General features: G+C 40.1%; 6 protein-coding genes and 1 long non-coding RNA gene across 27 annotated transcripts in view; 5 read left to right on the top strand and 2 right to left on the bottom strand.

Annotated features, from left to right (window-relative positions):
- The window catches only part of tp53bp2b (tumor protein p53 binding protein, 2b), a 19,511-nt gene extending 11,772 nt beyond the window's left edge, over nucleotides 1–7,739 (bottom strand). For 3 of the 6 annotated variants that reach the window (XM_058382049.1, XM_058382050.1, XM_058382052.1), the window contains exons 1-2: nucleotides 438–2,244; nucleotides 151–298 (exon numbers count right to left, since the gene is read on the bottom strand). In XM_058382049.1, coding sequence (XP_058238032.1) covers nucleotides 151–298; nucleotides 438–563 — 274 coding nt within the window. In that variant the 5' untranslated portion in view covers nucleotides 564–2,244. Of the gene's footprint in view, nucleotides 1–150; nucleotides 299–437; nucleotides 2,245–7,308 lie in introns of those variants that run through there. The other 3 variants (XM_058382053.1, XM_058382054.1, XM_058382051.1) reach the window with 3 other exon arrangements.
- A 23,409-nt stretch (nucleotides 7,740–31,148) lies between these two features.
- si:dkeyp-34c12.1 (uncharacterized protein LOC570187 homolog) lies at nucleotides 31,149–34,908 on the top strand. Its single transcript, XM_058381753.1, has 8 exons — nucleotides 31,149–31,331; nucleotides 32,289–32,361; nucleotides 32,632–32,753; nucleotides 32,957–33,342; nucleotides 33,458–33,521; nucleotides 33,601–33,663; nucleotides 34,065–34,829; nucleotides 34,888–34,908. Exons 1-8 carry the CDS (start codon nucleotides 31,161–31,163, stop codon nucleotides 34,906–34,908), a joined length of 1,665 nt encoding a protein of 554 aa, XP_058237736.1. The 5' UTR covers nucleotides 31,149–31,160.
- Nucleotides 34,909–43,957, top strand: LOC131347843 (uncharacterized). The gene is made up of 4 exons (XM_058382271.1): nucleotides 34,909–35,543; nucleotides 35,623–35,664; nucleotides 35,745–35,903; nucleotides 43,695–43,957. Exons 1-3 carry the CDS (start codon nucleotides 34,938–34,940, stop codon nucleotides 35,892–35,894), a joined length of 798 nt encoding a protein of 265 aa, XP_058238254.1. The 5' UTR covers nucleotides 34,909–34,937; the 3' UTR covers nucleotides 35,895–35,903; nucleotides 43,695–43,957.
- Nucleotides 43,958–47,822: 3,865 nt separating this feature from the next.
- LOC131347643 (uncharacterized) lies at nucleotides 47,823–55,139 on the top strand. Its single transcript, XR_009203812.1, has 4 exons — nucleotides 47,823–48,016; nucleotides 48,373–48,419; nucleotides 51,424–51,514; nucleotides 54,858–55,139. It is a non-coding gene; the product is annotated as an uncharacterized LOC131347643 (long non-coding RNA).
- A 1,439-nt stretch (nucleotides 55,140–56,578) lies between these two features.
- Nucleotides 56,579–73,522, top strand: col8a1b (collagen, type VIII, alpha 1b). Its single transcript, XM_058381899.1, has 5 exons — nucleotides 56,579–56,737; nucleotides 68,990–69,284; nucleotides 70,362–70,397; nucleotides 70,491–70,526; nucleotides 70,662–73,522. Exons 2-5 carry the CDS (start codon nucleotides 68,999–69,001, stop codon nucleotides 72,560–72,562), a joined length of 2,259 nt encoding a protein of 752 aa, XP_058237882.1. The 5' UTR covers nucleotides 56,579–56,737; nucleotides 68,990–68,998; the 3' UTR covers nucleotides 72,563–73,522.
- Nucleotides 73,523–74,687: 1,165 nt separating this feature from the next.
- On the top strand, nucleotides 74,688–77,265 carry jagn1b (jagunal homolog 1b). Its single transcript, XM_058381900.1, has 3 exons — nucleotides 74,688–74,812; nucleotides 75,883–75,988; nucleotides 76,420–77,265. The coding sequence occupies exons 2-3, from the start codon at nucleotides 75,900–75,902 to the stop codon at nucleotides 76,880–76,882; spliced, it is 552 nt and encodes a 183-aa protein (XP_058237883.1). The 5' UTR covers nucleotides 74,688–74,812; nucleotides 75,883–75,899; the 3' UTR covers nucleotides 76,883–77,265.
- A 26,528-nt stretch (nucleotides 77,266–103,793) lies between these two features.
- Nucleotides 103,794–129,106, bottom strand: abi3bpb (ABI family, member 3 (NESH) binding protein b). 16 transcript variants are annotated; one of them, XM_058381676.1, is made up of 22 exons: nucleotides 128,872–129,106; nucleotides 124,144–124,319; nucleotides 121,555–121,623; nucleotides 121,330–121,462; nucleotides 119,843–120,024; nucleotides 119,448–119,494; nucleotides 119,029–119,074; nucleotides 118,735–118,815; nucleotides 118,428–118,502; nucleotides 117,271–117,465; nucleotides 115,963–116,139; nucleotides 114,440–114,505; nucleotides 111,322–111,387; nucleotides 110,720–110,827; nucleotides 110,532–110,636; nucleotides 110,218–110,427; nucleotides 109,222–109,327; nucleotides 108,081–108,160; nucleotides 107,321–107,350; nucleotides 106,407–106,565; nucleotides 105,721–105,843; nucleotides 103,794–104,665 (listed from the first exon to the last, which is right to left on the bottom strand). In XM_058381676.1, the coding sequence occupies exons 1-22, from the start codon at nucleotides 128,964–128,966 to the stop codon at nucleotides 104,550–104,552; spliced, it is 2,445 nt and encodes an 814-aa protein (XP_058237659.1). In that variant the 5' UTR covers nucleotides 128,967–129,106; the 3' UTR covers nucleotides 103,794–104,549. The 16 variants fall into 16 exon arrangements, with proteins under 16 accessions (XP_058237659.1, XP_058237658.1, XP_058237660.1 ...); XM_058381675.1 differs by having other exon boundaries at nucleotides 117,262–117,465; nucleotides 128,872–129,105; XM_058381677.1 differs by lacking the exon at nucleotides 114,440–114,505 and having other exon boundaries at nucleotides 117,262–117,465.
- Nucleotides 129,107–144,179: the final 15,073 nt, after the last annotated feature.

Below are 144,179 nucleotides of genomic sequence, written 5' to 3'. Positions count from 1 at the left end.
CAATCTCTCTCTCTCTCTCAGCTTTTGCAGTTCTCTGTCACAAAAGCAGGACGCTCGGACTCATATTTGAGTTAGACGTTTGCTTGTTTGTGCACCAATAATGACTCACTTTGTTCTTCCTCCTTCCAACTGACTCACACACGTCCTCACCTGATCCTCTCCAGCTCTCGGCCAGGTAGCACTCCGTCTCTCCGGGTTCCTTACACACGTCCACCACGTCCCGGCACAGAGTCTCCGGGGTTACAGGCACCTCGGTGTAGTGATTCTCGCTGTTGCTGAGGTACACGGTTAGAAACATCTGTCTCACACACACACACACACACACACACACATTTAATTTATTTAATTTAGATATAGGATCTCACACACACACACACACACACCACATCTCTTCAACAAAATTCTGAGAAGTGTGGCCTGTGGAGGTAAAGCCATACCAAACTGTGCTGCGCAAAAAAGTCACTCCATTTTCCAACATGGCTGCCATCGTATCCGTATCGTAAACAGCAAGTTTGAGGGAGATTTGGAGCTCCAGAGACATGCTGTTCAAATCTATACATCATGATACGTAATGAGTATCTCCTAACACTCCGATATTCTTATCCCATCTCGCACCACCAGTTCCAGTCCAGTGTCATGTTTCTGTACCTCCAGCCTGCTGTTCTCTTCCTAAGCCGCACCATAAGGCTAAAAACTCTCTGGGTTTCTCTCTTGGCTCGAGCTGAAAAGCACAGATGGACGTCGAGAGGCTTCGGACCCAAAAATAAAACTCTGGTGGGAGGACGGGATTCGTCACTGAAGATGGGGGGAGGGGGATGTGTGTGTGTGGGGGGGGTAGTTCAGCGGAGGTCAGTAATTGATTTTTCTGAAGTACAGTCAGAGCTGCGTCAGTGACATGGCTCTGTGGAAATCCTCACCGCTCTAGCGTGTCCCAGGCAAAGAGGATGGACTAGATGGACGGCATTCGATTGTGCCGGCTTGGACAGAGACATTGTCGCTGCTGATGGAGTGTGAAGTGTGTGTGTTAGCGCGGCAGATGGGCTCAGGGGGAATTTACGGCCGCCTGCTGATTTACCTGAGTCTCACACACACACATACACACACAGCCAGGGACTTTCAGTTCTGTCCTACACGCTTTCTTTCAAATACTTTTATGGACTTTTATTTTTTGGAAAATGAATGGACAAAGACTACATATCAGGAGAAAAAAAGGAAGTGGAACAAAATATTTGAATATGACAGGTTTAAATAAAACCCAAAACCTGACCAATATTTCCTGTATGCCTTTGATAAGTGACTTCTGTAGAGCAGAAATGATTGTGTCATATAAATAGAGAGAGAGAGAGAGAAACAGAGAGAGAGAGAGCGAGAGAGAGAGAGACGAAGACAGTGAGAGAGAGACAGAGAGAGACAGACAGAGAGAAAGAGAGAAACAGAAAGAGAGAGAGAGACTGAGAGACAGAGAGAGAGAAACAGAGACAGAGAGACAGACAGAGACAAAGAGAGAAACAGAAAGAGAGAGAGAGACCAAGAGAGAGAGACAGACAGACAGAGAAATGAATGAAAGTGTGTGAGAAACAACCAGGAAGAAGCTGCTGTTGAATAAATGAACAGATTCACTAGTTTTCCCTCTGTCGCCTCACCGGTCCTCTCCAACTTCTATATATCTCTGTTCATCATCAGCGTGAGGGAATATTTCCATGCTATCATCAACCTTTCCACGGAAAAATGGAGCCGAGAGCTGGGATTAAATCTTTATGACTTGCATCATTTCAGCATCTGATATGAGAACGCACGCTTACACAAAATAGGCAGACAAACAAATAAATTATTTTTAATCGAAGGAAAATTACTTCACGGTAACTTTTACCTCAGATGCAGTCATGACTCGCTGAAGGCTAATGCGGCTAAGCTATAAAGGACGTCTCTCACCTGAATGATTTTGCGTAAATATTTAACCTTAAAATACATCCAATGCTTCAGAGATATCGCTCGGAAATCCTGCTGGGATTTAGGAAGAGTTCTGACTTCTAAAACATCTAAAAACGTGAAAAAAACTTCACCACCGGCAGCCGAACTCTGGGGTGAACTCTGGGGTGATACGAGGGCCATCATCTTGGAAGTTAGCGGTTAGAGTTTTACTCTGCACTTAAAACGTAAATGTTTGAGATTTATAAGACATAAATAAAGAGTTTACAGTAAAAAATATATACATTTTGATGAGATAAATTTACATTACACGTTAGCGCTGCAAAACTAAAGAAGCTAGCGTGTAACATTTTAATAAATAAAAATAAATAAATAAATATACAATATACTATAGAATATAAATATGGATTATAAATATTAAAATCTGTTTTAAACGGTTTTAATTATATGGAATTTTATAACCCCTAAAATTATAACAAATGTGTAATAAGTACTTATAATAAATATATTCTTTAAAAAAATTAATTAAAAAATAATGTAAAAATAATAATGTGCTATTTATAGAAAATGATTATAATCAGCGTACTGGCTTAGTGTTGTCAAAATCAGTGCTGTTTATTTTTCTATAACAGGACACTCTGAAGTGTTTAATTCCTGTTTAATAGTTATATTTAATGTGTATGACAATCCCCAGTGCCATTAGAGCGAGTGTTTAAACGTGAAGTCATTTCCAGAGCAAACAAAACCAACGATCTGATCAGCGTTCCTGCTGTCGCCCCGACGACACACCATTTCATGTATTTACACCAACGCCCATAATTGGACATAATTCATAATCTCTGCTGTGCTTCAGGAACCATGGCGGCCTCAGACCGAGTCGAGAGGCGGGAGGCGGGAGTGTGACTCATCGAGACGCTGTCGACACGGCAACCGGAGCCAAGCGCAAAGGTGACACGGCGGGTTCGAACTGTCAGACCTCCTCACTGGAAAGAGGACGTGGCGCTTCTATATTTACACCAACGCTTCTTCCTATCCTGACGTTTCCTCATTCAGTTTGAAAATTAAATCAATATGTTGTTGTTGTTGTTCTTTCGCCTGCTCCCTGTTCTGCGTCGCCAAAGCGGATCAGTTGGTTCAGGCTTTGATCTGGCACAGGTTTTACCACGGATGCCCTTCCTGATGCGTTCCTCCCCTTTTACCTGGGCTTTGGACCGGCACTGAGAGGTACTGTAACTCTTCAGTGGCTGGGTTAGCGCCCTGCCCAGGATTCGAACCCGGGTTGCGACAATGACAGCACAAAGGGATCCTGCTGATGGACCTCCAGGAGGCTACAGAAATTAAATTAATACACAATCCTGACACTGGAGACTCCTTCCATAAACCGTACGTAAACAGCAGAATCATGGTGCGAGGTTCAGGGTATGAGCCGTTACTATAGAAACGATAACGTGACTGAACGAGCTGTTCTGTTGATGTCACAGTAAATGAATCATCTGCTAAACCAATCAGAATCCAGGATTCAATGGCGCTGGATAAAAAAAAATGCCAGTCAACATTTTAGCCCGATTCTGTCACGTCGTGTTTATTTACAGGCGTTTTAGGTAATAATTTCATTCTCTAAACTCCATGTTTTTTCCCTGCAATGTTAAATCTGGGTTCTAATCAGTCCTCATTTCTGCATGTAGGTTGTTCATTAACACACATAGAACACACACACACACACACACACCATTTGCAGCCTACTTACATCCAAAACCAGTGGCTTGTTATCATCATTTCTGGGGGGAAAAAAAAGCCATGTTGTAGAGGCAAAACCAGAGTGATTCGAGTTAATAACAAACATCAGAACAGGGGGGAAAAAAAGCAGAACATATCACTACAAGGAAATGACTTGTTGATAAGAGAGGTCAAAGGTGAAACACCAGACTGGTGAAGTTGACAGGATGTAGCCACTCTGTACAGGAAGGGCATCTCTGAATACACGGCATCCGAGATGCTGTGACTGGAAATGAATAAACATCTTCTGACCAATCAGAATCCAGAAGTCAGGTCTCATGCTACTGGTGCTTTTTTCACCTTTAATTGATAACAGTAATCTTATAAGTGAACTGAGGAATAAAAAACCCTCCAGGACTCCAGGAACAGAAACCCAACATGCTCCGAACATCAATAATTTATCTTCGATGACAAAGGAGTGTCTAGTGTCTGATACCAAAATCTTCCACAAAGGGGATTTATTTCTTATTTCTTATTTTAATTATTTCATAGCTTTTTACATTTCAGTTGAATCACTAATTAACTAACTAGATGGAAATTAATGTATTGTGGCTGTGCTGAGCTTCTGTGTGTGTGTGTGTGTGTGTGTGTGTGACTGACCATATGGTCTGCAGACAGAATGGATACACACATGGTCACATGACAGGGGCTTACCCTTGTACCCTGCTGACCTCTAAAAGGTTTCCTCTCTGAGAAGGAGATTAAAGCTCCTACAATTCATAGCAAGTGTTCCTTTTTAACGGCAGCCATTTAAAAGAAATAATTAATTCCTAGCGTTCACGCAGTGAGTGCAGTGGTTATGGAGTATCCATGCTAACATTTTGACGCTCTAGCGCTGACTTAGCTTGAAAACAACTGCGTAAACAAATAAAGCTGGGTGTTATCTTAAATCAAACGTGCTAGCATCAGGTGATAGAACATCAGGTATTTTAAGAAACATCCCAAAATGCCAGTGTTTATAGGTTTAGCTTCTGTTCTGACCTCACTTCCTGTTCTTGTACATCCTGTTTAGCTCACTGCTATGCTGTCTGTCAGGCTTTAGTCATGTTTGCTATGTTTTATGAAAAGCTATCAACAGTTAACAGGCTAGCTTTTCAAATTTCTGTTTTTCTACACTCAAGTGTGTAAATTATTAGCTAGCTAACAACCAAATATATGCATTTTACCCGAACTACAACACAGTAAACGCTGGAAAAGTGACGGAATCATCCGGTATATCGACGTTTCCCTCAGAAATGTTTGTAAATCGTTAGGAAAACATGCTGAATGACTGGAAACAAACAGAACCAACACGTCGTGTTCCATCACGTTGAGAAATGTCAGGACTCGTGGGCTCTCTGTGCACGAGCGAGTGTGTGATGTGAATACCGCAAGGCTTTCTGGAATCTTCCAGCAAAAAAAATATACACACACTTATTTAAAATGTAGCCTATGATATATTCCCTCCTCCAGACACACACACACACACACACACACACGTCAGAAGGAAGATTTGTGTGTTCTTTTTAATCGATCTGCTCACTGAGATGAAGATGAAACCCACAGCTCCGTGTTCGTGAGAAATCTTTCAGCAGGCAGCGAACACAACGCGAGGGTTAAAGTCTCCAGTGAAAGGCAGGTTGCCATGGTTACTGTTGCCATGGAGACATGGCCGGCGACAACATTGGTGCTATGCAGAGAAGAGCAGAGCAGGGCAGAGCTTTTGCGCCTAAAGGCTTCAGTAAAAACACACCTTCTGTCACATTTGCCGGATTATTTAAACTCCGGTTCAGATCTGAGTGAAATTAACGACAGCCTTTGAGACGGGTTCGGGAGTCGAGTTACCTTCGGCTAATGTCATTTAATCCAGCTTCCGCATGCTAAGCGTACACTCACCTGTCAAATCATGCTCATTACGCTACAAAAAAACCTCACCATTTAGAGCCAGTTAGGCTCCGAGTCACGCAACGTCCCGCGCTAAGCAGCAAAGCCCAGCTGTTCAGCTTCCTCTGGGGAACTGCTAACAATGCAAAATGCATTTTGGGGGCAATGTGTCGAGTTTAAACAATAGACGGTAGTTCCCTAAATGGCATTAAGCACGGGAAACCCCGTTCACTCCAAACAATGAGCTCCAGATTCAGAGCAGAAAATAAGTACACGGTCCCACAGAAAACCGGAGGATGTGACGGTATATGGTTCACTGTCAGGAAATAAGGATATCAAACTGCACAGTTTCTTCTTAACCATCATCAGTACATGGTTTATACATTTAAAGGTCCTCAGTTTCCCAAGATATATAATAATATGTATTGTTTTTAAACCACAGACTCCACATTTCTGCCTACTAAAAAAATTGCCAGGTTTACATGATGGTTCCACCCCACTGACATGCAGAAGTACAGCTTGGTGCCTTTAAACTATCATTTTCTTGTTAGAAATGAAATAATAATCATAAAAATCTTCCCTTTTCGTTGGAACTCGATTCTGTACTACTATTCATTTTGTTCCAGCTTTAGTGTGAAGCACTGGAAGGGAGCTGCTGAGCAGATTGCCTTTCTATAATTAGCTCAGATCGGCATGCAGGGACGTGTGTGGTAACAATCTGATAAAAATCCGGATTTCGAATGGCAGGGAATCGCTGGGATTCGGAAAGGGAAGCTCAGAGAAGATTTAAAAGGAGCAGACGAAACTAGACGGAGGTCCAAAGGGGGTTCTACATGCATGTGTGAACTGCCCCTGCGACACTGACCTTTAATTTAGAGAAATGTCATGCCCCACAGATCAGTGGGCAACAAATCCATCCATCCGTCCATCCATTTTCTATACCCGCTTTATTCCTAATTAGGGTCATGGGGATCTGCTGGAGCCTATCCCAGCACACATTGGGTGAAAGGCAGGGGTACACCCTGGACAGGTCACCAGTCCATCACAGGGCCATATATATATATATATATATAGACAGACAGTCAACAAATCAACATGTAAAATGGCTGACAACAAAATACCTGGCAAATTTTTTGATTCAGAGTGTGAGTGCTGCTAAGAGGCTATGATGACGAAAACATGCAAAAAACAAAACATGCTAACGGACAGCAAAATATCCCCATTCCATTCCATCAAGTTCACTTGTGTGTAACGTGAGCTCGTTTTACTGGGTGATGACGTAAGCAGAAGAGAGACTTTAATCGTCGATCTATCGTCAGAGGATCTTCACCATATTTATAACGATAAAGAGAACACACTCTATTGCACGGGTCCAGAGTTCAGGTGGATGAGTGAAAATCATCATCAGAGAGCACTGAAATCGGACAAACTTTAAGAGTTTGCGATGCCGAAAGTGAAATATCGCACAATACGATGCACGCGGACGGTATCGCGCGCCCCGGTACTACCCGTTTCCCTGAGAAACACCCGTAAATACTGCGCGTGACAGGATGTTTATTCAGCTCCACGCTGATGAACACGAGCATTTCCTTATCACATTACACACACACACACTGTTAGAAAACCTGAGCAATCTAACCATTTCTATCTGTTTTTATTTCTTTATTTTCTTTCTTTTTTTTTTTTTTTTTTTTTTTTTAGCTCGGTGTCACTTCCCGCGAGCTTTTCGGTTACACTCACCGGCATCATCGTGTCAGTCGTGAAGATCGCAGACCTCCTTGTATTAATCCCACACAGCCCTGGGGTTGAGCTCGCGCGCGCACCTGCACTCCGTCTTCGGTGTGTATGTGTACTGTATTATTTATTATGCCGTGCTCGCGCTCTCTCTCTCTCTCTCTCTCTCTCTGTCTCTCTCTCTCTGATGCTCTCGCGCCTTCACAAACCTGTTGCAGTGTGTACTTATGCTCTAAAGCTTCGCCTAACGATCACTCTTTCTGTGACACACGCGGCTCGCGCTACCGGATCCACGCGTCCATCTTGCACCGGAGCCGCACGCAAGCAAGCAGATCCGCAAGCGCTCGCTATTATCCTACCCTCCCTGTCGTCACACCGGTGTGAATACAGTATGTAACGTGTGTTTCTCCGCCCGTGGCTCGCGCGCTGTAGGGGGCGTGTCTGTCCACGGCGTGAGATGCGAAAGGGATGCCGCGCGCTGCTCGACGTCACGGCCTTCGAATCAATTTCTCTGCTTAATGAAGTGCGCGCGCTCAGGGGCTGGCCTCAGAGCCAATCTATTTTATCTAATGTCTTTCTCCACCCCATGTTTGCGGAAGAAATGATTTTCCAGTAAACGGCTTTCTCTCCAGAGTGCATTAAAAAAATGAATGTTTCAGTTGTATTGCATATGCAAATGTTTCATGAAGCCTCATTTGCATAAATAATTACATTAATATTTATTGTTGGTGAAAACGGGCCCTATGCACATAAAGTGTCTTACTCACTACTGCACCCAATAGCACACGTTCCTGCCATAACGGATTTGCATGTCGATTGATTTAAAGAACTCAAAACGCACGCGCTCATACGGGTGCACGTTGAAAGGAATCGACTCAGTGATTCTCAGTGAGTCATGATGAACGTAATGAAAACAACTAAAAATAAAGATCACATCCCACGGGGAACTCCTCTTTGAGTACATATGTTGTAAATATGGGTGTGGTATTGACCAACTATGGGATTGTGGGCGTGGTATAGCCTATAATAAACCTGTGATTTATTTTTTGGCTATATTGTGTCATGACAGCAATGGTTTCCTGTTAGACGTTTAGCTTAGCAGTTATTTGAAATCATTGCACTGTGATAACATCATTTTAATCTTAAGAACTCTGATCAATCAATCAATCAATCAATCAATTAATCGACCAACCAGCTAACCAAACGAATAAGGAATCAATAAGGATAAACATCACATTCAAAGTCATATTGATCTCCCAGTTTCTCGACATTGTATTGAATCCTTCCTTCCCTTCCTCCATCTCTTCCTCGCCCTTGGAGACTCATGAGTGATGGAGTGGAAAGACAGACATGGCAGGTCATGCGTTCTTTTCATCCATGGATGCGTTTGCTCTCAGAGAATAAACGCTCTGCCATATTCAAAGCTTTTCAATTCAATTATCGAGTGGAATTAAGGATCCATAAAAAGAAGTATTTTTTATGGAGCTTTGAAACTGTTATACGCGTCTGAACGTTTCTTTCTTTTCATGAGGTCTAATATTAGATATGTACAGATGGCCACACAGGCTTCAACAACCCGAATTCATTCAAGTCGAAAGTACTGATTATTTCTAGTCAGATTCAAGCGTTTACATGGTTATTTTATCCCTATTAACAGATTATTGCAGATCTACACCAACTCTTTTCAATCCGTCTGAAATTCAATACGGATTAAGTTCAGACAGATCGATTGAGGTGTTTACATGAAGGCTTTTCAATCCGATTCAGCTGTCAGTGTGATGACTAACGGATTTAAAGGTTGCACCGAACCAGAAGATTGTAGTACAGCATACAGGCGCTAGAGGGCAGCAGAGATCATCACGAATATTAATATTAATAATATTAATAATTACATTTGTTTTAGGATAAGATACACACCTTTAACAATGACGTATTATAAAACATTACATTTACATGATAGAAAAATATATTTTTATATAACTACGTGCTTCAGCTAAAATCAGTCACTAACACGCTTTTTTTTTTTTTTTAACTCCCTAGGCTAATAACACTCTAATTAATTAAATATATCAAAGAAAAGAGACAGATTTTCACTGAATTTTTAAAAGCAGGTCTGAAAGCATTTTCCAAAACTCATACACATCTTTACAGCACCTATGAGGCACTCCCCGTGATACCCAGTGCTCATGTTTAAATAAAACATTGTTCTTGCCACGGGAAAATCATTTACCTTGTTAAAAACAATGCAACTTGTTGCAAAGGGACTGATCTGGCAACCATGTTCTTAACTTCAGTGATTAATTCACAGTGACGGCAGAATTTTTTATCCAAATCAAATTCAATACAAGGTAAATAAAAAAAATGCAGGTGCAAGCAGAAAGAGAAGGAGAGGAAAGAAAAGAAAAGGAAAGGAAAGGAAAGGAAAAGCAAAAAGAAAAGAAAAAGGAAAGGAGAAATGGGAAATGAAAAGGAAAGGAAAGGGAAATGGGAAAAGGTAATACAAAGGATAAGGAAAGAGGAAAAGGATAAAGGAAAGTAAAAAGAAAAAGAACAGAAAAAGGAAAAAGAAAGAAAAGGGAAAAGGAAAGGAAAGGAGAGGAAAAATGAAAAGAAAAGAAAGCCAAGGTTTGTTAATAAATCTACAACAATATCTAATACTAAGTGATCATATACATAAAGTCTACACTATAATGGAATACAGTAATGTAAAAAAAAAAAAAAAAAAAATCAGCACATAATATAATAAAAATGAAAAGATTTTATTAAAAAAAAAAACAAAAAGTGAGTTTCACAGAGCTTTCATCGGACGAGGTTTTACAGCAAATTACATTTCCTCTATACACTTTCAGTTACCTGCTCCGTGACTTTTTATAACAAATAAGCATGTCTAAACATAGCTTTTTATTATTATTTCATCAGTTTATTTATTTATTAATTATGTTAAGAGCTGGGGAAAGTAAACTAAAGCCTGCAGAGGGAGACAGAGTTCAAACCATCCAACCACCAGCCTTTAAGGGGTTTCTTTCTTTCTTTCTTTCTTTCTTTCTTTCTTTCTTTCTTTCTTTCTTTCTTTCTTTCTTTCTTTCTTTCTTTCTTTCTTTCTTTCTTTCTTTCTTTCTTTCTTTCTTTCTGCCCATGAACATATTTCATAAAGAAATATTTCCATTTTCATATCTAATTTCCACTTATATTTCTGTCCAGACATGCCACTATATTTAGATTCTCAAACTGGTCGTTTCCGGCACATATGGAGTGTTAAAGAATATTTCTATTTATGACTATTATGTTCCTAGGTACATTTTCAGCTTCTATGTATTTCTTCATTACTAACTTTCATTTTAGATCTGTTTTATCGAAGCAAACTAGCAAAGTGTGTAAAGAGACATAGTGCTGCATAGGAGCTAGATTTAGTATCTTTGAAATACAGTGAGACTATAATAATGACTCAGTGATCCCTCATCACACACGCCAGATGAAAATCGACAAGCCAAGGGCTCGTGATGAAAAAATAAATAATAAATAAGTAAAAAAAAAAAATAATAAATGCAGCATGGCCTGAAACCAATGCTACAATAACATGACTAACAAATAGGTTCTAATTAAGTGATGCATAAAGTCTTATTTTTCTCCTCCTCTGAAAGCTGATCTGGAGAATTAGTTCATCAGCTTCAGATCTGATGTGACATTCCGTCTAATCTGAGCTCAGTGGGTGGCCATTTTATTGACCATTAGCAGATGACATCATCTACACAGAGCTAAGAGCATAAACAGTGCTCTTTCTCTCTCTCCCTCACACACACACACACACACACACACACACACACACACACACACACACACGAAACCCCCTGCGTCTCACTGTCTGTCTCTGTCTCTTTACACTGATTAAGTTACATTTTTTTCTGCTTATGTTCCTCAGACGTGGCCTCCATAACACAGTAACACACTCGCTTTAGCATCGTCCAGCTGAACTATTCGGTGTGTTACAGGAAGAATAAAACACACTCAGTGTGCAGGAATTAAAGAACTGGACTTGAGACAGAACCGAGTTTTTTCCACTGGTCTTGGTACTGAGTCAGGATCAGGATCAGGATCAGGATCAGGATCAGGGACGCTACATGCCGTGTCCACTAGATGGCGATATTGAGCAGCAGCTATGAGGAAAGGCAGCTTTTATTACACCCGCGTCTGCATCTGTTCATCACCTGGCAAGTACAAGGAGCAAACAGGTCCAAAAAAAAAGAAGAAGAAGACAAAGTGGGAAAGACAAGAACAGAAAAGATAGAACACACAAAGAAAGAGAACCGGCCAGAGAATGTGATGAGAAAAGGGACAAGAACGAGAATGGACAAGAAGAAAGAAAAATAAGAAACGGGAATGGAGAAGACAAGTGGAGGAGTGAAAATAAAAGAAGAGAATGGGAAAACAGAAGGCACAAAGAGGAATAAACAAGTGAGAAAGAAAAAAAAGTGAGTAGTGAGCAAAGAGATAATATTCTTACTAGAAGCGAAATGAAGAGAGATTAAAAAGAAGAAAAGAAATGACAGGAGTAATGAAGAAGAAGAAGAAGAAGACGAAGAAGCAGGGGAAAGAGGAAAAAGAAAGAAAGAAAGAAAGTGAACAGAGGGAGAAGATATAATACTGAAAAGGAAAGAAATGAAGTGAGAGACAAGAAATGACAGAAAAGAAGAGTGAAGTAAAGAGTGATAAGAAAAGGAAAAGTGTAGAAAAAAAGAGAAGGCCACTGGGCACTGAGTGGCCAGGAACTGGGCGGTGGCTCTGGTGTGCACTCCGGGGGGTCATGTCTCATTTGGAGAGAAAGAATCCCTCCATATCTGACGCTAACTCATCCTGAGTCACCCCTCTTTATTATTGCCCCCACCTTCCATGGCAGATGGTGCAGTCCTTTCCCCCAGACCCCGCCTCAATCCCAAAACCATTGTGCCTCAGCATTAGGGGAAACAAGTGCCCCTCCCTTACCCCTCTCACTCACTCACTCTTTTTTTTTTTTTTTTACTACTGTATTGTCCAGTGTGATTCGCTCCTCTCTCTCTCTCTCTCTCTCTCTCTCTCTGATTTTTATTACCAGTCTTGAGTCATGGATGAGTTTCATGTGTCTGGTGTCTGGTCATGTAACTTGACCAGACACCTGATTATCTAAAACTTGAGACTCTAGAGCAGGGGTGTCCAGTCTTATCCAGAAAGGGCCGGTGTGGCTGCAGGTTTTCATTCCAACCAAGCAGAAGCTACACCTGATAACAACTGGCTAATCAACTGATCTTGGCTTTCAGTAGACTCAGGTGTAGCTTCTGCTTGGTTGGAATGAAAACCTGCACCCACACTGGCCCTTTGCGGATAAGATTGGACACCCCTGCTCTAGAAAGTTCTTCCTTCTACCTCAATCCACTGAAATACATCAAAAATTCACCAGTGATTTTGTCTCTCAGAAGCATCACTGAAGTTTCATCCTGTTTTGGCAGCTTTAATGTTCATTCTCTGTGGTTCTCCAAAAACATAACGTGGACCACTGAGATCCAGCCAATCATTGAATGGAGGCGTGTCTACTCACCTGTTGCTTGAGTAAGCTCCGCCTCTTGCTCTATCGCACTGGCAGTCAGGTGTATTCAAGTGATTACGTGTTGAAAAGGAGCTCACAATTGTGATCTGTCATTTCTGATATTTGAGCATCACGTTTAATAATCTCTCTATGAATTATTGTAGCGATGAAGAAAACAGGAAGTAAATTGTTTGCTGCGCTTCAAAGTTCTTCACCTTTACACCCTTCCAGCTGTAATATGCTGAAATCCAGGCTACGGCTACGGTTACATTGTAGAGCCTTGTTTTTAGTTCCCAAGCCCCCCCTCCCCAATCTTGTTTTCCATTTTGATTATGGTGACCATAGGTGCCGATTTCTTTTTTTTGACGGTGGATGTTCGGTACACCAACCCAAACCCCGCCCCCTACCCCATCCCCACCAACAACAAACAAAAAATTCAATGTCTTGCTTTAGAGAAGAGTTCACAAATGACCTCGTGTTTGGTAGCATTGTATGCTATCCAGGGGAATATTTCAGTTTTCTCAATATGTTGGAGAGTTCTGCCTCCTGACTTGCCTGCTGCTGCAGTTGTCGTTACTCGATGTCGAAGTACTCGATGTTCACTTGAGGAAATGGCAGCACTGCAACTAAATGAAGAGAGGTCTGCATCAACTGAAGTTTCTGTGTAAATTATGAACCTGTCCATTGAAGTGAAATGCAAAGTTTTACTTTTGTACTACAACGATTTGATAACCACGCCCACTACCGTTTTGAAAGAGCGGAAACTCTATCTAGATATTAAGGCCCATTAATCAGAGAGGCCCCCGAATTTCAAAAGTGGTTCGGATTGGTTTAATTTAATTCCGCATATCTGGCGCTCGAGCCCTGGAGCCACGGGATTGGCGTCTATGATGCCAACAGTTTATTTTTTACTTCCTGTTCTTTGACCTAAGCTATGGACTAACGTAGCAAATCAGATGTTACACGGCAAGACTGGAGATCTACATCTCCTCGCCCAGACACTTGGCTCATACTGTAAAACTAATTTGGATGAACTAGAAAAGTGCAGGGTACAATCCTGAACTAGGGTTCTCCAGCGAAAACCATTACTGGGTTTACCTCTGGACAGTGAGATGAGAATGCAGAGACTTTTGGCAATGTAAGTCCAAAAATTACATCAGTGTCTATGCAGGGAAAGTTAAGTGTATTCAGCATCATTACTGAAAATGGTCTTCATATAGTTCACACCACACTGACAGATGTTTCTTGAGTTGAAACATCAGGAACATGGTTTTTCAACATCATTTATACCACTATCTTTAATTACAAATGCTTGCCTTTAAGGCTGGCTGCAGACTAGACGATTTTCAAATGTTCACTGATTTTAGAATCATGGAAGATCGCAGACTTAAGGACATTTTCAACCGATTTTTAAACATTATGAACCACCGGAAGCACACACTAGGCGACTCGACCAGACCGGGAGACACCACACACACCTGCCGTCTGTGGTAAGGATTTCACATTAGTGATTCCACAGACACAGAAACTCGTGTGATCAAACATGATTTAAGAAGAATAACAAATATAGAGTTTTGCAGTAAAAAATAAAAAAGGAGAAAAAGAATATAGGTGAAATCCTGGCTGAGAAGATGGTACAGGTGATCCATTTGGCCGTGTTCGTGAGCTGTAAAAGTAAACTTCTGGGTGGTGATGCTTCCCGGGCTGCTATATGGTATCCTGCCGGAACTTCCTCAATTGGGAAATATCATAAGTTTGATATTTACAATTCGAGATCCGGAATTCTGCAACAAGCCATGAACTGGGTTCCATGTCCCCAAGATCACAGGAGCAGGCAAACTGGGCCCAAAATTGGGCATAAGCTCATCTAATGTGTAGCCAGACTAAACCTTTAAAAAATCTGGGGTAGAAAATACTGACTGAAGTTCACCAGATTTCTGACCAATGAACAGAAGAGTTTTGTGAGGACGGTACCTTCCCTACACACCCCTCAGGACTAATTATGTATGGTGTGAAATCAAACCAAACGAATCAAAAGTATAAAGTTCACAGAGATTCAGAATTTAAGATTAATTTGGAGTCATCATTACACGTGAAAGAGACCTAAAACCTGATTTCATCTGAAACTAAATATTATAGGGGAAGACATCATAAAAGTATAAATGTACACATAATTTTAAGAAGCATACATCTTGAGGCAACATCTCCTGACCAATCCAGAATTCAACATTATACCATTATATTTATTTATAATAATAATGTATAATAGTATATAATATCATATATATTATCTTAACCAAACCAGACCTGGGATTTTCTGTTATTTCTTATACAAGTAACATTACAGACTCCATATCAACAACATACACTAAAAAACGCCAACCCTTTTTTGTTTATCAAACTCTGATCCAAGACCAAAGATGGTGGCACTGCACATTTTTGAATCACCACCATGTTATGTAACAGCTCAGGGATTTCCTGGTCCCTCAGATCATATCCATAACAACGGGCACAGGTCCCTCTGGAGACTTACGGCACACGCCATCCCTCCGGGGGTCCTGACCTCATGACCTGGGGGTAGGGAGCAGTCAAAGGTCACTGGACAGTGAGCGAGGAGGCAGGGGGAAGGGCTCAGAGGACGCTCGAGGATGGAGGTCATTCACCAAAGGTCGTCACATTTGCATAGCATTAGGGTCAGCGAGAGCAATGACGTCCAGCACACACCAACAAATCAATCAATACTCGTTTCTTTTTCAGTGGAACTCTATAGTAGAACCGCAGTTCCAAATTATCTTTACCTTACAATACTGACTCCTTGTCTTTCTGATATTCTCATTTATTTCTTTTTCTTTTTGGATTTTGTTTCACAATCATAGGATGTGCTCAGGGTGCAAAAAAAATAAGAGCAGAGAGCAGGAAATGGGGGAAGAAATCAATACTTGTCCTGTATGAGAAATGAGAAGACATGGAGGTAATATAACAAGAACGTGAGAGACAGAATATGCAGGACAAAAAGAGAAAGGAAGGGTTTTTTTTCTCTCCATCTTTTTTTTTGCACTAATCTGGATTCCAATCTGCTTTGTTCCTGCATGGCAGCAAGTTCATGCTTTCTCCATCATACCCTCTCTCATACCCTCTCCCTGATAAATACCCTTGCATCATTGGGTACATCAACGTTCCTAAAACTTTAAGTAGTAAATGTGTGTGGAGATTTGTTCATTTAGGATTTTAAAGCAAGGAGGCTTGAGAGACAGAGTGCGAGAGAAATACAGGAGGGGTAGTTTTGAAGGGGAAATGGGGTGGCGGGGGGTGTTGGTCACTCCGCACACTCTTGCCCCACTTGCCCACCCCATCTCCCAGCGGGGGGACCAGAGAGGACGAGAAGGAGCGAGGCAGCTCCATCTCTCTCTTTCGCTCCGTTAACTCGGCCTGACAGGGGAGAAGAAGGAGGAAAAGGGGGAGGGGCCTCAGCCCATGAGATCCACCAATCGGAGTCTGATCTCACTCTCGGCCAGTGGGAAGAAGGCGAAAAAACAGGAGCTGGTGCACTTCTCTTCTTTCATCCCTCCTTCCTTTCCTTCTCTCCCCTTGGGCATGAGTAGCGTCTCTCCTCCTCTTCACACTGCCACACCTCTGCTTCTCTTCCTCTGCGACGCATCCACAAGGTATTCCATCTCTCCTTCTTTCTCTTCACCTTTCTTGCTTAGAGTGTTTGGTGCAACTTTTTTTTCCTTGGGTGTGTGTGTGTGTGTGTGTGTGTGTGTGTGTGGTTGAGTGTGAGCTTTCCACAATCTTCTCATCTGAGGAGTGAGACATGCTCTCTTTAATGCATCTCTCTGATTGGACCAGGACTTACAACCTTTCTAAATCCATGCATCATCTTCGAAGGCTATGACTTTTACATAATAATTGAATTACCGTCATTTCCGAAGCTTTGAAGATGCGAAAGTAACGATCAGAACCTAGCGTTTCTGCCTTGGGTGCATGTGCAGCGATGCCACATGGTACACTTGATGCAGCAACACACACACACACACAGACACACACACAAACTGAATGGATATGATTTTGAATTTAGTTCCTAGTTTTGCTAACGTTTTTTTGTTGTTGTTTTCATGCTAAGGAACTGGACTCATCTGAAGTACTTTATATAAAAGTGTTTGAGAGAATATCAGTTTCATTGTTGTATCTGATTTAAAGATTTCAGATTTTTTTTCTCAGTTGTTAAGCTTTAATAACTCTTTTTTTTTTGGCCTGAAAGCTGGCAGAGTCGCCATTGACGATCACCAACTCCACATGGCAGATCAGGGCAGGGCAAGGCAATGCTTTTCCCCCCTCAAACCATGCATGTGATTAGAGCAGTGCTTAAAAAACTGCTATATTTATGCATCTTTTGTAATGAATTCATAAAATTGCGCAGTATGGGATTACATTACGCTGGGGTTTTTTTAGGCTAAATGCCACCAAAGTCAGTGCTAAGTTGTTTACTTCATTTACCAGCAGATTGGATCTAGTACATAGCGTTAATTTGTAGCTTTAATAACATAATTTGGGGCTTTTGGGCCACTGACTCAAACCACATGGCAGATCAGGGTTGGGTGAGGCAACGACGTTACCCCCATGTTTGTGAATACTGTAAAATAAACTCTTTAGATTTATGAATCATATGGACTAATATATTATGTAATATTATATTATGATTATGCTATCCTCTGATCCTATAAACGCACTTTCAGATACACATTATGAACCACAACCTAATGTTTTTTTAGATAAGGTGCAGGTGTTTTGATGCCACTTTATGAACAAAAACCTTGAGATTGAATCAGATTATTCCCCCTTTTTTATGTGTGTGTGTGTGTGTGTGTGTGTGTGTGTGTGTGGTGTTAGGGTTAGGGGGCGCTTCGCAAATCTCTGCCCAAAAGAAGCCAAAGTCCGTACACAACCGGTTTAAATCTAATATACAGTGTTATTTTTCTAGCTGTATAGATTTAACAACTTGTCTTTGAAGTATATTGTTAAGATAATATGTTGGTCTTGCTTTTAGAGACGCGTTATACATCGAAATGTAGATTTTCTTCATTTTGACAACAACAACAGCAGATTTGATGCTGATTTGCTTTTAGACTTTACACAACAGGCTACAGTGAAGAACACCTCCAGAAAGATCTGAGATCTAATATGTATTGTTATATTTCTAGTCATGTAGCTTTGAGAGATTGTTATTTTGGGACTTTGGGCCACTGGATCAAACCATATGGCAGATCAGGGCTGGGCAAGGTGAGCTTTTTACCAAAATCTGGAAACATTTCAAGAGCAAAACCGGCTAAATCCATTCATATACTTTTACTATATTATCATAATACTGCATTTCTGGATGTTCTTAGCAAGAACATAGTCCAGAGGTGAAGAGATGGTCCAACTTGATGAAAAGCCTGGATCATTTCATTTTAGGTGCAACTGCACATCAAGCCCATGCCTGGTGTCTTTTTGTTTTAATTTTGCAACTCATTTTTGCTCAAAACACATCATATCAGAGTGTCCTGACTCGGGACTGAGAACAACCTGGCTCTTTCTCCCCCCCCCCAAAAAAACACCTCCGTGATGGACCAAGAGAGCTAAATCCGTGTACATTCCTGTAACATCCTATTTCTGGATCCTTGATATTGCGCAATAATCGCATTAGGCTATTTTTCCATGCAGGGGTTGCACTCAGGATCGGAGATGCACGTTATAGATCCTAGCCGAGCGTGCAGGTGTAGGGAATTCTGGCATAAGGTGTGAACAAAACCTCAGCACAAGATAAAACAGCAACAAGAAAATACCAGATTGATCGATAGAATATGACCGATTTCTGCTCAAATTTTTATTCTTGTATAGATTTTTCACTGTGGCCTTAAAAGCCTCTGATCTGCATCACAGGTGTAGCAATGCCACATTATGGCCTTCACACCACTGTAAGACCAGGCCACGTTAAATAATATATCGTCTAGAGTGTTTAAAGCTTTCCCACCATTTCAGCCCAAATGGAGGTCTATTTCAGACCAGGGCTGGTCAAGACGTGCCTTTTTTTTCCAAATCTCACTCAAATCTAAATAACTGAATGGATATTCTATCAATTTCTGCAATATTGACACCGATTTTGCTATCCAATTTCTCCCAAAACACTCAAACTGAGAATTGTATGCATCACACCAGCACAGGATCAAGATTTAGTAGACTATTTCCACTTGTTTGTTTTTTTTTATTCTAAATTGTATAAGTCACTGGTTTTCCTGTTTCTCCTGTAGCGGAATAAATGTGTGATTTGCTTATCAGTAAGAATCCATTTTATTGACATCTGACACTTTGAAGTCTGTAGATAGGGTTTTGCAAAAAGAAAAGAAAAGGGGGTTTCTTGATTTGGACATTTCACAGTCGAGATTGAGTAAACATGTGGTTTGCGATTGGGGCGTGTCCCGAAATTGGTGAATGAGGTCAGGGGGGGTGGGATGGTGGTTAAGCCAGCTCAAATTTCATACACACACACACATATATGACACTTGTGCTTTTCGCTTCAGAAAAAAAACAGCATTCATTTAACCAAGGAGAATAATTGTCATTAAACCACATAGAGAGACGCTAACAGCCTGAAAACGTTGAGTACGGATTCCACCCTGCTCTCCATTCCACGCTCTCGACATGTGCGAGATATGAAGAGAGCAAGGTCAGCAAATAGCTGTTGAAAAGAGCGTGGCACACGTCTTCCTCTTTTCAAAAGGAAAAAAAAAAACAAAAAAAAACACACCCCGTTCCCTTTTCAGGCCCTGCTATTGATTAGTTAATAGTATTATTTGCGGAGTGTGCCTTGCCTTTTTTGTGCGTTAGGTTTGGTCAACAGAAGGCCGGAGCGGTGGTCATCTTTCAGTGTTACTTCCTTTCACGCTAAAGGTCGAGGGAAGTCAGGGGAGGTCGAAGGTTAATAGGTTTTAACCCCCGTGAGGACTGAGGTTACGCTGGAGAGAGGAACGCTCGATCGATCGGCTTGAAACTGCCGTATTCCTCATTAAACATTGCACGATTCCTCGCTTATTGTTAGAACTTATGAAAAAAACACACAAAGACGAAACCGTAATTCCGGATTTGATTCTTTTCCATACGGACGTATTTAATTGTGTAATAATTATTATGTAGTTGTTATGAAATATGAAATTATTTTGAAATCTTTTTTTTAGATTTAGAAGAAAAATCTATATATAGAAGAAAAAACAAAATATATATATAATATACATTTTCAGAAACATATCGAGGACCTCCCCATTTCCTTCCATTTGAAACACTCTTTATCCTTAACCTTGCTCAGCTTCTTAGTCATGATGTTATTCTCCTGTTATAGATTTCCATATCATCTGACCACACCACCAATTTGCACCATCATGCTGCTTGAATCACCGTTGACTTTCTCATTGTGTTTGGGAAAGAGTGCATCTTGCCAAACTCTGGTAAAAAGATGACCAAATTATAAAACCTTGCATGTCCAACATCGACACACATTACTGCATTAATGCATGGTGGAAGATGCTATGCCTGAAAGATCGAGATCCGGTGTTTTTGTCTTAAACCCCAAAATTTCCACCGCTATAGTACAGTGTGAGTCAAAGTGTAGCGTCCCTTTGTCAACAAGATTGCGGTCATAATTATCTGGATCTAAAATAGCATAATGATAGCAGAACACACAAAAAACATCCAAGCTTTGCCACAGGCTTTTTGTGTAGTCGGATACAAGATAAGTAAATAATAAAAATTGTTTCGTAGCAATTAATCATCACTTTCTGCTTCAGCCGTGTTACGATAATGTAGCTCTTTGTAATCATTAAGAAGGCTAATACAGTGTAAATTTCTGATGGTTAAGTTGCTAGCTAGCTAAACACCAACCACATTGCTGTTTTCTTTGTTCAGCAATGCAACAAAACTAAACTAACAATCCCTCAACCTGGTCCTAGCCTGGTCCATCGCGCAAGCTAGGGCAAGTCCTGCCTCAATTGTTATTCTTTTTGCATTGTAACTAAGATAATGTTAGGTACATTTGTCTCCAAGCCTTACTGTAATTGGTGGCCCAAGCCATTACACATTTCTGGAACTTTCCATACCCGAGTTGAAGGATGTTGGGATGCTAGGTGAGAACTGAAGAAACAAATGACTAGGCTAACTTTAGATTCAATGAATACAAACTAATACAGGATTAGTAAAGCATAATTCTATATTAAAGCAAAATTATAGGAAATATCAGCTTTGCAACTGCGGCAAATCCAGTTCTGTGGACTCTGGAAATTCTAGAGCAGAGTCTTTTCATGCTTTCTGTATTGACTTGGATTTATCTCGGAATTTTTACTCAGACTCAGTCTCAGGCATAGGTCTCGCTAAATCCAGTCTTGACATTGTGTTTTCGCATGCACAATGTTTGAAATAAACCTCCTTCTAGAAAACAAATTCATCATTGGCACAAAGAATGAATGAACCCAACTCACTGAAATAAAGGCTTTGCCTCAAACAGCAGTCTTGATCACAGTGTCTTGATGTAGGTCTTGCTTTCATCTAGACTCCTACTTGCCTCGGCTTTAACCCCCTTAGACTAAATCTTGATGGGATCTCAGCTAGTCCTGGTCTAAGACTTAGTAGTGGTCTTTACTACAGCCTAACGTCCAACAAACCTGACCTGTGTGCTAATAAGCATAAAACAGCTGGTAAAATGAAATATCCATCTAACAGCTTTTGTATTCAAGGTTGACCACAGTGCAAAGGGTCCTAATGAGGGCCTTGAGGTACATCAGCCACCAAATATTCCACATTTATGAATAAATAAATATGTTAGAATCTAATTAACAGGCTGATGTGTGTTGGGAGTTGGCCTAAATAAGCAAACATTAAGCTAAATCCTCTATTAGTTCAATGAAATGCAAATCCAGTGTGGTGCCTGCAGCACAGGTCCTCAAATCCAGTTCTGGGGGCTGCAGGCTCTGCAAAGGATTGACCTTTCCATACTCCCAAACCTGATCCCGGTCAGTAAAGATTTGATTATTTGGATACGTTGCAAAGGAGAAAGTCCCTGGGACTGGATTGGGAACCAATTCTGGTTATCCTTCATTGTTTCAATTATTTTGTCAATACAGTCAGGAACTGTTGTATCTTGTTTTGCTCTTCTAGAGTGTGAAACAAGTTGGTATTCCAAGGTGGTGGTGATGGGAATTCCAGCAGGTGTGTGTGTGTGTTTGGAGGTCTGGACTGTTGAAAGGGCAGCCGTTTGGGAAGGTCACCTGCTGGACAAGTCCCAGTGATAAGACTGTCCATCTTTACTAAGTCAGCTATTATGCTGTTAATTAGTGACTAAAACATCTGAGTGTGTCACTCATTTCCATACACCTTAACCAGAAAGATGGGCCACAACTGTATGATTAAATACAGCATCCAATAATATACTCAATAATCCAGTCCGACTTTATCTAAAAACTCTATGTTGAGTTTGTACAGATGGACAGGTATGTCCATGCAAAAAACAACAACAACAACAACAACAACAACAAAAACAAGATTTTTCAGAATCAGTAATATAATTGCCTTGTTCTTGGACACAGACTGAGTCTTGGGTTGACTGTGGTGCTGTTTCTGCAAATGCTGAACGGAGCTTTAATCCATTTCCTCATTAGTCAGCTTTATTTCAAAAGCCCAATCAGCAATCACTGCGGCCAGTGTGCTGGTTTTTGGCTTTCAAACAACAATACATTCTCCGAGCATTAACTCCTACAGCTATACTGTATCTCTTCTGCTCCGTTGGTGAATCTGGAGGTAGACCTTGGGCTCCTGTGGACAGGAAGTGCAGTATAATATGGTATAGTATAGTATGGGGCAGATTAATACGAAGCCGAAAATCAATGCAAAGATATTTTTTTTGGAGAATATTATAAATATGCATGTGTGAGAATATATCTTGACTCTGAGAACAAGCTTTATTTTAACATTCAGATGCTAAATCTCTCTAATATGCGAGAACGAAGAATTCTCTCTCACTCGTTTGTGCCTCTCTTTCTCTCCATTGGTTCCAGTGAGGAAAGCGACGGAGGACGAACAGAGGGGAATCAATAGAGCCGGCCCATTGAAGGAGACAGGCAGGGTGGTGTGCCTTCTCAACCCTACAGAGCAGGCGAACAGCAAGAAATCACACCGTGACACACGTCTATTCACTTCTAGGCTTATTTGCCCATGTGACGCCACCCAGGACAAGCACATTGGAGGTATAAGCGAGGTAAGCTGCCTCCAGAATGCTACACATAATGATTCCTATATAGCAAGTTCAAGTGGAAGATTGATGTTTTAAAGTGTAAGACGCCAACATCTCAAGGTGGCGGTAGCACCGAGCTTCGATTTCTGGAATGTTCTTTGGGCCGAACTTGTGAATGCTATACGGATTGAGTACGGATTTTGACGCCTCATGTGATTCAATTTGTGCAGCGTCATCAATCCATGTGGCACCTTTTACTGCTTGGTTCAGTGCGACAGTCGATCAGCTAAGACACTAAATATTCACTTTGCTAGTCTGAGCAATAATGTCCGAAAGGTTTTTGGGTCAGCCCGTGTTCAGGATATATCTCAGGCATTTAATCACTCTTTGTACATTTGTCTTTATTTAGCTCCAGAAATTGTTGTCGGTGTACCTCAGAGTGCACTCCGAGGACCGTTTGCATTACGGTCAACTTTCTCTTCAGATATATCAAGAACAAACCAACAGTGTGACAGCAAATTCAGTAACGCATTAACTTCTAACAGGAATGCTCAGTCCTGGCTGAATATCACATGCTTGTTGCTTATCGGCTACATTTCAAATTTGTCTGAGAGATCTGGATGAAAAAAGTGCAATTCCCGGTGACAGTCACACACCGTGCCCAATCAGTATTGAGCATGTTCTCCTTAATCTTGTTCCGTTTTTAATTTTGTTGAGTTTTCTGGTTTGCATTTTTTGCAGTTATAGGCCATTGTAATCATGTGTCACACCTTACATTCTAAATAAAAAAATGAAAAGATGGTAGGAGTATTAGATGAAGAAACTGTGTGTCACCCCTGCTGACTGACCATTAGTTTGATTATGAAGATCAAGATTTCCAGAAACTTCCACCACGCTCATTAGCAAGGCCGTCTAAGGTGCTCCTGTCAGGTTCCAGTCGTACTGTCTTATTGTTTCCCAGACAATATGGCATCCGTCGCCAAACGAAGCTGTTCCAGATTCGCATTGTCCAGCTTGCCACCGCCTTCTTCCCCCGGTGAGAAAGCATCCAGAACCTTCGGGCAACCACAAAGGAAAGTGTCAACTCTGTTTAAGTCTAAAGGGATTGTTTGTTAGGAAACCCAGTGCCTGCAAAAATCTGGTTGATGTGGCCTGTAAAAGAAAAAAGGCTGTTGGGACAAGTTTTAACCCCCCCATACCCCCTGCCCCTGTACTCCTCCCACAGCACCTTAACCTAGCCTAGCTCAAGAGTTCATGCTGATTTATTCCTAACAATACCTCCTTTCCCTCCATCCTTCCCTACCTCCTACCCGGGGGCCATCGCTTCCCAAAAACTCGCACAGAAAGGCCACAAAAGGGCAGCCATTTCTTCAGGACCAGAGCCAACAGACACGCGGAGTCTCGTTTTCAGCAGGGCAGATGAAAATGAAAGGAGAGGCGGAGAACCATTTGTCCGGGTTTTTTTGCGGTGAAACAGAGTGACAAGACGAACGCACAAAAAAAACACAAGCATGCTAAATACTGTAACATGACAGGGACAGAGAGGAAGAAGGGGCGGGGTTTGAGGTTAGCCCTTAACAAAAAAGTGTGCATGCTTTAAAAATACTGAAAAGAAGAAGCAGGGTTTTTTTTTTACGCTTAATGATCCAATTAAAACCACTTCAAATTACATGATAATGTCAGGGCTATAAAATATAATGATGCTATTTTTATGTAATCAATTTCTGTTATTAAAATCATAGTAATGATGTTAATGACTCTGGTTACATTTTAAAAATAGTTTGTGTTTCATCACACCAGCCAGACAACTTCACACTTTTCTTAAACATTTAATGTTCGTCAAAGATTTAAGGGTTTTATTTATTATAATTAAGAGAAATTATTATTATTATTATTATTAATTCATTTAAACTTAATTTTGATCAATTTGGGTTTTTTTTTTGCATTCACAGGATTCAGTCCTTTCAGAATCAATAACCTTCATTTTTCTATACTTATTTTTAAATAATTGTTTATTTTTGTTTGGTGTCAGAAGACTGACAAACTGCCAGAATAACAGTTAGAAAAAAAAATAAAATAAAATTTAAAAAATAAAATAAAATTATATTATATATATATATATATATATATATATATATATATATATATATATATATATATATATATATATATATATATAAATAAAAACACAATAATAATATTCGGAGCAAACTAATATAAATCATACGTACTTATGACTTCTGAGCGAATGATTTCCCCCCCCTCATAATCGTCACAGATGCCGCATACGGTGAAACAGCAGAAGGTCCTGAAGTGTGATATAAATAATGAATGTCAGCCGTGTGCGTGGTGTAACGTTTCACTGAAGCTTTCAATTAAATTGAATTAAATGGTTAGAGAACGCTTTTCAGCTCATCTGTCAGCTTATTGGTTTATTCGCTCTGCTTTTCTCTCGTCCTGGTGCCTGGAAGTATGGTTTTCCGTAGACGTTGACAAAAAAAGTACAAATTAAATCCAAATGAATTTAAATGTAATGATTCACAAACTGATTTAAATGACTAAGCTTTCACTTACTAGTTTAGCTTCACTTACTAATTAGCTTCTATATGCTAGCTAGGATAAGTTCCCTTGACAGCTAGCTTTTCACTCATTGGCCAAGTCGGTGCTTATTCGCTAGCCAGCTTTCACTAGCAAACTTTTCCTCACTTTCTCTTGCTAGCTAGCGTTTACTCACTAGTTTCATCACCATGTTTTTACTAAAACCTGCTCAAAGCTTTCAATTCCTGCTCCAAACAAAACTGTTAACCTTTAATAACCTTTTCTAAAATAGACACCGAGACAGGGAGAGTAAGTACTTGTAGATTTTCTTGGTTTTTTTCGCCTTCCAAACTTTGGTAGGCGGAGGCTAGGTGGCTTTATACTTATAATCATGTAGCGAAAAAATTATACCGTTGTCCAAGATGGCGGCTGATCCACACCAGAATATCTGTGTGACAACACTGAAGAACTGAGACATTTTTTTAGGTTCATCAGCGTCTAAAACCTGAAGAGTCGGCTAAAAAAAAAAAAGGCTAACTGGCTACATTCTGGGTAGAAAGGAAAAATCTTCATTTAAAAAACTTTACTAATAAACCTGAAGTTTCTGAATTCTACAAAACTCTTGATTGCTCCTTTAACAAAAGACTTCATGCTTTTGATTAATTTTGGGAAAAGTGGCTCTTTGAACTCTCTCTCTCTCTCTCTCTCTCTCTCAGTGTGTATGGAGGGATGATCACAGTGGATGCTTGGACAATACAACCCCGCGTACTTCTGCTCCTACCATGGCAACTGGTGGGTGGAGGATAGAAGTGTGTGTGTGTGTGTTTCAGGGGCCACACAGCAGATGCCTTGGGGTGACGCCTTACAGCTCAGCAGCTGCAGGAACCTACACACACACACACACACACACACACACACACACACACACACACACACACACACACACACACTGAGGTCAGAACGATCAGGAACCAGTCAGTGTGTCATCTAATGAACTGAATGACACTTTGTTGGTAACACACACACATAACTGTGGTGAGGAGATTAGTATGGCTCATTTATGACACACACTTCATCTCTCACTTTCACGCACACACACACACGAGAGCGCCGGTGTAATCTCTGCAGGCAACTGTGATGTGCTCGTGATGCTCACGTTCACCTGCAGGGGTTGCGCTGTCAACCTCTCTCTCTCTCACACACACACACACACACACACACACACACACACACACACACTTGTGTAAACGCTGTGACATGTCCGAGTGTGAGGCTGAGCGCTGGCATAATCTCAGCTGGCAACTGTGAGTGTGAGACAGCCTCGCAGGGGCTGCTGGGATTGCGCCAAGCCCAGCGTCTCCGCCCCCTCCAGGCCCCACCCACAAGCATCATGTACTGTGGTTTGTGTGACATTCAGCAGCAGCACAAAGGCAAAGTCGGAAGTGAGATGTTCTCAGTGCTGTGCAAATCAGGTATGATGCTGTAAAGTTATGAACAGATGAATTTAAATCATTTGTCCAGTTCAGGTAAACCAGTGATGCGGTCTTCTGTTGCTGTAGTGCGATGTGTTGTGATGCTTTTCTGTGCACTGCGGTAGCAAAGACTAGTTATATGAAAGTTTTCAAATCTGGCCATTCCTCTTCGACTTGTCTCATCAAACAGCTGTTCCTAATAAAGTGGACAGTGTGTGTGTGTAAGAAGCATATTTAAACATGAGTCTTTTCTGCAGAACAAATGATTTAAAACACTTCTTAAGATTCTCAGCTGCGTGTTGTGCGAGTCAAAAGAGTCAACTCAGAGTCAAACAGACCGAGCCAAATGAACTGATTCACTGGAAAAGAGCCAGAATTGCTTCAGCTGCTAAGACTGGGAATGAGCTGAATGTAGTGCCGAGAAGGCAAATCACCAAACTCTACAGTGCTCCAACAATCCTGCACTGAACACGGAGGACTCCTGAATTCATTTATTCATTTATCTGAGTGTCTAATCCATTCACCTACTGGTCCATAAGGCAGCCATTAGGCCACTGCTTTTTTACACCAGAGTTACAAGCTAACAGGTAAGACACCAAGACACAGTTTGCTACAGCTACACATTTTCCATCATAATACCACACAGAAAAAGAAAAAATGTACATAAAAATTTAATCGGTGCTGTAACACCATCCATCATTGTTAACATGCAACTCCGCCCACAAACCTCAAGCACTGCCTCCTTTCTTTCCCTAGGACTTTATAGAGATCTGTTTCTATAAATACCAGTCTTTACAAAACTGCAAGTCTGTTCAACACTCCACAGAGCCGTTTTAATCTACATTTAGTGTGTATTTATTTATTTACAATGTCAAAAACATAGGCATCAGACAAATTTTTGCCAATCGTCTACCTTTGACTTGTTTTTTTTGCTGTCATAAACCCAGGGCGACTCTCATACCCGGTGTGCAGTGATGCTTTCTGATGTTGATGATACTGCATCAGGAACTGATTGGATGATATCGAGGAGCCAACGGTTCCTGATGCATCCCCTTCAGCATCGAAAGATACACTTGGATTTCACCTCACACTGCCTTTCACACCAGGCAGGTGGAGCACCGACACTGGAGACTCCTCCTGTAAATGTTAAATAAACATCTCCTCACAGAACACAGAACAAAGTCTCAGAGTTTTTCTTTGTTAAATAACGACACATTAAAAAATTATTATCTGCCTTAAATTATGTAGCTGGTCTGTGATGTGAATGTTGCTATAGAAACAATAATGTACCAATCAAACTTCTGACCAAATCAGAGTAAAAGGTATTTAATCACTGGCATCAATTAAAAAATGCCACATTAAAAGATTTAGAGTTTGTAGGTTGTATATGTAATGTGATGCATAATAAATAAAAAAAAAACTACATTTGCAGCTTAAATCAGATGTCATGTTTAAGCAGCAGAGAAAGGAAGAGAGGTTTTAATTGTACTCATGCCCCCTAGTGGAAGGTGTTCCACACTACACTAAAAAAAATAATTTTTTAAAAAAATTACACAAATAAGTAAATACTAATTGAGTATAATAAACTTCGTACAAAAAATTGCATAAATAAAATCTCCAGATAAAAATAAAAGTACAAAATTATACCATATAGTTTTTTTTTAATTATTTTTTCATTGTCTGTACCGCTTATCCGATCTATACTTGGGTCACGGGGAGACTGTCAGGCGTCATCGGGCATCAAGGCAGGATACACCCTGGATGGAGTTACCATATAGTTACTGTGTCAAAATAGATTAATCACTAAACATCTAAATTACTAAAAACATTTTAGATTTTATAAAGATAAGATTTTGTTTTAAAAATACAAATTAATAAAAAAATGAATCACTGCAATTTTTAATATTATATATATATATATATATATATATATATATATATATATATATATATATATATATATATATATATATATATATATATACACACACACACACACACACACACTATATTGCCAAAAGTATTCGCTCACCTGCCTTGACTCGCATATGAACTTAAGTGACATCCCATTCCTAATCCATAGGGTTCAATATGACGTCAGTCCACCCTTTGCAGCTATAACAGCTTCAACTCTTCTGGGAAGGCTGTCCACAAGGTTTAGGAGTGTGTTTATGGGAATTTTTGACCATTCTTCCAGAAGCGCATTTGTGAGGTCACACACTGATGTTGGACGAGAAGGCCTGGCTCTCAGTCTCCGCTCTAATTCATCCCAAAGGTGTTCTATCGGGTTGAGGTCAGGACTCTGTGCAGGCCAGTCAAGTTCATCCACACCAGACTCTGTCATCCATGTCTTTATGGACCTTGCTTTGTGCACTGGAGCACAGTCATGTTGGAAGAGGAAGGGGCCAGCTCCAAACTGTTCCCACAAAGTTGGGAGCATGGAATTGTCCAAAATGTCTTGGTATGCTGAAGCATTCAGAGTTCCTTTCACTGGAACCAAGGGGCCAAGCCCAGCTCCTGAAAAACAACCCCACACCATAATCCCCCCTCCACCAAACTTTACACTTGGCACAGTGCAGTCAGACAAGTACCGTTCTCCTGGCAGCCAGGAGAGAAACCCAGGCAAACCCAGACTCGTCCATCAGATTGCCAGATGGAGAAGCGCGATTCGTCCCTCCAGAGAACGCGTCTCCACTGCTCTAGAGTCCAGTGGCGGCGTGCTTTACACCACTGCATCCGACGCTTTGCATTGCACTTGGTGATGTATGGCTTGGATGCAGCTGCTCGGCCATGGAAACCCATTCCATGAAGCTCTCTGCGCACTGTTCTTGAGCTAATCTGAAGGCCACATGAAGTTTGGAGATTGACTCTTCAGAAAGTTGGCGACCTCTTCGCACTATGCACCTCAGCATCCGCTGACCCCGCTCCGTCAGTTTACGTGGCCTACCACTTCGTGGCTGAGTTGCTGTCGTTCCCAAACACTTCCACGTTCTTATAATACAGCTGACAGTTGACTGTGGAATATTTAGGAGCGAGGAAATTTCACGACTGGATTTGTTGCACAGGTGGCATCCTATCACAGTTCCACGCTGGAATTCACTGAGCTCCTGAGAGCGACCCATTCTTTCACAAATGTTTGTAAAAACAGTCTGCATGCCTAGGTGCTTGATTTTATACACCTGTGGCCATGGAAGTGATTGGAACACCTGATTCTGATTATTTGGATGGGTGAGCGAATACTTTTGGCAATATAGTGTGTGTATATATATATATATATATATATATATATATATATATATATATATACACATACACACACACACACACAAGTCGGATGTAATTAATTATTAAACGTTTATGTCGGAGTAAAATTAACACAATATTCTTTTTAAAGCTTTGAGTTATTCATTCATTCATTTATTTATTCATTTATAAATAGGTCTCAAGCCACTGTGTCTAACCAAATTGCTCCCTCTATTGGATTCTTAGTGCACTACATAGGGCGTATATGCTCCTATTTCATGCGGGGTGTAGTGCGCATGTGTAGGGAGTATGGCGGTATTTGGGCACGGGTGTTAATTGAACAACCTGCAGCGGTTAATTGCAGCAACTTTGTCTGTTTCTGACATTTATTCTTCGGAGTAATACTACTAATAATAAATGTAATATTAGAATTTCAGTCTTTAGCTGCTGATACGTGATTCTAAATGTCTAATAATAAACTGTAATAAGATCATCCTGAAGCCGCATGAGCTTTAATTTCTAAATAAAGCTAGCTAACATTAAGGAATTTCTTGAGTGTTGGATACATACATGCGTTTAACTAATGTTTGAAAAATGTAATGGTGGAAAAGTACACTTTCTGTATGTGTTTATATTTGTTTATCTTAAGTAACAGTGACAGAATCAACAAAATGGCGCCGCCTACAACGAGTGCGTAAACGCCAGGTAAACTAGCTAGCGCGCATGCGCGACGAGCCAGGCTCTTACCACTTGATTATTAAAAACTTCCCTGGAAAGTGCCTCTGAAAGCGCCATGAGTTCACACGGAGCTCGAGTTGATATTCAGTCACCTTTAGAAAATAAACGCTTAAATCTCATACCTGTTGGACGACAGCTCCAGAGAACTCCTCCAAATAAGACCCCCAAATCACAAGCCTCGCATCTAGCAGAAGGACCAGCAATCATGGATGAAGAAGACCCTCAGGTAGGTTTTCTAAGCGGAATCAGTCCTAATCTAGAACATGTCGGCAATCAGAAACACATACTTTAATTAAAAAGTGCGCCAGAAATCACACTAAGCCTGTTCATCAAGTAAGAGATGAGAAAAAGTACCCGGATGCTACACAACCCAATTCCAGGCAGGAGAATGAAAGGGGCGTGGCATCTCGAGACAGTAAATTAAAACTAATACGAGAGAAGAAATGTTTTGAAGAGATTTTTCATCTGGTAGCCTCTTGTACGTTTGTGAAAACACGGATTTCTCTCTGATTTGTCAAAAATAATGTTACACTGAAATAAATTTGAATGTTCCATCCACAAAGGTTAATCACCTAAGTAATAAGGAATAAAACACTTATTGGTCATGTTTTATTCTTAATGTATTCGAATAATTTGCCAGCACCATTAAAGTTAAGCTTTCTGAAGCTTTACATTTACAGGTTTACCTCTGACTGTTACAAAGCGCTGACACTGGAGACTCCTCCCATAAATTTTAATTAGAATTTTAGAATCTTTCAAGAGTCAAGAAGCTTTTTTGTTTTGTTTTTTGTTTTGCTATACGTGTCATTTGCTATATGTGTTGTTATATGTGTCAACCACATATAGCTGACACAGTACATAGTGAAATGAAACACCGTTTCTCCAGGACCCTGGTGCTACATAAACATACAACACACAAATACAAAACAAAAACAACAACACAGAGCTAGGACAGAAGTTTGTCTTGGCTACATAAAGTGTAACGTGTGCAAACAGTGCGAAGGCGAGACAGGAAGTACAAAAAACAACACAGGACAAGACACACAGCCGAAGAAGAACATGAAACAAAACGTGCAGTGAAATAAAATTTAATGATGTGCAAACTTGAGATACTGTAAAAACCAGGTATCTGAAAAGCAATGGTCAAACGTTTCCTCTGTGCCCTTGTAAAAATGTACGGCAGGACGACACCACGTGCCCCCCTGTGGAAGAGGAGAGGAAGTCGTATCGCAGGTCCAGCATCACGCCAGCATCTGGTGCGTCTTCTGCATGACCTGTCTGGTCTTATTTTACCTGTTCGCTTTTATGTATTTCTGAGTCGTAAGCTCAAATCAGATTGCAATGCAACTCCTTACTCTATCACCTCCTTCTGGTTAAAGGCAAAGAACCAGCTGAAATTAAAACGTACCTCTTTATGCACAATTTAGTTGGTGGAGCAAGACGTTTAAAGTGTAAGAGAGACATTAAGTTTGAAGTAAATATTTAGCCTGCTTATTAATCATGACTCTTGGTCTTTGGGTGTTCAGTGAACATGGGGAACACTGACCCTGAAGCTTTTGTCCAGGGCATGCAGGGTTACCAATGGACTGACACAGACCTGGAGTTTGTCTACCAGGCCAAGCAGCAAAAACAAGCTCAACAACTAAAGGTAAACATGACAGTCTTGGCTAAGTCTTTGAGTACTATGTGCCTGTTGTTTTACGTAGCATTAACTGACTAGCTGTTTACCACAGTACTGTATCTAAAAATGATCACTTGCAATCATTGTTGGTTAGCAATTTTTCCCAAAACAGAACAGCCATCTTGGATTAAGCTAGTTACCATTTAAAAAAGAATTTGTTCTATTTTCAGCAAGAGTTAAGTGAGGTTGAGAAAACTCTGCAGGCTGAGACTCAGAGGTTGGAAATGGCTGTCGCCTCTCGAGAAAATCTCCAGTCTGAACTGTCTAAGGTGATGAAGCTCAGTAAGACCCAAACGTCTACGCTCATGCCGTTGTGCCTTTCTGTAATATACAGCCACATTGTTGTACTGTTGAATCATGTGCTGCAGACTTTATCCTGCGACTTGCTGCTGCAGCTGTGCAAAAGCGTCCTGTACCGTTCTCGAACCCCTGATCAGCTGGAGGGTTTGGGAGACAAAGCTCTGCTCACTATGCTGAATATACAGGACATTCAGCAAGCTGTGCATGAGGAAAAGGCCCAGATCAGCAGTCTCTCGAGAGAAGCTCAGGAGCTCAGGTACCAGAGATTTTGAAAGTCATGAATACAGGTAGTCCTTGTCAAAAAAGTTTTTTTTTTTTTTAATGAATGGGAAATTTTCATGCTTTTTGTCCCCTCTAACATTTCATTCTAGAGAAAAGGAGGAGAAAGCCATGGAGGAGATGGACGCTTGGCAAAAGAAAATCAGCATACTTCAGGTAACTCTCAGACTGGTTGCTGTTAAAGACAACACCTGAAATTCATATGTTCAGAATCAGTTTTTTTTTATTTTGTCAGGAAAATGTAGATGCTCTGAAGGTGGAACTCATAGCGTTGAAGACTCAGCTGTCAGAGAAAGAGGTATGTAAGTGTTTAAGCAAGCTCATTGTGCTGAAAAATGGTGAATTGGAAATATGTTAGTTAGAAGTTTTGGCATAAAATGAATTAAAACTAGAAATAAATGTCTTTAAACTGTGGCTATTATTAGACAACCTCTTTGTCAAGAGGCTATTGAGCCCCCAGAGAAAATAGATAGTCAGATTCAGATCACTGCTTACTTTTTGTCATGCTGTTATTTTTTGTATTTAAGGATACCTGTTAATTTCATTCTGGAATTCTTTCAAATGCAAAAACCCAACAAATGGTGTGTAAACTCAGATCTCAAGATTAATTGACTGTAGGCAGGACTGATGTTGGAAGTATCCAGAACTCATGTTAATTATTTTTTTCCTCTTCATTTCGTTATGGGTTTTTACTGTTAGGCATTAATGGTGTCTCAAGTGCCAGCAAAAGGCAGCAAGGCATCTAGAAGGGCTAAACCCTCAACCAAGACCCTGAGGGAGGAAGTCTTTTCTGCGACAGCTGAGCAGGACACGGCTGAGGAAGGCAAGACCGCTCCAAAGGAAAAGGCCCCAAAAAAGACAACCTCAAAGAAGACTAGCAAGAAAAACACTTCATCTGAGGAGATGGCCCCAAATGAGACACATGCCCAAGTAAAGACCCCAGTAGAGACAGACCCAAAGAAGAAGCCGAGAACAGTAAAGTTCTCAAATGTGGGTGAAGTGCATGAGAAAGGCCAGAAGGGATCCAGAATGGCTAAAACCTCAACCATGGCTTCAAAGGACCAGAAAAAGACTGCTCTAACAGAGTCAAAAGAGAATGAGACGGTTACACTGGAAACAACTGACAAGGAAATGGCCGAGAAAGGTAAACCGGCCCCAAAGAAAAAAGCCCTAAAAAACACAACCTCAAAAAAGACAGCCAAGAAGGATTTGGAAGTTTTGCAAGAAAAGTCTCCAGAGGAGGCGGCCACAGACAAGACGGCCCCAGAGGAGACGGTCCCAGAAGAGTTGGCCCCAAAGGTAAAGGCTCGAGTGCTGGAGAAAGGCTGCAAGGGATCCAGAACAGCAAAACCATCAACCACAATGGTTACGGAAGAGTTCTTGAAGAAGACAGCTCTGAGTAAGAGGGTTGAGAAGCAAACAGCTCAGATTGAGACAGACGAGAAAAGTAAGACAGCCCGAAAGGTAAAGGCCCCAAAAAAGGCGACTTCAAGGAAAACTGCTGAGAAGAAAATGGCCCCAGATGAGACGGCCTCACAAGTAAAGACCTTGAATGAAAATGTCTTGGAGGAGATGGCCTCAAAGATGATGACTTCAAAGAAAACTGATGAGGTTGAGATGTCCCTGAAGGAGACCGCCATGAAGCTTAAGGCCCCAGAGGAAATGTCGCTAGAGACTACTGCCCTAATGGTAAAGGCATCAAAGCTAAAGGCCCCAAAGAAGACATCTTCAAAGACAACTGCTGACGTGGAGATGACCGCAGAGGTGACAGTCGAGGGGGCAATGGTTACAAAGAAGATGACCTCAAAAATAAGGGCCCCAAAGAAGACGACTTCAAAACAGAAAGACCTGAAAGAGCTGGACATGCAGGAAATGGCTAAGGATGAGAATGCCCTGAAGGAGACTGTTTTGAAGAAGGACCTGGAAGAGGCATCTAAAAAGGAGATATCCAGGAAAAACAAGGTTAAGAAGGAGACGGATCCAGAGGAGAAGTCCCTAAAGGAAGTGGACGAGGAGACGACTTCAACAAAAACAGTCCGAAAGAAAACAGCTGCAAGAGTGAAGGCACTGAAGGAAATGCCTGAGAAAGAAGTCCTGAAAGAGACAGTTTCGAGAAAAAGGGCCTCAAAAGAAAAAGCACCCAAGCAGAAAGCTGAGAAGAACCCAAGTGAAGATGAGGTGCATTTCCTTCTAAACTTTTACAGCATGACACTCGCATACGTGGTGTAAACAAACAATTTATTCTTCTTTCCTGTAGATCCATTTAGACGAACATTTTGTTCAGCCGCCAGAAACAAAGGTCTTCCCCTTTTTTTCTTTATTATTAAATCATTAATTTATTGCAATGTCTAGTTTACTCTTTTGGTTTTGCTTTCTCAGAATTCCTCAGATGCAGCACAGGCACCAGGAAAAGCCCAAAAGGCTGTCAAATCTCCAGTAGAGAGTAATCCTGAAACAGTGCGTCGTTCGAAAAGGAACACGGAAAAGAATCCAATTCCCGAAAAAACAACCCGCTCCAGGCGGAGATGATCGTCCAAGGTACGGAAACAACAAAATTTCTTCACTGCTTGTTTCTCATGCAACTCCGGTACTGAACATATTGTCTATGACTGACAACATTTGGTGATTATTTCATTTTCAAGGTTTATTTTTTTCCATGTCAGACTGAGACATTGCTTTTTGTAGGTAGAGAGGAAAAGAAACCAGACTTTCCTGATTTTCAGATCACTGTGATCGTTTACTGCCCTCTAGTGGACATGAGTGCGAAATGGACCAGGGGATTCATTTGACAATAAAATTCGGCTTAAAAGATTTACACATTTTTTTTCTTTCCTGTTTGTTTTGCACAGAAAATTATAATAAGAATATAATAAATTATATATTAAAAGTATAACATACTCTTAATATATATAATAATACAGATTAAATCCATCTGTTTTGGGTTTTCATCTATGCTAGAAATAAAAACCTTTCAGATTCGCTCTCCAAAGCGGATAAATCTGAAAATGGAAAATGTATTTTTTTTAAAGAAATGCTGTCATACAATTGTCATGCGATGTTCACAATTCCAAGATGTATTAGCGCGTGTAATTTAATATTCGACTGCTTTGTATCCCATTCATGTGGTGCTACGTTGTAAAAGAAAGAACAGGTTAGGTTCATGCTGTCAAAACAAACGAAAAGGTATAAAATATCGCTTTGTGTTTATTACTAGTTGGTCCACCATGTCTGTGCTTGTCCTTGTTTCTCTCAAATATCCGTGTATCAGCCGAACGTGCCATCGCTCTACATTTCCTAAACACGCTCAGCAGGACTACACAGTGCGCTGAGAACGGCGAGAACATGCCAGACTCGGAAAGCGAGAGCGAGAGATCAGAGCGTTCATGCCATAATCAAATCCTGTGTGATTTTATTAGACGGGTGGAACCAGCTTAAGTCAACATTTCTGTTGGATGGGGGAAAGATTGGTGTTAAAATCGCTAACACTTTTAAAATGGCCTTTAAACTTAGCTCAAATTGTCTCCATTGTAATGTCTTCCAGACTCCATGCTTCTGACTCAGCGCTATCTGAAGCTACCACATGTCCATTTTTAGTGTGAAAGTTTAGTGAGTTTTTGTTGTATTAAATATTCCCTGTTTATGTTGTACTCCAAAACGTTTCGACTCGAACATCGAGACATATTCCAGCACTTCGTTTTCGTAATGACTTACTGATGAGACGGAATCTTTCGCAGGCCACGACAATTACGCATGCACGTTCACGTCTTCAACATCTACAACTGTAACTTTTCCCATAACGATGAGGAACGTCCAGAGAACATTGTTCTTGATAAGTGAAAGTGGTAAGGTTGAAGATTTATGTTATATTTGTACTAATTACAGTAAGTCAATCATTTGTTATATTTAGCACAATATTACATTAGCATCATATAAGTCACATCAAATATTCCTATAATTTAATAATAATTTATTCCTACTAGTACATCTTTTCTATTTTATGATTTATTATTATTTTGTTAATTCTATTAAGTAATAGATCACATTTCTGATTAAATAAAAATAATAAATCGGCGTGATCGAGTGTGTTTGAAAAAAAATTCGAGATATATATTTTAAAAAAGAAAGCTGTGCAAAAACATATTTAAGATTTAAAAGAATAAACATTCAAGGTGGTCTGGGATTTTTAGCATTGTGGATCTTCTAGCAGCTTCTAAAAGTCTGACACAAAAATAAATAAATTTTATTTAATACTGTTAATGCTCTCTTTTAGTTGTAGTACTACATGTAATATATATGACATACTTTACATTTTTTTCCAACCTAGCCCACACTAGCGGCTTTGATGTGTAAAATTCTGAAGTGAATCCGTTGAATCAGAATAAGCTGTTGGATTATTTGAGACTAAGTCCAGCTCGAGAGACGAACCCTCAGTCCTTAATTCCTCAGCTGGATCAACAAGCTTATTGCTCGTAGATAAATACCTACAGGACAGCGCCATCAATCCTAAGTGGCATCTTGGACCCTACCATAGCTCGTCCTTCATGATGAAGTGATCTCCCACACACAATAAAAGATGTCTCCGCCTGCTTCAATTGAGAAAGAGCTCAGATATGGCTCTGATGACCTTGTGATCAAGGAAGATGTGTGGGATTTTTTTTTTCTACTTTCCGTCTTTTTGCACATCTGGTGACCAGACAGATTTCATTACTGGAAGGAGAAAACGACATCAAAGGGGAGTGTATGAATTCCACGGCTTTTAGTGCTGCTCTGAGAAGGAACTCGATGCCTTCTGTTGGAGGTGCAAAATAATTTGCAGAATCAGATCAGCGTGCAGTCTTAGCTGCGTGGTCGAAGCACGTCTGCTTCTCAGTCGTATATAAAAACACAATTTGTCGGATTTAACGGGTATAGGTATTTCAGAACAAGATGGATTACATTCCAGTTCCGTAAAACAAAAAAAGACTTTTACCACGATCTTAAAAATACAACCTAGAGGATTTGATGTCTGCTGGTAACAAGATACAAGAATTCATTCCCTCCAATTTCATGGAATTTGGGAAACTAGACAGAACTATAGGTTGGTTGGTGGGTCAATTTCTCATAATCTCTCAACAAATCACCAGGATTATTTATGTATAAAAATCTAGGCCACAGCTCGCTTTTATCTAATCAGCGCTATGATGACCATCATTATGTTTATCCCTGGATGGTATGGATGAAGTGTTTTCTGGCATCTGTAGTCCGTCTTCTGAGATCTCCTCACAGCTGGCCTTACACTAGAGCAAAGCAATAAACGAGTTTCAAGAGATGGAAGGATTGTAAAAAGATGAGTTCACTATCTCTGAGATGCCAGAGATGATCTGTCCCCGGTCTTATTTATTAGAGGTGCATGCACTTTTGTACTCTGGAGCATGTAACCCTGACTTGTGCAAGGTTGAAGTGTTCTTGGCGTGGATGTTGGAAATCATGAACTCTTTGTCTGCCCAAGGTTGTCTGACTATTCCAGGGCAGGGTCAGCCTTGATGGAAGTGAATCCTGGGATTCTGAATGGATGTTTTACATCATTCGAAGTTATGCTTTTAGGATTCTGCCACAAGCCTTGTGTCAGACTTGGATGTCTTGCCTTTGCCTTGACCTCTAAGTGAAATCTTAAACCTGAAGTTGTTAGAAATGAGACTGAATTCATTCTCATTTCTCCTAGATTTTCAAGCTGTGATGTACTTCTTTGCAATAGTTATGATTAAATGCTGGTACAAGTAATTTTACATCAAATACATCAGCACCAGGATTGTGAAAAGAGTTCTGTTTCGCTCTCTCCACTTGAAAGACATTCTAGCCCCGGGAAGGATAAGAAACATAGCAGGAAAGTATCCATCCTGATGTGCAACTGACGTGTGGTATCCGTTCCCGGGTGACCTTAAAAGTCCCTGAAGGTCTGGTGTGTCTGCTCATTCATCAGCTCAATCCCGATCTTGATCCCTTGATATACAAGGTCTTGTGAAAGACCATTATTATGATGATGAATGGGCAGCAGTGGGAACGGTGTGTGTTGCTGTAAGGATTAGCTTCTGTTTTCCTAGCATTAGTGGTGAGTGCTCAGCCAGCAGCCATCCAGCCAACCAGCGCCGCTCCTTTCCAGTGAATGTGGTATCATCAGCAGTGATTTGAAGGTCATGGTAACTCTCTGCTGAACTCATTGGTTTGGAGCAGCTTCTTTTCAGAAGAGGAGCATACATTCAGGTCAACCTGTGTTCATGCATTCACAAGGAATTTCGAATATGAGCTATTTCCTTCCAGACACGCCTTTCGGTTCAGCTTCAAACTCTGTCGAACCCTTGATTTGGAAGAGCCCCAAAGGGTCAGCAGGATTGTTGCTGGATCAAATTTCAACCTCATTTATGATTTTATAGTTACTATTGTGATCAAGGACTTTGAAGGAAATTCCAGACCGCTGTTCTTAATGGAGCCCCTTTGAATGCACACTGAGTCGCTACCACTAGAGGTCAGTGTCATGTCCGGGAGCCATCTGTGTAAACCTCAGACAACAATGGAGAAGAGAATGCATGCTGGTACGGCATCAAGTTAGAGACAGTTGTGTCATCGCGTATCCTTCTCAGTGATGTTTGCCCATTTGGTTTGGAGACAACTGTATGTCGCTGTCCACGGCCAAGGAAAACCCCATAAAAGTATATTAGCAACAAGAATCTGCTCTACTCCAGTATGTGCAAAATGTGCCACATGTAACTGTGACCATGCCAAGTCTAGACCCAGCCAGCTCGATGTGTGAAACCAGATCCTCCAGCCTTAACCTTCTGTGTTCTGCCAGCACGGATTCAAAGAAAGCTTTGGACGTGAGAAATTGCGCAACATCAGTTTTTGATGTTCTCCTTAAATCTCTCAGAATTACACTGCCATTAAGCCTGTTTCAGACCACATTAGGTTTGCCAAACATACAAGGTGTGACATTGAATCTGTGTAGAAATAAGACTGGGCGATTATTTTCGTGAGAATCTAGTTGTCTGGTTTTAAGGCTTAAGATATTGTCTTTTAATTCAGGAGGTTAATTGTGCAGGATGATGGTTTAACCTTTTAAACTTGTACAAATTTCATGTTAACGTGATCCACAAGACCTAATTTATAAAATCCAGAATGGAAACCGTTCACAGTGTTAGGAACAGGTAGGTTTTTGGTTATTTATCCCACGGTGTTAGTTTGACGTTCAATATATAATACACGTCACTCCCATCAACCTTGTGAGTTGTAAATCCTTCAGGAAATATTGGTGAACGTGTAGAAAAAGCAGCTGAAGTCATTTATTTTTGCTTCTGGACAAAGAATGCCTTGAGGAAGCAAGTGGTTCGGCTGGAGAGCAGAAAAAAGAGGGGTTTGTTGAGTGAGCATTTGATCTGGCGCTGACTCGGTGGAGAAGCATTAAAATAAAAAATAGGAGACTAAACATTTAGACACAGTCTATGTACACACACCCTCTAGTCTAAAAGGGAATGAAGAGAGGGGTGACTTATAGCCCACATTCCCAAGTACCTTTGGCAATAACGAAGCCAGCGGTGATGATGGTATGGTTCAGTTTATCCATTATCCTCAGGAAAATCTTTAAGGAACATTAAAGGACATCTTGGTTTTTAGACATGTTTCGTTAGTTCAGAGCCTTTTAAATCGAGTGAACTATTATGATGTGGTTGCTGAGATGTTGAGTGAGCAAAGTATTACTGAATATCGGTGGTACCCAAATGAAATTCTTGCATTAGTGTGCATGAAGGCCTATCTTGGCTAATGGCACTTGGCTGCTGGCGGCTGGGATGGAAAAGGACACGGCAAGCCTCAGTGTCCTGAGGTTGCAAGCTTGTAAACCTTCTGGACTCTTCTCTTGGTTTTGTCAATATTTCCGATTATAAAATTTCACCACGGGCTTTAAAATGAGATACCACAGGAGCGAGCAGGCAATTAGCCACAGTCAGAGGTTCTTGTTTAAATTGTCTCTTTTGATTTAAAGTTGCAATGTTTTTGAAAGAACCTGATCAGTTTGTTATCCACAAGAGTTTGCTCTTGTGTAATCTGAAATTGGACATTTGTTATCCTTGGCAGCATACTTTCAACACAAAAGCCTAGTTCTTGGGCAATGGTGGTTTCGTGGTTAAGGCTTGTGTCTTGAAGCCACAGCACTTCCACCACTGCCACGGTTGGGCCCTCAAGCGTCTTGAATGTCAGTGCTCTAGGGACTGCATGTCATTGCTGACTCTGTTCTCTGACCCCAGCTTCTTTTTGGTCTAGTCCGAATCTAGTGAAGTGTAGTAGGATCACCATTAGCGTGAGCAGTTTCTCACTGGCAAAATAATTCTGAGGCTTGTCGACTAACCCCGAAGATTCTGAAATTGTGTGCACTTCATCTTTTAGTGTTTGTGTATTCCGCCAATGGCTATGTCCATGAGGCAACTGTCCGTATGAGACTGAAGTTGTGTAGTGTAATTGGGTCAGCAATTTAGGATCTTGTGTAATGCATGCACTCTGCCTAAGAGGTTGTGGGTGCATACCGTGACGGTAACTGGCGGCTGTTCACGCCTCACTCCCCTGCCTCATGCCCCGTGGAGGTATTTTAACACTCACTGGGGCCTCTTTCGCATCCGTGTGGGGTTTCTTGAACACTGTAAATCCCACTGCCATGCTGTGAAGCTCTCGTGGCTGATAGACACGAGGTAGCTGGGTGATGTATACACTGGCATGGACCCGCTGTGAGTATTTGCCCAATATGTGTCTGAAATATTTGCAGAGTTGAGACGCTGAAGTGCTGTCTGGAGCGCTCATGTGTTTGGTATTCTAAAATAAACCTTTGGAAAAAGGCTGAGGAAACTGGGTGCACCAGTCTTTGATGGGGTTCTGGTATTTTTTTGTTTGCTTTTGTGAGAAATGTTAAGGTTTCATGAGTTACTTTTACTATTCCTTTACTTTATCTTCTTTGTTCTCTTGCTTTGAAGTGAGTTGACTGAGGCATGGCAGGCCAAAGTTTGCATAGATGTGCTTTGCTGAGTTTTCTCACCCTCTGTAGACCATTCTTCTGATTTATAGTGAATGTCAAAACTGCTTGGGGTTGCTTAGGCCTGTTGTTTCTACAAGCATTTTCCACTCACCATTTTCCCTTGTCTTTGTTGTCCATTTTCCACTGGGTCTATCCATAGCATCATTCCATCATTGTTCTTCTGTTGGAATACTTAAATAACGTTAGTTTTGCATTCCTCTTCCCATTTTCTCTCTGGTGAATTTGGTGATCATCCAATTCCCACACACCAGGCAGCTCTCCATTATCATAAAACAGTTGCACACTGTGGAGGATGAAGCCTAACATGCTTCCTCTATGTCACATGACCATATAGCACTACTGCCAAAATGCTTTCAGCCTTCTTTTGCATACATGTCACAATTGTCTGGTAATTGTATAGATATTGTACTGTTGTCTCTAAAACCAAACGTGTACGGTCCCTTGGCTGTCTTGGCCTAACTTCTGGTGACTAACTTCTACACTCTTATTTTGTGCCACTAAGGAACCCCTAAATGACAGTAGATAATGGATTAACACATACATTCCTTTTGTGAGAACATCACTGATCATTTATGAAACATCTGGGTGGAAGCATATCTAGAAGTTCATGCTACATATCATTGGTCTTCAGCCTAACACATCATATATACAAACTAACCTGCAAGTGCTAATTTGATATTCTCTGAAGCATCTTGAGCAGACACCAGATTTCGAAAGAGCCATCACCATAGTCCTTCCTGTAAAATAACTAAAATAAAATGCCTAGTTGCACTTTCATGGATCCTCACAGCTAAAAACTCTTCCTTAGTTGGTTTTGACTCTGAAAACAAGGTCAATGCTAACCTTTATAGAATTTCATGGCTTACATAGTGAATATATTAATGCCATCAGCACGATACATCGCTAATTACACTCTCACAGAGAGGGAGAAGAACCCAACTATGGACTGTTTTTGAATCACCTCAACATGCTAACATTACTAATGAACAAAAAGCTAGTCAGGGCAAATGAAATGCTAACTATTTAATGCCTCATTAACATTTACCTGGACCTTAATGCAATTAGAAAAGAACTAAATTATTTCTGAAAACAACATTCAAATGAACTGAGAGCTAGTCAGGAGAAACAATGCTAACTTTCAGTGCTACTCTCCACTTATGATGTTTTCCTGGTTTTGTTCGTAAATATTGGTACAGGCAGGAGAAAAGGACACACTCACATTATCTTTGAGTGTTTGCTGATGCTAACCACATGTGTGTGTGTGTGTGTGTTTACAGGATGGAATTGTGTGTTCCTGCTCACACTGTTAGAGACTGCCAGGATATTCCAAGGCCAAAGAAAGAACTGTGTGTGTGTTTAGTTATTCTGTGTTTTTGTAATTCAACACATTTATAATTCTGACCGTCCTGAACGATGTGTATAAAGTTGTATAAATTACCCTAGAAAAATAAAGGAATATTCCTCAACATGCTCGAACGTACGTATGAACAGAGGGTCTGATGTAATGCTGTGTGTATGTTGCATTAGAATTTATACGATGTTTTGTGTAATGTCTTGCTGTAACCGAATCCAGCATATAATCCTGTTTATAATAAAGCTGTGTGTTGTAATAAAAGAGCCTCTGTGACCTTAAAAGTATCAACAGCAGTGTGTGTGTGTGTGTGTGTGTGTGTGTGCGTGTGTGTGTTTCAGTGTTACAGTGCTTAGTGCAGTAATGAAATGACATATTGGTTATTTGTCTTTCAATTAAAAACATGACCATGATTTAATATATTTAAGGCCACAAGTTAATATCTGTAAAGATCTTTTTTATGGCATCCACTTCAAACCGAGTCAGACAGAGAAATCAGCTAGACCACTGTAGTGCCAGGAACCTGGAGCTCATCTTTAAATTAGATTAGATTTTACTCTAATCTTGGAAGGAGTGTTAAGTCCACACATCACTGATCGCAATCTTGTCATTTAACCTTAACCTAAAAATTTTTTACTTTATCTTGCCTTCATCATTTCCAAAGACAAAATTGTTAATGGCACCATGACGTAAATATTCTCGAAAACGAACAGTATTTTTCGCTCATCCCTGCCAGCCGTTTCATCATGATCTTCCACAATACAGTATAAGTAATCACAGGGTCGAGTTAGACAATCTGTGTCCACACATTGGTAAAGAAACAAAACAAACAAACAAACAGAAAAAGTCACCTCAGTGGCTCAAGTTTACTTTTGTGAAATGCTGAGTCTTTTAAAAATGACCAAGTCCCTCACTTTTACATTTCCACTGCTCGTAATATAGGATAAGTCTTACAGTCTATCTCAATATACAATTGAATAATTGGGGGTTAAGGGCCTTGCCCACGGGCCCAGCAGTGGCAGCTTGATGGACCTGGTTCAACACCTTAACCACTAAGCTACCACATCACTCAAAGTAGCACTCAAACAATGGGTCATTAAACATCTCACCATGTCCAAAGTTGGACTTTAGGCAAAGTCGCAGGAATTCGGAAAACAAACGGCCGCGGTGTATTTGAGCAAGGAATCCTGGACATCCAGACACTGGGACAACAGGCGGAATGGAAAAGGAAAAAAAAAGTTCATTGGGAAAGGCAAACCAGGAACCATGTTGTTCATTTTTTTGGGCACACGTTTGGCCCGCCAGGCGTCGAATGATCAGACAGTGAGTCAGTGGTGTTCAGGTCTGGACCTGTGATCTCCACATCTTCTTCTGATTCGAAAGGAAAGAGAAGCTGCAGACAAAACAGGCCAGCGCTGCCATGTCTCCCTGACCGCAGTGCAACAGGATCCCCGCTATGCAGGCTGGCCAAATAAACACGCCGCAAATAGTCTCTCTGAATGCCACGGTAGTCCGTCATAAATCATGTAATTATCACGAGGGGGACGGATTCTCAGGATGTTTTTTACTCTAAATTACCTCCGAAATCAAGCCCGCCGGAGAGAACGGCACCGTGGAATATTGGACGCAGTTCTTTCCTAACCTTTCTCATTCCAGAGGGTTTGCGGTTTTCGCTGTATTATCGTCCTGTAAACTAGTCACACATCCGTGAAACTATGGATCTTGATGATTGTGCCAATATTAAAACAGTAAAACAGGCCCTTAAAAAAACCCAAAAAACTCAACCTTACAGCGTCAAGCTGGAGCCAGGATTTAAGCAGCGCTTCTGTTAAACGTTTTTATGTCGTATGACGAAGAAAATGATTATAAAGCTTGGAATGTGCCCAGATGTTCTTGAGTAGAGTTTTGAGAAGCGTACAGCAGGCTTGTGGTTTCCAAGCACCGGGCGAATGCAGCAGGAAATGTACAGACATCGCTGGCTAAGAAACAGACTTCTCCATTCCAAACACTGCTTTATTTCTTCCCGTGTCTCGCTAAGATGTACATTATTCCCTGCTGTGATTTCAGGTTGGACAAACACAGCTGGAGCAGCTGATCTCGCTACAGCTCCTTCTTCAGTTCCTCTTCTGCAAATATAAATGGCTCTTGTTTTAAAAAAAGGAAAAAAAGGTAATCTGTAACGCGTTGTCTCGTCAGGACTGCGTTAAGCAAATATGAAACAGGAACGAGCTTAACTTGACTATAAATGGATAAAAAGTACAATGTGTTGTTCTTTCATTAATAAAAAATGCAATCTGTAAAGCGACGTCTCCAGACTCGCAGGACTACATTTAAAAAGTATGAAAATAAATTCCAAGCAGTCATTACTCTCTTGAAGAGGGAAAAAAAGGAGATTCCTTGGAGTTCTAGCTTCCTAAAAAGGTTCTGCTTAGAACTGTTTCGGGTAAAGTTTCTCTTAACCTAGATCATTTAGCACGTAAGTTAAGAATAAACATCAGCAAGGGATTTTTAAAAAAAGGGATTCATTATAACTTTTCTGGGATAAATCTCTTTTTTTAATTATCTTGATAAAGATTTCCAGCCATTTAACTTAAAAGCCAATAAATGGAAATAACAAAACTGAATGCATTACGATCCTAAACAAATACTTGCTTCGACAAAACAGAAGTCCTAATAGACCTGTCGTCAAGCTAAAAATGTTCCAGGTGCCAGGTTTGTGTGTGTGTGTTGTGTGGTTAGGGCTTCTGTTCACATTTGTGTGTTATACTATGACATCATGAGCATACCATGACTCAATTCTCGCTGTGGTGGTTTAATGAAGGCTTTACCACACACACACACACACACACACACACACACACACACACTTCATCTGAACAGTGCCCACATTCACCTCAGTCAGGTTCCTGTGAAGCAGCAGTTCTCAAATTTAATGGTCCAGTGAGAGCCCATTTGCGGCTCTTTCTCCTTGTTTTTCTTACTTTGCCTGTTTTCAGGCATAAGCGCCGTGCCACTTTACTTTCGAACCCGGCAGCAATTTAGCGCAGACGACAGCTCAACAGAAATGACTCTGACGAAAACAGGGCCTGTGAAGCGGTTTTGTTCTTCGCAGGATGTCGGACTTGCTGCCAAGAACCGTTTAGGAAAGTAAGCGAAGAAAATAAAATGTGCTACTTGTAGCGTGCATATTACTCAAATTGGAATTGCCCACGCGCAAGGTTAATGAGCCGCTACATGACAGAGTTGATCGTTTCTTTTAGCCCATGAGAGCCATAGTTTCTTTTAGCCCACGGGAGCCTGAAATTTTGAGATAATTTGAGGTATGATGTGACCAACAGCCTGTTTATAGTAACAGCTCATTCACAGGGGCTTGTGCCACGGACAAGCCACACACTCCCCTTAATCTACATCGGCTAATACACAGATTATATTTATTTAATGTTCTTATATTAGGAGTTTTCAGTGTCAGAGGCTTTGCACTAGTCAGTGGCAGGAGACTTCCGAAGGAACGACTGTTTACAGCTGCTACAATGCAGAACTAAATGTAACTATATACGGATAAAGCCTCTTTACTTTGTCTAATCCCTCCAATACTACGGTAATTTCCCAACAATAAAGTGACCTTACTGAGAAAAAAAAAATTTCTTTCCACTCTAATTGGGACAGGCTGCTCGGCATCATTGTAAAGGCCTGAATCTCAGTTTTACAGAAATACAGCTGTAAGCCTGGATTATTTTCTGCCTCGCTTCCTAAGTCGATTTGGATGCAGGCATCTGCCAAAAGAATAAACCTAGCTATAAATGTCTAGGTCTCATTAGACACTCACCATTCCACGTATTAATGTAACTAAAGCCAAAAAAATCTCTCCAAAGTCCACTTTGCCCATACAGATCTTGGCCTGGCTCGGGGAGAAATCACCACAGGAAGCTGCTCCGACAGGTAATGACCCACTTCCTGCCAGCTGGGTTTGTTTTTGTGCTGCTGTTTCTGAGCTGTCGTAATGTTTTCAAAATCCTTCAGGCCTGTCATTTCTCTTTCTCTCGCACAACAGGCCACTAAGCTGCAGCACCGAGGTCTTTAGTGCAGCTACCAAAGTGGCAGAAATAGCTGAAGTCTGACAGCTTGATGGCGAGGAAAGACGGACGTGATTAGACCTGATTTAGCCAAAAAAAAAACCCAAACACACAGCCTGTCGCAGCGCTTGTTAGCATACGTCTGGAGGAACCCCAGTGACGAATGACAGAATGGGTGAAAGTTTCTGCTGTTGATTCATTTGTCACATTTAGTCTCACTATATTTACAATGCCATCTGTGTTATTAGAGGAGAACGAGAAATTAGCATTTCTTTTAGACCTCTTAGCATCATGACTGTCTAGAATTTTCCGAGCATGTGGCTAATGTCCAGAAAACTGCAACATTTTTTTGAATCAAGGTTCGATAATCCTACATCGTACACTGATAGGCGCAGTGTTATTAATAATCATCTGTCTAATTAGCATGTGATCTTTAACAGTGTATAAGATATTTTATTTCATTTAATAATGTCTTAAATGTGAATCTTAAATTGACATTTTAATTCTCTGCTGGACTTCTCATTATTGTAGTCTGACCAGAGCTGCTGCTGTTGGTGAAATCATTCAGTGCCACAAAGGTATGATGTATTGTCACTGAGTACCATAAAGATGCATTTAATCCAGGGCTAATAATCACTGCACTACTATCACTATGAGCAAGTAGAATGGCATTGTGGGTAACATAGGAAAGCATTCACTGGGAAACAGGTCTACAGTACAAAAAAAATAGATGAGATGTTAATGTTAAAGATTAATATGGGAGTCAAGGTGGATTTTTTTTTTTCATCTGTAAGCTAGATGAGTGCAAATCCAAAATTATAATCAAAACCAGGCAAAACTGAAAAAGCTTTGGGTCATGAAGAGTAACAGAAATCACATGCTTGGAATTGCAAGGCTAGATTGCGTGTGTGTGTATGTGTGAGAGAGAGAGAAAGTCCGGGTTATTTCCGTGCAGGTGTGCGTGATTAGTCACTGTGACCGGAGACGTGACATTAGACGTGACATCTTTTTGCATGAATGTGAGCAGCGTCACTGTTTTTCTGCATCTGTGTGAAAGTCCTTTCCATGAAATTTTAGCTCAAGGCGAAAGAGAGAGACAGATTCTCCTGTCAAGAAAACGGGTTCGGTTCGTTGTAGTCTAGCACGGAACTGGGGTCATGGAGATTTCTAATGATGTCATTAGATGACTTTAAAAAAAAAGAGAATTGAGAAAATGACAGATGTTTGGCAACAAAACCAAGAGATCGAAATATTCTAGACGTTCAGCAGTCCGTCCGATTTTTCTTTGTACTTATGCTAATTACGTGAATTTTACACTAATTAAATGTGAATTGTGAGGTTTTATATTTAGTGCATTTAGTAGATACCCTTATCTGTTACAGTGAAATAAGTGCAATGTTCATATTCCCAGTAATGTTCTTATGACTTTTCAACTTACTGTTGAAAGAATAAATTCATGTTGTATTTGAATAAACCTTATAGTTTGCTACTGCAATAAACCTTCAGATGTTAGGAAGTCACCAACTACAACTGTTAACATGTACGATTTTCATGCTGTTACATTTCTCAGAAACTTTCTTTGTTGACATTCCTAAAAACAAAAATTGATCCGATTAGGTCATATGCATTTGATGTCTGATGTTTGTTCCTTTAGTTTTAATTGTGATATGGAACCTCGGCATTTGAATGCCCTCCCTTTCGAATTTTCGCCTTAAGAATTAAAATTTTGCAAGAAATTTGCATCGCCATACGAAGATTTTTTGGCATATGAATGAACCGAACTGAACCGAATGCCAGCTAAGTTGTGCATACATCCAGGAGTTTTTGAAAACTTATTTGTGCTAGTGGAAAGCTTTACTTTAAGAGTTTACAAATTTTTTTTTCAGTCAGCGAAAGCTGTTTTGAAAGAGTCAACCCACGATACCAACTTTGCCTTCAGCATGCGTTCAAAAGCTTCGGGCATTTTTTTTCGGTCTGTTCTATTATTAGCCCAAGCGTGGTGGCACGACTGCCTGTGAGAAGCCTTGACATGGAATGCTTGACTTGAGTCAGTTCTTTGTAAGCAGCCATACAGTTTACAGACGCTTCGTATTGCTAATATTGGTCATATTTTCGGGTGGCTGGGTCTGCATTTACATTATTTCTTATGGGAAAATGAGTTTCGCCTTAAGTACTCGCCTCCAAAACAAATTAAATTCCTATGCTGAGGTTCCACTGTACCTCTAATTTATTGGAAAACAGATTTCAGTTAGATCTGGTGCAAGTTCAACTACAAGTACACAAGTATTATACATTGAATATATATATATTGGCTAATGGCCTGGAACTCTGAAGCTGCTACATATTTATAGTATAAAATCATGGCTCCATGTTTTGTTCTGTATTCTGAAAGTCCTCCTGGTTACGGCAACATCTGTCCTCAGATCAGCTTAACAAACATGCAGCATGTCCTGAATCCAGTGGTCCAGCTGTGCCTGGTGTGAGCGGCCAGTAAAAGGGTAAAAGATTAATAGCGGTGTGAGGCCATGGAAACTCTGAATGGGACAGTCCACAAGTGAACAGTCTCAGTCTGTGTTTATCAAGTGTCTCGGAAGAAGAGGAACGACAGAAGATAATGAGTTGTACTTGTAGACTTTGTGATGTGGCATAAAACATAAAATAATGGTCATAAGCATGCAGATATGAAATTTCACGAGTACCATTTAGGAAAGGAGTCTCCAGTTGTTTTTTTAACAGTTAGAGTTAAAGCTGTCTGGAGTTTAGGAAGGCTTATGAGAAAATGAATGTTTATAGCGGTAACATGAGCAAAAATAGGAGCAAACAGCTTGATGTATTCAATGTCTTGAAGATGTTTCACAGAATAAATAAAATATTGTTGGCAGATTGTCGTTGCTGTTGTATGAGAGGAATGTGTGTGCTGGTACAGGAAATGAATCAAGATTTATTTCTTTGGAGAAATATAAGCTGTTATAAGTTTGGTGACAAAACAATGTGATAAACCTGTTTAATAAGGAACACAGCAGGTATGATGTGAAGTTTATGTATATTTGTATATTTTTCAGACTGATTGCTTGAAGTCACACACCCTGATTGGAAACTTTACAATCACCCCTGTGTTTGTTATTCATTAGAATGACATCACACTTTTGTTGTGTATGTGAGATGTGTGACAATGTGGTGACTGAGGAACCGCTCTTGAACTCAAACAAACCCTGAGTGTGTTGTTGGCCTCCAGCGCACAGCTAAATCTTAACGGAGCGTTTTAATGCCGGCTCTGAGGAATCTGGCTTGTTTTTACGGAATTGGACTGAAGCAAAGCCACAATTCACAATGACAGCGTGACACTTCTCTTTCATCCATTGTTGTTTTTTTTCTGCGCCAAAAATTCCTGGTTTTAAGTAGATATTTTTTTGTTTTAAAAACTTGCTTAATAGCAGTATATTGTGCTGCTTTAGAACAAATAGGGTTTGTTTTGTTTTAGTACTTACTCTTGTATTTTTTTGTCAATTCTGACAGGTTTGGAAGGTAAAGAGAAGAATATTTCTGCCTTTTTAAAGTTTCCTACTACTGTGTTTTTTTTAGGAGTTGGGAGAAATCTGGAGAACCCAATGGCACAGAGAATACACCAAACTCGGGAACCCTGAAGCTGGGAGGCAGTGACTCTACACTGCAGGTATATTCATGCAGCAGAAAATGACAGAAATGACAAGATGCTTGGATTTTATGCTTTGTATGATGATGGACAAGTTTTGCCACAGTCCCAGATCCAACCAATACATTGATAATTAAGACAATATATATATATATATATATATATATATATATATATATATATATATATATATATATATATATGGCTGTAAATATTGGCAATCCGCCAGCACATATGGATGATAAATGTAATGTACAAAGTGAAGAAATGTTTTCTTGATTCCTTCACAATAGTTTGTGCATCTTGCCAAGTAACTAGTCTGTTTTTTTCTGTCTACCGAACACATTCCACATTCCACGGACCTTGAAACTGCTGATTGATGCGATAGCAGATTCAGCAGTTTGTGATCAAACCTCGGACGTTACTTTAAACTGACTGTCGAAAACCTTAACCTGATGCTTAAGTTGAAACTAAAAGCTCAGCACTCATTGGTTGTTTGTTTAAGCATGCATTTATGTCATTTATGTACTTAGAATATTTATTCAGGGATAGTTGAAGCAGATGAGTGATGAAAGATCCATAAACATCCCCTGCGCTGAAGTGAACGCCATCCTTGTGATAACTTACACCATCCACTGAATGTTTGCACGAATGCACGAGTGTTTATTTATGAGTCCAGCTACGTGATGTAGACTTTCCGGAACCGTCTGTAATGTCTGCAGTGGCCATGACTGTGTGTTGAATTGTGAATGGGGCCGTGTGACAGACTTGGACTCTTGCCTTCTGTCTCTGATCGCCAAAGCTAAGACAAAATGGGTTGTAGTGTGTGTGTGTGTGTGTGTGTGTGGCTAGACTGAGTTGGTTCTGGCCAAGCTGGAGCATTAAGGGCTATAAAGGATTTTGGAAAACAGTACTGTCTGAATTTTTGAGGGGAGCGATGCGATACTGCTGATAAAAGGTTCTCACCAAGAAAGACTAACATTCCTGTATTGTGGCCAAACCTGACAGCTGCAATACCACCTAGAGATGGCAGAGGGCTCTCTTACATAGTGAGGACAAAGATAGCAGAGATGTGATCCATGTGCACATTCACACGCCATAATTGATTATGCAAAAAATGACCAGGGTCTATATTTCACCGTTTTCTTTTTTTGACTGGCCTCTGGACAACCCCCAGAACATCTGATAAACCTGCAGGCTTGGACAACAACAAAACAACTTCTTTTTTTCTTGATTTAAATAGTCCAGAGCATTTGGCAGTTCCTGCTCTCTTGATGAAATGACTGGAACTTGGTTGTAATTGCTGAAAATTGCTGACCCCGGCGAACTGACCACTCTGCTAAACTTAACGACCTCATGTCTGCTTCTCGCATTCTCAGGCTTCGGCACATGAGCGGCCACGCTCATTAGAGACACTCTCCAAAATGACTACAGTGAGTCGTGCGTGAGTGTAAACCTCTCTGGTGCAGAGATCATTTTGGTGCTAGCGTGTTAGCGGATTAATGTGATGTTTACAGAACAGTTATGGTTTCATGCTGGTTTGTATTAAAACAAACATTCAAAGATGATCCCATCTGGGCTTGCACGGAATCTGAATTTCATAACATTACTACTCTGTGGCTTATAGCTATGCAACTGATGACAGACAAATTAGTACCATTACCATAGCGCTCAGCGCACTAATGTTAAGGAGTTAGCCTCCCAGACAGAATGTTTTCTTCGTGCAAGTCAACATTGTATTTTAATAATGAACAGATGAGTTTTGGCCAGTTGTTTTGAAGCAGGCCGGTAAGACAAGTAAATACCCCTTCTTTCATTCTGTGGGGAACATTTCTGATTGTCCTTACAGAAACCACACTGTTTACCGTGTAAACCAAACGTTCTTAATAGTCAGTAGAAAAGTAGCTTTTTCAGTGGTCTTATTCACCCATCCATTTCTACATCCTGCTGGTTTGTTCTGCTTTGTGACACGGAAAGGAGGTAGTGCCTCTGCAAATGGCTGCTAGCATGAGTCACCAATGCTACCTGCCAATCTGGCTAGATTACAGCCTTCAGATCAAACAACAGGAAGTTTTAGAAGCCCTCAAGCCCATTTTAGCTGCAGTTTGCATTCTGTCTGGCTAAAAGAATGAGGTTGAATACGGATAATTTATTCCTTCCATGTTGTTATCCAGGAGAAATTCATTTCTCCTGCTTTGATTAATGGTAACATTCACTGCTGTTTTCATTAAAGGCAGATGTTAATCACTTGCAGTGATGTTAGTGTTTGGAAAACAGACTGAGAAGTATAAAGAATGACAGCAGGTGTTGAGTCAGGACTGGAAGGTATTGAGAATGATAGCAGATTTTCGGGTAGAAGGTGTCAGGTGTTAAAGCAGGACTGAAATGTGTAAGAACTGATAGCAAGTGTAGAGGCAGGACTGGGAGGTGTAACAGATAGCAGGTGCTTGGGTTTGGACATGGATGTATAGAGAATAATAGTAGGTTTTGGGAGGTGTAGAAGAGAGCAGAGGGCTTGAGTTGGACTGGGAGGTGTAAGGAATAATAGAAGGTTTAACATCTTAGAAAGGTTCTAGTTCGGATTTTTTTCTGATGTGGAAAAACACTTTTATATGGTTCTACATAGAACTTTAAGGGTTCCCCCAGAGAGAGAATGTGAGTACTCAGAAGAATCTAGACTTTACCTAATTCTTAAGAGTGTAGGGTTGGATGTATATTAATGCTAATGCAGAGAGGTGTTATATCAGGATATACTGAAACATAGGAGTTGTAGGTGTTGTTCAGTTTATATATAATTAAGTATATAAAAAGATGCTCTAGCATGGAGAGAATGTCGACTAAGGATGGAAGGTGGTGTCTAAAATTTGGGAAGTTGGGAAGGAGATGTAATGTGTAGGGAACTGGATGAAGTGTTAGAGTGTCATTTCAGAAGGTGCCATGGTTAAAGTCGAGGTAATGACCATAGATCTGGGTGGAATCAGAGGTGTGGTTGAATGCTGGTTTGGAAATGGAGGGCAGAACAGGGAAAGGTAGATGGTAAGGAACTATGCCTTTGCAGGAATTTCCTGTGTTTCAGTCAGTCACAAGACAAGAGCTAAAAGAGAGAGAAATAGAGAGAGAGAGCGCTCAGCAGAATATACCTGTGTGTACAGTGAGGACAACACAAGCCTGCCCCCTGTATCCTCACATCCAGTACACCCTGTAAAATTTCACAATGGTCCGAAACCCAGATAGAGAGATCTCTGAGGGGTAAGCCCCCACCTTCTTCCTCCATCATTATCATTCTTACCCTGAAAACAGACCCTAATCCTGGGGTTTCCCTACTCATCCTTCTCCCACTGGGTCTGTCTCTTCTTCCGCTCAGGTTGGTGACTCTGGGGCCACAGGTGTGGGAGTGAGGCCTGGGCCAGCATTCTGGCAATGTGGTGAACACAGGCATTTCCAAAGACCATTGACATGTTACTGAGGTGAAGGCATTGTTCCGGAGCCTTGATTCATCACACGCTGCTCCCAATCAAGCTGGGACTTACCATATTCTGGTAAATATTCATGGAAGCACATAATATGCATTATTGGTGGTTTCAAGCTGTAACCAAACTCAATTCCCCTGGTGGAATTAATATCCCCTGGTGGCCATTATGATTCAGTTCCAGAGACAAAATAGCATAAAATAGATGCAGCACTTAATCCCCACCTCACCCATCCACTTTTGGGGACAAATTGGCTATAATTTCAGATGCTGCTGAGGAATGCAACAGTGTAGCATGGAGTGGGATGTGTGCAGAGTTGGCTAGAGAGGCGTTGCCAGGGCCTTTGGGATCCCAAAAGAGATCATGATCGCTCAAATCTTTTCCACTCCTTATTTGTAACCCTTCCTTTTGGGTTGTTTGGAGCACTAGCAATGTTCCAACATTGCCAGAAACATGTTCAGAATCTAAGGACTATCCTGAGGTTGTTGAGATGGGCGGGATTCACAGCAATCCCAGAAGAATGCAACTGCAGTGGTCGCTGGCTATTATGCTAGGTTTGTGCCTAATTATTCAGGCGTAACCAGGCTGCTGTTGCCCTTACTGAAAAGAGAGCACCAGATTCATTCCAATTGGCAGAGCCATGACAACAGGCTTTTATTAAGGTGAGAGAGTAAGTACAGCATGATTGAGAAAGAGGCTTCAATACTATTAGCTGGGATGAGCCTCCTATGGGCCAAAACTGCCTCCTAACTCCTGATGTCCAGTCCACTCTGTAAAGTTGGGCTCTAGAGCAAGACATATGTTTGGAAGCTTGTTTTTGACAGAAAGCAAATGGTAGATGTATAACAGTTGGAAAGCACTGAAATAGGAAAAGGAAATAGGAAAAGCAGGTGTCAAAGATAAGGTCAGAAAGTGTGAAGATACAGTTGGTAGGTACTGAGTTGATGTCAGGAGGTACAGAGTTGAGGTTTTGGCAGAAAGGTTAATGTGCCATTGTTTACATAGATATGGCTGTATCAATTGAACAAGCAGGGGCATGCTGTGGAGCTTCATGATGTGAACTGGAAGCTGAAATGCTTCAGGCTTGTGATGTTTTATTCCCATGAACAGGTCCAGGGCTGAAAGCAACATGGCAGGTGGCAACATTACAACACAAACAAAAACATATTTTCATATTTTCGATACTGACTGCAAATGGGAAGCAGCTGCTGGACCCAGATCCCAGACAGATCCTCCTTTTCCTCCTGTTCATGGCAGGTCTGTGCTGCAGGCAGTATCATTAATATTATTATCATTATTATTATTACTATTATTATTATTATTGTTATTATTATTATTATTATTAATACAGACATTATTTATGCTTCTCAAGGCACTTTCATGGATGAGAAGAAGTCTATGACAAGTTTCCATTCATGCTGTCTTACAACAACAATCCTGATGGAGTTAGACCTTGTTTATTAGAAAGAAATTTCTTTTTCTTTCTTTCTTTCTTTCTTTCTTTCTTTCTTTCTTTCTTTCTTTCTTTCTTTCTTTTTCTTTCTATCTTTTTTCCATATTTACTTTTCTCCCTCTTTCTTTCTCCTCCTTCTCTGTGAATGGGCCAGATCCCTCCCACCTGCCCATAAAAGTCTCCGGCATGCTGCGTGCGGTTTATAACCACAGTTTGGTTTTTGCATCCTTCTGCTGCAGCTCAACTTCCCTGAGAGGAAAAAAGAACGAGTAAGAGAAAGAGTGAGAGAAAGAGTGAGGGACAACAAGAGAGGGGAAAGAGGTAAGCGTTACCTGGTGCATGTATAAACCGAAAACATGAGTGAAGTGAAGTCTTCCTGTTAGTGATTCAGCCGGCTGTGCTTCGGATTATCTGGCTCCTCGGAATGGTTGTGTAACACGGACACAGCCATGGGAAGCCAGAGATGCTCGGAATGCTTTGCCTGTAGATCTGTTTTGGATTGATGTGTTTCATAACCAAGGTGTTTATAGCTGAACGGGACGCTTAGATCCAAAATTGAGAATGTTGGCTCATCGGTTCGGTGTCATATTTGACATATTTTTTCAGTCCGATTTGTTGTATGATTTGACTGATTTCTCATTTTCTTCTCTTTATATAAGGTCAGAACACTTTATATAAAAATTCTAAGCTGGCCTGCATCAGGTGCCATCTTCCGTACTTGCTGCACCAAGGAAATTAGCACAATTGTGACACAATTAGCAAAAATCAGGCGGTATGGATGATTACTGTGTGAAACGAAACGTGAAATAGTTCCATAGTTAAGAAAAGAAAGAAAAGAAAACAGTAAGGTATGCTGGAACCTTTAAAGCAGGATAGTAAAACTTGGAGATCATACAGGATATATGTACAGCATAAGCCTCCTCTGCAGGAGTGATGATCAATTCACCTGTTGGAGATCCCAATAGATAAAATGTTTAAAATCTGAATCTCAGGGGTGGCCCTGGCACTGAGTGGAGAACTGCTCAGTTTCTGTCCTCTGTGTACAGCCAGTAAGACTACGTGACTCATTTACAACAGGTGTTTTTAATAAAGCGGTATTTTTATGTAAATGAAACCTGCTGGTAGCCTGATTCCTGTGAATTACATTTGTCTACCAGTAGCAAGTCTGGATTCATTTTAAAGTATGTTTTCAAGTTATAAACTTGTGTTGGTAAGGGTATGTGGAGACACTGGGATTGTGTATCTGAATACCCAAGACTATTCCAGTGCTGGGAACAGACCGGCATTTTACAGAGCAAGATATATTTTTGTTTTCTACTTCCTAAAGGAATATTATGCACAAGATCACCAACATTCCATCACGACATTAGCTAGCAGTCTAGCACTAAATGGTCTCCATAAACAATCTAGCTTGCTTTTGTTGGGAAATTTGAGAATGTTAAACAAATCTTGCTATTTACAGTTACAGAAAATCGAGTTAGCAGACATTAGCTTGTGCACTAATCTTTAAACAATAGCCACTTAACCTCAGAAAAAATTTCCAAACAGTGCTAGAGATAATTATAGAGTAAATCCCTAAACAAAACATTAGATAATATCTTCTACACCAAACAAGATGAAGAAAATCCCCACATTCGCTAATGTTAGAAACAAGTTCCTCAAAATACAAAAGATATGATAAGAAATAACAAAACTAATTAGCTAATAGAGAAAATCTTTCCAGAAAGATTCTAAGCTTTAGCTCATGTAAGAAAAGTGTTCCTCAAATCTAATTAGGCAAATAATCTTCTAACCCTAAACAAAAGCTAGTGAATAGTAGAAAACAAACATTCTCAAACAATGCTAGTTAGCTAATTATACAGAAAATCCCCAAGCTAGCAAATATTAGAAGCTTGTCGTCAAATAAAATAATCTAACTTTATGGACGATCCCTGAACAAAGCTAGAAGCATTGTTTATTTCAAGGTGAGCTTACAGAGCTTTACTGTGTTATTAAAAGCCAGAGTAGGAAGATTTATTGCAGATGTTTTGGCTGAGGTAGTTGACTGTCACTTGTTAGCTATGTTAGCTTTGTAAAAGGCACCAAATGTGTCTTGAATTTAAAATAAGAAGAAAACTGCATGAGGTGATTCACCAGAATATTCCTGGATGCTCCAGTTCTGGACCTTTTTCACAAATGAAATAAATCTAGATTAGCTTTATAAGAGTGACTGTATCAAATACATCAGGGAGGCACTTTAAAAAAAATATAAACTATACATCGATAAAAGAGAAATACTTGTTTTACCTCTCTCTCTCTCTCTCTCTCTCTCTCTCTCTCTCTCTCTCTCTACCTCTACCCTATTCTCTCTCTCCCTCTCTCTTTGCCTTTGCCTCCACCCTCTTCTTTCTCTCTCTCTCTTTACCTTTACCCAGTTCTCTCTTTCTCTCTCTTTACCTCTACCCTGTTCTCTCTCTCTCTCTCTCTCTCTCTCTCTCTCTCTCTGTCTCTCTCTCTTTATCTCTACCCAGTTTCCTCTCTCTCTCCCTCTCTCTTTACCTTTACCCCGTTCTCTCTTTACCTTTACCCAGTTCTCTCTTTCTCTCTCTCTTTACCTCTACCCTGTTCTCTCTCTCTCTCTGTCTCTCTCTCTCTCTCTCTCTCTCTACCCTATTCTCTCTCTCCCTCTCTCTCTTTATCTCTACCCAGTTTCCTCTCTCTCTCCCTCTCTCTTTACCTTTACCCCGTTCTCTCTTTACCTTTACCCAGTTCTCTCTTTCTCTCTCTCTTTACCTCTACCCTGTTCTCTCTCTCTCTCTCTTTATCTCTACCCAGTTTCCTCTCTCTCTCCCTCTCTCTTTACCTTTACCCCGTTCTCTCTTTCTCTCTCTCTCTCTTTATATCTACCCAGTTTCTTCTCTCTCTCTCTCTCTCTCTCCCTCTCTCTTTACCTTTACCCCGTTCTCTCTTTACCTTTACCCAGTTCTCTCTTTCTCTCTCTCTTTACCTCTACCCTGTTCTCTCTCTCTCTCTCTCTCTCTCTCTCTCTCTCTCTCTCTCTTTATCTCTACCCAGTTTCCTCTCTCTCTCCCTCTCTCTTTACCTTTACCCCGTTCTCTCTTTCTCTGTCTCTCTCTTTATATCTACCCAGTTTCCTCTCTCTCTCTCTCTCTCTCTCTCTCTCTCTCCCCCTCTCTTTACCTTTACCCCATTCTCTCTTTACCTTTACCCAGTTCTCTCTTTCTCTCTCTCTCTCTCTCTCTCTCTCTGTCTCTCTCTCTCTCTCTCTCTCTCTCTCTTTATATCGACCCAGTTTCCTCTCTTTCTCTCCCCCTCTCTTTACCTTTACCCCATTCTCTCTTTCTCTACCTCTCGTTCTCTTTCTGCCTCTCTCTCTCTCTCTCTCTCTCTTGCTCATATTTATTTTTATGACAGCTGTCGTTGTTCGTAGCGCACTGAACACATGTGGTACGGTGAAAAACATGTGTTTACTCAACCACATGGCCGGTGTTCCTTCAGGTTCCATACCAAATAAATCTGTCACCATGTGTTTGTCCAGTTGAGTAGCGTTTGCCCCGGAATGATTTGTGACGAATAGCTGAAATATCCGCAGGAATTTTTTTCCGCAACATGAAATGCGTCAGTATCCTGTAAAGCAGGTACAACTAAGCCAGCATGCTCTCCTTCTTTGCTCCATTTAGCCATTTTCCAGAGGAAACACCTGTAAAACGTTCGGGTTTGCACGTGTTCGGGATTTTAGCGAGCGGTTCTTTTTTATTATGGAGTTTGGAAATATGAGCTTGTCCTTGTTTGTTCTCTGACTGGTGAAGAAACTTAACCCCATTCCTGATGAGAGTCTAAAAACTCTTGTTATTTACAAAAGTGCATTGATACTGGAGATTCAGCACTGGGGGGGCTGGGAAATAACAGACACAGGATATAACAAGACAAAATGGAACATTCTGGAAAGGTAAAGAAAAGCTTGCAGGGATATAGAATAGTATAGCTAATGTTAGAGACAGAGAGAGAGAGAGAGAGAGAGAGAGAGAGAGAGAGAGATACATAGAGATGAGGCAAGAGATGGACAGAAAGAGAAAGACAATTAGATATAGAACAATATAAAAAGAAAGACAAGAGAGAGAGAGAGAGAGAGAGAGAGAGAGAGATGGATGAAAAGAAAGAGAGACAGAATGATAAATAGAGAGACAGAAAGAGAAAGACCATTAGATATAGAACAAGATGGAAAGAAAGACAAAAGAGAGAGAGAGAGAAAGAGACAGAGATAGAGTGTGAGAAAAATATGGATAAAAAGAGAGGTGGAGTGATAAAGAGAGGCAGAAAGAAACAGAGAGAAGACCGAGAGGCAAACTGAGAGAGAGACAGATGGATAAATACAGCCAAAGCAAGAGAGATAGAAACAGACAGAGAGACAGAAAGAAGTAGACAGATAGATGGAGAAGGAGAGAGTAAGACAGAGAGCCAGACAGAAAAAAGAGAAAGAGAGAGCCAGCCAGCCAGAAAGAAAGAAAGAAAGAAAGAAAGAAAGACACATACATGGAATGCAAAAGACACAGATGGACAAAGAGAGGATTAAATATAGATAGAGTCAGAAAGAGATAGACAGAAAGACAGACAGATGCAGAGAGAGAGAGAGAGGGAGAGAGAGAATGTGTTTTACAGCTTCAGTTGTGTCGTTGGCTCACTGTCAATTTCCGTCAGCTGATTCTACATTCCTGCACTGTCAGGATGAACACACACACACACACACACACACACACACGACTGAAATATGTGCACACGCACAAAATGACGTTTGGTGCGTTACTGTGTGTGCTTGCTGCAGATTCATTGGAAAATAAAGAAAGAGAGAAACAGACAGACTGACAGACAGACAGACAGACAGTATGTGCAAAAAAGTTCAGTTTATGCTCACACACACACACACACACACACACACACACACACGGAATACATGGACTACATGTGTTTTTCCATGTATTCCAGGTTTGTCATTATGGTTTCAATTAATTTTTATTCACACTTGTTTTCCAGTATGTCTGGTGTTCACATGGTTGTGTGTGTGTGTGTGTTTCCATGCTAGGCACAGCCTTCTTTATCATGGAGAATTTGATTTCAAATATGTTCGAATTTGATACACACACACACACACACACACAAACACTAGCATGGCTGGCTTTGCACTGACCTCTGTAGGAAAGTGTGTGTGTGTGTTTCCAAGTTTTCATTACGGTTTTGATTAATTCTTATTCATGCTTGCTTGTACTTTGGTGTGTTTGCTTGTCTTCCAGTGTGTCTGTGAGTTGCACACACACACACACACACACACACACACACACACACACACACAGCAGCCTAGCTTTGCACTCTACTGACCTCTGTAGGAACGTGTGCTTGCATGCAAGTGTGTGTGTGTGTGTGTGTGTGTTTACCTCAGTTCTGGCTTTTGCTAAGAAAGTATTATGTTGAATCTCACAATAATTTGAAACGAGTCACTGAACCAAGTTTAAAACCACTCAAGAAATATGACTCCAATCTTTTATCCAATCTCTTATGCAAATTGAATCATTGAAAATGATTCATTGACTAAAGGAGTTGATAAAATGCACAAAATGGCACATGCAGGGCTGAAAAGACTTTTCTTTTCTTTCTTTTTTTTTTTTTTACTTTTTTTTTTATAATTGAGGATAATTGAATTGAAATATTTGGACATACATGTCCAATAAAAAAAACCCTTCTCTTTTCTATTTTATCAGTAAGCAGTGCTATAGCATGTATTTACTTAACAGTACGGTTTGGTTGCTAAGCCACATAACAGACAGATTAGTTTAATCTGTGGAGAGAACAATGGGTTAACTTTTATGAGTACATGTCTATCGAGAACTTTATGTCTATCAGTATATGGAAATGTACAGGGAGCACACACAGCAGGAAAGGTTCAGTGACCGATACTGATTTATTCACCCTAGTGAATCATTACACAAATGAGTGGACTGATTATGCTGCATATTTGTGGCTAGTTATCTGGACAATATAGTGGACATGGTGTGTGATTTGGGACACGGCCACTAAACAAAGAGGACAATTAGCTGAAATTTTGTAAGCTTTATGAGGCCTTAAATTTAAAGAGTTTGGTGAAGATGAGCATTCTGTATCCATGATACATCAGTGTGCTCCATTCAGGACACAGCTCTCCTCCTCCCACTGGTCAATCCCATAATCCCTTTCTAATGAACCAGATCTCCGTAAAGGTTTTGACAAACTTACTATCTGGTACATGGCCTTCAGTAAACAGAAACAGTACCAAAAGCTCCTAGCCTACTGATTCAAACCTTGTTGATAATCATAAGGCTGATAATGTGTTTTTCAAAAAATCCTAATCATGGAAAGTTGGGCTAAAAGCGAGTTTTTATTTGAGGATTAAGCTACAGGGTGGATCATATCGCAGATAATTATGGGTGAAATTGCTGCGCATGTTTTCCTCTGGCTAGCTCGAGCGGATTTGCTGTCAAACCCCAAGAACACTGAGTAACAAAAGCTCCTCTTTTCTTTTTTGGATTTGTGTCTTGGCTACTGAACTCCACCTTTGGCTCGCGGTAAATAAGACCTTTACACGATTGGCTGATTTCAATTCAGATAAATATGTTCATGAACAGACCCCGAGTGTGACATGACCAGGCATAAACAGGCATTTTTACTTAGAAATTCTTGTGCGATCTGATATTGAACTGTATTTTTATTTTTTAAGAAAAATTGCTCGATTTCTTTATAAAACAACAAAAAAATCGTGAGCAGCTGATTAACAGCATAAGCACAGACTCTGCAGCTTATTACTATAGATTTAAAAAAATTTAATTCTGCAAAATGCCTTGATTTTGGTGAATTGTAGTGTGTACTCACTATTTAAATGATGTGCTTCTTCCCACGTCATGTAATGTTATTTAGATTTTTAGTGTAATTTATCTTTTAATTATTTGGGCCAAAAAAAAAATAACTATATTAAAGCAAATAAGTTTATGAAGCTAATTAAGCAAATAACAATTTGTTTGATCTATTCAACAATAGAAATGCTGTTCTTTAACTAAGAGAAAAGCTTTTAATTGTTGATATGGTTGAGGTTTTCTGTAAGGAGATGTTCATCGATTCACCGATACTGATTTATTCACCTTTTATTCCCAGCCGAATTGTCCCCCACCCCCAAATCTGAAACCCTGCAGCTGTTTTTGTGATGGCGAGTTTGTTTTATTTTCCCTCAAACACGGAGTTATGAATATTCATTGGTGATGTGAGACAGTTTGGCTTTCGCTTCATATTTTCTGGCAAATCCTCTTTTTTTTTTTTATGTATTTCTTTTTTTGACATGGGGCTTGTGATGCGGGGAGGATGTGCAATTTGTATTTAAGTGTGTGTGTGTGTGTGTGAGAGATTATTTGGATTAGGGTCATTTTACTTATACACACACACACACACACTGTAATGCTGTGTTAAGCCGTTGAGCTACAGTCACATCAGCCTTTGTTACTTGCCTATATGAAAACTTCACTAATTTTTCAGTCTTCTCTACAAATTTCTATGCAAAAGAAACGAATAGAATAATAACTTACACATCATATGCTTCAGGCTCAACTACGATATGATTCGTGGCTCCAATTAATGCTCAATCGTACTAATTAGCATGTTAATAATTTAACACACTCCAAATCTAATGGTTAAATATTTATTCTACATTAAGGTTTATACTTTTTTTTTTTGCAGTATGAACTTTAGCTAGCGATATTAAGAATCTGCAAAAGCTTTAAATTGTGCTATATTTATGTAATGATAATGGGACAGCACAGGATTTTACTGCTAACTGTCTGATACAGTAAACAGATCTGTGGCGAGGTAGTATAAATCAAATCTAGCGTAACATCCCAACTTAAACTAGCTACGATGGACCGAATTGATGTTTTAATGTAAAAATGAGCTACACTAACAAAAGTTCAGTAAAAAAAAAAAGATGTCATATGATCGTTGAGATGAAGATAGAAGTAGCAACACTGATTTAACTAGGTAGTTATTTTCAAGCTAGCAAACTATCTACCAAGTTACATATGCAGGCACATCATCAATAAGCTCCCAGTGTCCCAATGTAAAATAGCTAGTTATTAATGATAACACAACATTGTTCTCTAACAGTGAATAGAGTTAAAATTTCCCCAGAATACTTTCTCCAAATATTAAATGTGTTACTTTGTTATTTCCAATATGATAGTGATGGGAATTTCCAGCTTTTCAGTGAGTCAGATCATTTTGGCTCAGCTAACTAAGAGTTGACTCTTAAATGACTCATTTACCACATTTTTTTTTTTTTTTTTAAACTGGAGAAAATTATTTTTTTGACAGTCAATTTTTCATCATGTGGCATTTTTCCTCCCCACAGGAACTCTTACTAAGCCTTTCAAATGAACAAAATACTTTTTTATAAAATATGCAGAAAAATATATGGATCCTGTTAATCTGCCTCATTCACTCAGCTGAGGGTCAAATACTCTAACGAACAGCTCGGATGTTGAAATGGAGTTTCCACTGAAGGCTTTCGATTCAGTTACATTACAGGTATGATGCTGCTTGTTATAGGAAAGGGAGAAATGACTCATATGCTTGTGTCGTCTTTCAACATTCACTTAAAAGAGGCGATTCAAAGAGTTGAATCGTTTGCAAATGACACATCACTGTAATACACTATTCACATATGTGCACACTGCCATAGCATTGCTTTTGCTGTGCGATTGTAATCCCGCAGTCTAAATTAAGCCATTTTGTTGATTTTACAAGCTTTTTTGCTAAATTACAGTAAAATCGTGAATATATTGATACCGCGTATGCTGTATCACCATGTTCAACGAATCATGGAATTGAACTGCAGTCAAATTTGAAGCCACATAAAAAAACAAGTTATTTTTTATTTTTTTGTATTATACACGACTACTGGAAAAATTTCCTGCTCATTCACTATGCTAATTCTTTACTGCAGAGTTCTGCATTTTAGTGCGGAAACTTCTAACCACATGTTTTCTATCATCCCTTTCCAAATCGATACAAGAACACAAGATTCACAGCTGTATGGACCGTCTTCGGTTCTGTTAATGGGCTTGTTGAAATCTCGTTTAGGATTTTTTGGACACACCCCAGACCCTCAGTGCCAGTGCATTGGCAAGAGGTCATAAACGTGGCCTCGGATTCCTGCATTGTGCTTGGCTAATGTGGTGATCTCAAAGTCGCTTGGCATGTTATTCATTTCCTCATATTCGTCTCAGCAAACATGCCAGGCACAAGTGATTAGCACGCTGTCTAAACCCCCAAACACCTCGTCTGTCTTCCCCGACGTATTAAAGGAAGAAATCAGATCACACGTATGGCTTTCATAAATCAAACGCCTTGGCAGTCGTCCGCCGTTCTGACGTGAAAGCCGAGATTTCTCCGTCATTCGGAGCTACTTTGTGGTTTAACAGCCCTGGTGTTTTTTGTTTTCTGCATGCTGTCGGTTTGTTGTCGTTTCTGCTCCGGTGAGTGATCGATCATTTTGGTGAAGGCACCTACAAAGGGCCTTCATAACACATTTAAAATCACTTCCACATTGGAGAAGTCATAGAAAGTGTATGTCTAAAAATTCTTGAGGTGACGTGACGTGTATGAGGCAAGACAGACCAGTACCCTCAGGACAGTGGGAAACTTGTATAGCTTATAAGTTCTCAAATTTCTTTCAATGATAGAAATGCACTCATGATGTTGCCTCACAATAATCCTTTACTGAAACTAGAAACTAGTGTGTTTTATAAGTAGTAACTTATTCTACAGCCACCATCTAAATATCTTAACACAAATATATAGTCCAAAATGCAAAACCTTCTTATGTTATTTAGAGAACGACAAGGAAGCGACCTGTACAGTAGGCGTTTATGACTAAAACCACAAAGAGTGTAACTTCTGCTGGCACGGAGGGAAGCTTTCCTGAGTCTCTCTGACAATTTGCTGCACACTTGCTATGAAGAAGGAAAAGATTCTAACTAAAAGCTGCATTTTTAAAAAAAAATCTAATTTGGTATTAACTAGCACAAAAATTTGGATTCCATTGGGATTGATAACTTTGTAGCTACCCTAAAAGGAATAATGAGTGGCTCTGATCAGCAAAGGTGGGGGTAAATACACAAATATTTACTTCATTATTAAAAAAAAGGGTTTGATGCTTTCTTTCAGACCAATTTCCAGCTTTTTTTTTTTTTTTTCCTGAAAGCCATTTTGACCATTTAAAATTTTTTTTTTTTTAAATTTGGCTGTAAATTTACTGGCACGCCTAATAAACATGGGCAGCTGGTGTTAACTACATACTTATGTCTAATGTTACCTTAATTAATAAATTTTTCAATTTTAAATTTTTTCAACCTTTGTGCATTCTGCGGTGGAGCTCCACATTTATCATCATTCGTGTTGATTAATGGGAAATAAAATTTATTAATGAATAATCTAAATCTATAAACCCCCAAGACCAAAGGTGCCAACCCAGCTTGGAGGATATATGGTTCCCACCAAGTAATCAAGCATACTGTCTTAGAAATAAGAGGTTCATTCCACTTATGTCCTTCCAAACTATGTTCTACATTGAACCCTTCTAATTGGTAACACTCCGTAAAGTTCATAAAACACTTAACGGTGTTTGGCCAGAGAAGAACCATATTTCGGCCTGTACTAGCCAGAACGCTTAAAAAGTTAAAAGGTACCTGATGGATATCTTTCTTTAAATAAGCCCTTTCCATAGAAATAATGGACAAAAAAATAACATGCAATACATGAGCATTGTGGCTAGGCAACAGAGAACAACAGCTTTTATCCCATAACCCAAATTCTTACTAAAGTTAGAAAAATGGTAAATGGTATTTTATCTTTATTTGAAGAACGTTTGGATTTCTGCCCAGTAACACAAGTGGTACTCAACAATTTAGGGGGCAACTGGACAACTTACTCCCAGCTTAAACACTTGAGCGTGTGCAATTCATCATTTGTATTTGGAACACGCCCAGTTAAGTTCTGTTTTTCTATGAATGAGGTGTCAGAATGTGTTCCAGATTAGCCATAGTTTCCACTGCCAGTAAAGCTCAATGCAAGACATTCTCTCAGAGAATAAAGAGTGCTTACATTAGCTGGGGTACTACTCATTGCTGTGTTACTGCTACACTTTATTCATTATTAGCTGTTCTTGCTCTTGGAAATTGAAATGGTGCGTTCGACCATTCTTGAGTTGAGTGTCAAATAAAATCAGGTGTGATAGAGCAGAGAAGAAAAGTGAACCATACTGTGCTGCTGTTATCCGGGATCTGAGGTTGTTCCATGACTAACTCCAGAGCATGAGCATACACACACACATTCATGTATATAATCTGTGAAGAATTTGTAAATTTATAGAACACTACATCTACAGGGCCTTCTGTTTAGAACAGAGAATGGGTGTGCATTATTTCTAAACTCGTTTAGCTTCGAAGACCTTGAGTAATCACACTGTATCCAATCCAGACTCAGAGAATGAATCAAGTGTACCACAAAATACAAGGATAGTGTTATATTTCATACTACATGTACAGGCTTTAGCTGGAGACGTATTGTTGAACACTTCATTGTTTCTGTATATGTTTTATCCTATTGTATTCAAACAGAGTTGAAGCTGCAAACTTAAGTTTACCAACAACCATTGGACAGAGGAGGTTATGCTTTGAGGTTTCTCAGAAACACACATGTTACTAAAACCATTTTTTTGTCTTCTTGCCTTAAGAGAGACAATAGAGAGTCTGGTGTTTATAGCTGCTTTAGCATAAGTGAGAACAGGAATGTGTTTTCATGGATGTTCCACAACAACAGATAAATGTGTGACTTGCTGTACTTTAATAAATTAAAAATGTTGGTAAATTTCTGTGTTATGAAACTAATAAAATGCATCTGGACACCACATTAAAGGAAAAATGATAAACCGTGGGATCATAAGAGTAACTTTACTTCAGTACACCAACCCATCATTGTTTATTTTATTTTTTTTCTACAGCAGCCCAACCTATTTGTATTATTCTATCCATCGATGTCTTATCCACATATTTTTTATAATGGTTGTCAAATGATTTGAAATATAAAAAGTACATCTGTGGAAATTTGTTGACGCTTTATTTTGCAACATGATTCTGAGCTGCAGAATTGACAGCATCGACACACAAATTCCAGCTCTTTATTAAGGCTATAATATTAATTATTTAAGCAGTCCAGTCCTGGCAGAAACGAGAACGTATCATCAACTTTTACCAGCTGAAATCCACTTACTGCACACAAGGGACATATTTTTCAAAAGTTGTCAAAGGTTTATCTTAGTGAGAGAGTGGAGAAAGTCCTTTACCGAGCTATTTTATGATGATGCTTTTGACTAAAACAACGCTCTTGGGAAGCTCACTTGGGTTTATACCAGAACATTTCGGTCTACTAAATGTCAAATCTGCTATTGCTATATTTGTACAAAATGCATGTGCATCAATTCCTTACCCTTCTTCCATTCTGCAGTACGTGGCCATGCATCTCCACTCTGCCTGTGGATTTGCCTTGGTGGTACAACTTTACCTGTTGCATCATGCCCAAGCAGGGGCATATTATGGACACCAGCAGCTGGCCCAGCAAAACCAACCACTGCCGCAGTTACCTCACACGCCACTGGGCAAGGAAGGGATACCCCAACAGCAATACTTAGGGAAGGAGTTGCCTCATCTGCAATATGGAAACGATATGCCTGTGCTCCCATACTATGGAAAGGAACAGCTACAGATGCCCTTCCCTTTGGCAAACCCCAATCTAGGCAAAGGTATGAATATAGTTAAAAATATAAAATCACATCAATGAATACAGTTGTTGTTGTTTGTGTCATATATTTAATATGGAACATTTTGTGCTAGGACATACCGTATGCAAAATGTATTTGTTTTAATGAAGGTAGTGCATTTCAGGTTTCACAATTAATTTGTACCAGATCTAGGCACTACAGCACAGCAGGAAGTCTGCCCACATTTCTTCTACAGACGTTTTTGTTTTTGTCTTGCCCACATTTGCGTCATCAAGCTGTTGCTTGCCATCTCATGATACAATGAAGCCACTGAAAAGCTCAAGTTAAATTAAATGAACTTGCCTGCTTTTGCCAAGACAAATATCATCTAGGAACTGTGACCTGCACATGGTTCAACCACACAATAATTAGCATTCTTAACAATCATATATCATTAAAGAAAATTAACTTGTACCACTTGAACCACTTGGAGACTATGGCGCAGACTTTGAACTGCTGTTGCAGCAGTCGGTTTCGCGCTCAGGTCTCCATCATTGAACATTCGATGGCAGGTCTTAAATCAATAAGGAGTTAAGAAATTACGCTGATTTATTATGTATAACCACACTCTCCGGTGTCACCCAGATGAGCAAGGGTTCCCTTTTGAGTCTGCTTCCTCGGAAGGTTTCTTCCTCATATTGTCTCAGGAAGATTTTCCTTGCCACCATTACCTCAGGCTTGATCATTAGGGATAAATATAAACTAAATTAAAATGATATTAAAATCACTATACAAATAAAATCTAATTGAACTAACCATGTTGCACGTAACAAATTGGGCTTCTAGGACCTGTACATATATATATATATATATATATATATATATGTCTGAATAGCAGAGAAAGCTGGCACTGTGTCACTTAATGACAGTCTCAGCCTTCAAGCCAAGCAGCCATCTCCAGTAATTATAGATCACCCATGTTATAACCAATTGTTTAATATATAAGGTGCAAACCCTGGGAACAAAACAGATTTTGGCCATACCATATTGATCCACTGTACTTTTCCCATTATTCCCATGCACAGTACAAATCTTTATGATATCACATTCTCTCCTCAGGTGAAAACATTTTCAGAGGACAGAAGGGTCCATCAGGTAAACATGTGAATATCTATCCATTGTTCAATTAGTACAAAACAAAATTCTACACACAGTGTGTGTATTCATAATATTGCATTCCCCCATCAGGTGAAAATATTTTTCGAGGTCAGAAAGGTCCTTCAGGTGAGATACTTTGCTATACCTTGAATATATCAATCTGTGCTTTTTCAAAAAATACACACATAACACATATACTTTGCATTTTCCTCACATTCTCTACTTTGCTTCTTCTCATATAATATCGCATTCTCCCCTCAGGTGAAAATATTCCCAGAGTACAGAAAGGTCCTGCAGGTGAGGTTGGCCCTATGGGACCTCGAGGACCTCAGGGGCCCCCTGGACCACCAGGTCAGGGGATTCCAGGACCTTATGGGAAACCAGGCCTACCTGGCCCTCCAGGGCCCCCGGGATTTGGAAAACCTGGTATGCCAGGACCGCCAGGAAAGCCTGGAGGAATGGGCTTGCCAGGGCCAAAAGGTGACTTTGGGCCAGGTGGTGGTGTGGGACCAGTAGGATTGCCAGGACCTCCAGGTCTCCCAGGACCACCTGGGTTGCCAGGTCTGTCAAAACCAGGTGTGCAGGGATTACCTGGACAGCCTGGATTTCGTGGCGAGCCTGGACAAAAGGGTGCTCCAGGGATTCCTGGGCTTCCAGGACCTAAAGGTGATTTTGGACTTGGTCTTCCAGGATTACCAGGGGTAAAAGGACCACCTGGGCCTCCCGGAATACCAGGCCCAGGAGGACTACCAGGAGTTGGAAAACCAGGTCTAAATGGACTACCTGGGCCCCATGGAGGCCCTGGTAAACCTGGTCTCCCTGGTGAGCAAGGGTTACCAGGCCCTCCTGGTGAAGAAGGACAACCAGGGCCCCCAGGCCTACCAGGTATTGGCAAACCTGGTCTGGATGGTTTTCCAGGGCCACCTGGTCTTCCAGGTGGAAAGGGAGAGCCAGGGCCACATGGTTTTCCAGGAGGTCCAGGCTTACCTGGAATTGGCAAACCTGGATACCCTGGACCAAAAGGTGACAAAGGACATGGTGGCTTACCTGGACCTCCAGGTCTGAAAGGTGAGAAAGGTCATGGTGGATTTCCTGGAATAATTGGCCCACCTGGACCAGGTGGTCTACCTGGTCCACCAGGTCCCATGGGGCCCCCAGGTGGCATTGGCTTCCCTGGACTAAAAGGAGAGGGGGGTGAAGTTGGACCAAAAGGACCAGTAGGTCCAACAGGTGAACCAGGTCCTCCAGGACTTCCAGGAAAATCGGGGCTCCCAGGAGAAGGTGGGCAACCAGGACCCAGAGGCTTACCAGGACCTTTAGGGCCTCAGGGTGAAAATGGACACAAGGGTTTACCTGGTCTCCCCGGGGCTCACGGCAAGCCTGGACCAAAGGGGGAAGGTGGTCTTCCAGGAGAAAAAGGTAGTCAAGGGCCAATAGGAATCCCAGGATTAATGGGGCCCACTGGACCAATTGGGCCCCCTGGCCTGCCTGGACCAAAGGGAGAATATGGAGCACCAGGGAAGCCTGGACCACCAGGTGAAGGAAAGGGTGGTTTTCCTGGCCCAATGGGTCCACCGGGGAAACCAGGTCCTGGTGGATTTCCAGGTAAACCTGGAATACCTGGCCTTCCTGGTCCTCCAGGTCCACCGGGGCCTCCATCTGCTGATGGTGCTATTCTTCCTGACATGGGTCCAGGATTTGATGGGGCCAAACAAGGATCCTATCAGAAAATCAAGCCTGGAGATTTCAGTGGCAGGAATGTTCTTGAGATGCCTGCCTTTACTGCTCAGCTAACAACACCATTTCCACCTGTTGGCACACCTGTGGTCTTCAACAAGATCTTGTACAATGGCAACCAGAATTACAACCCTCAAACTGGCATTTTCTCCTGCAGTATACCAGGAATTTACTATTTTGCATACCATGTCCACTGCAAAGGGGCCAATGTGTGGGTGGCTCTGCAAAAGAACAATGAACCAGTCATGTATACATATGATGAGTGCAAAAAAGGTTTTCTGGATCAGGCATCAGGAAGTGCAGTACTGCCTCTACAGTCTGGAGACTCTGTTCATGTTCAGTTACCATCAGATCAAGCTCCCGGACTTTATGCTGGTCAATATGTCCATTCGTCATTCTCTGGATATTTATTATACCCGATGTAATGTGTCAGATGTGTCCCTCACAAGTCAGTGGTGGGAATATAAAATGTACATGCTTGCTACCAAAACTGATGAGTGGGAATGAAAAGCACAGTAAATTCAGTGAAATCGACTTGATCAGTGTTCTTTGGAAATGAAGTGTGTCCAAACAGTTGATGTGAATTTTTCAAATGGCAGTACCCAAGGCAATAAAGATAAAAAAAAAATCCATTAAAACTGAACCTGAACATATTTACGTGAGTGATTCCATTTGAGGTTGTGTTTCACCATGCAGTTTACATATGGACTAGCAATAAAGTAAATGTTCATTAATAGCAAAGACACACTTTTCCACATATTACCTGACAGTATTTATATAATACAGGGATAATATCGGCTAATAACATACATAGCGTGTTTCAGTTTTTTTTTTTTCTCTTCCATACGCACTCATTACAATAATCTATACATAAACTCAATGTACTCTCACTCTTTGTATGGTGCAACCTATTTGTTATGGTATATTTCGCTTTTCCAGTTATCACATCACAATAGCTTAGATCTTCTATCATCTGTGAATCAGAATTTAACATCGAGGAAACAAGGTGTCGGTTTTGTTTACTGAAACAACCTGGGGGAAACTAATTAAATATGTATATGTGTACATATATATTTCCGATTTCTTTTTCTTTCTTTTTTTTTTTAACCGTTTCAACGTAGTATCAGTACCATTAGATGCTGAAAAGTTTTCTGTGGGGTTTCTTTCTCTTTGTAATTTATTTTCAATTTTTTTTGTTTTACTACTGAGTGCTTGAATTTGTAAATGTGCAGAAATTATGATGATGGAACAAAAAAAAAATGAAGAAAGGAATTCTGTTTTCTAATTTACAGATTGGTGCTAAAAATTTAATTGAATGAGGAACAGTGAAGTTTATAGTGTCTTTTTTTTTTTTTTTTAAAATAAAATTTAAATGATAGAAATGATGTGATGTATGTGTGATCTGTGAATCATTGTACATAATAAAAGTTGAGATAAAACAAAACAAAACAAAAAAATGAAGGGCTTTCCTTACACCTAACAGGGATATGTATGAATTTTGTGCTAGTTTGTGCCGCTAATTATGCGGCAAATTATTATGATTATTTCGTTATCATAAATTCCTGTACAACTTTCGATACGAGTGTGTTTCTGCTTTCCAAATCTCAAACACCGATTTGACAGCTGAACCCACATTCACATGCATAAAGAAATATCTGAATATCTCACTAATGAAAACGTTGGACGGACACACAGATGGTCAGATAGCAAAAGCCAGAACATCTGCTTTGAGTTCCTGAAAAAACAAAACAAACAAACAAACAAAAAAAAACCCCCAGCATGCATCATCTCTTTATAAAGAACAGGAAAGAAAAACGTTAATGAAGAAGACAGGAGAGATGGAATATAAGGTAGTGTTTTGTAGCAGAGATGCTCAGTCTGTATGAGTTCTTTCAATGTCTTCATCTTCATAATAAATAGTGCAGTTTAGGTACAGTTTATCCATTTCTGTTTCCTTTTTGCCTTGGAAAGATCATTATTCAACATACAAAGGCTAACAAAATGATAATATATCCCATGCAGAATTTGAGTTTGACACGCCTGTAGTAATATATACACCATAGTATGCATAATCATAACCTTCTAACATTCTTCCTCCAAATTTCATTGCCCTCAGCTGTTACACTGCTTCGTATACGTTCGAATTGTACCGTATCATAGAAAATATGAAACTGGTGCTCAAGATGTCTAGAAATTCCATGGTTTCTGTATATAAGAAATACACAGTGGGTTGCTCTCCATAACCATGCTTCATGATACAGTACATCTATAGTGTGTGCCAATATTTTTTTAATCTCAGTCATGTTTTACATGTATGCATATATTCATACAATCAGTTTTTATTTAAATCCCCTAATTATTTGCAATTAATAAATGTGTTCGTCATTATGAATAAAATACGGACTATTTGATTTGTAGCATTCATACGACGTTCAAATCTTCCTCCAGGCCAGTAAAGGGCGTCAATACAAACTTGTTGAAATAAAGCACTGAAGAAGAATCGCGTCCTCGCTCGTGGGTTAAGTCTCAAATAGAAATGTAGTGCACTAGATTGGAGGTATAGAAGATAACACTTAATACTCACTGTAGTGCGTGTATGTAGGGTGCATGGAGGTTACTTGAGACTCAGCCTGCAGTGTGCTCAGCTTGCTCGGAAGCGCCTGGTGGTTTGCAAAGTAAGTCAAGTTTATTTTCATTTTGTTAAATTGCTCGCCATTCTCAGTGAATGATATTGTATTCATTTTTATTTTTATATCTCTCTCTCACATGCTGTGCAAAAGTTAGCATTTTGTGCTACCAGAAAAAAAAAAAAAAAAGAGCTAGTTTGGCTAACGTTCTAGCACGAAGCGTTGAGTTTTGTAACGAAACGTCAGCACAAACCTCCAGAGTTGTAGTTAATAAATAACTTTTTTATGGTTGCAGTTTAATAAATGGCTAGCTTTCTTTAGTAATTTATTAGTAAAGTACGAATGATGATGGAGGCTCAGTTATCTAGAACCCCTAGGTTTAAAATGCGGAACAGCAGCAGTGCTGGGAGTCGATTCTTTGAATCATGCTTCTGCAAATCGAGAGTCGACTCTGAAGCTTTAGAGTCGATCCGCACATCCGTAATGTATTTTGTGAGAGTATTTTGTCTTGGAGAGCTGGCGTTAGATGACATTAATCGCCTTCAATTCAGACACGGGCTAAAAATTCATGGACACGAAACGATTGTGATGTCGATCCGTTTGAATCGGTTACTTTGATTCCCAGGATGTGGAATCGAATTTGGAGTCGATTCTAAAGTTGCAGGCTCGAGTTAATGTTTCCTATAACAAACAAATACAGATGAATACAGAAGCTTGCATACAAATTGATGAAAAACGTTATATAACAAAACTTTTAGCATCTTGTGTTCCACAGATCTTACTTTATTAATGTCTTAATTGAAAGTGAATAATTGACCATTTTAATTGCTTATAATTAGGTTTGTATGTTGATTCTCAATGTCACTAATGTAAATAGAGTAATACCCAAAAGAAAATAATCACATTCAATATGGTAACATGTTCATCATACCACACTGTTGCTGATTATTTTTTATTATAATCATTATAAAGAGTTTTTTTTAATGCAACACTACTGTATTGGTGGCAGTTTTTTAGCGACTCAGAATGTCATGTATCTTATTATACAAGTCTTGTGATATGAGGTATTTTTTGTCAGAATTGCTTACCTTTACTAAATCGCCCATAATGCTCCTCAGCTGTTCAGGGTTTTGCCATGGCATCGCGGGCCGGACCGAGAGTAGACGGTACAGATGGGAGTGACTATCAGCACCGGGAACGCGTGGCCTCACACTATCAAATTAGGTGTGTGTGTGTTGTATTGTGATAATGTTCGTGTGCAACTGGGTTTGGAAAAAGTGATGTTTAAATCAATTCTCCAACCAGTTATTTGAAACCGAGATAAATCTTGTCAGGACTTTTTCCACCCGAATTACTTGGGGTTAATCAGAATCATTTAATTGATCGTAGCTGTATCATAATTACTTTTGAACATGAATTTGAATGTGATGGGTTCATTCTGAATTTAGACACACCCCCAATTATAAATGGGTGTGCAACCAGGTTAATGCAAATTTATTCATTTACTTTGTTAGCATTTATTGCTGATCAATTAATTTATAATATTTTAATTTCACACTGAAGGTGGAAAAAGTTTACTTAGTTGCAGCCTTTGTCCGTATTATTTAGCAAATGCTAGACCTTTGCTGACCAAATTTTCTCTTATCCCTCGCCAGTTCTGCACTGAAATCGGAAATCCGAAAGCTGAACCTAGTTCATGTGGCCCTGTGGGCGTTAGTTTTGGCCCAGGTGGTGGTGACCCAACTGAATTTAGTGTCCTACAAACTAGTGGCCAGCCCCTACCAGTGGGAGTACCCTTACCTGCTGAGCATCATTCCCACCGTCCTGAGCTTCAGGGCACTTCCCAAGAACACCACTGGCTACCTGGCCGTGTCCATGATCGGCGCCGGGCTGTTTTGCGTAGCGCCGATCATCTACGGTGCCATGGAGATGTTCCCTGTGGCACAGCAGCTGTACCGGCACGGCAAAGCGTACCGCTTCATCTTCGGCTTCTCTGCAGTCTCCGTCCTCTACCTGTTTATCGTGGTGGCCGTGCAGGTACACGCCTGGCAGATCTACTACAGCAAGAAGCTCCTGGATGCCTGGTTCACCACCACACAGGACAAGAAGAAGAAATGAAACCAGTTACGAAAATGAACATCATTTATCATCATCATTTTATTTGTTTCCTTCAAGGATGACCTGAATTTTCTTCTCATTGACTCAAGATCATGCAGAATGGTCTGAAACGAAGCTCTCCACTTTCCCATCCACTGATCAGATTACTAATTACTTTTGAGACTTAACGATGTTTTCTGGACACAAAAAATTTTAATTGCATAACAACATAACCACCCACTAATATTTCTACTGTACCATGTGATCTCTTCATCCATTATTCTCAGGAAAAACCATATGAAGTCCCTAAGTCATGAGTTCCATGTTCATGCTGGTAAATAAAAAAGGTCCAGAAATTTGTATTGTAGTTATTTAAAGTCAAAATAAAAAGCTTTGTTTTCTGACTCACGAGCACGATCATCGGGGAAGCATGTTCACTGCCTTATTCAGCTCCATAGACGTGTTTCTGTATAAAAGGAGTTTTAAAAAATCCACTACATGCCAATTACAAATAAAAATAATTAGTAAAAAACAATCAGAAACATTTTAGGAAAAAAATAGAAGAAATAAAAAAAAATGTGTCTGTGTTCTGAATGAAACCAATCATATGATATCACTCAGCTGTGATCAGTGAAATGACTCTGATCAACCCCTAGCTCTTTGGTTTCGGCCAAAGAGCGCAATAAATCTGGCAACCCTACCAATGGTGTTTTCCCAGGACATACACTCTGAGAGGACGGGGCCAGTTGTTTTATAATGCCTAATTTCCATATAAGATTTAGACTTAAAGTTAAAACTGTCAGTCAGCAGTGCACTGAATTCAACAGCAATGTGCTTTTAAAAATACAGGTATAATATCTATTTTGCTATATAGTGTACCTCCACTAGGGGGAGACATACACTAGGAAAGAAATTGTGTCTCTTCTGCTTCAGAGACTTTATACCAAAATACCCAATGTCTCGAATTTTATTAATGTCAGATAGATTTAGTAATGAAAGCTGATAGTGTTGTTCTTTCCATCTCCATGTCCAGTGGTGTAACAAATGACCCTTCTTTTTGGACTGTAGATTGGCTCGTAGTTTTTAACCAAAATAAAACGGCGAAGCTAAATGAGCCTTTAGTGTGTGTAATATTGATCTTGCTAAATGAAATGTGACCAGTGTGTGTGTGTGTACAGATCGAATTCCAGCACATATGATCATTGCAGTGTGTGTGTGTGTGTGTATGTGTGTGTGTTTAGCCAGTCTGTGGCTAAATTCCAGATACTCTGCCGTGTGCTGCACCTTTTCATGTAAGCCCTGCTCAGAAACCCATTTTTGGTGTGGGCATTTATTTCCCATATTTCTGTGGCTACTTTGCATGTGCACACACACACACACACTAAATAATAGTCACAGGGTCTGTGAATGACAGCATGTAATTGGCCTAAACGTGTCTTGTCCGATAATCACGTCATTGACTATGACGTTAAATAAAAAACTCTGGGTCGCACTGTTACAGGAAATGAATCAACAACTGCTTAGTACTGGCAGCCGATTCTTTAGACATGTTCTGTCTTGTTTGGCATGAAGCTGCATCTCTAACTGCATGCTGGCATGAAGAACCGACATGACGTCTCTCTGTTCATTTAATTTACACATGTTCACTTTTACTACAGGAGTCACTCTCTCTCTCTCTCTCTCTCTCTCTCTTTCTCTTTTAGTAATCCAGCAGAGTACTTTTTTCTTTTTTTTAAGCCAATACATTTTGGTTTAATCACAGGTACAGCTAAACTATCTCACTCACTGGTTACGAGATACAGAATGCCGTACATGTCCTGTTTATCATCAAGAATCACCATTAAATCAACCAGTCCAATTTTATTTCCACCCTGTTTTGTAGGAGCATGAGCTCACATACACTGTCTGATGGTTCTAAATACGGTTTTAATCGGATTGTTCAAGCAGCCGAAAGAGACAGAGGGAGGACGGTCATATTTGGTCTAGTGTTTACACTCTGAGGAAAAATAAAGACAAAAGGAACAGCTGGTCAGTGCACCACTGTTAGCATTCACTCGTCAGTGTTTTCTTAGTGGCTGACCACTCAGCTTTAATGAAAACAAACAAAAAAGTCCAACAGAAGTGAAAAGTTATGTAACAGCAAATTGTGACGTCTTTATATCAACTTAATGGCTCATTTTTCATGTCAAAACTCGTTAATTCAAAATATTATGTATAAATGATCGATATAATACGATGTAATATAGTTATAAAGTAAAAAATAAATACATATTAAATCAATAATAACAACATCATGTCCTGATTACAGCTAGCAGTTTTCGGTTACCTCAGAAGACATACGGCGCTACTTTGGCGACCCCTAGTGGGCTGCTGCCGTGTGACAGGCAGGCAGTCGCCACAGGCTTGCTCATTAGGGATAAAATAAAATAGTTTAATAATTTAATTTAATAATTTATTCTTATTTCTATGTATTTAGTTTATATATATATATATATATATATATATATATATATATATATATATATATATATATATTTTATTTTTATTTTTTTTTATTTTAATTTTTTCCCCTCCCCTTTCTCCGTTTCTCTTCTTTTGTAAAGCTGCTTTGAGACAATGTTCATTGTAAAAGGCGCTATACAAAATAAACTGAATTGAATTGAATTGACAGGAGAAAAGTTGAACATGCGTATTCATTTCTGCAAGTAATTGGCAACTAATAATCATAAATTTAACAAAACTTAATTCACGATTTAGGTGATAACAAAGTGCTTGATTAATTTTTTTTTTGCAGATACCTGTTGCTGATTTCTGGAGGATTTCAAATCGGCACTCATAATATGAATTCCAAACATTAAACCTTTATTTAAATGCTGTGTCCATCTTGAATTTAACAGTCAGCCGTGTGCATGAGCTCAGTCACTTTTAAAGGAAACGAGATATGGAAAGAGCTCTGAATCATCGAGTGTGTGCGCGCTCTCCGAAGTCTTTACTTACACTCAAAACAAACTCCCACTTGACCTACAAAACACAACAGTGCACTTCCATGGTAACCATGCTGTTCTGATCGCAGATCTCAGACTGTAGGTAGAACCTGACAACCCTTATAGAACTGTGAGTGAGTGAGTACTGTATTAACTAATTTATTCTACATTACTGCATAGAAATCCACAAAGGGACAACTGAAATGTCATAAGACCCCCCCACACCTCCAATTCAGACTGGAAGAACAGTGAGAAATGGGTCGATGGGTCACTCTGGCCCTGTTTGTCACATTTCACATATTGCAGAGAAAAATATTTTGGCCTGGGTCAGTATCTAGTGTCTGTTTTAAAGCTTAGACTGAGATAAATGCCTGTCAAGCCATTACAGAGCCTTGGAACGGGATCGATCAGGCCGCTATCTGCTATAGAGAGATACATTTCAGCCGAGAGAGGTTTCAGCCAATTCCTGAGGCATATTTTTACTTGTTCCTAAACCGCGAGACACATTTTTCTGTCCCTTTGGAGCTAGAACAGTTAGCAACACAAGTGATTTATCTTTTGTTTGCGTAAAGATTTGGTAAGGTGGGAACATGACTGATCCAGGTCCAGCAGAACCATCAACGACTTCACCCTGAGATACTAATGAAGAATGTTTTTATATTTTGTCAACCTAACCATGTATAAAGAGCCATTTCTTCACATTCTAGAAGGACATTAAGATCCATGTTCAGGCCATTTTATAGCATAAAATCCTTCTTGGCTTGAAAAGTTCACATTGGATTGTTTTCCAAAAGCTAAACCTTTTTTTTTTTTTTTAGATCCTTAAAAGAAATAACGCTGTGCATTAATGTTGCGAGACCAGATGCACATTTTGAGACGTTTCAGAGACCACCGAGCCCCATCCCGTGCCTCTGAAGAGAACAGTGTGTGCAGAAGCATAGCGAAAGAGATCCGTATCCGCCCGAGTGAGTGCACAGAGGAACACTTTGGCCTGTTTCAGAGCCTCAACACGTGTTAGTACATTTCAGTGCCTAGAGAGAAATAGTTTGTCTGTGTTACGGAACCGTGAACTGCCTGAGATGACAGCAGGAGATGGGATATCAAGCAGAAAAAAAGCGGTGTACTTGAGGCAGGAGCGCTGGGAAACACAGATTTGCATGTTCCTGTTTGTCGGTTTTATGACTTCTCTGTATGTGAATCGAGACTCTGTACTACAATTCCACATGCTGCAGTTGTTCAGGATTGATGTTTTGTTTTGTTTTTCTATCTCTAGAGTCTGATTGTATCTGAAACATTGTCATTTATCACAAACCCAACATCGATATATATACACTTCTTCTTCTTCTTTGGGCTTTTCCCTTCAGGGGTCTCCACAGTGAATCCTCTCTCTCCACCTATCCCTATCTTCTGCATCCTCAACACTTACACCCACTAGCTTCATATCCTCATTTATTCCATCCATATACCTCCTCTTTGGCCTTCCTCTTTGCCTCCTGCCTGGCAGCTCCATGTCCAACATTCTCCTACCAATATACTCACTCTCCCTCCTCTGGACATGTCCAAACCATCTTAACCTGGCCTCCCTAACTTTGTCCCCCAAATGTCCAACATGAGCTGTCCCTCTGATGTACTCGTTCCTAATCCTGTCCAACCGTGTCACTCCCAAAGAGAACCTCAACATCTTCAGCTCTGCTACCTCCAGCTCTGACTCCTGTCTCTGTCTCAGTGACACTGTCTCTAAACCATACAGCATGACCGGTCTCACCACTGTCCTGTACACCTTCCCCTTGATTCTCGCTGAAATTTTTCTATCACACAGAACTCCCGACACCTTTCTCCACCCATTCCAACCTGCCTGCACTCGCTTCTTTACCTCTTTCTCACACTCTCCATTACTCTGGACTGTTGACCCCAAGTACTTAAACTCCTGTACCTTCTTCACCTCTTCACCCTGTAATCTTACTGTTCCACTTCCCTCCCTTTCATTCACACACATGTACTCAGTCTTACTACCACTGACTTTCATTCCTCTTCTCTCCAGCGCAAACCTCCACCTCTCCAGGTTTTCCTCCACCTGCTCCCTGCTCTCACTACAGATCACAATGTCATCTTCAAACATCATTGTCCAAGGAGACTCCTGTCTGACCTCCTCTGACAACTGGTTCATCACCATAGCAAACAGGAAGGGGCTCAGAGCCGATCCCTGATGCAGTCCCACCTCCACTCTGAACTCCTCTGTCTGACCTACAGCACACCTCACCACTGTCCTGCTCCTCTCATACATGTCCTGCACCACTCTGACATACTTCTCTGCTACTCCTGACTTCCTCATACAGTACCACAGCTCTTCTCTTGGCACCCTGTCATACGCTTTCTCCAAGTCTACAAACACACAGCGTAACTCTCTGACCATCCCTATACTTCTCCATCAACATTCTCAGAGCAAAAATTGCATCTGTTGTGCTCTTTCTGGGCATGAAGCCATACTGCTGCTCACAAATTTCCACTACCTTCCTTAACCTAGCTTCCACTACTCTTTCCCATAGCTTCATTGTATGGCTCATCAACTTTATCCCCCTATAGTTGCTGCAACTCTGCACGTCACCCTTATTCTTAAAGATCGGCACTAATACACTTCTTCTCCATTCCTCAGGCATCTTCTCACTCTCTAAAACCCTGTTAAACAAACTAGTTAAAATTCCACTGCCGCCTCTCCTAGACACTTCCAGACCTCCACTGGGATGTCGTCAGGACCAACTGCCTTTCCACTTTTCATCCTCTTCAAAGCCTTCCTGACTTCATCCTTTCTAATCTTATCTACTTCCTGTTCCACAGAGTTCACCCCTTCTACTCTTTTTTCCCTCTCATATTCCTCATTCATCAGCTCTTTAAAGTACTCCTTCCATCTCCTCCGTACACTCTCCTCACTTGTGAGCACCTTTCCATCTCTATCCTTAATAACTCTATATACACTATATAGATACGATATATATACACTATAATGCCAAAAGTTTTTGAACACCCCTACAAATCATTGAATTCAGGTGTTCCAATCACATCCATGGCTACAGGTGTATAAAATCAAGCACCTAGGCATGCAGACTGCTTCTACAACCATTTGTGAAAGAATGGGTTGTGCTCAGGAGCTCAGTGAATTCAAGCGTGGTATCATGATCGATTGCCACCTGTGCAATGAGTACATTCATGAAATTTCCTCACTACTTAATATTCAATAGTCAACTGTTTGTGGTATTAGAACAAAGTGGAAGCAATTGGGAACAACAGCAACTCAACTATGAAATGGTAGGCCACGCAAAATCACAGTGCGGGGTCAGCGCATGCTGAGGTGCACGGTGCGCAGAAGTTGCCAAATTTCTGCAAAGTCAATAGCTACTGACCTCCAAAATTTGAGATTCAGATTAGCTCAAGAACATTGCATAGAGAGCTAAATGGAATGGGTTTTCATGGCCGAGCAGCTGCATCCAAAGCGTCAAATGCAATGGTGTAAAGCACGCCGCCATTGGACTCTAGAGCAGTGGTCACGAGTTCTCTAGAGTGACAAATCACGCCTATCTGTCTGGCAATTCAATGGAGGAGTCTGGGTTTGGTGGTTGCCAGGAGAACAGTACTTGTCTGACTGCATTGTGCAAGTGTAAAGTTTGGTGGTACGATGTTGTGGGGTTGTTTTTCAGGGGTTGGGCTTGGCCACTTAGTTCCAATTAAAGGAATTCTTAATGCATCAGCATACCAAGATTTTTTTGGATTTTACGGTCCAAGCATGGATCTGGAGCTCAGTGGACAAATTCCACAAACAACCAAAAATGATAAAATGCAAGTGGTAAAAAAGAAACAAGAGAAGAAGCAACAACAAAAATGTGTCCAGTTAAAATGAGTTATTACTGAACTGAGGGTTCAAAGGTCCCAAAGTGGCTTGGAGGTATGGTGTGTTCTCTCTCTCTCTCTCTCTCTCTCTCTCTTTCTCTCTCTCTCTTTCTCTCTTTCTCTCTCTCTCTCTCTCTCTCTTTCTCTCTCTCTCTCTCTCTCTCTCTCTCTCTTTCTCTCTCTCAGCTCATGTATGCGGAAGAGGGTGGATAGTGATATCCTCTGCCATGTGATACAGTATGACGTGAATAGAGGAAAGATCTGACACTAAATTGCAAAGAAAATGGGAAAAAAGTTCCCAAAACTCTGAGCTTCCACTGCCGCTGTGCCCCTGGATGACCTTTGAGCTCAGCCGACTATGGCCTCTTTTGTCTATCTCGGAGATTTGTTCGGTGGAAAAATTCTCACCAACTGTTACACTTCATTATATTTATAAACTGTTTATGTGTGTGTTTGTGTATGGCTCTGTCAGACACTGGAGAGTCCCAACAACTGTATTTATCCCACTGGAAATAAAATCTCTCTCCTTTCCTTTCCTGGCTCTCTCACATCATCACTGATCCATAAACGGAAGTGTTAATGAAGCTGAGCTGTGGTATATTTACCCATTCTTCTCCACCGATGATGTGTAGTGTCATTGCTCGCTATCATTGTATTTAGCAGTGAGTGTACTCACTCTTTTCTCGGCAGCGATTACCATTAATGAGCCTGCTGCGTGTTTTGGCTGTATTCGAGCGTCCTCATTCCCAGAGAACCTCAAACGTCCATGATGGACGAGGACATTTAGGGATTAGTCACAAACCGCTCGGAGCTTCTGTAGAGACAGGACAAAGAGTAATGTGGTGCCGTGATGCTGCTCGGATAAACAACAACGAGAACAGTTGCAATAAATAAAACACTTGGGTTCGTGCTGTTTTGGGAAAATGATCAAGGATGATCAGGGTGATATAAAGTTATCTAAAAGCAGCACTTTATTATCATGTGGAACATCTGGCATCCAGTGTGTTTGAGCCGTTTCTATGGAAACGATTAGGTACTGGAGTGAGCTTGTCTGTGATTTGCAGCTGTTACTGTCAACACCTTCTGACTAATCAGAATCCAGCAGATCACAAAAATCTGTTTCATCTTGGGAGAACAAAAGAAAACACACACACACACAAGTACAGATCCTACCACATTCCGTGACGTTGTCATTTGATCCACTGGTTTATGTGCATGTATTTTATGGCTGTTACAGATCCTCTACACCTGTTTAGAGAATAAAGTTCAAAGCTATTTATTCACACGCTAGTAAGAACGTGGATTTAACCCTAAAGCGCTTTGCAGTGTGTTTAAATCCGCTTGGGTGACGAGTGAGGGTATGTGTGTGTGTCTCCATCAGCACACCACACAGCCTGACCTCTGCCTGGGTCATTTTCCATTTCAATTACTTCTCACAAAATCCATATCCATCTGTCCCTGGCTGCTGCGGTACCCAGACACACCAAAATAAAGCCGGTGAAGCACTTCCTGTCTGAATGGCTTATTTCAAGCGATTTATTTGAGGTTATTTCCTGACCACGGCACGAGGTCAAGGCACCACGAAGCCACAGGCGTGGTGTCCGGAATTTCACAGAAAAGCAACACACCATAACTCTCGCTTGTTAAAAAAAAAAAAAAAAAAAAAAAAAAGGGAAGACGGCCGCTTAACCCGGCTGGAGGTTAAAATAGCACATCTGTTTTGGCCTGCAAACTCATGGGGAGAAAGCAGGATAAAGTTGTTTTAGGCAATCATGAGGTTCAAATCAGAAAATTACAGGCTAATAGCTTGTCAATTGCTTAGTGATACTTTCACATAAGTGCGATAGCCAAATGAGCCAAAAGTTGCATTTGCTCAAAATGACTTTGTTTGTGTCTTGAGGTCAGGATGTAGCTGAACAGAATGTGTGTTTTTCTGGTCAGATGAAGATCCTTTAACGATCTGAACCTGCAATTTAAAGGAAATTACTACATATGTTCTGCTTATGTCATCAATCAGCGCCATCCGGAAATCAACCCAAACGATCCTCGATGTGAGCTTGAGGATATTTTTTCCATCTATTTGAGAGATTACATTTCTGAAAGCACCACTAGAATATTTTGGCGGTGTCCTATGAATATTTAGCAGACGATCGTAGCACTACTTGCTAATTCAGTACATTTACTAACGTGTTTTTGACTACAAGTCCTGATGGTGCAGCGTGCCGCACAAGCCCAGTCCTCCCTTTAGATATTCAGTGCACCTGCAGTTACACAACAACTGCAAGCCCTTAAAATGGGGTCACTGGCAAAAAAAACCCGAAAGTCGATTAGATAAAAGATTAAAGATAAAAGAGTACCGGGTATTTTTAAACCCATCAGCCAGAACCTCAGCGAGAGAACATAGGTAAAGCGAGGTGAGCTTTCTAAGCATTTAGCAGAACTCAGCAACACCGCGACATGTTTCCTCTTAGAACAGATAAATCATGACATTAAAGCTCCATTTACTTTCCTGCGCTACTGAAGGATTCATGATGTTATTAGTAAAAGGGAGAGCTGGCATCTCTGGGACATAACAACAATGAAAGTCGTTTAGAGACGTCTGTGAAATTGTCAAGAGGTGGAGCGGCTCGGGCTGAGAATGTCGGATGAGTGATGACGGATGATTCGTCTATCAGGCCTGGTCTGGTCTCTGGAGTCTCTAAAGGAATCCAGGACGGATTAGCCGGATTTGGTCCCGGTCCACTTTGGATACAGGTGCTTCAGTGTTAACACATGCTTAAGTCCTGAGGGAGGAAAGCTGAACAAATCTGAAGAAGAGAGATGAATTGGGAGAGCACACTGGCCTTGGCTTGGGAGTCAGCCTGTGCGATGCTCACTTGGTAATTAAGGAGGTCATAAATAAAGGGATCTATTCATCCATGGTGAAAGGAAAAGGGATTCTTCAGAGTTGGCAAGTCGAACAATTGCTTTCTCTTTGCCCGCTTGGTACATCTGAAAAGCTTTAACTGCTTGTCAGGAAAAAGACGCTCCCTTAAATCACCAGACAGATGAGACGTCTGGCTGCCTGCTCTTTAACTTGTGTATCTGTGTGTGTGTGTGTGTGTGTGTGTGGATATGGAGTAAGTTGCTTTCCAGACTTATCAGAATTATATGTTTCTTAACAAATATAACATTTACCACTTATATGGAGGGATTCATATAGTTTACTATGTATATTTATATCGTAACTTAAAATATATATAAAAATTTTGTTTGCATAAGTTTTTGTGCTCGCTTCAATAAAACCACCATATTAGTGATGATTAGCTGAATAAAGGCAACCTGTATAAAATTAAAGTGTCTGGAAAAATAAATACACCTACCTAAAGAAACAGTATCATGAAGACCAAGTAGCTATCAGAACAAGTCGAGGACCAAGTTCTGGAAAAACATCAATCAAGATTTAGCTAATGAAAAAAACTCTAAATCCATTATTTAAAAAATGGACACAACCGAGGCCAACGGACGCAATGAGACGCAACCAAGAAGCCATTTAACTTTCAATGCAGTGCTTCCACCACCATGTTTCACTGTATGAAGGATGATGGATTTCCAAAGTCAAGCAGTTTCCACATGCCTTTTAGACACCGATTCCAAACAATATTTCATCTAGATTACCATAAAGCCCAGCTTTGTTGCATTTCCAGGTCATGGTTGTGAACAGCTTCTTGCATCTGAGCTACAGATCCTTTAGTGTTGCCCTTCAACATCTGCACTACAAACATATTTTCATCACTGGTGCATGTAGAATATATGACTGTAATTCAGAAACATGGCGTCATAGATGTGTTGTTTTCAACACAACAACAAACTTGGGGAAATTTCAAAGTCGAAATAAAGTCGCCGCTTAAAATAGTAGATAAATAAATAAATAATCGATTGCTGTTTTCAATCAGCTCTTGCATGTTGGAACAAACTGCAGACGAGTCGATTTCCCAAGTCCTGAAATCATGTTGTTTTGAAAGCTGACTGATGAAGAGATCAGATGCGACATACCTGAACTGGGGCCATGTGGTGGAAATAAACGAATATGTGAGTTCTCTGCACATGGGGACTGAGATTACACACAAACACAGACAAAGACACACACACACACACACAAACATACAAAGATGTGTTTTTTGAAAGCATGGCTACAATCAATCCTTCTGTGAAATCTAGCATAGAATGTTCCTCTCCAGACCACTAGAGGGCAGAACAGAACTCACGTCTTTGGTTGTATTTCTTATTTCTTGCTGAACTGCTATAAAAATACGAAGGCTTGCACTTTGTTTTGTGAATAGATTCTTTACATTTGATCTTGCCTTGCCCTGCCCTTCAATTTTGAAGCTTTTCTGCGGTTTTGAGTATGATTCTGGACTCCATTTGTAGTTTAAATGTTGTTGATTGCCTGTGAAACTGGATATCACTTAGATTATAGCAGCTGTAAACAGTCGTTCGATCACTTCCCAGCCGTTTAAGTCTCTTAATATGTAGCTGCAGGTGCTGCTGTTCTTGAAAATGAACCAATACCTTCTGACCAATCAGATTTGAGAATTCAACAGCACTGTGATGTGATAGCATGTGAGACTCCTTCAACATAACACACATTTTGACCACCTGCCTAATATTGTGTTGGTCCCCCTTTTGCTGCCAAAACAGCCCTGACCCGTTGAGGCATGGACTTCACTAGATCCATGAAGGTGTGCTGTGGTCTCTGGCACCAAGATGTTAGCAACAGGGCTTAAAGGATACTTACAGGACTAGACACTGACCACTGCAGACCAGGAACACCCCACAAGAGCTACAGTTTTGGATTTTTCTGATCCAGTGGTCTAGCCATCACAATTTGGCAAACTCGGCAAACTCGCTCAAATCCTTACGCTTGCCCATTTTTCCTGCTTCTAACACATCAAGGAGATCATCAGTGTTATTTACTTCACCTGTCAGTGTTCATAATGGTATGGCTGATTGGTGTATATCCAAAGCTGATGCTACTCTTGTTATACCATAAAGTTTTTTTTCTGTCTGTTGTGATGATGGCTGCCACTTGGTGCAGCAGAACCATTCCAAGCTCCTCTGTAGAACAGCCAACACGTGCAGAGACTTTCTGTAATTCTACTCCTTTTACAAGGCTTCCTGTTTGCGTGGCTTTGTCTGTTATTTCAAAAGTGTGCTTTATATACTAATTTATGAGCCATGTTGCCTCAGATAATGATGCTTGTGACGCGTACACTATTTTATCACACTTGTTTACCAGCGACGCCGTCCACACTGTCTGACCAGTGAGATCATCCAGCCCTTAAGAATCGGTTATTACAGACGCTTCGGATGCAGACGGGCCACGTCATTACTTCCTCGCTAATCTGGATGTCCTTTGTTCTCAATGTTTAGCATGTGTTCACATGATTTAGTTTTCTGTAAAGACAAACCGGAGACCTCTGAGACCTTGTGATAGGATGCATTGCTCCACGCTGTCAAAAGTGATTTTTTAGTTCTACCACAAACAGCATTGTTTTAACTGGCTATATCTCCTGGACCAAGATTTCCACAAACATAGTCTGTAATGAGGGTTTGGGATTAAAAGATGTCCCTGCCTTTCTTTTTATCTTCATTTCTGCACCTTAAAAAGTGCCAAATCTTCACGAAACACAAATGAGTTCTGTTTTTGTTGCATTTGCCAAAAGCTGTAAAACGTAAATTGCTTCCTTTCAACAAATGCTCTGCTTATTATAAGAATTTCTGCAATGTGTTGCAAAGACTGGTTTCAACTGTCATTTAAATAAAGCGTGGAGATCTGAGTCTGATTTAATTCCACTGTGACCAAAGTTCAGGCAGTTCAGAAATATTTCTCATCTAAACTCTAGTAGGACAGAAAAGGATGATGCCAGACTCACTGGACAGCTGAAATCTCCAAAGAGTTTGTCAACCACAACAGGACATCCAGGCAAGATCTTTTTTACAGTGATGTCAAAGAGTCAGCGATGGTGGCTGAGATGATCCCAAAACACATTGGTTTTAGAATAAATGCATAACTTCATGAAGCATCTCAGAGTGACCATGCTTACTCCTGGACATCATCAAAAGCTCCTACAATAGACATCAGAACTGGACCATGGAGCAGTAGATGAAGGAGGCCTCGTCTAATGAATCACACTTTCTTTCACATCATGTGGGGGATGTTGAGAAAAGATTGCACCAGGATGCAGTGTGATTATCTGGGCAATGTTCTTCTGGAACTTATGTTCTTCAGCAGGATGATGCTCGCCTGACACACTGCAGAACAATTCTGGTTTGTGGAAAATGACTTAAGGTGTTGACTTGGCCTCCAAATTCTCCAGATCTCAATCCGATCTTCTGTGGAATGTAATTGAAAAACAAGCCTGATCAATGGAGTTCCATCTAGTGACTTCTGGACTTTAACCCTTTAATGTCCAAAGCAATTGAAAAATTCTTACTTTGCATTATTTATTTAATTCTGTCAATAGTAACAATAATATATAGCTGTTTTTAACAGTTTGAACTGTTTTCAAGTAAAAAAAAAATTGTTAATGAAATATAGTGACTCTACCAAACGGTCACACAGGACATTAAAGGGATAAGGATCTGCTGCTGATGTCTTGGTGTCAGATATGACAGCACTCTTTCAGAGCTCTGGTGGAGTTCATGCTTCAATGGGTCAGAGCTGTTTTGGTGGCACCAGGAGGCGCTCCAGAATATTATACAGGTGGTTTGTGTAAGAGGAAGAACATAAACAAGAAGAGCATTTTTCTGAGAAAACACTGCATCTGGAGTTCTAGTCATTCTAAAGATACATGAAGGCCCGTTGGGGACGTTGGACATGACTCTGGAAATCTGTTAGCATCTTTCACACACTATATTCTTCAGGGTAATCGCAGACAGCTGGGAAAAAAATATAAGTGTCTGTGATGAAGCCAAGAGGAGATCAGACCTTCATCGTGTTAAAAACAAACAAGTTTTTATAGATTTGCTTCAGCGCTGTAGTCTGTCCTCATAAATGTTAACTACAGTGTTGTTTACGGTGATCATCAGTCATATCACTTGCAATATCCATCCACGTGTCCACTCTATCAGGGACATATTAGAACGGACGGTGAAAAATAATGAAGATTAACGACACTCTGGTGCTAGCATGGTTAATCTGTCATGACTTTTTCATTTCTTTTCTTTTCATTTCTTTTTCTTTCCACGTCCCTGGATCCCGTCTCAGAACACCACTTCAGAGCAAGCAGGTGTTAGTGCAATTAGAGAGATTATGATGCGTGTTGTACGATTTGTGTTGTTGGGGAAAGATTTACTCCGTGTGCTCTTGTAGCTAACTTTTTATGAGTGTCGCAAGAGTTTTATTTGGCATCAGTGGCTGGTATTTCTCACTTGCCAAAACCTGTGACTTATGGTAACTCGTAAAAAGTGCAAAAAAACATTAAGAAACCAAAAAACACACCAACATCACATCATTCTTTAATTATTTATTAATTATTACTTATTTGGGCTAATTCTTTTTTTTTTTCTCCTCTATTCAGCGTTTTTTGGCCACTAACGTGCCAAATCATCAGCATTTATCAACCGCATGGGGAAAAATAAGCCATCTCTTTGACTGACACATGCTGGAGCCAGTCAGCACCAAGCATACAAGGATCAATAAGGACCTATGCTGACGACTTCCTGAATTTGCTCCTTCTGAGTTTCATTAGCTTTGTACATGCACTTTGCACAATGTCAATAACCACGTAGGCATGACAATGGTGGCTCACACAATTAAGGCTCTGGGTCGTTGAACGGAAGATTGGGGGTTCAAGCCCCAGCACCGCCAAGTTGCCCCTGTTGGGCCCTTGAGCAAGGCCCTTAACCCTCTCTGCTCCAGGGTCAATGTATCATGACTGACCCTGTGCTCTGACCCCAACCTCCAAGGATGGGATATGTGAAGAAAGAATTTCACTGTGTTGTAATGTGTGACAAATAAAGGCTATTTCTATAAAGATGAATCAAATCTATATTGTGCATATATACACTCGTAGTACCACATATACTGTCGTGATCTTTACAAACAACACAGTTTTCCATGGAATTCCATCACCACACCACATGACAGCTCCATGGAATTCCATTACCACACCATGACAGCTGTGACACAATTTAAAACAGGTCAAAAATCCAGTTTCCTGCGCTGGGGAATTAATTGTATTGCTGTATTTTTTCTTATTCATTTGTATAGGTAGAGCTGCTGAACTGTACATATTTGTTGTGACATCTGATGTCTTTATGGCCGTTCGATCGCGGTGTTTAGATGAAGGAGTTGAAGCCGAAACACTCCAACATGTGATGCCGTTTAGTTTCTTGGCGACTTTCAGCGCTCTTCTCCAGACAAGAATCCAAGATTGGCTCTGAAAATCTGGCTTCCAGTTATTATCTTTTTTTTTTTTTTTTGAAACCTGGACCACAGTTTGGATAGGAGTTTGATTACGTCCAAGAAAATTGCACCTGTCATGAGCAAAGGTGAGATGGAATTACGATTCTAGTTTTGTGAGTCCATTAATGTGCGTTTTCGATGCGTTCCCAAGCCAAGGGATAAATGTGCTCATAAACAGAAGAGATTTCCACAAAGCCCTCTATTCTACCTGTCTCTCCATTGACATTGGCGTGAACATATCTCAAAGGCCTGCTCAGAGCATTTCTCAGCCACTCTGGCCATATTTAGTCCCCAAATCTAAAGAACAGTTCAGCTTGCCCAGTAAGAATTAGCTTCAGCGCATGCAGTGGGTATTGCTAGCACAGCTGGAAGTGATGTATTATCTCATAGTGCCAGTATAGAGTGAGGCTCTTTGGTAGACCGGTTGATTTATAGGTTAACAGATGTCATTGTCATCTTCTCGGACTTTTAGCACTTTCAGATTTTTGCACCTGTTACCTGAAAGCCTCTCTCTCTCGCTCTATTTTTTAACGAGAGCTGTGAGAGGATCTGGAAGGTGTGCTGTTTTTCTAACAACAGTGCAGCACGCTTCCAGGATCGTGGGCTGTCAACACACCGTTCATCTCCACACACAAAACGTATTTGTCATCTTTAAGAATGCCAGAACTCCTGCTGGGATACTCATCATGCACGCGCATGTGTGTGTGTGTGTAATGGTTTTCTGAGGTAGACCGATTCTTTTGGGGAAAACAGCCTTGCCAGTTTAAATCGAAACCCCCAAACCACCACCACCACCATTAGCTCATCCCCAAGTCGCCTGCACTTAAATCATCATTTGGGAACGTACGAAAAAGCTCTCAGGTTTCATCTCGGCATCTCTTGTTTTGAACTTTTTAACCAAGACGACTTGACAGTTCCTTCTTCTGCAGAATGATGATGCGCCCATTGGGCACAATACAGAAATAAGGAAGGCTTGCTAGGAAAACTCTGACTGGAAAGTGTTCTGTTTAAAGTTACACAAAGGGCTCAGTCAGGTTCAGGAGTGACGGCGGTTTCCTTACAGGCTGCTCGATTTGAAATGCAACCAAAGCTAATTTTGGCTTTTAAACAGCTGGTAATGCTTTACATCCAAATTCCCTTAACTAACATAAAAGAACACCTTAATGAATTGTGTGTTGTTAATAATATAAATCTTATTAACTGATTTGTTGCTGCATTCCTTTCAGAGAAATTCAGATCAAAATCCGTTAACAGAATTCCAACCCCGGAGCAGATTTAAAGTAATAAAGCACTTTTCCTAGTTGGACCTCAGGGTGTTCCTCAGGGATCGACATTCTCCTGCGTGAACCTGATGCTCCATGTGGTCTGCGCTGGTAAAGCTGGGCTGGTTCCCAGGCTGCCAGCCGAGCTGCCCAGACAACGTGGTTAAATTCCTAACTGATTATAATTGCTTCCATCTTGGACCATCACTATTTTTCATCTCTCTCCTCAGCCTTGTCAGCTCATCAGGTTCTGTGCAAACTCCATTACACAAACAGCTGGGTGAAAGATATAAATCGGTTAGAAATCAGCTGAGATTAATATGAACAGTGTTTGAATCTTGTACCTGTTAGAGAATCTATGAACTCTGAGCCACTTTAAACATATTAGCCATATTTATTCTTGGAGCAGAAGTCCTTAGCCTGAGCAGTCACTTGATATTTTGCAGAAATAAAAGGAACCTAGAATGTGTTATTGTTTCTATGGTAACTGAAACTTCCAGCAGATGTTTTTGGAAGGAGTCTCCAGTGCAAGCGTTCAGAGGATTCCAGCACAGAGGATTCACAAGGTTTCTTTTTGTCTTATAAACCGGTTCTTGACCAGTTAGAGAATGGATGTTTATAGCTGCTATAATGTAAGCGAGAACAGGAACACCGCTTCTACAACAATAAACGGATCTTTCTTTAATTCATTCATTTTTAAAAATGGGGTATATATGACGAAGAAAATCTCTCGTGACACTCTGTTATAGGAAAAGAATCAACTTCAGGGTGGCAGCTCTTAAATTCTGCCAAATTCTGTTCTCCCCATCGAGGGAGCATGTGTTTTGGTGCTCAGGGGAATTTTGGGTTTTCGGCTTGGCTTCTGAACTAGAACTCCTATCAGTACAGCCTTATTACCCACAATTCACAGTCCTCTCTCCTGTCCCTGGGTGTTATCACGATATTATTCCGCAGTCGTTACTGTGTGCGAGTTCTTTCCCGTCACACTGGACTTGGCTTGTCGTTCCTTGTCCAATTAGCACGTGAGAGCTCCAGTCATGTGACCCTCTGGAGCAGCCCAAGGGTTTGAGGTTTTCTTGAGTGGTATGTAAGCCCGAGGAAGAGGGCGTACGCCTCGCCGCAGCTGCTTTACCAGGCCGCGTTTCTGTCATTAATCTCAATTGCTTTCTCAGTTCGTGACATTTTGTTCGCTCGTTTCGGTGTCGTAAACCGAACGCCATGGAAAAACATTTAGTCTAGTGGAAAATATGCTAATACCACAAAGGCGCACTTCATCATCTGTAAGGCACATTGTTTGAAAAAAAGGGCTCTGTTTGAATATATGTCGTGATACAGACATGCTTTTTTTTTTTTATCAAAATAATACTAACTCCAATCACACGACACGTTTCACTAATTCGGAATTGCTTTAATCATTGTTTCAATGCTGTCAAGCATGTTTTATATAATTGCTAGCAGCAATGCGCAGCCATTTGGGTGGAATCTGGATCTGGACTGAACCTATGGCTTTTTGAGAGGAAAACAGGGCAGCTGTTGATATAAATAGCAGACACCCGGACTCATGAGACAATATCATACCCTCACACCGCTGCGAAATGTTCTGTAAGGTTAGCTGTGGATATGAGTGGCTCCTGAATTTTGTCCGGGAAAAAAAAGTGTGAATTTGTTTCATGTTGACGTCCAAGGAGAAAAGTAGCGGCTGATTGTTCCCATGGATTTTAATGAACAAGCTCTTTAAAGGAAAGCGCAATGAAATTGAGACACAGTCACACTTGATATATTTACTGAATGTTTTCGAGGCGACAGCATACAGGCATCCAGCCCAGCTTCATCTCAAAAGAAAGAGCCCAGAGAATTCAACATTAGAAAAACAAGGCACTTTTTTTTCTCTTTGATGAATACACCATTAAAATCACAACCCTGGTCACAATCGTATCACTGACTGTCCTGTCCAGTATACAACATCTAGAAAGGTGAGCAAATCAGTGGAACATCTGTCACTGTCATGTCATGGGTCACTCAGTGGAATTTTTAAACGTGTGGAATTTTTTTTTAGTGTGCCTACATACAGTATATGATATGGGTTCTGTGTCAACTGGCTTCACGGATACAATATCAAGACCAGTCTAACGTGCACACACACACACGCTCTTTCACATGTGTTAATATATACAGTTGTGAAAACTGTGCAGATCCCAAAATCCCTAGGAAGCAAAGCTGTTCATTATTTTTAATTTTAATAATTATGCTTATATAAAGTCCTTCAAACTCAAAGCAATCCTGCTGTGTCTCATGTGAGTGTGTGTGTGTGAGAGAGAGAGAGAGAGAGAGAGAGAGAGAAAGAAAGAGAGAGAGAGAGAGGAACCTGTTCTCCAGATGTGTAATATTTAATTGAAAGGTCCAGATCCATCTCTCCTGGAGTGAAGCTGGAGTCAGGGCTGCACTCCCTGTGGATTTATCCTTGGCTTGAAGAAACAGCCTGGCATGTGAGACAGGTTGCAACATTGTCATGGCATCTTCTTCTTTTTCATATTCTTCTTCTTTACATCTGAGAAAGAACGATAGGATGGTGTGGAAAGGAAAAAAAAAAACATACTCTGGGTCAACTTCACAAAAAAATCTGCCTCATATTAAACGGTTAAAGCAACTGGACTGGACACATGGTGAAGTAGAAACAGTTCAGATGAACCTTAACATTAATTTTATTAACTTATTTAGGTTTTTTTTTTTAAGTGACTTCCCTATTTCATGGTTCTTCTCATGGTCCAAAGAAATGAAAGCCACATGCATTTATTTTTGTTTTGTTTTTTCCCCCAATCCTGTCATTGGTCTGTTACCTGACTGTGTTCACCTGTTCTGCGTTAATCCATGTTTGTTCAGGTTATAATGACTTATAAAGTGTGCATTTGTATCTTGTCAGAACCTTGGGTTTCCTGTGTCTCAATTTTTTTCTATATTCTGCTTCCTCTGTTTTGGATTAGGATCATGAACTAGCCTGTGCTCACTCTGTCTGCCTGGTGCTTGACCCATGCTACGGCTGATTACGATTCCTGGACTTCCCCATAAAAAAAAAGCAGCACTGCATTCTTGCGCTGAGTTGGTGTGCTGTCACTCACTGCACGTTACACAAGTCATCTTCTTGATTGCTAACCCAGTCATTTCTCAGTCATTTGCCAGGAAACCAAGTGAACATAAATTATAAAGCTGGAGTTTCTCCATTTCTTGTGCGCTTTGCTGTATTCACCCTCCCTTCTACCTCGGTTTTAGTAGTACTCCACATTAACATGAGTAAAAAAAAACATATTTTCTTATCCTTTTGACATTTTAGCTGCATTAAAAAGCAATGTTTTGGTATATATTTATTTTTGTTTATTAGAAAATTAGCAATACTAAACCAATTTTCTTGTCACTGACCAACTAAAGATCTAAAGACTAAATCTCTTCACCAAACACCAAAATTTGCTTTTATTTAATCTATTTGGAAAAATTCCCGGTGTTCTCAAATGACCAGAGAAATAGAGAGCTGGTTGCAGAGGTTGGGACCTTCTTGTTTTCCTCTATGGTCAGTGCCCAGTAGAGTACAGCTCAGCTAGTTCCAGTTTCTGCTCGGGAGTCCTGCACTGAACTGGCCAGAAATATTATTGTAGCAGCTCCTGCGTCATTCAACACATTGTTGCTGCTGAACTCATAAAGGGACTCCGTGGACCTGCTTACGTAAATATATCTTCATGACATCTGTAGATATGATTCCGAGTTTCCTGTCATTTGGTACTACGTTGTAGAGTATGTGAGACGGTACTGGGTCATGCTGCCAAAGGCATGCTTGTAGCCTCTGGGACCTGCTTCTCTTTGAAGCATATATCAGATTTCTTGTTTAAAGTTCAATGCTTGGGAGCGCATCACTGGTTTCCCATTGGTCCACGGGACAATGCTTCGGACACAGCTGTGTATGCTAGCGGTCTTTTGTAAAAAAAAAAAAAAAAAAAAAAAAAAAAAGCAGGCAAATAAACTTTTTATTAAGATATTTTTGATCCAAAAACTACTTCCAGACCTACTTAATATAAGTGATTTCTCTGTATCTGATTTTGTAAAATAACTTATGATGATTATTTTGGTAAATTATGTAATATTATACCTGATTTCGGAGATTTAGCATGCATTAGCTCTTTATCATAGTTAATCAAATCTGCTAAATATTAAGCTGCTAGACCCTTCACTGTTATGTAAGCTGTACACATTCTTTTATTTTTTCTTACTAAGAAGCAAGCATAAGAGTACAAGCAGGGCCTGCTGTGTTTCCCCGACTGTTATACTGATACTTACCTTTCCAGTTGGTGAGATTCACAGGAACAAATCCCCAATGGTTAGTAAGGTTTGGAATTCCAAAGGATGGTTTAGATAGATACCATGAGTTGGTAGCCACACTCCTGTATTCTGGTGCCTCCTTGTAGTAGCGATGACCTGTTGGTCCAGGTTGGTAAAGGTAATCCATGGAATCAAGAAAGGCCGGTTACCATGGATCCACATGAAGGGCTATAGTAGATGAGTGGGCTATGGGTGTTTGGGTATATTCCATCCAGTGGGGAAGGCACCCCTGCCCATCAGATGTGAGATGTTAACTTCCATAAACACCCTCCACAGCAAGGAGGTGAACCTTGGTCAGATTCAATTTCCTCATCGTCAGAACATATCAAAACATTGATCCCTAGTTTGGTGCACAGTAGGAAGACCTGGGAAGGTCTGTAAAGAACCAATAGGCCACCACCATCTTCAGATTCTGGAATCAGTGACTGAAGTCCAGCAGTGGGCATCACCATGTTGACACAGACTACAGTTGGGCAGAAAGCTTTCATTTGTTCTGGAAGGTTTACTCAGTGACAGAGGTCTTGATCATGTTTGTTTTTTGTTCTGTAGACACCTCCTGGCCTGATGACAAGAGAGGCACTGTGGTCTCTGGATCTACTCTTCTTTTCACTAATCTATGAGTGTTGTGAACAGATGGCAATCCCACTCCAGTCAGTATCTCTGGACCTCCAGAGCCAGCCATGGTAAAAAAAATTACTGGAACATTGAAGAGACATCACAAGATATTCACAGTGCCTATGGTAGTAGAAGGTAGCATCCTACGCTCTCTGAAACCTTAACTGTGGTTCACGGAAATATTACAGCAACAACCTACCCTCACTTGTTCATACAGCAGGCTATAATTTCAAGTATAAATATCAACGAGATTAAGCCAGCATGCCTGACAGTTTGACAGCAGGACTTAAAAACCCATCAGGTTGGACTATGCCTTGGCTTCCGGCTATTTTAATGTTCAAGCCATTAATGAACTCCCCTGATATACAAACCTCCTCCAGTCTTGATTAAATGTTGTCTTTTCAGAAGAGAGTTCATCCTCTAGTGTATATATAATGAAGCAATTTAGAGGAAATGGAGATTGTACACGGAACTGGAGAACTATGACACGATATTTGACTCAGATATAAATCAAGCTTGTCAGTGAGCATTGTTTAGCTAGAAGAGCTTACAGACAGTGGTGGGTACAGAAAGAAAAGAGAATTGTACTGGTTTACACAATACACAACAATTCCTTCTTTCATAACTGCTCTCTCTTTGTCTGGGAGACTATCCCATGAACACTGGGGTGAACCCTGGATGGTCTAATCCAGAAGGCAAAGTGAGTTAGTTGTAGCTCAGAAGATTTTAAACAAAGTATTGAAAAGAATCGCCTTCAATTGTAAACTGGAACAATTTTCCCAGGGTGCAATTCTGCCAGGCTACCACCTACCTGCCACTTCCCCAGTCTGACCCTTTCAAGTTGTGCAAGCTGTAATTCAAGCTTAGAAATCATACATAAACCAAGGTCATTTTGTAGGAAATAATCATCTGTTCTTGCACAGATTACACAGTTGCAAACTGGAATAATTCGCCTTTTAGTATTTGCACACACACATTCAGTTACCCGCTCACATTCACATCTAGAGGCACCAATCCATCTACCCATATTTGAGGCCAGAGGACATGGAAGGTAAAGTGAGCTCAGAAGAATTTAAACAAAGGGGTCAATGTGATGATTAAGAGAGTGGAAAAGTCCTCCAAAGAATGAATTCTGTCTTTCTTTTTCTTCCCGACATTTTCCCTACACTTTCTGTCAATGCCATTTCGTTCCACCATTCTTCCTTTTGCTGTGCTACCAGGACACTCAGTTCTTAGGCTGAAGTTTCATTCCTTTATTCTATCAAGCTTCCAGACACATAATGATGGTTATTCGAGCAGTATTACACAAAACCTCTTCTGAGCAATTCCAGACTGCAGGCGTCCAAATACACAGCAATTGTATTTTTGTGTTTTGTAACAGAAACTAAACAAAAGCAGAGCAGCCCCGAGCCAGGATGTTTCTATGCGTCTCCCTGCTATTCAAGAGTATGAACTTTCAACAAGGAACCACTCTGTCTATGGTTTCTTTCATTTACATGTTTATCTTAAAAGACAAATATGCTAAACCTCATGTTATAAAACCCAGATTGAAGATGTCCTGTTCACTTCAGTCAAAAACAAACCAGACAGATATTCTGTGTGGAAGAATCCTTAGGTTTGGTCTTGTGACATGAAGGTCACATTTGCATAAATATCAGCGTATACACCCTTGTTTCATTTATGTATACTTTTTTTTTTTTTTCAAATGACAGCTTTTCTTATTAGGAACACCTAACAGAGCAAAAAAAATAAAAAAAAATCTGACCTGAGCAAAAACACTGTATGCAGGTTTTTTGATGGACATTTTCAAGAAAAATAAAGCAAACTTTTGTTGAAGAACCCTATAGGGTCTTTTGAGAACTTTAATTCAAGTTGATTTGAAGCTTTATCAGAGGATTTCCTGAGAATCTCAAGATGAAACCCATCTGCCTATTGAACTTTTGCTCCCATCTCTGTAAAAGTCTTTATTTGTTTGACCCCCCCCTGAGTCCTGCTTCTGGAAAGTGGTTTGCTTTAAACACCAGATGAAAAATTTGTGAAGGAACTATTTGGCCAGCACTTGCTTATTTAAAAGTCTCTTTTAACTTTGGCTCTTTAACTTTTTAATGGCTAGTTTGGGTTCTGCTGGTTTGAAAGGCAATGATACTTTGTTCAAGTGTGTGTGCAAGAAGCTCAGGGGTATTCAGGGATCCTGATGGTTGCCAAGCGTTGATTATTTGAGCCCACTTTGGCTTGCATTCAGTTCCTGACCTTGTTGGGGTCACTTTCTCATTGCGAAATATTTCTGTGTGTGGTGTTTGGGGTGTGTCACTTTACTTTCTTAGCCAGTAAGCAGGGCTAAAGTGATTAGAACTAGATTTTTTTTTTTTATTAATAGGTTAGCATGTCTTTCAAAATGGATAGAGAAAATCCATCTTTTTGTCAAAATTCTCCATCCTGAAACAGATTCAGGGGAAAGAATCAAGCAAGAATCAAGAATCAATGCTAATGCAAAAACTTCATGACAGCCTCCTCCTTCATTCTCTTCCTTATTGATTCTGCATTTTTTTCTGTCTCCTTCCTTCATGATTAATGACTTATTGGACCACATGTTTTGGCCTGTTTGCTGGAAAAATGTTCTGTCCAAAATAGAAAAGTGTGTGTGTGTGTGTGTGTGTGTTGCTGAATAGAGAAGCAGTGTTTTTGATTACATCCCAGTGAGGCTCTGTTTTGGAAATCAAAGGTTTGTTAAGGTTTTTCAGTCTTGTTGTCATGTTTCTTTGGCTGCTTTAAGGTTGAATGGAGAAGACGGAACATTCCAGAGGAATCCCCCATCATAAATCCTTAGGAGAATGGGATAGCCCCAGCAAGAAAACACTGGCAAAATCTCATCGCTAGGACAATATATTAAAGCAACTGAGAAATGATTAGCATGATCTCACAGGTATGATGCTAGCTAGTGAGACCAGTCTTACAGCAGAGAAATGGTATAGTCATCCGTAAAGCAAAATCTTCAAACGCCTGGATCCAAAAGCCGCTGGCGACATGGCTAAATATCTGTTGTTAATAAAAAACTAAACTGATCAGCAGAGTATGGCACTGTGACATGCAGAAGTAGCACACATGTCACATCTGGTTTGATAAAATAAATGAACAAGTGTTGTTGTTCTATCATTTTTACTGCCTTGTTAACTGTTTAGGGTACAGATTAGCTAGTTGTCTTTAACAATTACAGAAAATAATCACCCCAGTTGTAAACCAGGACAGGGTTCATTTTCTAACTCGATCCGAGCTACCTAATCATTTCATCAGACTGGTCAAACACGCTGAAATGCAAGCATTGAAGTCTAAATCCATGCGATTTCTCAACAAAGTCGTTTGGTATGAATGCTCTTGCATAGATTACACAGAAGCATCCTGTTTAAATGACCTTATATTGCTTGCAAGTGTTTCTAATTGTTATAGAAAGCAATTCTCTGGATGTGACTTTAGTTCATTGGTCCAAGAACACATCATGTGATCTATAATTTGTCCATGATTTAAGTAGGATCTCATACAGTGTGAGGCAACAGATAGAAGACTGAACTATGAACATGGGTGAAATGGTCTGACAAATTATCGTTTGTGCACTCTACATTACAAAAACTTGTGATTACTAAGACAACAAGTTGTAATTACTGACTGTAATTACCAAGACAAACAAGCCACACAAACACACACCAAGTCTGGATTTCTGTTCAGTAAACACAGGCAGCTTTCATCACGTCTGATTTTATAATAGATCATTCAAGGGCTTGTGGTCACTGGCTGCCAAAACAAGCAAATGTGTGTGTGTTTGTGTTAATGACAGACAGACAGAGTCAGAGAGACAGACAGACTCTTAAGGTGAAGATATTCTTATTCAAGGACTCTGTGTTGTCATCATCTACCAAGTGGATTTGCTTTTTAGATGTGATTAGATTCTTTTTCAGCTTCTATCTTTTATATTTCAGGAGACACACACAGAACTCCTGTATTATTCGAGGCAGACGTCTAGACTGTGTCTGAAACTCGGCCCTATTCACTGTATGATGCATTATTTTCCCTTTTGCACTCCCTTAATCCCATAGTGTCTAAAGAAGCAGCTAGAAAATACACCCTCACTGGTTGTGTCTTTGTGTGTTGCTTGGATTCTTTCTTGTTCGCTTTCTTTTGTTAATACAACAAGTGCATTTCCATGTAGCAGAGTGGGTTTTTTTTTAATCCACCCATTCCCTCAGACATTCTTGACCAATCCCTTACACGCAATTCTATTTGTTTTTACGATGCCTGTGACCCTGTTCTACCAATCTTAGTCGGCTCTAATACCTACAACATAAACAAATGACTCATTTAAACCACAGGGTCCTTGTCCAAGATGAACGAATGGGTGAGCGGGGCAGAACCGTACAAGAATGCAGAACCCTTCTCATTCAGTGCACTCTTATGTTGATGAAAAGTGCTTTCCTTTGTTCAGTGAGTTTAATACTGGACCACCCAGTCATGAGAGTATGAACCACCTGTTCCTGTGTATATGCAAGTAAAAACTGCCCAAATGAGATTAAAAGCAGCCCATGCGAGGGTAAAAAACAGCACACGTTTTTGGGGAGATACCCCAGTCCAGTATTAACATGATGTTTGTATCTATCTAGTAAATATCTAGCTATTAAAGTCACACTAAGGTGTTTTGAAGTTGTATATAACTTTGAAAAAATATTTGCCTGGCTATGTGGTTTTCTTTAAAGATCTCTTTGTCTTAGATTTGTTAGTACCCCCCCCCCCCCGCTCTCTCTGTCTATTTTTCTGAGGCTGGAAAAGTGAGGAACGTGTGCATTTCAGTTGAGGTTTGTAATTGGCAGGCTCTAACATTGTAGGAGAACTGTTGAAGGCTGAAATTCCTCGAAATGCCTGGGCGTTAAATACTATACTTCAAGCAATCTTTCAAAATGTGCACAGTATACAGAGCCAGTAAAAAAAAAGAAACAATTATAAAAGAGTTGTTTTTTTTGTTTTTTATTAAAAAAAAAGGGGAACAAATGTTCTGGTTTTTATTACTGAAAAATAATACATTGGAACATTGCATTGAAATCAACAATGTAATTTCATGTTTTACAGCTTCGTGTTTTTTTTTTTGTTTTGTTTTTTTATAGATATATGTACATTTTAAGTGACCTTTGGCTGGGTAAAAGAGTTTACTGTACAAAAACTACTTGTCACTGTGAGCCATGAAAAACAGTTCCTGTTGCTTTCATTGGCCTCAAACCCATTTGATGGCCTTTGCACTGATAGAGACATTTCTGCGTAGTTCAAAAACTCGAAGAAAGCCCTTTTTGTTTAATATGTTTAATGAAAAAATACTCTCTCCATATACATATAAATAGTTTTTTTTTGTTGTGCAAATTGCAAGGTCTTTACAGTCTGGAGTCCCCCAGTATAGCAGGGCATAGGAAGAAAAGATGATAAATGAATGTAATGTGTGAGCCAATGAATGAACGAACGAATGTATGAATGAAAAAATGGGGTGAGGAATGGATGGATGGATGGATGGATAGATGGATGGATAGATGGATGGATGGATGGATGGATGGATAGATGGGTGAATTAATGAATTTAATGAATATGGAAAATATCTCACTGGTTTCATCTGAATGACGAACACTATGTTTTTCACTCAGAAACAAGGCACCGCACACGTTACACAGTAATAATAATAATAATAATAATAATAATAATAATAATAATAATAATAATACACAAAATACCAAAATACTTTAAGGGAGCCAGCTTCCCAATATTTAAACCAAAATCATATTTTGAAACATCCATGACTTACATGAAGTTGACGTAATTTTTAATATGGTTCTTTATCCTATTTTTTGTTTTTTTGTGGGTTTTTTTTCTAGCTTGTTGTATAATGATAAATAAGACAGCGAGGCATGGTTTGTTCATATACAACACAAACCTGCTAATAAGTCCCTGACTCTTCAATACTGTACACCTTTATACATGTTTTGGACTTTGGTGCTGGAGGTTGAGGTATCACACACCACCAAGTCATTGGTGAAAAATAACCAGCATGTGACCATCTCAGCCAATAAAAGTCATTTCTCTCACTTCAGACCTATTTTGGGGCTCTACCACTTTCCAGGGATTGGTGTACCGCACTCGTACCATGCTACATAAGTGATGTGCGAATTGCCTCCAATTTGGCCGAAGTGAACTGGTTCTTGCCTCACAGCTCTGAAATAACCTGAGAAAGACAAAACAAATGTTACATTATGAGTACACTAAAGAGCAATAGACCTAACTGACCTGTGGTAATAGAAGTAATTAATCTGAGACATCAGAACTAACTGATCAGTGGCAGCAGGACTAACTGACCTGTGGCAGCAGACCTAACTGACCTGTGGCAACAGAAGTAATTGATCTGTGGCAGCAGAACTAAGTGATAATGGCAGCAGGATAACTGAAAGGTGGCAGCAGGACTAAATGACCTGTGGCAACAGGACTAACTGAACAGTGGCAGCATCATGCTATGTGGACATATTCCTTTTCTTTTAAAATTGTAACTTTTCTGAACACTGACTGCTTTTCCTAACTGTCACCATTACAGCAGTGCCTAGTGGCATCACTGACATTTTATTTTGTACTGTGATGGAATTTTTGTTGTCATGTCAAGAGGTCGAGTCAAGCATTGTGATAAGTAGATAACACGATTCTCTTGATGAACAGTGTGAACCCAGCTTTATAGGCTTGGCATCTTTTGGCCTTAACTAACTCATCTGTGACAGACATAAATCCATGAGTAATGGTGACTTTCATGGTCTTGCCCAAAATTATTTACTTTGGCCTTTGAGTTGGCCTTATTTCCAAAACTTTTGCACCCACAAAAGCTTTCCTGCAATGCTTAAAGAGTGCAATGTCAGCAGCTATCCATCATGTTTAGACAGAGAACTGGCATTAGTGGTGGCATTCCATAGCAACTTAGCTGACCAAGTTCTCTGTTGTTGGTGGAACAAGATGTTAATGTTAGCAACTCAAGTTATAGCATATCACTGTGTGAGGGGGTGATTCTGTGTTTGATGACTGTTAATAAATATCCTTGCATGACTTGACAGATCAAATATCTTTGATTCCAGCTCTATTTTTTCAAAATCCATTAACACCATTTTCACTTAGTTGGGTACAAAGTACAAGTCTAAACAAATCAGTATTAATCCAAAATTCGGGTTGTTAGGGATTTTGATTGTACTTGTACATTAAGTTGCCAGATTTGCTCAGATGCTGTTTGCATGATGTTGCTACCTGGTCGAGATTCAAGCTGGTCTGCAGGCAGCTGTGTCCCAGTCCTTCCATCGAGGAAGGAGTCTACGAACTGACAGTGGTCCTCTCCATGGCCTGTTTGGTCCCCAATATTGTAGAATTTACCTGAGTAGAGATTGTGAGCTGTTAGCTACAGCTTGCCTAGAATTCATATATATTAGTTACAGAAATACTTTTAGTTACTTGCATACTTTATTCACATTTATTCCTCTCACTTGACAATATATCTTTTTAATCAATCTACATAGTGCAAAGTTAACAAGGACATTTCTGCAGTACTGGTTCTGGAGACCTAACCTCTTTCAAAGTTTAATTACAACAATATTCCCAGTGATCTGTTACACCCAGAAACTGGGTTTGAAGGTATGCCTCCCTCCAGAGTTCAGTTTCAGCTATCTTCCTCCAAAATTCTGTTGTATCCCTGCTCTTTAGATCTACCTTTCAGCAGAGTTCAGCCAAGGTCCTGGAGAATCCATCACCCTGAAGAATTTACATACCAACAATAATCTAATACTCCAACTAAATCAGATCGGGCCAGCTGGATCAAATTAGATTTGGAACTAATTCCTGACAAATTGTAGACCCCCAGGACCAGAGTTAGGCACATCTAATCTACTGTTGGAGTCTTCTAATATAAATATCTTATGAACTATTTTTGGAGAACTGACCATTTAGAGAGTCGCTTAGGTAGATCTTATATCGAAGTGAGTTGCAGAGCTGGATGCCAACAAACTTGCGATACCATGTTCTCTTAACATACTGCTTGCCATTGCACTCCGAGTATGCGTCCGTCTTAAATGGGAACTGCGTCCAGATAGCATCCTTGCCTGGGACAGCCACAGAGAGAACCAACGGTTGAATTAATTTAAGTGCATTCTGTTCACTTGTACCAATATTATATTTATTGCATCAAAGAACATTTGTCAGTAGTTACACAGTGCTGCACAGTATACTGGGCAGTACAATTAAAATCCTAAAGGATTCTTTGCTTTCTTCAATAAAAAGTTAAAGAACCCTTCAAAGCCCTCTTTTGAGACCCTTATAAAGGTACTATGTAGAAGCTATGTAGAAAAGCAGCCTTTAGAGTGGAGAATCTTGGGTTCTAGACTGTGGTGTTTTAATATAGAACTGCATGTTCTATTAAGCAAGTACTTTAAAGAGTTAGAAGTAGAGCAGTTTTTGTAAAATGAGCTCATTATATTATACAATAATCCATTATGAAACCTCTGTATTCTAGAACCCTACAACAGAGTGCAGAAGGCACGGTGATTTTACGAAGCATTTTTCACAGTGGACCCTCTGCGCATTTATTTCAGCATTGTTCTAAAGTAAGGTCTCTGTTGTCATGTGAGTTCTCTGGCATGTCGAGTAGGGATTATTTTTTTGTTCGAGAGTCAGACCTTTCTCAGGTTAGATGAGGACAAAATGCAGTTCTCACATGCTTTTGAATGTTTTGCCTGGATTAGAGACACATTTTGAAGAAAGAATGTGTTTTTGTTTGAAGTGAGTTTCCAAAGACTTTTTAACGTTTTCTGTTCTCTCTCAATCTCTCTTCACATCGAATTGTGCTCCAGAGACTTACCTGAAACGTACTCGCTCACTCTGGGATCCGCTGCAGAACAAGAAAAAAACCCAAAGAAAAATAGATGAGATATTTGCAATCACTGGTGCATTTGAAAGTAACCGTGTAGCCGAAGCCATTAAAATGATGTGTAGGCGATAGGAAAGTTATCAAGACTACTATTCCAGCTCCATGTTGGCTAAGCAGAGGTGGGCAGTGTGCCTCGAGTATTAAACTAAAATAAATTCCATCTACTATAAAGCAGCGTATTTTATTTCCAAATAACACTCGAATCTCGCTGTTGAGAACAGATCCACTGGCATGGATAAGTCTCCTGGGGTGTGCAAAGCTTTAAGAGACATTGATTCAATTGCAAGAAGGGCTGAAGGTAAAATATACTCTTGTCTTGATGAAGTCTCTTTCAACATCCCATTTCACATAGGGACAACCCTATCCCTCTCTTTTGGTCTCTAGCTGCCACTGATATTTCTTCTCTCCTCTCTTTCATTACATCCCCTCCCTAAATCCTTTCTTCCTTCTTGCAGAACCAAGAGCTGGAGTTCTCTGTGGTTGCCCTAATTTTGTTGGCTCAATGAAACGTATTGAATTGCAAAATAAAATAATGTAACACATACCTATTGTGGCATAACGTAACATCTGGCATCTCTAGTTTAGTACTTTTTTTCTTAAGGTTTTTAAGTTCTTGTGTTTTGCTTTGTTTATAGCTTGATTAGCCTTTAGGGTGTAAGCGGTGCATTGTTCCGTAGTTTAATACACATACCTGACTCTGTGTTAAAGGTCACTGGTTCGCTCGGTGGCCCCTCGCCCAGCTCATTCTTTGGCTTCACTTTGAACTCATAGCTATGTGGTAAGATGAACAGAAATGTTATAAAGTATAATAGAGAAGTAAATACAATGTGTAAATGTAGCTGCTCTGTTGACGTCCAAGCACTTTATCTCTAGAGCCCTACTTCCTCCAGAACTGTAAGTCCACTTGATCTACTCTTATTAAACTGGATATAGCATCTAATCTCACTGAAATGGGCTGGTCTTACTCTCCATCCACTAAGCTGTGATACTTGATCCATGTACTCTGCAGATGGTGAGGCCCCTTTAATAGATCCTCCATGTGTGAGGTGCTGACACACACACACACACCAAGTACCTTGTTATATGGAGACTTACTTAATACTCTCTCAGCGCTGTTTTCAGCCTCATTATTGCTGATATTGGTCATAACTCTGCATACCTGTCATTCTTTAGCCTAGTGTTCAAGGTGTTATTTTTCCTCTCAGTTATGAGAGTTATGACACAGTATATACTACCAGTCAAAAGTCTGGACACATCTTTTAATTCAATGTTTTTTGTTTAGGGATTTATTTTCTACATTCAGGAACAATCCTGGAGATTTCAAAACTATGAAATAACACACCTGGACTTAAGAAATCCATATGTAATGACAACAAAAAACAGTCAGTTGTGATTTTGAGACACGAAGGTCAGGTGTTCTGGAATAGTTCTTGCAAGAACAGTATTGTCAAGTGCATTTGCAAAACCCATCAAGCCCCATGATGAAACTGGCTCACATGAAGACCATCCCAGTAAAGCAAGACCAAAACTGACCTCTGCTGCAGAGGAGAAGTTCATTTAGAGTCACCAGCCTCAGAAATCACCAATTAACAGCACCTCAGATTAGAGGCGTTATGAAGGCTTTACAGAGCATCAGTAGCAGACATATCTCAATATCAACTGTTCAAAGGACATTATTGTGGATTTCGGCCGCCTTCAGCATTGTTTTACAATGTAGAGAGAAATAAACATCAGGAAAGACCATGGGATTAGAAGGTGTGTCCAGACTCTAAACTGGTAGTGTATATATATATATATATATGTGTGTGTGTGTGTGTGTGTCATGAGCATACCTGGACTCAGGTTTGAGGTTCTCCACAGCTGTGTGTGTTTGGTCGGTGGTCAAGATGGAGACTTTTTCACCATCAGGTCCTTTTGTGGTGGAGATGACCTCATACTCTGTCAACAAACATGATTAAATGGGTTCATTCATTGACTGTAATAAACATGTCAATTAAAAAAGTATTTAGTTACAACATATTTCATTTTGAGGCCAACATTTTCAAGTGATTTATATAAATCTGAAAAAAAAAAATGTCAAAAAATCTGAACATTTTAAAGCAAAAAAAAAATTCACAGCAAAGGTTGCCAGTACATAACATTCCTAACATAATTTACAGGTATTACCAAAAAAAGATTGATCACTGACAATGTGTGGGTTTAGTGCTAAGAACTATAAATAAGTCATCTAACAGTTTTTAATCTGGATTAAAAAAAAACAAAACAATCATAAATCTTGGATATTGCAAAACTTTGGCAGTGATATAAGAAAAACATCGAGTTCTGTCTGATCCTAGGAATTAACAGATAAATAAATTTACCTCAGATTAAAAAAAAGTGCTTGAGATGGGTTATACTGCTTCAGAAGGTCAGCAAGGTCAGTTTATATGTCATTTGCAAAGTTCATAGTCAGTATGAAAGGTCAAAGGCAGCTAATGGAAATGGGGACAGGAAGTTTGATGTAAATATCCTTTTTTTTCCCCTAGATTTCCTGATCTTGAAGATTAATATTCAGCTTTATAAATATCTTGGGATCAAATAATAAACCAGTATAGAGCATTAAATTGAGTGCTGACATGAAATTAGCCAACTCTAGTCATTAGTCATCATGCACCTTACTCAAGGGACAAAGAAGTGATCAGTCCCTCTGGGAAGCAGTAGAACATTTTCCTACTAGTGGATTTTCCTACTTAGTCAATTTAACTTGATGATGTACTTTTATAATCATGTAGTCGACTTAATAACCCAATACCTTTATAAATAGTAAAGAAACGTTTCTGCTCACTTACCTGTGGTTTCGTTGTCGGTTTTATTCCAGTCGAGGATGATGAAGGAGGGACAACCCTCCACTGTGACCACAGTAAGGTTAGATGGAGCTGTACGAGGAGGACCGGTCACTATGGTTTCCCCTCCTTCTTCTGCTGGGAAGTAGCTCAGAGACGTAGTGATGGAGCACGGTTCATCTGGTTTCTTATCCGTTTTATACACCACGTGAGGAGCTGCCACAACAAACACCTCAGTCAAACCTCTAATCCTGATATTTTGAAGATGACCAAGACCATCTTAAACTGCCCTTGAATGAGCACTAGAAATATTTCTTTACCAATGAATCGCTCTTTGCCCAGGGCGTCCACTTTGGATGCAGGGATAGAGCTGAAGGAGGATGAGTTCTCCCATGTTTCAAACCGAGTTGCAGTGAAATCATGTGCTGAAATGAAATCAGCAATTCAGTAAATTATACACATAATGCTAAAAACATTCACAACTTTCTTATACTACTCTTCTCTTTACCGGTCACTGGAGAAGCGGTTGTTTTGGGCTTGACCGGTTTGGCAGTCACAAGGGGCACTTTTGGCTTCAGGATTGATGATTTGTCCTGTCCCATGTTAAACAACTTGTCTGGTAATAAAAAAGGAAAATTTTGTGCTTGTTTGAACATGAAACATAACAAAAATTAGACCAATGACTATATTTCCGGTAACACAGACATTTTGAATTTCTCCATTTTAATACAGTAGTATTTGGCATGTAGCATAACTGCTAATAAATGAATCTTCCTTAATGCAAAACCTTCTGTGAAGATATTACAAATTCTACAAGGTACCACAAAGTTGTAGTTAATAATAATAAAACCTTATGTTTTGCAGAGAAAATGCGCTACTTAAGACGTATGTTTGTTTGTTTTTTCTGTGTAGGGTGCCAATATATTGGCAGAGCTAAATACAGTCAAAGGAGCAAATTGTCTCTGTAATGTTCATGTAGTTCTTTACTTAAGGTACTTAAGTTACTTAAGAAATCTCATTTTGAGCGGCGTTAGTATCCAGTGATTAGATGTTAAAAATCAGTAAGGACATATTTAAAAGCTAAATGTTAACCACTGACAAAACACTCACCTCCACTAGGATTGCCAACCAGATTGGGCTTTTTATTGATGGGGAAGGAAGGTCGAGCAGAAGAACCTGAAGAACAAAATCAAGCCATTATTAGTGCCAACATGGAAGATAGTTGAACCAGATCTCAGCAATGTGCCCAATCTTTATACATCAACAGGATACAAAATTGTGTTGCAAAATTGGGGTTTGGGTTTTCTTCATTTCTATTTTACCTCCACAATGAAAAGTAAACAAAAATAAGTTTTATTCCTCCTATTCCTTTTAATCTCCATGTGAGTTCAGCAACAACTGAACTTCCCGTTTAACAAAAACAAAAACGACACGTGGTATTTTTAAATATTTTCTGTTATCTCTTTTGTTGTAACATCTATAATTAGTCATCATGTCAAGCTTTCTAAAAGTTACTAATTTATTCCTCCATCCTGAAGACTTTCCTGAATGTTAAATGTGTCCTTATAGAAAATGGTGTACAGTTCCCTGTGAATGAGCTGTTGCTATAGAAAGAATAATGTTTAGAAGGTGCAACACCTTCTGACCAATCAGAATCCAACAGCATTGTTGCACTAAATGAAATTACGAACCGGTCAAACACAATAAAAGTATTATAATCAACAAATTGTTGCCGTTGATGCTGATATTGTTTCATAGTGACTGATTAGGGTTATGTTTTTCAGGTGACTTCTGATGAAGGTTTCGATGAGAGGGCACTTTACACTTCACTTTATGTTAAACTTGATCATCAGTTTTAAATTAACATGCCTTTGCAGATGTTGAACTGTAATGCATTTTCTTGAAATTTCCCCTACAATACATAGATTAGCAGCCAAATAGCGACAGTTGTCCTTGGGGCCAGGTATTTAACAATCAAAGGAATCAATCCAATTTTTTTTTAGAGATTCAACTAACTTGTGATGGTTTAAGATGTGTGTCAAAAATGAAATAATTGGTAATAGAAGACCAACAGCCAAATGTCTTCATCCAGAACAGTCCAGTCTGGAAAGTCTTTGAACAATCTTTGAGTTTCAAAAGTCCAGAATGCTTTGTTTTCTCAATCTGTTATGACTGTTCAAAGTTGAACTGCTGTAGAGTCAAAATGTCTCATTTAAACAGAGAACGTCAGCTGGTGTTTGACTTTGCAGAATTGATCTTGCAGACCTTGTCAAATAAATGAGACAAGCTGAAAATTAAACAATGTTAAACAACGGTAAATTAGATTTAAGGGGAAAAACAAAGACTGACAGACTTTAATTCCGAATGAAACCTAAACACTGTTGGTTTAGTAGAAATTTTCCCTTTTTTGTTCAGAACTTCTGTTCCTCCAGTGTAGCGTACGAGGAAACAAAGCCTAAAGCAAACTGGCTTGATGTAATGGACTCTAGCGTGGAAAATTTGTTCAATCTGTTTCAGAAGCAGCAATAAAATCACTTGCTCTATAACAGAGTCCAGCTCCTAGCATCGTGTGGCGAGAAGAAGAAAGAAAAAAAAACGGTACAAAAAAAAGCCGGGAACAAATCACGCTAAAACTTCATTTTCCTAAAATAAAGCTGAAGACCAGCCGACGCCATACGTCCATGAGGAAAGTATTTTCCAGAGACTCAGCCGGGGCACGCTGAAAAGCCGGTTTTGGACAGACGCGTTTGGGTATCATGCATCTGGTGGTAAATTGAGGGCGACCAGGACGGATTGCAAACGAATCTGTCTGGGGCTTTAATGTAGAACTGTTTCTCGGCACAAACAACTGGTCTCACCATGACAAACCACAGAAACCTGAAATTGTTTTAGTAAAATGGTCTAGTCCTCACTAATATTGGTGACTTTTATTTACGTTTTTTTAGGTTGGGGGGCGTTGAACACCAAAGTGGATCAATCTGAAAATGTCATTTGGAAAATTCTGCCTTTAGAAAACACTGATTGTCATATTGCTTCAAAAGTTGATTTGCTGTTTGCTTTATAGGGTATTTCGTGCTTGATGGCACCTCAGAACTTGGTGTAGAGTTTCACATGTTCTCCATGTGTCCTCTGGGGCGGATTGGCTATATAAAATTACCTCCCTAGGTGTGAAAAAGTGTGTGCTCAAGATGAACCCAACCCCAGAAGACAGTCTTGCAGAAGATGAACTCATGAATAAGTACTTTGTATAATGCTGTGTTCTGTTCAGTCGAAAGGTCATGGGATATTAAATTTCATGTTTCATTGTGGACTGTAATCGCCTGTACGCGATTTGCCAAGTATTCTACTGTTTAACCACTCCTGTGTAACTTGAGCACTATTATTCTACCTAACTACATCCCTGGAACAAACGTCCAGTCTTTGCTTGAAACGGATCACGATATTACACAGTAGAGCAAGACGATACACAACACATTGAAGCTCATGAACACCACATGGTAGTCATGCAGCTACACATGCACACAATATATTCGAAACAGTAGCATGAAGAACCTTTTCACAGAAGACAGAATTCCCAGCGCAGTTGCTAAAACAAAATCCATACATAGGCGCCAACGTCTGAAATTCATTTGGGATGCTCAATACTGGTGATGACATACAATTTCGTAAACAGTGTACCGGGTTACAGAAAACATGCACAGCATAGTGTTTTACAATTACGAATTGCTGTATTATTTTAATGTAATATGCTAGTATGTGGTTTTAGACGCCGGCTTCAAAGCTTTCAGTCTTGGGTGAGATACTACAACATGTAATATTAGCGTTTTAAATAGGCCAAAAATTTGGATTTTATGAACCACAGAACTGGCGCCTATGCCCAATGCTGTTTTATAACGACAGACAATCAAGTTGAGGAAAATCCAGTGGCCATTATTGCTAATTCCTCGAAGGATTAGCATCCATGAGTCAGAGCACCACATGGTAACATCACAACAATGACCACAACAACAGCCGCACCATGAAGCATTTGCATCTGAAGCGTGCGAGAAATAAAAACACCAACATTGAGTCAAGGACATATAAGAAACATGAAAGGCTGGCAAGCAAATGGCCTTAAAACACTTGAACGGACAGAGAATATGAAACGATGGGTAAAGACACCAGCATGGAGAAATGCGGGTTAATGGTGGCTGACAAAACACAGGGACATGGGGTCGGCTCATTTTACCCATTCTGGCTCTGGACCACGTGACTGGTTTGGGGAAAGACAATCCTTTATGATGTTGTCCGTTCACTGTTGGAGGGAAAAGAAGGGATGTTATGCAGAAACAGCACAAACACACTGGGCCTTGTGGCAGAACTCTTGTTAGCATGAGCAACCTAAAGGGACTGAGGATGGAGCTGGGGACTTAAGGGCCTACATAAGAAACAACGGTGACTGGTGAGATGCCTGAAGAGAAAAGGAATCCATACAGATGTTGGGCAGGCAGTTGATCTGTACCCGTCACTCTAAATCACACACACTTGCACTCTGTGTAAAACTGTCAGGGAATAGGCAAGCGTGACGGCTGGTCTGCACACACACCACATGTTGCAGAGTGAAAAAAAAAATCTGGCTCAGAGGGAGCATTCATCACTTCCAGGCTTTCATATTACCTCCCTGGTTTAGTGTTTCCCTTCATTCACTTCATTCAACTCATGATGGCTTCATTACGCTAATTAGTAGGACAACACTGATACCGATACTGGTGCTTATTTACTTGTACCTGTAGCTATGATGCTAAAATCCTATGTGACATGAGCCCGAGTGTACGATGTCATGCTAATGAACAGATGACAGGAAATGACAGCGATCTGGATGTGATGAAGGTTAAGCAGACTGCAAACTGTGCTCTGTAAATAATATCGAGAGGAGGAAGTGCAGCAGCTTCCTACATTACAAGTTACCTTATAAAACATCTTAAATATTAAACTTAGCACATGAAGTTCATCACTAAGCATGCGCTCTGGCTAGGCAAGAAAAAATGCCTGCAGATAATGCTAGATGAGTGAAAACAACAGCTCTTAGTCAAGATAGTGACAATCAGCTGTGATTGGTTATTGATGGCTTACTTTACTTAAAAAGATCCAAGCTAAGATCTGAACCTAGTGAACGCGCTTCATTTAAAATTTCCTAGCTAACATTATAAAGATGAACCTAAGTGCAAGAACATGCAAGTGTGTGTTTTTCATGGCCACCGTATTACACCAGGAAATGTACACGGAGCTAAATAAAATGGGATGTACCTGTTTGATTAATACTAAGCAGGTTACTCAATTCAGTATCAGTATCAGTGTTGGTATCAAGGAGTACCAATAAATATATACTTGTACTCCTACTGGGTCTGAAGATGTGATTGTGATCTCATAGCACAAAGTCATGGATGAACCCTTCCTAATTCAGTTTAGTGTTAAACACACTCACACACACACACACACACACACACCACACAAGTGGCACAGTTTTATTCCTTTTTAAAGGCCAAAGACCAAATCATGCATCACAGGATTGAATGTCACAGCTTTAACAGGGGCCTGGGAGCAACAAGTTGCCAAAATGTGCACAGGTGTGTGGGGCTTGCTGCTTTTGGAGTCAGTGAGAAAGGACAGCTCTGGTCTGAAAGAATGCAAAAGCTAGAGAGAGGGAGAGAGCGAAGCTGAAAGGAAGGAGCAATTAATATGGTACAAATGGGGTTTGAGTGGTTCCTTTACCCCCGTTTCTTCTGGACGAGTCGTTGGCCCTGGGGAAAGAAGGGGGCCGCATGCCATTATAGAAGGGATAGAAAGGACTTCTGCCCGTAGTCGTCCGGTTCCTGTTGCTCACTGCTACGACTGAATCGAAGGGTTTGGGTGGAACTGACAAGCTTGGGTCTCTCAGAAAGCTTTTACCTGGATAAAGAAATACAACACCACCTTTGGTTACAACTAAATTCCAGGTCAAACAATCTGCTTGTCCCTCTTGAAAAAACATTTAACCTTCTAAGTAGAACCTTACAAAAAAGGGTTTCTATGAGAAAAAATTCCAAGTAGAACCTTTCAGTTTTTTGGAAGATAAAAATCCTCATTTAGGGTTCATTTAGTAAGGCATTTTCAATTTTGTTAAATTGGTGATCACGGTACCTGATGCACCTCAAGGTTTCGTTGGATAATTAATGGTTCTTAGCATCCTAAAAGAAACACTCTGTTGTAGGGTTCTTTAAGGTTCTTAAAGTAACAAATCAAGAATTCAGATGAGCCAAATTTTGATAAGTTTGATAAGTTCATTGGTCTCATCCTTTGGACAATGTAGCTAGGCTAAATCTCAATGGCTGACATATTCTAGTCTAAAAACCACTAATGAAGAACTCTTATATAGCTGAGAAAGTAATGTTATTGCGTAGTGTTTGCTTTTGCTAAAGGTTAAATCATTGGAACATGGATGTGCTTAATGCTTCAGTGCAGATTTTGAGGTGTAGATGTGTTTCCGCAGTAAGGTGCATTTGGTGTTGTTCCTGTGGAAGCAAGACACAGTGAATTGAAGTGAAGTGAAGTGAGACTCCTTGAGAATAGATTAGAAATAGCTGTGAGGTCACATATTAGTCCTGGCACAAGCTACTGTGGACCTCTAAGACAGTCACTTGGGTGGCAGCCATTTATGTGACAAAAAGAGAAATCAGCAAGAAGATTACTGCAGTGAGGTCAGCCCTCTACTCCTTATTGTTACTGGCTGTCTCTCAAAAGGTTTTATCTGTTATTGGAGGAGGAATTTAAGGGATTACAAGATGTAGATTTTTTAAATACAAAACAATGATAGACGGATGGTCATCAGTGGGGTGTTCTATAAAGCCTTGAACAAAATTTTTTTGTAATTGGAAATTTAAGTACTATGAAGTTGCCTCCAAGTTTGGTCCAGTCCAGTTCAGAAATGAGCCACACTGCCACAAACACTGTAGATGTTGTAAAGTGAATTAAACAGCACTCCTGCAATTAAACAATTAGTATTAGAAACAAACCAATGTAAAGGTTAATTACCAGAATTACCAGATGAACTATAAGTCTTGGCAGTGGCACTTGGTGCCTTGGTTTGGGAGAGGCCATGTCGTCGGTCACCTTTGGAGGGGGTCATGGGGGAGACAGTGGTTGTCTGGCGAGGGGGTCGAGTGGACAGGAGATGTGACAAACTGAGAAAAATCCCTCCAGCTTGAGAAGAGGCGTTTTTACCAAGGCTGTCTGGGTCTGTTTCAAAAGAAATGGTGCAAACCAGCTTTGACTATTGAGACCATGACCTCAAGTACTTCATATGGATTAGGTTTTTTTTGTTTGCTATCCCACCCTGCTATCCTGTCACTACAGTTTACACTTGAGTGCCCAGTATTCAAATTGACTTCATCAATTGCAGATGGCACTAGTGTTCAAATATCTGTCAAGACATGAACGATATCCCCCCTTTCTATTATCCTGTAACATTTGGACTCTGTTAGACAACTATTTTTATTAGCTCATGGTCTCATCAGCTAGCTGGTTTGAGTGAAAAGAGAAATAGAGCCTGTTGTTTAATCCTGAGTCTGGGAGACAGAGGGAGACATGAAAGGCCTCCTGATCACTGCCTTTCCCTGCTGATACTGGAAGAAAATGTAGGGGTTTTTTTGGCATGCATGGATCTCATGCAGACTGAACCATGGTCAGCAGCTGAAATGCAGCATAATGAGTTCGTTTTCTGCGGAATGTGGAAGATGAATCAGTGCATAATTAGGATGTAATTTGAAGTTCTCTGAACCTCCATAAAAATTCAGCAGCATTTTGTGCAACTTTACAGTTGGATGGATGGATGGATGGATGGATGGAGAGCTTTGGCACAATATCTTTGGCTGGATGATGATCACAGAGTGACGAAGTGCTCAAACCCTTTTACATTCAAGAATGGACATTTCGCAAAATCAAGACAACATGCAAAACCAGTACGCATTCCTCTGCATTGCAATCTGGAAAAAAACTTACGCCAACCAGGAATCCTCCACTCCAAGGAATCAGGACTTTCTAGCTCTTCACTGGTTCATATCATGCCAACATGCAGCCAATCAGAGAGTGGGGCAATCTCAGTCTCCGCCCACCCCACACTTGCTTCCCTTTCCCCATCCCAGCAGCAAGAGTGAGTGCAAAGCTGAGTGACTGCAAAAATAAAACGCTTGCTATTTTACCCAGTGTTAGCTGAGGCTGTTTGGGCTCATTGGACCCAGGGGCAAGTGCAGTTTCCTGCTCGCCCAGAGGAGGTGCTGTGGGAAATAATGTAATGTTTCATAACTGGGGAATGACAAATGAAGGTGCTTTGGTTTAAAAAAGGCGGTAAATACACATTACCACAAATGCCTCTGTATATGTGTGTGTCTGTGTGTGTTCACATAAGGCGTAGTATCAAAAACGCATGACAGCAACAAGTCTCAGAAGACACTGAGTTAGAGAGAAAAGAAAGAAGAGAGTATAGTTAAAGAAAGACTGGAAAATTACCAATAGATGTCTTTGGAGCTCCAGGAAGAGCAGGATTTGTATGAAGAGGTGAAAATCCTAGTTGCGTCCTGTTGTGCAACGCTAATAGAGAAGAATTAATTAGATAGATAGATAGATAGATAGATAGATAGATAGATAGATAGATAGATAGATAGATAGATAGATAGATAGATAGATATATAGATAGATAGATAGATGATTTTAAATCAATACACTGTTAATGCTTGTTATCCTGAGATGAAGGACCAACACTCGCTCTGCTATGTTTAGAAACATAAGATTCAAGGGACTTACCTGGCGGTGCTGGAAACACTGTACGTGGTCCCGGCATCACTGGCTTCTAAAAGAATAAAAGAAAACCTGATTGTGGTTTTTGTTGTTCGTTGTTCTGAGCTTTAAAATAGTGTTGCAATCTATTAATAGAGCTCAATGCTGTTGAATTCTAGATTCTGATTAGTCTAAAGGTGATGATTCATTTTCTTTAACAGATGCTCTGACTAGTTTATATTAAATTTGTTGACATGATAAAGCTTTTTGGCTCCAGTAAACCATTGCTTTGAGGTACAGCTTAGAGGCACTGAAGGTTTTTTTTGCCAAATGCTGTAAGGCTCTCAATCTTTCCTTATCGTTTGCACCCATGAAAACAGACATGAACACTGACGTTTTAACAGATATAACACTCTCTCTAGTTTAATGAGCAGCGGAGAACCTACCTCAGGCTTGGTCTGACTCGGCTTGTAGGGATTGTGCATGATTTTGTCTGGAAGACAAGAGCAAAAGGAGATTAAAGCTGAGTGCCTCGGAAGGTTTGGATTTGCAGCACGTGCCGCGTGGTCATTCAGTATTTTCTGTGGATTTTCCTCAACAGTTAAAGGATCAGCTGTGGTTTGCTGAGTCAAAACAGTTCTTGTGGGTTCCTTAGATGGGATTAATGTCATATCGTAACAAAAAAACAACATTTTCCTCAAACTCAAACACAATATAAATCAGACCTGCTGAAGTCTGGAGGTAAATTACAGGGCACTTTGACAGTCGCGGTTAGCTAAGATAACATTTGTGGATTGGATTGGGATAACTTGTTGCAGGATGAATTGGTTAGCATGCATACCCCCCATGTTGGTGCTGTGGATGACAGGTTTGCTCCACATGCCGCTGCGGTCATCTTTGTTGGGTCGGACACCAAATTCATAGTGGGTGTTGGGTTTCAGGTTGTCGATGACTGTGTCGCTGGTGGGGCATGTCTGATAGATCCACTTCTTATTCCTTTCTCTGTAGCGGATTGTATAGTACCTACAGGAGGATATTTACACATGATCAGTGTAGGATGAGTGACAGACGGGGCATTTAACAACAGGAATACCACTGTCACTATTTCATTTACTTTGATGCTGTCATTATTAATGTTGTCCTGCTGCAAAATCCATGATCACAGTCCGCTGCTGCCAAAAAACACCAATTACATGAGGTGCTACATTTACAACTGGTTTAGGATCGGGTCTCCACTGCCAAAAGCCTTTGTATTTTCCAAACTGTGTAATGCAAACATTGATGATCCTTGATGGAATAAATGTATATAATATCACTGTATTTTTTTAAAACTTGTTTTTCATTAAGCTTTAACTTCAGGTCTAGCTAACCTATCAAAAATGTAAAATCTTTCCAAAACAAATGCTCACTCTCAAACAACACACAGCTTATGGGTTCTCATGATTCCAGAACTACTTAACTCGCTTGGGTGCAGTTACAGCCTGGGTAGAAGTGCTGAGTCTGTCAGATTAGGTTTCCTCTGCCTCATGAGGCTCTATTTTCACCATGCCCGTGTTTGGTAATGTGCACAATGGCAGCCAGGACATGCACGACATTAGGTTTTAATAAGAGCAGGGCTCACGCAAAATATTCACTCCTCTGCCACATTGGTGCGAATCAAGCTTTCCGATATTAGGTCCAACAGTTCTCCTTTTCCATTATGCCAAAGAAAAATACTATAGCAGTGTATGTGAGAAACTAAGAACGAGAAACGTGCTGAAGACACACCTGCAGTGGCAGCAATCCATACACCACATGATCATTTTCCACTAAATCTCGTTCCTCTCAATTGAGAAGTCATGCATCATAAATCACAAAGTTCTGTCACGCAAAAAGAATGTATAACAAATTTATAGGCTTTTTCTTTCTCTGCAAACTGGTCCAATTGTGTCTCCTTTCTGCTTTTCAATACTAAAAAAAGATTAAAACACTTGGGAGGTGGGATGAATAAGGTATGTTCATGGTGTATTTCAGGTTTTGCTTAATTATTGCTTATTATGGTCACAAACACACACACACAAATTGTTTGTATTTTAACAGGGGTATTTGAGTTAAGGCTTTGTCATTCCTTTCGGTGGATCCCTTAAAGCTACACTACAACAAAACATTTTCTTCGGAGAAAGGAATCCAAGTTTCGAAGTAATTACCCAAAAGAACACTTTATTTTTCTAAACTTTTGGTTGGTAGTATTGGTCATTATTTCTTCTTAACCAGCCCAGTGACTGCTAATTGCAATCCTGAACCAAATTAGTAGCTTAGTGTGTGAGAGAATATGCACAAGAAACACACCCATCTTCCAGGCAATCGTTCATGATGTTGCCCTCATAAGGCACCTTTGTATATGGCCCCCAAGACAGCAACACTGAGGTGGCGGAGACAGTCCCAATCACCAGGTTAAGAGGCTTGTCCAGGTTGACTTTCCCTAGAGGAACCACATCAGATAAAGGTCATAAATCATCTAGTTTTTTTGTCACTTTGAGAATTAACATCCTGGTCACTGCAGTGGTACTTTACCTGTGCATTGTTTCTTCACATCATTGGGTTTGATTGGCTGCACAGCAACTAGGTACTTTGGTTCAGCATCTAAACATAAGAGACAAGAAATATAAACAATTACCCAATCATGTAACAGCTGCTTTGTAGTATGGAATGGTTAGCATGAGTGGTGTGCATGATTCATAATGCCAGTTGGTGCTGTGTTGTTGTCTGTATGCATTAAGGCCTTCCTCATAAAGTCCCACATGTCTTATCCTTCAGGAACAACAAACATTCACCAGAGAGTCTCTCTGCATGAATAAGTGGCTTATTACTATTCAGGAGGAGTGCTGCTTTCATTTTGGTCAGATGGCTTAAGAGATTTGACATTTGATATCTACTTAAAGTGAAACAGGTCCTTAAGTCATTCAAGCTGCTAAGTGCTTCCATGCATTTCCATAAGTGTGGCTCTCAGGGAAAAAATCCTAACATGCGGTGAAGTGTGTTCAGGGAGTACAGATATACATTAGACTGTGGAACAACAGACATTTTGGCAGCTCAGGTACTAGAGCTGCTGTGTGCCAAGAACCAGGCTGATTTATGCCTCACATTGATTTATGCCAAAGCAACTGCAAAATGAGAGAAGCTGTTATATTTAAGTTTTTCATCAATTTAGTTTAAATACCTATAACTCTAGCAAAATGGCCAATCCCCTGATTGGAGTTATTCTGAATTTTCAACTATGTCATTTTTGGATTAAAACCAAATCATGGTCTAACTGTAATGGCAGTTAGCGTGATATAAATTTTGAAACTTAGCAGTTGTGATCTATAGAACCCCCCTATGTCAAAGACAAAGCTGTTTTGGCCATCTGCACTACACATGTATCTGATCTTGCCCTTAGCCTTATGGATCTATTTAGGCATTTTAGGCTGCTATCTGCATTGAATAACCATCTACTGTGTGTTTTTAGATCAGTAATTGAGAACAGTGTGAGGGTCAAATGCTCACAGGGAACCTACTGTTCTATACTACCTTATTCAATATCCTAAGGGTTTCTTGGTTTTGTTCACTTCTGGAAGGTTCAATATGGAACAGCAGGTATTCCTTTTGGAAACCATTTCAAACAGAATCCCTTTAGAAGCCTAACAAAAGAATCCTTGTGGGTCTAGAATAAAATTGTTGTTTGGTTGTTGGACTTCTCAGTGAACCTACAAGAGGTGATAAACCATATAAATCTTAAGGATGAGTGATGGACCAGTTCTTTTCCCGTTCTTGAGGAACTCTTTCAAATATAAACCCACTATTGTTGGGATTATTGAACCTTCAAGGGATGCATGAACCATATAATCCTTTAGAATGTTAGATGAAACATGAACCAGAACCCTGTAACTCTCTGGTACCTGTGGGCCTTTACCATTTAGAGTTTCAGTGTGGATCCCCTTTTTAGAAACTGTTCCAAGTAGCACCCCTCTAGAAAATTAAAGAACTCTAAGGAGCTCTTTCTGATAAGCCATTCTCTCTCAGGCACCCAATGGTATTTTCTACTTGGGAACATTGAAAGTGATTTAAACGTCTGGCCTAAAGGTCTTTGTCCACCACAAGTTTGGTCATGCCCTCGCTGAACCCAGTGTCTGCTGATTGAGTGGAAAAAAACATGACAAGGCAGTGACCAAACATCGGTGAAAGATAACCAGTCTGATGTAATGTTCTGGAACAGCGCCTGGTAGCCTGAACTGCCTGCAGGATCTTGTGCTTGTCCTCACTCGTATATCAAAAGCATTGAAGTTTTGTAAGCTTTGTATGTATTAACGTTTGGGATTTGTCAAATGATGACCTGGGCAGAATAGATGTTGCTGAGGAAACATTGAACAGAGAACCAAATAAACAATGAAAAAGCTAAGCATACTGTTGAAAAAAGGGTCCTAAAGAGATTTGTGAAACTGCACAAAGAGTGTTTTAATATGCTTTAAGATGTCAAACCCTTGGAAATTTGTAAAATCATTCCTCATCAGAACTATTAAGAACACGTTGCCTAACTTTTGGTCTGTTTTCTGTAAAGAAAACCGCCACAAATCGTTAATCACAAATCCCAGTCCAAGACTTAACTCATGGGACAGATCCCTTGACCCATAGCTAACCCTGTATTGATGAGATGCAGATAATTAAGCCAAAAAAACAGATGTCATGAATGGGTTCATTTGTGGAATATCTATAGATCTAAAAGAAAATATCTAAGGGGGAAATAGTAACAAATGCTTAGCAGAGCATTTGGTCACCTAACCTTTGCAAGGAGCATCTACAAAACAAATGTGGGTTGCCTTGAACTATTGAAGCCTAATTTATCAAACTGTTCTCCAAAAATAACTATACATTCCTAATGTTTGTGGTTTTGGTCAGAGCATTTTCCAACTTTTGGAACCCAGAAGGCAGTTGTTCTGAGGTCCTTCTAGACTAATACATTGTGGTTTTGTGGTTTCGCTGCATGCTATTTGAACAAACCTCACTATCCCCATTCAGTGGTTTGTGGCATTTTTTCTAACCTTCATCTTGTGAAGAGTGAACTCTTAAACACCAACCCCTGACTTGCTTATATTGATGGACATCATTGTGAGGTCTAAGACATACCGATCTCTGTCTCATAGGGTTGTCCATTCTCTGGAAGCTGGATGAACTGCTTGGAGAACATGCTAGAACCATAGCCAAGAATGTAGCCCTCCAGCTTGATATCCGGGTTGGGGCGGAGGAACTTCAGGACGATAGTGTCACCGGTGGCGTTAATCCGAACCTTCATATTCTGTCTTCTGACTGTGGAAGAAAAAGAACCCAACTTGTCATGAATAAAGTGTGAAACCCAGTTCCACACAGCATTTGGAGAGTTGTCACCTAAAACAGTTCTGGAACCTCTTTCTGAAGCCCTCTCTGTCCTACATAGGTTCCTCCACATAGAACAAGTGAAGGAGCTTTTCAGGATTCTAACCATCATTCGTTATAGACCTTCTTTGGTATTACCCAAACCTGGCACGGCTACAATTAAAACTTGTTTTCTTGCATGAGTTATCCAACACTGGAAGAATGTCGACCCTTCTGTTGATTCACAATTTTGCTCGGAGGTCTTTGACAGCCACAAGCTTAGTGTATCTAAGGCTAATTTGCAACAAGGAGAATGTTTGGACTCACTCTCACTTCCCCTTCCGAAATCCAATAAGCTGTGGTGGTTGAATGGAGATTTTCCTTTTCCACCACTTTCCCCCCATCAATCAGAAGCCTGGCTGATTACACTGGGCTAAATGGGCCAAAAAATATCTTCCCTAAGCTGATGTACAAGTGGCCTAGTACCAGGTATTTGGAAAGTGTTGCAGCAAAGTCTTAAAATTAGCAGGTCATTACAAGCTTGTGAACTCTGGATCATCAGTCACATCAATCATGCTCTTTAACACTTTGCCACTCATTAAATGTGTTTGTTAGTGTGAATCGAGATCAAAATCTTACACTGGACTAATAATGAGAGCTGAATTGGGGAAATTCTTTTTAAATGCTTCTTCCAATATGTTTACATTTAATGATGCATCGATACCGAGCCTGAGTACTCAGAGTCCGAGTAGTTTTTTTGGTTAACTCTGTATTCTGTTCTTAGCACTAAGTAATGATGGGTGATATGGAACATTTTACTTAGATCAGTTTATGTTGGTTGCTCCAACATAACTTCCCCATCCTCATAAAAACCTTGTGTGGACATTTCTTGGCACGAACACGTTTGCTTATACTGCAGAATGAACTCATGTAGATGAAATTGATCAAACAGAAGTTTAGGACTACAATATATACATCACATAGCATCAGCTGTATTCATATTGGTACTAATGCCTCTGAAGTTAAGATTCAAGATTCCAGAATCGACGGAGTACATGGTGAAATGAAACAACGTTTCTCCAGGACCCTGGTGCTACATAAACATACAGCATAAAGTTCAAACACAAAACACAACAACACAGAGCTAGGACAGAAGTTTGTCTTAGCCACATAAAGTGCAAAGTGTGCAAGTGTACAAGAAAGCAACAAAAAAAAAACACGATACACAAGATAATAAACAACTCTGTAAAATCGCATGAAATTTTGGAATTCTTAAAAGGATATCTATTAGATGTAGGAAATATCAGGTTTCCTTTAAAACTTACATCTGTAGCTGTAAAAGTAGCCTAATTTAGGAATTGAATTAGCGGATCTGAACTTGCAGTCGGATCCTGAGTCATGCTGTGGCATGCATGCCACTTTTTTTGCCCCATAAACTGATTTTATTTCAGGCAACAAGTTCCTATGACCATTTCGGACCGTTGAATCTTTGTTAATTTTACACTTTCTATAACCGCCCTTGAATTCTGATTGGTCGGAATATGTTTATTCATTTTCTCTGAAAAATCACAGGTTATATTAATGCTCTTGTTGTAATATGTTAGCGCATGTGATTGTTGGTATGGTGCCTTTTTCTATAAGGAGATCTTAAGTTTATTTAAAATTTGTGGAAGGAGTCTCCAGGAGTCAGATTTAAGGCTGTAACTTTACTTATGTAGTCTGACATCTTCAGGACAGATGAGTTTACACTTTGAAGGTTTGGCTGGTTATAGAGACATAAGTTAGAACAGGGTGGATGTTCCTGAACTTTAAACCACAACAACTGGATTAAAAGTACAACATTTTGCAACAGTTTGTCAAATTCCTGTATTTTATGAGCGACGGAATGGTAATCACAGTAACTCTGATCAATTGTAAATGATTATTTTTTTGATTATTAAAACAGCTGGACACAGAGTCAGGAGACACAAACCGGTGTTTAGTGCTCTCGGGAATGGAAATGAAGCAGACATATTGAGAACATTTCGCTGTTGCATGTGTAATATACAAGCTGAACCTGGCTGCTTCCTTTTGGGGGGAAAACACAAGTGTGCCGATGATGACTTGTTCGCTTTCCAACAATTAACACCATTAATGGCTTCAGAATGGAGGCCAAGAAAAACGTTCAGTCATTACACTGATTCTGGCTCGTGCTGGGTTTAACGAGCACTCGCATAATTCACATGGACTGTACATGATTTTGCAACATTTCAACTAATGAAATCTTTCTTTTCTCTTGTTTTCTTACCATTTTCATTATTCTTGTCTCCTTTTTTTTCTAACAATACTTCATTTTCATTTCTTTGCATTTTTTCCCCTTAACTCTAACCTTTCCTATAATTATGTGTTTCTAAATAATATTCTATTTATTCATTATAGCATACATTTTTTCATGCTTTTTGTGTGCTATTTTGTCTGTTACACCTGTCAAATTCAATAAAAAGAAATCCTGTTACTTAAAAAAAAACAATCTGTACATGTTCACTTCTTTCTTTTTCTTTTTTCCCCAAATGATGTTATATTTTTTCTAAACTCATTAACATTATTTGTCTCAAAACTATTACTCTCAGGCTTTTTAGGACAAAGATGTGCACCACAGTCTCCGCTGCTTCTTTTCAGTTCATCATGCAGCAGTGAAAATATTTATTCAACCCCTCACATGTGTATATATGTCCTGACTCCAGATGCAGTTCGAGATTTAAGAGGAACTCGACGACAAATTCAAGATCCCTGACAGAAAACCTGCATGTCTGGCTTCGGTTAATGAATTTTCATTAACGTTCCATAAATATTCCGGGAATCTAGCGGAAACCTGAAATGATGTCCTGCTCTGTGATGCAAGTGATGATGTTAAAAAGGAAGTGCACTTTAAAAAGGAAAGTGTGTGTGTGTGTGTAGTTGTTTATTCTTACTTCATGAGGTTGATTAAAAATGCATTTGAGAGTGTTTTATGAGCTTCTGTCTTATTAACACACTCCATTTGGCAGCATGTGAGCAGCACAAGCATATTTCTCCTCATTTCTCATCTTCAAATTCTGAGCTTATCATCTCCACTCTCTCTCTCTCTCTCTCTCTCTCTCACTGTCAAGTTTTCCAGGTCTCTAATCCGTGTTTTCCTTCTCTTTTCAGCTGCACTCATCCGTGTAACACGTAAAGTTACTGTTGCTTTTCTAAGATCGCTTCTTTCGTCTCCTTTGTAAGATTTCGCACTTTACACATGCCCTCTGACACTTCTCACACATCCACAAATTCACTTGTCAGAGGTTTCCACTTACTTTCTGGTTTTTGAGATAGTCGAGGGCGCATGCGCACACTCGGACACACACACACACATACACACACTTTTAATACAGCTCCTGGGACATACTCCAACCACCCATAGTCAAAGGCACACACACACACACACACTAAATCAGCTCCTGGGACATACTCCAACCTCCCAATCAGCAGACAAGTCACAGGGACACCACTGACCACTGTAGGTGGAGATAATGCAGAGATCAAAGATATATATATATATATATATATATATATATATATATATATATAACACAAACACACACACACACACACTCAAATGTGTTTAAGACACCCTTATGAAGTAAGAATATACACACTCACTGTATACGTAGACACACACAAACACACACACATTTTTAACAACCCCCTGAGGTAAGGATAAACAACCACACACAGAAACACATTTTTAGATATCCACATGAACACACAAACGCACACGCACCGACACGCACTGGCATTTTTTGACAAACACATGAACTAATGATACACACACACACACACACACACACACACACACACACACACACTGAAACATTTTAGAAACAGAAAGGTGGAAAAAAAAATTCCCAAAACTTGCACACATGCAGAAGCACACACACTTTCATGAAAGCACAACCTTTCATGCTTGTGTGTGTTAGACACAGCAACCTTGGCTCAGACTACACATTTTCTGCTTTATTACTCTAAACCTCGCCTCAAAACGATTGCATTTGTTAAAACCCTTTGAACACCGCTGTAACGCTCACCGCTCTGTTAAAGCCAGTGCAGATTTTTACACACTTATATTTTCTGCCTTTGCCTTGCACTTGAGCCAACACACACATCTGGATACAGGATGTGGTGGCTCAGCAAAAACACACTTTAATTCCCTATCACATTTGCAAAATAAAGCTAAAGCTGAAGTCTTTGCACATCTCACAAATCACATGCTTTTTACAGACTCTGAAGCATGGAGCAGGTAGTTGTGCAAAATGTTTGGACAACACACTGTAAATGCACCTGCAAGGCAAAAGATGTGATGCTTTATGCATTCTTTTACTGCATTTTGGGGAAATTAACACACACATCAATGATGACTGTCTGCAATTCCTATTAAAAGTTACCCAGAGCACACTCATGTGCTGAAAATTAGATAAAATATTTAGAAAATTGACCCAAGTGCACTTGCCTCTGATTCTCCTTGCAGAAGAATCTGAGAGGAGTAGAATCCCGGCGATGGAGAGTAGGAGGATGCAGCGGAGGATTCCTGGCACAGACATGGTGCTCTGAGCACAGGTACAACACAATTCACTTTTAAAAAAAAAAAAAAAAAAAAAACCCAATAACCCTTCTTCCACTCTTCCAAGTGTTGAAGACTCAGGAGGTGCTCGGCTCACAGACTGGTGGACCTCGAGCAGGTCCGTCGTAATCTATAGTGACCCGGAGGAGGGAGGAGAACAATGATGTCACAGCACACACACGAAGACATGCTCGGACACACCCACACACACTTTTACACCCACACACCCACACACATGTACTGAGTAAAGAGAGAAAGGAGTATGGCTTTAATTTCCCCTCTCTGTCCCTCACTTGAGATTTTTTTCTTCTTTTGTTTCAGTAACAGCAAGAGAACAAGCAGCTGGTTGGGGCAGCAAGAGTGAGAGGGGAAAAGGTGAGGGGGAAATGGGGAAAATGCACATCCAATCCTGCCCCACTGAGCACCAGTCATGCAGAGAGGAAGGTGTCATCAGCATATTTGTCAAACTGTCACATATCAAACAGCATCAGAGACACAAATGTCATATCTTATTTTACACCAATTTTGTCTATCACCAAATGTTCATAAATTTGGGTCACACAAGAAAGATTTTTGGAAAAAGTAAAGACTGGTTCTGCATCTTTGCTTGGCCCCCTTTTGACTTTTTTTGGTGGATGGTAGATGGAAACACACAATATTCTTTTTTTGCTGACTTCAGAAGTTGTGAAACATTTGGATGAAATCATATTTGGAGGAGAATGAAGTGGGGGAACGCTTCTCGGGAACTTGGCATCACATGGGACAGGAAGAGATGAAGATGGGGAACCACCCATGCAAGTTCCAATGAGGAAACACCGACTCGAAGCCAACATCAGGCTGACTCGTGAGTCATACAGGCCAAAGCTTGTGCCAGAGATGCAACAGTCATAAAACCTCCACAAAAGTCCCCATGCTTCATACAAAACATCTGCTCAAAGAGAAAGCAAAAAAAAAAAAACAGGCGATCCAGGAAAAAATACAAAAGAGTACTTAGTTTCTATGGTGTCCATCGCAGGTTGGTGGGAAAAGATGAGTCAGGTTGTGCAGTGGTGCAAATGGCAGCAGTCACCTCACAGATCTAGGGTCCCTGGTTTGATCATGAGCTTGGGTTACTGTCTGTCCCTGCATCCATGTGGTTTCCTCAGGGTTCTCTAGTTTCCTCCCACCTCCTGCATACCAGTAGGTACAAATTGCCCCAAGTTATAAATGAGTGTTCCTAGGATAGAATCCAGATCCACCATTAACCTGACAAGGATAGCAGGGTTACTCAAAGTGTAACAGAGTTGCCCAGGAGTGCATGAGTTGCTCATGAGAACAGTGTACAACAAATATGCATCACATCTGTGGGGTTGACAAGGTCTCAATGTACTCTACAAAAAGCTGTGGAAGGTCATCAGGGTTGAGTTTCAACTTTGGCGGTAGATTGTCCAAATTTGGTCCACTCTCAAGTTTGTTGCTGGTTGACCCTGGTTACTGCTTCGCTGATGTCTAAACCTGACACAACATGGAGGATAATTCTTGCCTCAGACTTTGTGGCAGCAGTTTGCAGAAGGCATTTTTAGTGTTTAAGCACAAAGCTCTTTTCATAAAGTTTCTCAGGGCAGAGTGGAAGAACTTCACTGGCCTGCGCAGAGCTCTGACCTCAACCCCTGTCAAACCTTTTAGATGACTTCGAGTGCCGTTTGTGAGCCAGACGTAATTGCCTAACATCAGTGTTTAAGTCACTAATGCTCTTGGGACTAAATGGAATTGAGCTTTGGCAGCAACCTTTCAACATCTATTGGAAAGCCTTCACAGAAGAGTGGGGACTTTTTGAACTGTATCAAGGGTACAATTCCCTGTTAATACCCCGATTGTGGAAGAAGTTGGGCAAGGAAGCTATCCAAATGCTTTGTGTATTGCTGAAAGAGTGCTGGGCATATGTAACTGGTACATGTTTTAGCATGTGTGGCAATTTCTTGAAACAAAGTGGTCAGGCAAGTTAAAGCAATTTCTCCTGGCTTTAGGACTATTTTCAGCTTATACAAGAACAAATGCCCAATGTGTTTGACGGAAGAGGGTTGACTCTACTGTTCCACGTGCCGCTAGTTCTATATCAACTCAAGTGAAGTTTCATAAACAGCTAATAATAGGTAGCGGTAAACCCTCAGCTTCAGGGCCTCTGGTTCGATCATGGGCTTGGGTTACTCTCAGATGATTCTTACACACTGTACATAACCATAGCTAATGTCTTCGTAACTTGATAAATTAGGACTCATGATAGATGTTTAAGTTCAGGATAAAAGTCCTGGAGCGGGATCCCTTTAATCTCTGTTATATGGCAGGAAAAACTGGCCCCAGATCTGTATTCGTTCTGCAAGATCCCGTATGTATCATGTGTCTGGTGGAAGATGGTGAATGAGTTTAGCTACACTTGGCTGAGATGTCATTCAGTACACTTTCTTTTTTTTTCATTCATCCAAAGCAGCTTGTCTGTCAGCCTCAGTTTATTCTTAGAATCCTTGCTTGCTTCAGGGTAGAGGATAGTAGTCATAGGACATGGCGCGCTCATAAATTCACTTGTAAATCCTGAGAAACGTGAATTGTCGTCTTCGTTGTACGGTTCAACTCCCCATGGGTTTGTTTTTTGATTCACACAAGGTACAGCTTGCAGCTTTACAAGCTCTTCAACAGACAAGTGCGTGTGTGCCTTATAAGAGTAGAACAAGTAACATTGTAAGATCGTAAGCAACAGGACAAGCCAAGATGAAGAACAAGGAGCGCAGATCTGACTTTTGTGAACAGCCAGAGCACACACACAGTGTCTGTGTCAAACATCAGCACCTGCAAGACATCAGGATGATGAGAGCTGATACCATTGTTTTGGGTTCGTGTGGTGTTCTGATGAGAGAACAAAAGACAGATGCTGAAATCATGTAATAATTTCTCGCTGCTCTACAATCTTCATATTATTTGACAATGGTACCATTGTCTTTCAACTCAGGGCACTGTGGAGATGTGAATGGAGGAACCGAATGAAGGGAAACCGCCATTTAAAACTAACTCTGTTGACAGTCCTTCACACGCTGGCTGACTTAAATGCCATATTCCGTGAGCTCACGGGAAGGTGGTATTTCTGGTTCCCTTAGATCACCCTCTTCCTTCCTCTCTGGCTTGGCTTAGAGCTTGTATCAGCCAGCTGGACTGCAAATTTATTATCGCTCTCTCTGTAACTCACTGTTTTTTGCCGACTGGAGCTGCAGCCTGTACCTTTCTCGAGTACAAACGAACTCAGATATAAATCTAAGCTCGTTCAGGCCCTTAAGAAAACCTAATGTAATCTGTCAAACATGACTTCATTACAAAAACAGATTGTTCCTTTCAGGGCTGTAATGGAATATAGGTAGCACTGTTGTGTAAACTGCTGTTTTGTGTTAGGTTTTGCAAAGGCAGTATTCGGGGTAAGAAGGGTGAAAAAACACTTTTAACTAATTAACAACATGGTGGTGTGATGAAGGTATGCCTACTGACCAATCAAAATCCAGAACTCAGCAGTGCTTTGGCAATACAGCTTTAACGTTAGCCTACAAGGCATCCCCTGATAATGGACTCAGAACTCTATTTTCAAAATTGTGCTAGACCCATAACGAGGGAGAACATTAGGATGACGAGAGTGAATAAAAAAAAGCATTGTCAGCCCCATCTGTAATACATTTCATGCACATATTAACCCCCTGACTCAAATAGCCCTAAATTACCCCAGTTCACACATTCTACCTCTCTGTCTGCTCTTAGACTGTCTGATTTATGATTTGCCTCACCACACACCGTTATTTGCTTCTTTTCTTTCTTTGCACTGAGCGATGCCAACTGAAAAAAAAAAAAAGATTGATAGTGTAACAAAAACTTAACTCAATAACTTATTAAAACCTGTATTCAACAGGTGGTGGCTAAGAATAGATAAAAGCTATCAGACATCATCTAGCATGATCTAATGTGTAAATTAGCTTGCATTCATTAGTTTTGCATTCAATGATAATAAATAAGAGCATGTTGTCAAGATAAAAGAAAACAATGCCCAAATGATGATATCGTGGCTAACTGTAAACAGATGCTAGTAACGGCATGTTAACATTATGTCATAATGCGTACTGTTTCCTTTTATTCTATATTAGCACTGTTAGCGTTTCTGGATAAGACATACGGGGGTCAGCACCTGGTCTGTGTTATGTGCTCAGCATGTCTTGGTGTTTTGGCCTCTGGTGCTGCTTCTTATGCCCCGACCCCAAGAGCATGCTAACCCCTGGATATTCCAAACATGTGCTTGCAGCAATTACCTTGCAGTAAAGCCTCATCCATCTCCATTACGCTCGTCTATACTTTATCCGGACAAAACATCTCTGTTTTGTCCTTCCGATTCGCCGGAGAATATCACTCAATCAATCAAGCAGCAGGGAATCACATGCCCATGGCTGGATTTATGCTTGGTGTAGGAACAGGCCTGAGTGACCTTCTACAAAGATTGTTAACAATGTCATTTTATTCATTAGTCAGACCAAATGTGTCGGTAATAACATCCATATTATTAGTATATACCTTCAGGATATGCAAGCTGATGTGAAAGACCTTACTACTCTTTTTGCTCTCAAATGGCTCCTTTCTATTTTTCCCTGCACCAAAGCCTGCCTCGTTGATCGCCTGTCACTTAAATTGTTTAACAAAATCACGCTCTGCATTCCGATTAACAAGATAACAAACTCCCTGTGCTAGCATGTGTAAAAGCTTTCATATTAAAGGCATGCTAAAGTACTTCTCTGGACTCCCTTAGACTAGCATATCTGAATACTACATCACTCCAAGCCTATCAAAATAAATCTATTGTACTTCAGGTGTACTTTAAAAGGTTCACATAAAAAGTAGACTACTACTACTTCTCTTCAAGAGCTAGCATTTACAAATGTACTTAGACTAGCATATAGCAAATGCACTTACAACTAGCATATAAAGCACACTACTTCTTTTCGAGTACTTGCACATATGCTAGCATATAAAAGTATACAGATGACTGTCTCTCTAAGTGCTTAAACTGGCAAATAAAAAATACTCTAATGTACCTGTCTACTTCGAAAAGCTAGCATATAAAAAGCAATGCTAGTAAACTGGGTAGTAGATTTAAATGAGCTTAACATCATTCCCTGGGCTGTTCTGAGAACAGTGTGGAGACTTTATTGCGATCTGTCCTGAAACTCAAGACATCCGACAGATTACTGTTGTGTTTTGCCTAGGGAGAAACTCTTGATTCGTTCTCATTACTGTCTAGGAGAAAGACAATACAGAGATCTTGTCAGTTTTTTTTCCTTTCAGGCACATGGCATTCATTTGTATGTAAATTTATGTTGCTATATTAGTAGCTAAAATATGGCTACTGTGTGGGAAAAGTCTCCGTTTAGGTGAGTTAAAAGGTGATTTGACGTATTGTAATTCATTTCTTCTATTCTTGTTGGAATAGTGAATTCAGCTTAAAAAGTTTGCCCTGTGAGGAGATTCTGCTGAGCTCTGCAGCACGGACATATATAGAGTATATGCACTATAAGTGCCTGTAGACAGATGGTATCCATTCCACACAGCTAGGTGGATCTGGAGGTACTTCAGCCAACCGAGTAGAGAAGGGAGTGTGTTAATGGGGCTTTATATCCACCTGGAGTCGAGTAAAGAATTATGGACTGGGCCCGGGAGCAAGAGCTCCGACCTGGATGGCTGTTTTTTTTTTTTTTCCACTGCGTGTGTAGGCTGAAAGATGAACGCTGGCTATTATAGGTCAGAGCTTCAGAACATTCTGCTTTAGCAATACAGTTCTTTGGAATTTCCATTTATTTTATCATTTATTCACAACTGGCTCATTTCAGACTCTGGGATTTATTACCTTTCACAGTTAATCAAGACCTTCAGTAGCATGTGGACATTAGAGCCAGGTCTGTTGCAGCTAAACATGGCAAGGTGGTAGATCTCCAGGCTAAGGGTTACAATAATCTGGTAGCCTTTTACTCTTTATTCATCACCTTTTTTTAATTTGATCCCTAAAACACAGCAAAAGTAAACAAACAAACAAATTGGCGCTCCTGTAAATATTTCCAAATATGCGATTCAGAAGGCTAGGTTCCATTTGGGTCAGCAGGTTTTGTGATCTGAAAAGCGCTCGCAGATGTAACCCATATGGGCCAGCTCTTAGCCTCGAGCTCACGCTCGCTCTGCCAGTCGCACCATCCACCATTCGGATGACTGGAACAGAGTTTTTCCACTTCCTAATAGAAGGTTGTTAACTCATTAATGGACGGCTGCTGTGAAATTACAATTATGATGATGGACAGAGCTTGATGAAAAAGGATGAGAAACACCACCGGTATTTTAAACCTCCATACGCTGGCACAGGGCGCTGGCAGCGGTGAGGCTGCTAAAACATGGACTCAGTGACAGGGATCTTTGGCTCGACCTGCTCCTCGCTTTCCACCCTTCATAAAAATTCCACGCTTCTATTATTAAAACTTCAAGAATATTTTTCCAATAAAAGATAAACAATGTGAGTTTAAGGACTAGCAGGAACAAAATCTGCAGTATGGAGTGAAGCTGTATGCTATAATAAATATACATGTTAAAAAAAACAAAAAAAACATTTTATTTAACAAAGAAATGTTTCTGTGAAAAAAAAAAGCTTAACATTTAGGGAAGGAGTTTCTAGTGTCAGTGCTTTTTGTAACTTTTTTTGCAACATCATAAATGAAGAGTTTGTCATTTTTTAATTTACAATATATATATATATAATGAACATAATGGATATAATAAACATGCTTTGCAAATCTGTGGTATAAAAGGAATAAATGCTGGCAATATTGAAAACTGTACCCAAAAACACAAATTCATAAATGACTTTTATGAATAAAAGCTAAAATAAATAATAAAATAGCTAACCATACTAATTTTCCACAATGACATCACTCATTGGGGGTCATTTAATAACCACCCTCAGGAAATTCTTTCCAGCATTTTGTTAAGGCTGATGTACTGTATATACTTCAGTGTGCAACTGGTCCTGAAAGGTGAGACACTCCTAAAGCCATAAACAGACTAATAAGATGGCATTTCAAACAGGGAATCAAAACGGCTAAAATCTGACTGAAGCATCAGAAATAATGTGTAGACTTTCACTTACACAAAAACACACTTCCGTTAAGTCAAAACGCTAGCTGCTAGGAATACGCGATTCTACACAATGTACAGAGCGACGTGACCTCCATGAGGGTAGGTGATACTATAACCATCTGATTGGCCAGACATTTTCTATAAACTGCTTAACCAACAAGCTGATTAGTTCTTTTTGTCAGAGGGGTGGGATTTACGTGACAGTTATTTAGACTGTCACTGCTAACCGTCAACTGATTGCTAAACTGCTAATTTTCAAGCTAATTAAGGAACATAGTCGTTCACTTGCTATTACCGTTTTCTTTGAGCCATTTCCTTGAATTTACTATTGTATAAAAATACATACCTAGGCAGATTAGAATTCCACACTCCAGTGCTATTTAATATATCCTGGAAGATTTTTTTTTTCCTAAAATCTGGTACCTCACTTTCTGTAGTGGCAAAATGCTACTCCAGAATAAAACAGGAAAAGATTACACTGTCTTTCTGTAGGAACTTATGTAGCACAAGTATTAGAGAAAGCTAAAGCACAATGAACTCTTGATTTAACGTCTTAATTTATTCCTCCTCATTACTTTAGACAGGGACACGTGTAATCTTCTGCCAGGACATTCCCTCCCTTAAAAGCAGTAGCTCCTGGGGAAGCTGTAAACCATCAAGCCCTATGACAAGGTTAACTCTCGTTGACCGCTTCTTTTTCGATAGTAGGAATATTCTTTTAGCTTCTGCTCCTTGATTTCTCAACATGCTTGCAAACTGAAAGCATTTGTGGCTGTCTTGGTTGCCATTTCTTTTTTTTTTATGACTTCACGAGGTTGTAATAACTTCTTGATTTCATTTCTAATTTCATAAGATGAAGTATTTTTCCCAGTGCAAATTGGGGCAGGATTGAAAGCTCTTAAGAATATGGTTGAATCATTAAATCAGGTAAACATTATTATTCGAAGTGTCTGAATATACAATATGATACAAACAATTGCATTGAAGATAGTCTTGTGTTCATCCAATTAATAAAGTAGTAGCTTGGTTTGTTAGTATGTTGGATGTTTTAGCAATTTGAGCTGTTAATAGCCTGAATGTCTTTACTTTAGACTGATGGATAATGTGATTCCATCTGTACAGACCATCTGGGCTTCTTCATGTGTGTGAGTAATTAATAAAATTGAAGCTACCACTTTGATGAATCAGATATCTCACTGAGGCTCTTCACCAACCTCAACTTAACCGTGTGCAGCGTGTCATCATCTCAGATATCGTCCCGGTGAGGTTCAGCCGATGAAGGCTCTTCAGTGTTCTCCATACTCAGCTAGATCAATAAGCTACTGTTAAGTTTGTTTTAGATACTCGTGGCAGTGTGGCATGTCTTGAACATGATTGGCTGTTGTACTTCAGTCTGACTTCCTGTTTAGAAAAGGATCTCAGCTAACGTACAAGCAGTTCAAATCAAGCAGTTCTTCAAATCTATTCTCAAAGGACAACTAATAAGTTATTTCCATTTCCATCCCATAAACCCCCACAAATCTTTTCCCACAAATCCTTCAAAACATACACACACAGCACATATGTAATTGCTTTTGTACTTTACATTCTATCACAGTACACATGATTTTAAGACACTCAAAAGTACCTTCCTACATAAAAAGCTGGACAGCTGACAGTTTTCCAGTAGCGGGACTTGACGTTCAAACAAACGCAATCATGCAGTCGTGCAATGACGAGCCATTACCGTGAATAATATTTTTATGTTCCATGAAAAATAAGAAAGCCAAGGACAAAACGGTCTAAACTCTTCCAGTTGCCATGTAAATCTACAATGCGTGCATCCCTAACGAGAGCCTGCGCATGTTGTTACGGCAAATTAAAACCTTTCCAACTGTCACTGTGAAGATATAAATTTCTTGACTCATAGATGGATCTGTAATCCAATTTTTCCCCCCTGACCGTTTGCTCTGCACACCAAAGAATGCCGTTTGATGTAAACTCTAAAATCTTTTTATTAAAACGTTCCTCTATAAATTATCAATAATAATAATACTAATAAAGATTTATTTTCAACATTTAGTTTAACTAGGGCATGCTTCGGCTTTTCAAACACTGTATGCAGCCAGAGCTAAAGTGAAACCAGTCCGGGACACAAGATGCCAATAAACATCCTGAAACTCCAGAGCTACTGCGCCACCTGAGCACTGACGCTACTGTGCAGCTAATTGATAGCTCTGAAGTGTGGAAATGTGAATAAGAACACTATTCAGCGGGTAAATTACAGCGTTTAAGCAGGCAAGCTTGTTCCTTATGGCATTAATTTATGGGTATAAGCTCATTCCACTTTATTAGGAACACCTGTAACACTGCTCTTTCATGCATTTATCCAGTTAGCCAATCACATGCTTGCACATAAACCTTCCAAACTAACAAGTTCCGGACCTCGGTGTCTCCATATATACTCATAGCCATGCATTATGCAACTGGTTTATTGATACCAGTAGATGATTTTTAATGCATTTATCTGCCTTTATATATATGTTGTACATTAAAATTGCTGTTCACCTGGTTTCCAAAAGCAGGACATTATCCAGATCCCTTTATAGGCCTTCTGTTTGGGTACAAGTTTTGCTTTTGGACTTCATACTTCATACATAAGACATTTAGCATTGTGTAAGATAAATGAACAACGTCTGGAGAGCATATGGCGAGACTGGAGCAGGAGGCTTCATGTGCCAAATGGCAAACAACCAACATCAGATTTTTCATAACATGCTCATTCCGTGATCCCGCTTTGGCTTGGGCAGAGCAGATATTTGGATATACAGTTTTAAAAAGAATGCCAGTGATTAACGAGATTCTGGTACGTGAAGCCGTCTTTGTTTTCCAATTCACATTCTCAGAATCAAGGCTGCAGTGATGATGATGATGATGATGATGATGATGTTGATGTGTTGACAGGGTCAGTATGGTGTCACGCTTGCAAATGTATAAGAGCTTGTTCGAAGCACGTTGAGTAGGCAAAAAAGGAGAATGGTAAACCAAATAGATTTGAGAGCTGTGAAGGAATTATAATTATAATTTATAATTATTATAATTTAATCAGAAAAGTTTAGATTAGTTTATTTTTTATTTATTTACCTACTGAATTCCACCATATTTCAATCCATGCAGTTTTTTTTTCTTGAGTCCCCTCAAAAACATAATCACACCCAAACCCAAATGAAATTTGATTCATTATATACGGCATATGCAAGGCATATGAGAAGGTCAAATTTAATTTAAAGCTTCCACCATTTTAATAAGATTTAGGATTTAGCCATAGAAAACCTGGAGCTGGAAAATATAGCCAAATGTAATGAAGTTTGTGTCCTTGCAAATTTTGGTGAATAACAGCAAGTTTCTTTTACGAGGTACAAATGATTTTTTTTTTAAAAATTATGTCTATGTAACAGAGCATATATGTTTAGCTTTTAACGAGATTCAGCATGACAGAAGCCGTCAGGTTGTAACTCGCGCCCCTGGGATTATAGCCAGCGACCTTTTCAGGTTCTATTCGTGATCCTGAACTGCCTGAGCCATAACCCGAAAACTTGAGTGACGTCCAAACCAAACACTCCTGTATTGTATCTGGTTTAATCCTTAGGTTTATTCCACAGGATGGAGCCTCTACAGTGATGATCCTTAAAAAGCAGCAGCAGCAGCAGAAGAGGTGCAGTATACATGCCAAAGTTGATTTCTTATTGACCACCGAAGACATGCAGTGGCTTGCTGAAGTATTCAGTCTCTTGAATCTGTGCACATTTTCTGTACTGTTGCAACCTGGTGGATTAGTCAGGGAGGTAACCAAGGGAACAGGCAAAGGTTAAATCTGAAGGAGGTTTACATTTCTGGCATTATCCAGAGCAACATGTCTAATTTGTACAACTGAGCAATTGAGGGTTAAGGGCCTTGCTCAGGGGACCAGTAGTGGCAGCTTGGTGGACCTCGGTGGACTCCAAAAAAGGTTCTCTGATCTCATGAGACTAAAACTGAACATTTTGGACTGCCCAAAGCAGTATAGTTTGGCAGAAACTCAACACTAGTTATGAAGCATGGTGGTGGTAGCATGGTACCTTTTGGTGGATATCTGTATACGAGTGTAGAGTTTATTTATTTCTACAACCCTGATTGACAGTGTTCTCTAACAAAATCTGGGTTCTTGTAGATATCATGTTTGAATTTTTTGATGCCAATTCATGACATAAAATCCCACTCAATTCTATTTTAGGCCAAGGTTGTAACTTTTAACCTGTTTGTTGGAGTTAGAGGAGTCCCTGTAAAGGAGGAGAGTTAGATCAAAAACAACAAAGAGTCAAAAGTAAATATCTCACCTTTCCAAGAAAAGACTCCCGAGGGGCAAAAAATGCTGCAGGTCTGCAGTGCTATTCAGATGTTTAGAAGAAAAACCAGCGGAAAAGACAGACACTTGCTTCTTTCAGGCTTCCAGTTCGACATCTGCTCTTTGACACTAATCTTGAAGCCGTACTTGATGAGGTTTCCTGTCAGCGCTGGGATATCCTTCACATTACTCATCGTAGACCTGCAGGGAAACATCTCCTCTGGGAATACATACGCTTGTGGGAGATGATAACGCCACACACACTGATACTGAACGTCTCCTTTAATAAACAGATTGCGTTCCTTAAATAGAAGCTGCCAGGGAATAAAAAAGACCCACTTCACTCATTGTTGGAGTTAAGCTGGAGATTTTGTCTTATCATAATCAAGAAAGGCAGACTGTTTATAGCTTCTAAAATGTAATCAAGAACAGGAACTGTTTCGAGGCATGGATTGGAACTGGATTTAAAAAGTCTGATGCTAGCCTGCTCAAGTCTTCTTAGGCTTAGTGCTTAATGGCACATTTCTAAACCACACTGGCTTTCCGTCAGTGCTCTCAGTGTTTCCCGTTCTACAGAAGTGGTTTGTAAGGTTTACACAAGGTAAACCAGTACAGTATTAGCACGACCCCATGGAAACACGGCTAGCCGCAATCCACAAACCGCTATCATAAAAGGCGATCGCCAACAATAACACGTTGCTCTCGACACAGCATCCAACGGAGGACCGGTTCTGCGACTGTGAGGTTTCAGAGACACGTTCAGTATTTTCTCAGCTGTTCTTCTCTGAACCTGTGAGATTTTTTGCTTCTCTCTTCGGCGTTATTAGAAGGTGATTTATCCTTCTGTTACCTGAGCAGATGCCAGTGCGTTAAAGTCCACAGAGCGTAAGAATGATGTGTGACGTCTTTTTTTTTTATGCATTCCAGATATTGTTGTGTTCCTACGGATGACGCATGCCATCTTAGATTCATCTTCAGCAGGTAGCAGGTTTGTTCATTGCGATGTTTTGTTTGTGTAAATAGCCATAATGTGAATTTCTGGAATAAAACATTTGTATATGTAATATGGGAAAAGTATTAGTCCACAGATTTTTTTCATAATGTTGAAAAATCCAAAATCTCATAAGGATTATGAATGAGACTTTTAACATTTAAAAAAACAACAAAAAAAAAAAACCTGTGTGGTCATGCACACACTAGATGCATATAGTGCAGATTGTAAGTGTGTAGTAAGTCATTTGGGACGCAGGTAATATCTCTAACTACATGGGTTTAACATTTATGGAAGGAGTCTCCAGTGTCAGTGTCTTCAGGACAGAAGAGTTTCCACTGTTTAACATTACAAGCTGCTTTTTTTCCTTGTTATTAATTTCAACAGACAGAAAAAAAGCCTGAGGGAAAAACTGTGAGAACGAAGAAAACTGAGCACATCTCTGTCATTTTTTTTTTTTAAATGTTATCCCAGATCGGTGAAATAGGGAAAGAAGAAACATCAGTCCACTCTGTATTTATGCGAGTCTGATCTATACACATCTGTCTCCAAAGTAGATACACAAACAGTCTCGAAATTTGGCAGCGATCAGGAAACCCGGCTGCTCGTAATGAACCTAGCAGAAAATCTCAACACCATCATCCATCTCTCTCTCTCTTTCTTTCTCACTCATCTTTCATTCCTCCCTGACAGTCCAGGGTGCAGGCAGTGCAGGCCAGTTTTTACAACCGGTTGAGCCGTTTATAGAGCCGTCTGTAGGAACCATTACGGGCACAGCGACGCATTTTGCTTCTTCAAAATATGGATCTTTTATTTTTTTTTTCGTCCTTCTGTTCAATTTCTTACAACCGTAATTACTGCACATTAAACATTTCTGCTTTCCAATAAATATCCTGGTTCCAAAGTGCCATAAAGGGACACTCGGGGCCTAGAAGGAAAACAAAAAAAAGAAAACGCAGAAACCTTGACAGCCGTCAGCGGAGTTGCTCGAGCCTACAGTGAGATCAGAGCTGAGGCACGCAGGGATACCGCAAAGAATCCCAGCCGTCCACACACACATGGAGTTTCACATATGATCCCATTCCTTCTCAACCAGGAGAAAAAAAAAGACAGAGAGAATGAGGAGCTTTATTCACTTTGGTTCCACCATTGAATCAGAGCCTGATAATAATAATAAAAAAAATGCACATGAGGTCTGCGTTTCTATGGTAACGGTTTTCTAAACTGAATCTTGTCTCATTTCATCCATGCTGGAAAAAAACCAGGATTCACTTTTCTTATCACTCAGCTGTTGAGAGAATTATACATTTCATACCCGGAGGACTGAAGACCTCATCTGTCACGTGACGCAAGGCCATGGGGCAGCACCCTCACGATCAGAAGGACTGACCCAAGAAAAGAAAAAATCCAGAAATGTATGTTGTTTCTGTCTCCAGATTCAAGAACGGCAGCTCAGGAAAGACATCATGAATAGAATAAAACAGAATTCTGGTGACAATAGCAGCAGAATTGAGCACATCACAATATTCCCAGCCAATCGCAAAAACTACTTCAGACAGAATCTTCCAATTTTGAGGCTAATTTTATAGTATGTCCATTGTAAGCTGTTTATCTTCGAATCCTGTTTATTATAGTGTTTTTGCACTCGATCAGTTCTTAGTTTGATGCTAGTCTAATACAGTGGGACCTCGGCACACGAATGCCCTCCCTCACAAATTTTCGCCTTAAGAGAAATTTGCATTGGCATACGTAGCATATGAACGAAGAGAATGCCAGCTGTGCGTACGTCCGTGAGCTGTTCAAAACTTGTTTGTGTCAGTGAAAAGCCAATCAAAGCGAGTTTCCCAATTTTTTTCTTCAGTCAGCAAAAGCTGTTTCGAAAGAGTCAACCCACAATACCAAAGTTGCCTTCGGCATGGGCTCAAAAGCTAGGTGTTTTTTGGGGCGTATTTGGGGCTTCGTGGCACAACTTCCTGTGCGGACCCTTCACATGGAATGCTTGGCCTGGGACAGTTTTTTGTAAGCAGCCATACAGTTTACATACGCTTCGTACTGGTAATATTGGTAATATTTTTGGGAGACTGGAACGGATTATCCACATTTACATTACTTATGGGAAAATTTGTTTCGCAATACAAATTTTTACCTTAAGAACTCCAGAACAAATTTAATTCCTATGCCGAGGTTCCACTGTAGATCATTATGCTACGTTTCGTAATCTGTCCATGCTCAGCTTTATGTTAATATTTAAACTTTATATACTACAATTTATGCTAGCTTAGTAAATCAGATATTTAGCTACACACCTGACATTCATACATAATGGTTCCTTTGCCCTAAGCGCTAATTCTCTCACTTCTTTTTTTTTTTTTTTTTTATGTTTGTGTCTAATCAATGTTACAACTTTAGCTCCACACGGGCACATCACCTCTGATTGTAACTTGTTTTTCAAGAGATACAGGACTGGGATTTTCCTGTTTTTATGAGTTCATCATGTGTGGGTTTCATTACAGGCTACGGAAACTGCGCAAATGTGGAGATGAAGCAATGGAGATGTTGGGTGGGAAAAAGAGAGTGTGTGTGTGTGTGTGTGTGTGTGCCATGTCCAAGTTTCCCAAAAGTTTTTTTCCCTAGCAGAAGCTACATGGCGATAGCTGGCAAAA

Source organism: Hemibagrus wyckioides, linkage group LG27, assembly GCF_019097595.1.
Source record: "Hemibagrus wyckioides isolate EC202008001 linkage group LG27, SWU_Hwy_1.0, whole genome shotgun sequence".
Taxonomy (NCBI): Eukaryota; Metazoa; Chordata; class Actinopteri; order Siluriformes; family Bagridae; genus Hemibagrus; species Hemibagrus wyckioides.
The sequence above is the reverse complement of the archived record's forward strand: the minus strand, read 5'-3'. Positions and strand labels throughout refer to the sequence as shown.

Excerpts from the sequence above, each read along its gene's own strand:
- si:dkeyp-34c12.1 (XM_058381753.1), top strand. The coding sequence starts at position 31,161 with ATGAGTTCACACGGAGCTCGAGTTGATATTCAGTCACCTTTAGAAAAT. Across the intron at positions 32,362-32,631 it reads CAGCATCACGCCAGCATCTG|TGAACATGGGGAACACTGAC; the intron begins GTGCGTCTTCTG and ends TTGGGTGTTCAG. Across the intron at positions 33,343-33,457 it reads AGAGAAGCTCAGGAGCTCAG|AGAAAAGGAGGAGAAAGCCA; the intron begins GTACCAGAGATT and ends ATTTCATTCTAG.
- LOC131347843 (XM_058382271.1), top strand. The coding sequence starts at position 34,938 with ATGGCCTCAAAGATGATGACTTCAAAGAAAACTGATGAGGTTGAGATG. Across the intron at positions 35,544-35,622 it reads AGAACCCAAGTGAAGATGAG|ATCCATTTAGACGAACATTT; the intron begins GTGCATTTCCTT and ends TCTTTCCTGTAG. Across the intron at positions 35,665-35,744 it reads TTCAGCCGCCAGAAACAAAG|AATTCCTCAGATGCAGCACA; the intron begins GTCTTCCCCTTT and ends TTGCTTTCTCAG.
- col8a1b (XM_058381899.1), top strand. The coding sequence starts at position 68,999 with ATGCATCTCCACTCTGCCTGTGGATTTGCCTTGGTGGTACAACTTTAC. Across the intron at positions 70,398-70,490 it reads AGGACAGAAGGGTCCATCAG|GTGAAAATATTTTTCGAGGT; the intron begins GTAAACATGTGA and ends TTCCCCCATCAG. Across the intron at positions 70,527-70,661 it reads AGGTCAGAAAGGTCCTTCAG|GTGAAAATATTCCCAGAGTA; the intron begins GTGAGATACTTT and ends TTCTCCCCTCAG.
- jagn1b (XM_058381900.1), top strand. The coding sequence starts at position 75,900 with ATGGCATCGCGGGCCGGACCGAGAGTAGACGGTACAGATGGGAGTGAC. Across the intron at positions 75,989-76,419 it reads GCCTCACACTATCAAATTAG|TTCTGCACTGAAATCGGAAA; the intron begins GTGTGTGTGTGT and ends ATCCCTCGCCAG.
- abi3bpb (XM_058381675.1), bottom strand. The coding sequence starts at position 128,966 with ATGTCTGTGCCAGGAATCCTCCGCTGCATCCTCCTACTCTCCATCGCC. Across the intron at positions 118,816-119,028 it reads AGTGTTTCCAGCACCGCCAG|CGTTGCACAACAGGACGCAA; the intron begins GTAAGTCCCTTG and ends CTTCTCTATTAG. Across the intron at positions 110,637-110,719 it reads AACCGCTTCTCCAGTGACCG|CACATGATTTCACTGCAACT; the intron begins GTAAAGAGAAGA and ends ATTTCATTTCAG.